The sequence below is a fragment of the Saccoglossus kowalevskii genome, chromosome 4 (assembly GCF_978046115.1).
Source record: "Saccoglossus kowalevskii chromosome 4, keSacKowa6.1, whole genome shotgun sequence".
NCBI lineage: Eukaryota > Metazoa > Hemichordata > Enteropneusta > Harrimaniidae > Saccoglossus > Saccoglossus kowalevskii.
In genome coordinates this window covers 9756780-9900958 of record NC_140644.1, presented here as the reverse complement: position 1 = coordinate 9900958, position 144179 = coordinate 9756780, and the positions used below count along the sequence as shown (strand labels likewise).

At 35.8% G+C, this 144179-nt stretch overlaps 3 protein-coding genes and 1 long non-coding RNA gene across 5 annotated transcripts; 1 reads left to right on the top strand and 3 right to left on the bottom strand.

The window, feature by feature from the left end:
- Positions 1-34623: 34623 nt before the first annotated feature.
- LOC100374269 (aldo-keto reductase family 1 member B1-like) lies at positions 34624-47222 on the bottom strand. Of its 2 annotated transcripts, XM_085497730.1 has the most exons (9): positions 47098-47222; positions 42033-42200; positions 40841-40957; positions 40316-40393; positions 39755-39871; positions 38890-38996; positions 38420-38585; positions 38200-38282; positions 34624-36236 (listed from the first exon to the last, which is right to left on the bottom strand). In XM_085497730.1, exons 1-9 carry the CDS (start codon positions 47164-47166, stop codon positions 36173-36175), a joined length of 969 nt encoding a protein of 322 aa, XP_085353856.1. In that variant the 5' UTR covers positions 47167-47222; the 3' UTR covers positions 34624-36172. The 2 variants fall into 2 exon arrangements, with proteins under 2 accessions (XP_085353856.1, XP_085353857.1); XM_085497731.1 differs by lacking the exon at positions 38420-38585 and having other exon boundaries at positions 38200-38295.
- Positions 47223-58019: 10797 nt separating this feature from the next.
- On the bottom strand, positions 58020-131451 carry LOC102807521 (alpha-1,3-mannosyl-glycoprotein 4-beta-N-acetylglucosaminyltransferase A-like). Its single transcript, XM_085497729.1, has 14 exons — positions 131350-131451; positions 88090-88287; positions 68593-68739; positions 67808-67941; positions 66614-66660; positions 66155-66268; positions 64278-64353; positions 62589-62703; positions 61815-61945; positions 61311-61418; positions 60716-60909; positions 59750-59916; positions 59318-59430; positions 58020-58598 (listed from the first exon to the last, which is right to left on the bottom strand). Exons 1-14 carry the CDS (start codon positions 131432-131434, stop codon positions 58575-58577), a joined length of 1653 nt encoding a protein of 550 aa, XP_085353855.1. The 5' UTR covers positions 131435-131451; the 3' UTR covers positions 58020-58574.
- Positions 117455-118473, top strand: LOC146746609 (uncharacterized). The gene is made up of 2 exons (XR_014929153.1): positions 117455-117802; positions 118296-118473. It is a non-coding gene; the product is annotated as an uncharacterized LOC146746609 (long non-coding RNA).
- Positions 131452-134438: 2987 nt separating the features above from the next.
- Positions 134439-138306, bottom strand: LOC102807392 (uncharacterized). The gene is made up of 4 exons (XM_006815631.2): positions 138226-138306; positions 137182-137314; positions 135867-136000; positions 134439-134781 (listed from the first exon to the last, which is right to left on the bottom strand). Exons 1-4 carry the CDS (start codon positions 138274-138276, stop codon positions 134506-134508), a joined length of 594 nt encoding a protein of 197 aa, XP_006815694.2. The 5' UTR covers positions 138277-138306; the 3' UTR covers positions 134439-134505.
- Between the last annotated feature and the right edge of the window lie 5873 nt (positions 138307-144179).

Here is a 144179-nt window from a genome sequence, read left to right as displayed (position 1 = left end):
GGTCGGACGGCGCCTTCTCGTGCCTACCCAATCCCCCCACCGCCGGATTACGTTCTTCTTCCTCGGGGAACCCTTTCGTTGCCACGGGTCACATCTGCCATGTCGCTCGGGCACCCAGAGGTGGCAACGCGAAGGCACTCCTGCTTCGTGCAGTGTACGCTGGTTCTCGGCGTCCTTTGCGAATGGCAGGTAGGACGCAGGTAACTAGTACTAGTAATCGCCATATTGTTCCATTTGGGCCGGTTTTCCGGCCGGAAGGAACGCGACTGGGTGACGTAATTTGAAAACATTCCAAGTTCCGTTTTGCGTAAACGTGTCTGTAATGCTACAATAAAGCCATGCTCATACATACTGCCTGCTTAGATTTACAGATTTATAACAAAAGAAACAATTATTTTTATTCGCCCAACTTTCGAAAGCAAAAGGAAACCCCTGAACGGCCACGAGCGTAAGCGCTGACGTCAGGTAACTAAGGGAAATGGAACAAGCAACGAGAAAGTGAAGTTCCAATCAGAATGCCAGAACCATTACTAGTTACCGGCCTCTTGTGGCTTGGTACGCCATGACACTTGAGGCGGGAACTTGGCTGGCTGGCTGGTTGCTTGTTCCATTTCCCTTAGTTACCTGACGTCAGCGCTTACGCTCGTGGCCGTTCAGAGGTTTGTTTCCTTTTGCTTTCGAAAGTTGGGCGAATAAAAAGAATTGTTTCTTTTGTTATAAATTTGCACAGAACATATCAAATCTGTAAATCTAAGCAGGCAGTATGTATGAGCATGGCTTTATTGTAGCATTACAGACACGTTTACGCAAAACGGAACTTGGAATGTTTTCAAATTACGTCACCCAGTCGCGTTCCTTCCGGCCGGAAAACCGGCCCAAATGGAACAATATGGCGATTACTAGTTACCTGCGTCCTACCTGCCATTCGCAAAGGACGCCGGGAACCAGCGTAGGCGGGAACTTGGCTGGTTCCCGCCTCAAGTGTCATGGCGTACCAAGCCACAAGAGGCCGGTAACTAGTAACGGTTCCGGCATTCTGATTGGTACATCACTTTCTCGTTGCTTGTTCCATTTCCCTTAGTTACCTGACGTCAGCGCTTACGCTCGTGGCCGTTCAGGGGTTTCCTTTTACTTTCGAAAGTTGGGCGAATAAAAAAAACTGTTTCTTTTGTTATAAATTTGCACAGAACATATCAAATCTGTAAATCTAAGCAGGCAGAATGTATGAGCATTGCTTTATAATAGCATTACAGACACGTTTACGCAAAACGGAACTTGGAATGTTTTCAAATTACGTCACCCAGTCGCGTTCCTTCCGGCCTGAAAACCGGTCCAAATGGAACAATATGGCGATTACTAGTCACCTGCGTCCTACCTGCCATTTGCAAAGGACGCCGGGAATCAGCGAAAGGCGGGAACCAGCCAACGTGCAGTGATGATCACACTCCAAACACTGGCGGCGCCATCACTTCCGTTCCTGTCGTTCGGGTTTGTGAGAGGAACGGAAGTGAGGGCGCCGCCAGTGTTTGGAGTGTGAGTGATTATCAATCTCCTTCCCAGCGGCCTTTGCGCTTTACGCAATAGTGCCTCTGCCACAGGCAGCCTTCAATTTTGTGGTCAATCACCTCACTACGCACGGCCATTTTCTTGTACCTGTTACATCTGAAAACGTACTACAAAAAGTGGAAAAAAACGTATGTGACATCCGAACTATTTATTAATGTCAGACTTCAGTAAAAACGTGAATACGAACCATTTTATCGCGGACTATGTTGTGCAAGGTAATGTTACTGTAGTGAAATGGCGCACGTGATACACTAAAACTTGGAAGAAAAAACGTTCTGTTATCGTATATAGTTGGGAAAGAAACATTAAAGATTAATTTCACTGAAAAGAGTTTCCTAACATTTCCGTCCATCTTGTGTTCTGGTGAATATTTCAATACTATTTCTAGCTTGAACGGGTTCGATTTTGCGCGTCTAACAGCAATAGAACACAAAGGTTCTAGTAAGTTTATAAAGTTAGCTATTTATTGTAGAAACTAATGCTTTGGCATGTAGAAAAGGATTGCACTTTTCTAGCGCAAGTCATGTATATTTTAATTTAATTAACAGAACATTTTATTCAGAGTCGGGGCGTGAAACGTCTTATTAAAGTGATTAAAGTAACCAAGTGACTTACGCATAACTTTGTTAACCGACAGGGTCTTGTAGTTCGAACATGTTCGAATATGCAAATGAGTTCTATGCAATGCTGCTTTGTGCAGTGATGATAAGTAACGCGCATCGAACTGTGCGGAGTTCGAGTGATTATAAGAAATGCGTATCGAACTTTGCGGAGTTCGATCGCAACTACGTCAGCGTGATCAACCAATCAAAATGATAAAGCCGTTACTAATTACCTCTTGGGGGTACCATAGAGAGAGCATTCAAAAACGCAAACGCAATAATCGAGCAAAGTGAACCGAGCGTCGGGGAGAAAAACACTATTTTCTAGAAAAATAAAGGCGAAGTCAAGTCAAGTCATAAAACACTATACATAGGTTTATTGAAACACTTAAAATTCCTCAGAAGGAATTAAAATGGTTACACTAACTGCTAAAACACATATATAAAACATACAAATTTTACAAGAATTACTGTCTAGAGCACAACAATGGTTTAAAAAAGAAATCAACAGACTACAATTACAAAAAAACTATTAATAAATGTTGGTAATAATATTGGGAAAAAAATAAATGAAATAATAATAATAAAAAAGCAATAAACAGTAAATCAATGAAAGATGGAAATGAGAAAAAAAAACGTATTAAAGGAGAAAAGTATTTATGTTAATTTGCCAGAAGATGTTGCTGTCTAAGGTTCGTGCTATTTTTGATAAATTGGGCAACTGGTATTTATACATTCAGATTTGTATCACCCATTAATTTTAAAAATTTGTTGTAGTCACTCATATTCATGAAATTTATAATGTGCTTAGTAGTCTCTTCAAATAATGCTTTCCACGATTTTTCGTAAAAGGGGCATTCAATCATGAAATGGTACTCATCTTCTACTTTGTTATTTGAACACAGTTCGCAGATTCTTTTTCCTATTTCGGTTTTTGGTTTGGTGTACCTCCCTGTTTCAATTTTTAGTTTATGATTGCTCAGACGGAACCTACTTAGACATTCACGTAGTTCGGCATTCTTTATTTTGATCACATAATTTTCTAAAGTAAATTCATTTTTGAAATTTTTGTACGTTCTCAGTTTATTTCTTCTGTTATTGTTATTTTGGTTAACATCAGTCCCTATGTTAATTTCCCTTTTCCAGTATAATTTATATATTTTTTCAACTTCCAAACCTAATTTCTTGGTTTCTCTCTCGTTCAGTATAGTTGTTGTTTCGATAATTTGGGGTTGGTTTATTTGAGTTAACAGTGTAGTTATGGCACTGTACCATTTGCTGTTTAATTGTTTGTTCATAATTGCTGCCTCCCTTACCAATTCATTTGATGTATTCATTACTCTGTTGAAGTATTTAATTAATTGTTTTTTGATGAATATGTCAAGTGGGTATTTTCCCAGTTCCCCATAAATACCCAAGATAGATGTGTTCTTCCTGACTCCTAAAACAAAACGACAAAAGTTTAGGTGAATTTCTTCCACACTTGATTTGTATGTGCTTTCGTGACCCCAGATGTCACTTCCGTAAACTAGTATGGGTCTAATTAGTTTATCGAAAAGGGATAGCATTGTCAGTGGATTTAAATTTGCCTTATGTGCAAGTTTTGCTTTAAACTAAATAAAGCTTTTTGGCCTTTTAGTTTTAATGTTTTCATTGCCTCCTTAAATTTTCCGTTCGAACTTAATACAACCCCTAACTAGTTGTAGTATCTAACCACATTAATTTCTTTACTTTTATAGAAGAAGATATTGTTGTCTAATAGACGATTATTTTTATTGAAACAAAACTATAGTCGAAACAAAATCGTAATGAATTGTGGGAAATTTAAAATGGCTGCTTCCAAGTCTGGGTAACTATTTCTATCCTCGGGGGCGGGCATCCAGGCAACCCTCGCGGTGAAAACAAAGGCCAAACACTCGCTGAAAACGGTACTTTGGGATGGTTGTTGAGACTCCTCTGAACAGTGTAACAAGATTAACCCTACGTGTGTAACATGTATAAATTTGGTTGTTCAGGATTACTTCAAAGTTGAGTTTGTGTTGTTTTCTCGAATTTTCACCGGCTCGACCGGCCGGCTAGACCGGCGTTCCACAGCAGCGCGCACAGAGCCCATAGAAATGCATGTACTGAGGTGCGCGTCTTAGCAACGTGGAACGTCTTGTGACGTAGCTCCGCCCCCGAGGATTGCTTGTTTTACAAATCAAAGGTTGTGAATAAATAATATTATCAAAGTACCCTCCGTTTAAGTGTCTAGCATGTATTCAGGAAATTTAGTAACACTCTTAGCCAGGATTTTTCATGGGGGGGGGGGGGGGCTTTTTACTATCTGAGGGAAAAGTGACGAACGCGAGCATCTTGGGGGGAGATACTGAATACTAATATCAAAACTGTTGTGATTTTAGTTCCATTTTAGTATAAAATGTTATATTTCAATTTTGTATTTTACTTGTGGTTTTGAAATTGTGAAGGGTTCATTTGTCCGACAACCCATTGTTCCACAACCCGATGTTACAACAACCAATCTGTTTAACAAAGACACAAAAAAAGAGACATACATTGCCAAATAATTATATATTTGGGCGCTAATATTATAAGTCCCCGATCGCTGTGTATTCATCCACGCCGGGGGTATAACGTAGTAAAGAATTACAACATGGAACACTTGCACAAAATGAATTCTTACTACTGTAAAATACTTTATTTTAGCTGTAATTAATTTTCGCTTAAAAGACTTGGTTTCTAAAAATTACATTTCACGCATGATGTAGTATAGGCGAACATGGATGTTTTGTCGGTCCCACCTATATGAAATCTGAAAGCAATGGGGCAGCAGTACCAACTAACAGTGTGCAAGATATTCCTGCGAACACCACAGGGCATATCAACTCATTCTCCTATCCAGAGATCCTATCGGCCAGAACACCGAAAGTATCTCTTCACACACCACCATTTTGTGGTGAAACACCACAAGATATTTACTAACATTTCTGTCCAAATTTGAAGTTTCCATACACAAGAAGTATGTGGGATCTTTATATTTTATACATCTATTATTTGGTTTATTCAAAGTTCATTCCATTTCAATCAAGTATTCGATCATGAATATACATGTACCAAAATTTAGAGCCAGAATTATTTTATGTGTATGTAATTTGAGTGTTGATGTGAAAGTTGTCTTTTATTTAATGGGTGTTATGTTCTTTTCATGTTTATGGGTACGCTGTACACCTACATCTAGTGTGGCAATTAAACATTTTTTTCATTTTGTGATAAGTGTGAGTAAACTTCTGGAATGGAAAAATGCCAAACAAAACAAGAAGAATATTTGTGGGGAAAGAGTAGAGGGGTTCGGGATATTGGGATGATGACAGAGAGTGTCATGACAGACTAAACAAAATAGTGACGTATTGTATTTCACAACAAAATATAGAAGGGCGGTAGTCGTCGCGACGCGCATGCGTGAGATATGGGTCTTATATAAACAAAGATGTATTAAAAATTAAATGCAAACATGATAATTGTATCTGCATTGACACGTAGTCAGGCGGACTCGGGCAATATGGGGTCGCATTGAACCACGCTACTCATCAGATGATAATAATCGCCGCACTGCCTTCTGTTAACACCCCCAATTGTGTCATTTCAGTTTTTTGGGGAATCTCAAGGAAATGTATTGCCTGAATAAGACTCTTGAGGATTCTTCTTAAAACTATGTCAAAGCTACAAATACGTCTGTGTGTGACCAGGAAACAATAATTTATTTCATTATTATATCTAAGAAAACACACAAAAATAACAAAAATGAAAATAGTATTGTAATGAAAAAATAACACTTCTATAGTTGTTACAATAACCAATAAATATATTATTATAACTATGTATTTAGGATAGTTATGCAAGCAGTGACATGGGATATGAAAATTTTACCGAGTTTGGAAATGAGGTGGTTTCTACATTTCGCCTATGCCGAGCACTAATAATGAACACTAATAATGAAAGTAAATATACAAATTTGTATGTTTTTTTAACAGCCCAGTATGGTCTTTGATAATAATCCATAACAATGGATTTTGACTCAAGTGACGCTATTGCCGTCGTTGGGATCGCCTGCAGATTTCCCGGCGCTAATGATTTAGATGAATATTGGCGAGTGTTATCTAATGGGGAAAACCACCTGAGAGAGATACCAAAGGAAAGATGGAACAATGACGCCTTCTACAGCAATGATAAAAAAGAAATGGGGAAAAACTATGTGAGACATGCAGCATTTATAGACAGGTAGATACAAGATAATTTTTCAAGTGGACTCTCAATTTCTGTATTGTGGGAACTGGGATTCTAAGCTGGCTGAAGTCCCCTTCACAAAGAACCTATTATTGGATTCACCCTAGGGTAAACAACTTATTTAAGGAGTGGTGCATCCTCTCTGGGGAGCGGGTGACGTGTCTCATACATTCCCAGGGGGCCAATAGTCTTTCAAGGGCTAATGAATTTGAATATGGGAATATATACATTAGTTATGACTTAAAATAGGTCTAACGCGATAAGATAGACCTAGTTATAGTCCTTTGTATTAAGGTCTACGACCTAGTCCTTGGTACTGGTCTCAAAAATTGTACTGTACTGGACCATAACAAATAATGAGATTACTCCAATTCATCTTGTGTAAGGCAAGCCACCATCCACTTTATAACTAAGCTACCAGGCAGATCACCCCTTCATAATTATCCTCTAATCCCCTGATGTTTCTTTTACCAGACCTAGTGACCCATCATATGATACAATTATTAAAACACAGCAGTTCTACTATTCAACAAATATTTGAGGAATAATTTTGAAGGGGCCAGTACAGCTGGGAACAATTGATACAACAATATGCTAGCCTTTTGTTAAATTTGTATTTATTTTAAAATATTAGTATTGTCTATTGTTTAGTAAGTCGTGTACATAAGGACTTTCATGCAATGTATATGTATCTTGAATATCATTATTTGCTAACAGGTATGATGAATGGGACAATCGTTTCTTTCAAATCAATGACGACGAAGCCATGAGAATGGACCCACAGCAGAACATCCTGTTGGAATGTGTCTATAAAGCGTTGGAAAATGGCGGATTTCCAGTGAATGAGCTTGCAGGATCCAATGTTGGTACTTATATTGGTAAGCAAAACAAAGACTTTTCGAACTCTCGTCAAAGCCATAATAAAAAGAACACGTGTGTTTAACGTTGTTCAGTGCCTGTCAATATTTTAGAACACTGCATTTTATTGGTCGAATTACGTATAACGAGTCGTCAATTGAAATAGGTATTACATTCTGATGGTAGCCTGAGTGATTGACCACTCATTACATCACGGGTAACAAGAAAATTGTTATCCGCTGTTTGAATGCCACACTACGTTAGCTGACTACCGTCAAGATCGGCAGACTTTTAGTGGACAGAAAGTGGCAAGTTTAAACGTGATTGATACTTTGGATTTGTATACTCAGTAAACATTGTAATTAGTTGGCAAACACGCTGTCAAGTGTCACCGTTAATCTCTGTTCTACCTCCATGCTTAAACCAAAGTCAAACGCGTTCTCACACTCACCAAGGTTCGGCGTTGTGCAGTTTTGCAACATCGGGTTTCTTGCCAATGACCAGGCGATTCCAAGAATTCAAGATATCCTACGCAATTGCCGCTTTGACGACGATATCGCACAACGTGTTTCCTTTTCAGGGCCACTACATACCACGGAAATTCTTTCTAAGCTTTCTTTGATTCTTTGCTGCAGGTATAATGACGGATGATTATAGTGGAATTGCAAATTGTGATGCCAATGAAATTACCAACTATAATATCACGGGTACATCAAGAAGTCTAAATGCAAACAGAATATCCTATCAGTTTAACTTCACTGGTCCTTCAATCGTAGTTGACACGGCATGTTCATCATCACTCGTTGCGATACATCTTGGTATTCAAGGAATACGGGCAGGTACTACATATGCACTAATCATCATTTGGGTCTCGCGCTACAATTAAACTCTGTTCGATTTTCTCAATGGATTTCAGCAAAGATTTCAGTACCCCAAATTTGTGCCATGTAAAGAAACAACAACACATTCCAAAACATTACACTAAAATTATTTTCAGCCATGTGTTTTCATACTAAGTAATTGAGGGTTTGTGTTTAACACTGAACTCGGGCGGATCTTGGCTGTCGTACGGCCCGACCTTTTAAACGCATTGAAAATAATCTGTTGTGAATTGGAGGGAGGAGCAGTAGCTCGGCTCTGATAGAATGCTCTTGTGTAAATGTAGCATATATATAACTTATGCACACTTCTCTCGTAGTCCCAGTTTTTTGAAAAAATCAAATAATAATTGTCGTCATAACAGGTGTTGAAAAACCTTAAAACGCATGCTCTGCTCGTCAAATCATGTGATATGTAAATTACGCAAATTTTTGACGTCATTGATATGTCAACCTCAACAGGTGATGCTCATAGCTTATTCCACAACAAGTTGTGACGACCCTGATTGAGTTGTTGATACCAGCATATAATGTTCAGGACATTATCCATGTGTTTGCCTTATCTGATATTTTTTAAAAATAGACACATAAAAAGAAAACAGGAGTCTGGTTGAAATTAAAATGTACTTTTTATCTCAGGAGTCTAGATCAAAACTGATACTTGTATTTTACTTTGTCATTAGTAAATACAGATATTCACTTCTTTATTAGTTTGAGTCTAGCTACAAGCTATTACTAATAATATTAATAATACAAACTTTATTGCCTCCATGTAAGAAGATTTACACATGATAAGTACAGCAAAAATAATTTTAAAAGAATTAGCACGTAACTAGTATTTGAATGTTAAATAAATCTTTTGTGTTGTGTAAATATAATTGGCAAGTTCTTGAATTGTATTTGTTATTTTTGTTTGAAAGTAGTATCATATTTTTTTGGATGAACATTTTACTGTTTGTGTTATATTTTGGGCAATTCAATAGAAATTTTCATCATCTTCAATTGAATTTGTAGAATTTGTCAAGTTCATTCAATTATGGCTCAAATATGCATTCTGTTTTAAATTTAGCATATGTTCTCAGTTTGCTATTTTCATTGAAAACTGGCATAATTATTTTCAAGGGAATTGTTTTTGATATTTACTTCTTTATCTATAGGAGGCTAGGTCAAAACTGATTTCCATGGCTGTATCCCGGAACTGAGAAGCCTAGATCAAAACTTATAATGTTTTTTTCATCTGAGGAGGTTAGGTCAAAACTTGTATTTATATATTATGTTTAAAAATTGGTATTTACTCTTTCATTTCCAGAAGGCTAGGTCAATACTGATGTTTATACCTTTTCATTTTACTTCTTCATCTGAAAAGCCTTGAGTAAAACTTGGTGTCTAGATCAAACATTCATTCCCAGGTTAAAAGTGATATTTACTCTTTCATTTCCAGGCATCTAGGTTAAAAATGATATTTACTCTTTCATTTCCAGTCATCTTGGTTAAAAGTGATATTTACTCTTTCATTCCCAGGCATCTAGGTTAAAAGGGATATTTACTCTTTCATTTCCAGGCATCTAGGTTAAAAGTGATATTTACTCTTTCATTCCCAGGCATCTAGGTTAAAAGTGATATTTACTCTTTCATTCCCAGTCATCTTGGTTAAAAGTGATATTTACTCTTTCATTCCCAGGCATCTAGGTTAAAAGTGATATTTACTCTTTCATTTCCAGGCATCTAGATTAAAAGTGATATTTACTCTTTCATTTCCAGGCATCTAGGTTAAAAGTGATATTTACTCTTTCATTTCCAGTCATCTTGGTTAAAAGTGATATTTACTCTTTCATTCCCAGGCATCTAGGTTAAAAATGATATTTACTCTTTCATTTCCAGTCATCTTGGTTAAAAGTGATATTTACTCTTTCATTTCCAGGCATCTAGGTTAAAAATGATATTTACTCTTTCATTTCCAGTCATCTTGGTTAAAAGTGATATTTACTCTTTCATTCCCAGGCATCTAGGTTAAAAGTGATATTTACTCTTTCATTTCCAGGCATCTAGGTTAAAAGTGATATTTACTCTTTCATTTCCAGGCATCTAGGTTAAAACTGATATTTACTCTTTCATTCCCAGGCATCTAGGTTAAAAGGGATATTCACTCTTTCATTTCCAGGCATCTAGGTTAAAAGTGATATTCACTCTTTCATTTCCAGGCATCTAGGTTAAAAGTGATATTCACTCTTTCATTTCCAGGCATCTAGGTTAAAACTGATATTTACTCTTTCATTTCCAGGCATCTAGATTAAAAGTGATATTCACTCTTTCATTTCCAGGCATCTAGGTTAAAAGTGATATTCACTCTTTCATTTCCAGGCATCTAGGTTAAAAGTGATATTCACTCTTTCATTTCCAGGCATCTAGGTTAAAAGTGATATTCACTCTTTCATTTCCAGGCATCTAGGTTAAAACTGATATTTACTCTTTCATTCCCAGGCATCTAGGTTAAAAGTGATATTCACTCTTTCATTCCCAGTCATCTTGGTTAAAAGTGATATTTACTCTTTCATTCCCAGGCATCTAGGTTAAAAGTGATATTCACTCTTTCATTTCCAGGCATCTAGGTTAAAACTGATATTTACTCTTTCATTCCCAGTCATCTTGGTTAAAAGTGATATTTACTCTTTCATTCCCAGGCATCTAGGTTAAAAGTGATATTCACTCTTTCATTTCCAGGCATCTAGGTTAAAACTGATATTTACTCTTTCATTCCCAGTCATCTTGGTTAAAAGAGATATTTACTCTTTCATTCCCAGGCATCTAGGTTAAAAGGGATATTCACTCTTTCATTTCCAGGCATCTAGATTAAAAGTGATATTTACTCTTTCATTCCCAGTCATCTTGGTTAAAAGTGATATTTACTCTTTCATTTCCAGGCATCTAGATTAAAAGTGATATTTACTCTTTCATTCCCAGGCATCTAGGTTAAAAGTGATATTTACTCTTTCATTTCCAGGCATCTAGATTAAAAGTGATATTTACTCTTTCATTCCCAGTCATCTTGGTTAAAAGTGATATTTACTCTTTCATTTCCAGGCATCTAGATTAAAAGTGATATTTACTCTTTCATTCCCAGTCATCTTGGTTAAAAGTGATATTTACTCTTTCATTTCCAGGCATCTAGGTTAAAAGTGATATTTACTCTTTCATTCCCAGGCATCTTGGTTAAAACTGATATTTACTCTTTCATTTCCAGGCATCTAGGTTAAAAGTGATATTTACTTCTTTATCTATAGGAGCCTAGGTCAAAACTGATATTTACTTTTTTCATTCCCAGGCATCTAGATTATCTAGATATTTAGTTCTCCATCTACAGAAGGCTAGGTCAAAACTGATATTTACTTCGTCATCTCCGGAAGGCTAGGTCAAAATTGATTTCCATGAGTATATTTAGGAACTGACATTTGCTTCCACATTTCCGGTAGTCATTGGTCAAAACTGATATTTACTTCTTCATTCCCACGAGTTTGGGTGAAAACTTATATACCCTTTTTCATTCCCAGGAATTTAAATGAAAAGTGAAAAAAATTGGGACTGTACGACTCAGGATCTGTCAAATGTACCAAAACCAACTGATAATTACTTGATTTCCATGAGTCTATTTCAAAACTTCTTCATTCCCAGGATCTAGGTTAAGACTGATCCACTTCTTCATTCTCGGGAGACTAGTTGGAACTAAATTTTACTTCTTTATCTCAGGAATCTGGATGGAAATTTAAATTCACTTCTTCATTTTCAGGCGTCAGGCGTTTCAGACAGTCATTGCTTCATACTAGGAGAAGAGGTAAAAACAAATACATTTACTTGAAATATATTTGTATATAATTTAGGTGACTGTGCCATGGCTGTTTGTGGAGGAATTAATTTAATATTATCACCAACGCTTTTCATCAGTTTGAGTCGTGCAAGAATGGCATCCGCAACTGGGAAATGTCAACCATTCTCTGCCGATGCTGATGGATATGCTCGTGGCGAAGGCTGTGGTGTTGTTGTACTCAAGCCTCTTCAAAAGGTGATCTCATTGCTTTGCTTTGATTCTGACAACAGTCTAATGATGAAAAAAACTTTACATGCATTAAAAAAAGAAAAGATGAATAAATCTAATCATGTTCCTTAATAGGCCATTAAAGATGGTGATATAATATGGGGTGTAATTGGAACTGGTTGCAATCAGGATGGACATTTTGCCACCCCCATTACTGCACCCTCCGGAAAACAACAGGAAGAGTTGCTGAACTTGGTTTATGCAAAGTACAAAGTTGACCCCTCCATGGTGACATACATAGAAGCACATGGTACTGGTACTCCAGTGGGTGATCCTATAGAAGCTAACTCTCTAGGACACTTTATAGGACAAGCACGCAGTCAAGGCAAACCACCATGCTATGTTGGGTCAGTTAAAAGTAACATTGGTCATCTGGAAGCAGGTGCCGGTGTTGCAGGATTGATTAAAGTTCTCTTAATGATGAAATATAGAAAGATTCCAGCAACACTTCATTTCAGTAAAGCAAACAAGAAAATAAATTTTGCAGAGTTATGCTTGAAAGTGCCAACAGAATTTGTGGATTGGAAAGTGAATGAAGGTGACAGTCTGACTGCTTGTGTTAATTCATTTGGATTTGGTGGTACAAATGCTCATGCTATTGTAACCTCCTACAGCAAGCTGGATTTTCCAAGATGTTCACAGGAGAAGTCGCATATTATAGCACTTTCTGCAAAGACAAGGGAGTCGCTCATTCTCATGATAAAGCATCTAAAACGAAGTATACAACAAGATCAACCACCAACACTATCAGCACTAGCATACACATCAACGGTTCGAAGAACGCACTATCGCTATCGATTTGCAGTTGCCTCTTCAAATATTGGTGATGTATCCATCAAATTAGAGAAGGCAACAGATTCTATCCTTACAAAGAAGTTTGAAACAAAGCAGGAAATGAAAACCGTGTTTGTCTTCTGTGGCATGGGAACAGACTGGGATGGCATGGGATTGGACCTGTTGGAAAGTGAGCCTATCTTCAGAAGTACTATGCTGGATATTGATAATATTCTAAAAATCTACACGAAATGGTCTTTGATTGAAAAGCTGAAAGATGGAAACAATACCTCTACCTTAGTATCTCAACTCTCAGTATTTGCAATTCAAGTTGCTATAGCACAGTTGTGGATAACCTGGGGTATAAATCCAGATGCAATAGTTGGCCATTCAATGGGAGAAGTTGCTGCAGGCTATATATCAGGTAGATTCCCACTCTTGACAGCAGTAAAGATAATCTACAACAGAGCACATCTCTTAGAGAAAGTGTCTGGTGGGAAAATGCTTGTACTCGGCGAGTTGTCTCTAAAAGAGGTTGAAGATTATTGTCAAATGGTAGATGGTAAGGTGGAAATAGCAGCCATTAACAGCAGTACTTCATATACCATATCTGGAGACAGTGAAGCTATCATGAAGATTGATGAACTAATACAGAAGAATAACACAAACAAAACCAATACTGTTTTTCACCAAACTTTGAATGTCAATACAGCGTTTCACTCTCATCACACCCAGACAATATGCAAGGAATTCAGCGAGCAACTAAATGGTATGGAGGTAAATACAAGTGAAAATTCTATTCAACTTTACTCAACAGTTACAGGTCAAAAGGCTGTGAAAGATGATTTCACTACTGGTCAGTATTGGCAGAGAAATGTCAGAAGTAAAGTGATGTTTAAAGATGCAATGTTCGAAGCTATGCAATGTAAAGGTCACGCAGTTGTAGTGGAGATTGGTCCAATTCCTGCGTTACAAAGATATATAAAAGAAGCTGCTAGGAACATAAGTCATACTGTGCTGCCTTCTATGATGAGAGGAAAGGGGAAAATCACTATGCAGAACAGCCTATGTCAACTATATGAACTGGGAATGAAGATTAACTGGAAAGCTGTGTATTCAGATCACCCAGAAATGCCCATTAGTGTACCACAGTATCAATTCCAAAGAATGAGCCATTGGTATGAACCTGAAAAATCATATCAACGTCGAAATGATTTAGAAGAGCCGGGAAGGATGTCATATGCATTTGTTAAAAGAATACCAAACCAGAATATGACATTCAAGTGTGCAGTAACAGAAGCAAATCTTGCATTTGTTTATGACCATAAAGTTGGAGGTACTATCATTGTTCCTGGTGTAACATATGCTGAATTGGCTTTGGAGTCTTGTTTCCTTTCCATTGAAAATTCACATTCAAAGTATGGTGAAGTTAGTGTTGAATTCCTGACTCCTCTTGTTGTGACGAAAGAAGCAAAGGAAATAATGTTAACACTTCAAAGTACTTCTGAAGAATCATTTACATTTGAGGCAACCTGTGGAAATGACTTACATGCAAAAGGCCAGGTCTCGGTCAATGACAAAAAGAAACCTATGTGTGCATTGAACATAGAAGAAATACAAGCTCGTTGCTCTGAAGAAATAAACATTAAAAAAGTCTATAAGTACCTACGAAAACAAGGATTTGAATATGGACCAATGATACATGTCATGAAACAAGGATGGAGAAATAACACAGAAGCCTTTGCAATTATTGAAGTGGCTGAAGAAATAATAATGCAACTCTCATCTACAGTGCTACATCCAGTTATTATAGATGGAATGTTGCAGGTTGTTGGGATTGTCTTGGCCACTGACAGCGCTGCATCTAAAGCTGCTTTCCCAGTGTCAGTTGGTAAGCTGATCATTCGAGATAGACCTACTGGCAAACATTATATTTATACTCGGCTCATAAATAACTCAGATTTTCTTGCCATCTGCAGTACTGTTCTGCTGAATGAAAGTGGAGAAATAATAGCAGAGGCCCATGAAATCGTATTACAATTTCTTGATCAGGACAATGGTAGAATTGTTAGTCAACTTGCCTATGAAATGAAATGGTGTAGTATCAACAGAGATATAGATTCAAAGATTGGATATGGTAGCGATCCAGGAAAGCCAATGTGTGTTGTCTTTGCTGATACGCTATGTCTTGCAGACAAACTGAAGTCTTGTATTCACAATGAATCAGTTTTCCTGTATGACACAACAGACAATCTAACTGGACTGAATGGTGCAATTAAGATGTTTGAAGATTTCACTTCATCGGAAATGTCGTTTGATCATATCTTCTATTTCTGGGGCATTTTAGACAACAAAGATATTTACAACATGTATACTTCTATTCTGTCAGTATGCATTTCACTAAGAAATGTTATCAATATTCTCATCTCTAAAGGATTGAACATCCCGCTGACTGTTGTAACCTATGGCACTCAAATCAGTTCCAAAAGTGTGATAAATACGACTAAATACAATGGTTTGATTGGAGCTCCACTCTGGGGTATGGTACGATGTTTACTCCGTGAATCTACTTACAATACAGTGAAATTGGTTGATCTAAATGATGGAACTGAAAATGAAGTGTATACATTGGCCAACGTGTTATTTACTGGTGTTGCCAATGAATATCCAGAAATGTCCATTTGTGGTCCTGATGTATGCGTGAATAAGTTTCACCATATCAAAGCTGACAAAGAATACTTCAAGAAAAGGTTCAACAGAGCAGTGAATGAAATGGCAATAAAAGTAGTCTCCAGAAATTCGCACATCTTAAGATCTGTATACTGTGTAAAGATTCCTAGACACAAGAAGCTAACTAATACAACTGCACATGTACAGATAAGCGCTGTTTGTCTACATAATCCTAATTTGTTTCCAATAACTACTTTAGGATTGACTTCAAGTGATTTCCCACTATGGTCAGAAAGTAGCTTATCTGGATTTGATATGATGGGTTTGGATTTTATTGGTAAACTTACCAGTGATTTGTCTAGCTGTACCAATGTGCATGTATGCTGCCCTGCTGTTGTAGAATCATTCATTCAAGTGCCACCAGCATTGGTTGTTAAGTCATCTGATCTACCTGCCTGGATGAAAAATGTGCCATGCTTGTCATTAATGGTACTTGTTTGGAAAATACTTACATCCCAAACAGGTCAATCTATCCTGAATGTATTTGGCAAGAAAGAATATCCATTGTTGTTCAAGCTGCTTTTGATGTATGCAAAAGTCTGTGATGTCCGTGTAGACGATTCCAATAATCTCTCTAATGATGAAAATAAAGTGATGTCAAAGCCAATGACTATTGTATACTTGGGCCAGATGAGAGATGGATTTGTCACATCATTAGTGAACAACTTACCACATAGTTCTGTAGTAGTGAATGTCTACAACCCTGCAAAACCATCTTTTAAAGACATAGCAAGCAACAATATTAGAATCATTCGTCCAGATTTAAAGTTGCTTAATATCAAAACAACTGATGTATTCCAGCAAACAAATCTGACAACATTAATGCCTAAATTAGTGACGTGGTTGAAGAAATATTCACTGAAGGACCAACTGTCTACAGTTAATGTTCAAGATGTTACTTTTCATCAACTGAAGGAATATACAGAGATTCCTCTGACAAATAAGAACAATTTAATGGTTCTTTCAATGGACTCCCCTGGATTAGTTCAAGTCAATGTCGAAGATATGTTTTTAACTGATGCTTGCTATGTACTTGTTGGAGGATCAAGCGGTCTTGGCCTTGAATTGGCGAAATATCTGTCCAAGAATGGAGCGGGTTACTTAGCATTATTGTCTAGGCATCCAAAACCTATTTCACAGTCTCCATCATTACAAGAACTTGAGTCAAATGGAACCAAAGTAATGATTGTTCAAGCTGATATCACTGATAAGGCTGGTCTAGAACGAAGTCTAATATGTTTACGCCAGAAGCTTAAGACAGTTCCCATCAAAGGAGTGTTTCATGGAGCTGTTGTATTAGCTGATCGGCTATTGGTTAATATGTCTGATGATGAGTTCCAGACTGCTGTAAAACCCAAGATTCTTGGTGCATGGAACTTGCATGTTCTAACTAAAGATGATCCTTTAGACTACTTTGTACTCCACTCTTCAATGGCATCTGTGTTTGGTAATGCTGGGCAAAGTAACTATGGTGCTGGAAACTTTTTCCTTGACACCTTAGCCCATTACAGAAGAAGATTAAATTTACCGGCCCAATCCATCAATTGGAGTGTTTTGGATCTTGGAGTGATTGAAGCATCCCAGAAAGTTAAGCAAAATCTAACATCACATGGGTACTTGCCTCTTAAGATCGATGACATTTTGCGGTGTTTTAAATATGCAATGGTTCACAATCAAATTCAAATTACATTTGGGAACTTCCAGTGGTCTAAAATATCTCAGGATTTCCATCAAAAAGAATATGCCCATATCAGAGCCCGATTTGAGCAAGTTATTGAAAGAAGGAATCCATCTGGTAGCCAAAACAGTGTACGTCAGATGAAGAAAATTGGTGATGAAGATAAAGAAAGTGGAGATGCTTTCCGGAAATATGCACGTGAACTTGTTGGATCCATACTTGCACTAGAGGAAGATGAAATTCAAGATGATCTACCATTGCTGAGTATTGGAATTGATTCTATGTCTGCAATGACTCTTCAATCACATATCCGAAATGACACAGGTGTTGATATCCCATTGGTATTATTGTTTGAAAGTCAGACTACAGTATTATCAATTTCCAATAGTATTGCTGAAAAAGTTGAAACATCAGTTTCTAACCAAGATGTAGAACATCTAACTGGTAATTCTAAGTGGTTTGGAGAAGTTATGGAAGACCAGGCAAACAGATTTAAACGTTCCAGGAACCATTTATCTGATTGTACATCTAACATTTATGTTATTTTCGACCAAACAAGAATGGTTATCACTGGTGATGAGTGGCATTCAATTCTACGTCTTTTGATGCAGCAACATGCACAGCTAAGAACTAAATATTATGAAGATTCTAACTTCATATTTGGTGTAAGGTCGGAAGTTGATGAAGATTTCCATGTTGACATCCGAGAGCTTGAAGACGTAGATTGCAGTGAAACAGCTATCAATTGTCTCAAACAAGCAAGCAAAATTGCATTTGATCTTTGCAATGAATACCCATTTCGAACTTTCCTTATTAGATCTGGGGACCAAATTTCACATGTTTGCATTGTTATTCACCACATTGCTTGCGACCTTTTGTCATTAGCCAAACTTATGACTAGCCTAAAAAATGTCGCTACTGATGTGATAAATGGACAGATTCCACCTGTCGTTGAAACACGCAGAGAATTTCAGGATTATATTGATTATTTCCATCAATCACTTCAGTCTAAAGAGGATACATTATGTGAGTTTTGGGAAAAGCTGTTTGCTGCACCTATAGAAATGGGTGATCATGACTTCCCACTTTTCATAGAAGAGCCAACAAACTTTGAAGAAGAGAAGCTGTCTTGGAAAATAACAACATCAGAATCAAAGGCAATATCCAGATTTAGTGAACAGGCAGGTGTTACAGTTTTCCAGCTGCTTTCGTCACTTTATATGATACTTCTGCACAAGTACTCTGGCAGTCCAGATGTTGTTGTTTCATGTCAAGTTAACAGCCGCATTCACACACCCCAGTTTGCAGATGTTATAGGAGATTATGTGACTATTGTCCCAATAAGACAGTCATTCAAAGATAAGAAGACAACTCTGAGACAATGTGTATCAAGTACTGGTGATGTTATCAATGGATGTCTAGTGAACAGTATATATCCTTTTCAATCTATGAAAAAGATGATTAAGTGTAATGGCAAAGCAGAGTCGCTTCTTGGACATGAAGTAAACTGGCATGAACGCACAGCATTTTCGGATGTAAATTCTGATACTCTGATACGAATTCAAGAAGGAGTTTGTGGTACTAACAATGTGACACGTTTGTGGATAGTGAGAGATCTAACTTCCAATACATTTGCAGTTGACTTTGTATACAACTCGTCATGCATGTCACCTGCAGTTGCTGGATTGTTTTTTGAAGACTATAAACAATTGTTGTTTACTTCAATATCTCATTCAGATATGAAGATATCCGAAATGACACTACAGGGACTTCAAGAGACAGGACGTATGCAAAAGTCACTGAAGATTGCAAATAAAGAATACAGTACAGATTGTGATGGCGAACTTGCGAACAATACAGTAATAACAATTGAAAATGGCAAATACACTGCAATGTCTACAAAATTGGCTGAAACAATGTACAAACAAATGAATAATACAACAAAAGACCATGGACTTTCAGAGTGCCTGAGCATGTTGTTCACATCTACTGCCAAAAAGAATCCAGAAAAAGTCTGCATTATCAATGGTGGGACGAAAATAACATTCAATGAATTAGAGTCACATTCAAACTCAATTTCTGCAATGTTACAGAAGCATTTATCCACAAGCCACACTGACAAGACTGCCGTATTCGTCGAACTCGATGATCCTGTCAAGTATATTGCATGTGTTTTGGGGATTTGGAAACAAGGATGCTCATTTTATACAGGTGACTTGGATTCAGTAACTGATGTTGATGGTGATATACAAGCTATAATAACAACCCGTGACAGAACTAGTATCCATAGACGTGGAATCCCTGTACTATTTATTGAAGATGGCACTAATATGTCATTAAGTAAGAGAACAAGTACTGAAGATAATATAAGGATGATTTCTCCTGCAGCTTTGGTGGATGTTCGTAACATTGACGGAAAAGGAAAAAGATGCAATGTCTACCATTCAGCCTTTGTAAATAGAATTTCATGGATGTGGAACGAGTTCACCTTTCAACAAAATGAATCAATTTTTCTACATTTTGAAACCAACAACCTTGAGTGCTGGGTAATTCTTATGGCAGCCATTATCAAGACCACACCAGTGATTTTATACAGATCTATGATGAGTAATTCCAACAGTACTTCATATGCTGTTCAGCTAGCCAGTGTACACAATGTGACTCGTATAGCATGCATTCACGATAATGAAGTAGAGACTCTCATAGAATACCTTGAAAGAAACTCAAAACGTAAAGAAACGCTACAGCAACAAATTAAATACATTCACTGCACTTCAGATTGTACTACGATGAGTACATTGAGGTTTCTCGCCCTATCCTTGCCTACAGCTCGCATAATTAGGACATTTGCAGTTCCACCACTCATTGGAATTGCTCTGTATGGACAAATACAATGTCAAGATGCCAGCATTGAAAGTTATCTTGGTACCCCTATCACTAATGCAGTGGCATTCATATTGACCAAACACAAACAGCTAGTTTCTCCAGGTGAACGTGGTATTCTGTTTTTGGGAAGTAATTGTGAATATGATATACCAAGCTCAAGAAGAGAAAAGTATGGTGAATATTATGTGATCAATAGTGGAGTGCATGCTACATTGGGATTGGATGGCAGTATCTACGAGAGTCCAGAAGCGAATAATGGATGTCTGACAGGTCAGCGGAATGCAGATCTCATCACAGATGTGCTCAGACAAGGTACATTCAATTTAAAATTTATTCTTTGATATCTATGTAGGCATACATGCTGTGCCAGAAGAAATGTCTGTGGGTTATATTTTGTAATTATTGTATTTACACATTGTGTTGCCAGCAAACAATGGCATACACTGCAACACGTGCCTGCCTGCCAAAGGTGGTATAATGGATAGAATGGAGCCCTGTTTGATACTGGCCCGTGCCCTTGTGAGCACTATTACGGTACATTCTGGATTCTGTGAATATGATTTTCGCTTTGAACAGATGCAATAATAACAGAAAAATATTGCCTGAGCCGGATAAGTAATTTTTCACTCATGATGCTGTGCGTACATCGCATCATTTGTAAAAATAACTTTTATACAACATAAATGTCATAGCAAAGTCGTGGTGTTCCGTAAAATTATTGTACATAATATAATAATTATATTAACATATAATTTACTGGTATTAATGGTCACTTATGGGTTACTGTAGAGTGTAATTCATGAATGTTTTATAGTAGCGTAATTAATTAATATTTACCTCATATACTGATATAAGAATATCATATATTATGGGTAACCCTTACATTACTAAATTGTTCTTATATTTCTCATTCAAGGTATATATCTCGCCGTAACATCAACGTCGGGTTTGTGTAAAAGAACACTATTGAATGTACAAGATTCTGGCAAAGATGATGGAATTTGCTTAACTTGGTGCAAGTCCAATAAAAAAGAAAGACGGCTTCCGGTTCATAAGATTAATGCTATAAAGTTGTATGAAGTAAATAGTAAGTAGAAGATTAAGCAGACAATGAAATAATTTGAAGAGATGTTGTTACAAACAAAAAAGTGTTATTGAATTCTTTATGATGTCAATTGGACGAGGAGACTTCCTGGACTGTACATATACCTTAATAATGTGTTTCCCTGCCTTGTTTCCTATTTTTATAACACAGTATTGTGTAAAACAGAATAATAAAACGGGAAATTTAGACCATATTTATAAATGTTGTATCATGTTTATTTTTAGGAAAGGACGTCGTTGGCATTGAGACAGCTGAAAGGACCTATGCATTTGAGAGTTTTAATTCTTCTGATAACATGCATTCATGGATGACAGAGCTTGGAAAGCAGCTGAAAAGATTAAGAAGTGCAAAACTTTAATTTCTGTTATAATAATATCATCAGTGACTCGATTGTGAATTAATGCACAGTCAAGGCATTGATGATTTTCGTATCCGGGTGTAAAAGTGACTCAGTATTGTATTCGAATTAACCCTGGTATGTGAACTGACTACCAGTAGCAGTGTTCTCATATATATCTGAAATTGACAGTTGTATTTGTTCAACATGCAAAAATCGAAAACATAATTATTTTTGTTTTGCAATAAATAAATGTATACCAATGATGCTAAGTTGCATTCAAATATTACGATACATTCAACTTGTATCTTGACAGTTGTAATACGGGCACCAACTATGGAAACACTAATGAATAGATGTTCATTGATTCACTCTCTGCTAGTTTCTATTCATTCTGTTCATGCATTTTTTCAAAGTAAATAGATAATATACTGCCTCGCCGCAATTAACGTTTAACGAAATTATGGAAATTTCAGCATATCTTGTTGAAACGCAAGGAGTAAAATGGATCAGACTTTGAAATTTGAGCTAACAGTATTAGAGTAAGAAATAAGAGGTGATGGTATATTTATTTTTGTGATTTAATTGACTAATTAGTGTTTCACTAACTCTTTACTTTATGTACATTATTGCCACAAATGGTTAAACCTTTCCACCACCAGTTCCTTTTATTCATCACGAATTGTCAAAATATTCCTGTTTATAGTCTGTACTTTCCTTCAGAAGATTGGGACAAAAATAGCCAAATGTTTTTCAAGCAAAACCTTAAATTGACTCAAATTTTGTCTGCTGGCTCCAAAATAATGGTTTATTTCCAGAAATATTGAAGAAAAAAGTGCAAAAAGATTTGGCTGAGAAACACTGGTGGTGAAAAGATTGAACCCTGTAATAAAATCTAATTATTGAATTCCATTGTTAAATCACAATACAAATTGTGAGGATCCTGGCAACTGTTTAAATGTAAATGACATGCAGAATTCTATGTTAACTTCAAGTATTTTATCATAATTTTAACATACAATTGTGCATAACTATTCGAATTTTTGAAAACCATTTTAATATTATGACCCATAAATCTTTATGTAAAATCACTGTACAACAGTGTCAATTAATACAAAATATTTTAAACATAACTAAAAAAAATATAATTTGTGTATACTTTTTGTGTCAATTATTCTTTGCAGTTGATTTTTTTAGACTGCATGTAAATGTATTCAGCAATGTTAACCTTTTCTCCATCAGTTCTCTCTTTTCATAACAAATTCACAAATAGTCCCATTTATAGTATGCACTTTCTTTCAGAAGATTTGGACAAAAATAGCCTAGTTTTTGGAGTAAAAATTGAAAACTGACTACAATGTTGTTTGTTGGCTCAAAAATTCGGGCGAGAAAGTCTGGTGGTGAAAAGGTTAATCCTATATCCAGTGTTTGTTCCTAAATAGATATGTTATACATTAGTACAAAAAAATGTCTTTAACATTTAGAAGTAATAACTATAGAATTAACTGATAAACTGTGAAAAATGGAGATGTCATACATTATTATATTTAATACCGTAATATAGTGTCTTAAAAATTACTGTTGGTAGTATTATATTCTTGTGGGTAATATTTACTTGTATTCGTTTTTTAAGAATTGGTCATAGAACTCAATGATAAAACATTTTTACATTCTCTCACCTTGCGCAATGTTGAAAAAACTGTCAATGCCCTGTATTCATATTAAGGGCTTTGTTATACAGATCAAGAGAAATCCTAATGGAATCCTGAAATCAAATTTAAAAGCTATTACTAAAATATAATATAATATCAAGTTTACACACTCATATTGCCATGAGTAATTATAACAATGACACTTATGTTCAGTACAATATTTCAGGATTTGATCATTTCTTATGGCAGCTACTATAATTAGTGGATGAGTGCGTGATGCGCATATTTGCATTCTGTACAAAAGTGGGAATTCAACTTAGAACTTTAGATATTTGGAATAATCTAAAATATGGAGGTGCAGGGCATGATTTGAAATAATGTTTTAAATATGAATAACTTTGGCAGTATTGTATTCTTGTGTGTAATATTTGCTTGTATCATTCATATTTGAAAGTAACTGAATTATAAATCTTTAAAACCTAATCAAGAAAATGTTATCATATTATCATTAGTTTTTCTTAGTGTATTGTGGGATTGTTTGAATAATATAAGAAGATACTTTAAATTTAGTTAGTTTAACAATAGTCATATGACTCAACGATACACATTTAATCTTTGAAACCTGAATTAGGAAATGTCATGTATTATTATGAAATAATGTCTTTAATATTATCATTAGTTATGTTAGTATTATATTGTGTGTAATCTATACTCATATGCTGATTGTTTTAATTCTAAAAAAAATGCTCTGTAATAATGGATATTATATTTAATAATGACCTGTAATATTTACTTGTATTGTACAAATTTGAAAGTAGCAGGCCCAGAACTCAATGATAAAGCATGTTTAAAACCGGGAGTTTTGAAATCACATGAGAAATGGGATTTACAAATAAATGATTAAGTGGCAAAATAGAAACTTCCAACAAAACCCGATTTTGACATAACTGAAAATCAATGAAGCAGTTTTCCTTTATCTTTACTATTCACTCTGATTCACTGAATTTACACGAGACAATATATCTTACTTGGGTAATTGTTTTGATTAAACATTTATTTCTAATTGTTGAATCATTGGTTTTTATTCTTAGATGTATGGTTTCTTCTCTGCATAGCTCAATAAGTGTGGGTGTAATTATCCTTACAGAGTATAGTTGTAGTCTCACTATGAACAATTCACCACCCTTTTTCTATAATATTCGATTTTTTACTCATAGAAAGCTAAGAAAACTCAAATTATATTGAGAATAACTGGCGGTGAAAAGAACACTATCAGTACCAGAATATGACATTCAATACAATAGTAGGACAGCTAGTACTAGAATAGGACAGACAAGATATGCATAGGCCAGTCAATATCAGGATGGAACTGTGAATATGAGGGCATGAAGGACAATATCAAGGTGATTCAATAACCGGACGGAGCAGTCAATGCTATGGTTTATGTAGGTCAGTCAATACCAGGAATTGATATTCACTGAAAAACAGTTTAGGGATCAATATGTTGGTAATGTGGTCAATATCAGTCAATAAAAGAATTGTGGATATTCATTTTAAACAGTTAATATTCTTAGTCTGTGATACAGCAGGACACGCTTCAGTGTCTATTCTGAAATTTAGATTCAGAAATATACATACTGAAAACCAACTATATACAAATAGAATATAATATAGTTGTGGGATCTTTCTGTCAAAACTGAGTGGCAGTAGATACTACACCGACCTTTACATAATGTGTATATAGCCCTTTCATAACCACTATGTGACCTCCCTCCCGCAGGTAGACATCCCATAGTTCAAATAACTGTTTTTGGCTAAGAACATATCAGAAAGTTTAAACTCATAGGTTGCTGCTGACATAGGAAGTAACGTAAGCAAATAACACCGAATAAACGGCAAGGTAAATAATTTGACGTAGTATTTACCTTGCCGTTTATTCGGTGTTATTTGCTTATATCAGAAAGATGTTCGGCTTCCAAGAAAGTTCAGCATGATTTGCTTGTATACACGCAGAACTAACATAATAATAATGGCAATAATGGGAACGGTGAACGTACAAACTCCTGCACATAGCTCAGCTTTTAGCTGGGACTTATTTTGGCTTATTCAGTGCACTGTATTCTGCAGACAACATATAACAATTTATGTTGAATATGGGTGATGTACACAACGCAGAGGAAATACAGTTTACACAATATTCAAATGCATGCAGAGTGATAACTGCTAAAGCTAAAAAAAAACATTCCACAAATTATAAACTAAAAAATGTTTCAATGTGGGGGTGTGCATGTATGTATACAGCAGTTACAATTTCTATTGTCCCAGATATAAGCATTCACAATGTTTTTTGAAAAACTGTCAAATAATATGCAATAGTTTTCAAACAACACAATTTTGTAACACTTGTAATCGTGTCCTCAGAATAGGCGTAATAGGAGGTCCATTACTAGTCTATGTGGTCTAGTCATTTTTTTCTAACAAATTAATTAAGCATTATCCAAGCTTGGGAATCTTGTAAATAATCATTATGCTTTAATCGGCTTAAGGTAGTTTGCTACCGGTAAAACACAAACAAAATTAATCTGTAAAAAGTTAATCTTTAAACAAAATTATTGTGTGACAATTCATATACATGCAAGTCATTCATTTTTATGGAGAAAGAAGGATGTGTTCAAGATTATTCATAGGAATCCGTGTAACACATTATTCTATGGATTACTAATACTAATATTCAAAATTCTCTAATTTTTCGTAACTGCCATATGTAGCCCTCATAACATTACACACAATTGTTTTAGCATAGATAACATAACACAATTTTGAGATATGATATGGAATATTTCTGATATAGTTGTAAACTACTCAAAACATGCAGTTTTGATCAGTTTGGTGACCATCTGTTTGTATTTCAGAATTTTGAACATTGTTGTAACCTGGTTAGGGTTAAGGTTTGCTAGATTTCAAGAATTTCTCAGTATATTTTTTTAATGGTAGCGAACTTATGCCTTGTGGTCCCATGACTTCCATCTGTCCTGACCACTGAAGTTTTGATGGTGTACCCGGTACTGACATGCACCTCAGCTTATCGTGTTATTCCTATAGCTGACTAATCAAAGCAATATTTTTAATTTTAATTTCCGGTGGTGTTTCAGTAGTGCAGATGCTTATGTGAATGTCCAATGAGTCTAAAGTCCAATGATCCAGTAAAATACATACACTTGTTGGTTCTCAGTATGTATATTTCTGAATCTAAATTTCATGGAATAGAAACTGAGGCGTGTCCTGTTCTATCACAGCCTAAGAATTTTAACTGTTTAAAATGGATATCCACAATTTTTTTACTGATAATTAAACTCATATTTATCGAGCTATGCAGAGAAGACACATTACAACTAAGAATAAAGAATCAATGAGATAATAATTAAGAATAAATATTTAATCAAAAGTAAGATATATTGTCTCGTGCATATTCAGTGAATTAAAGAGACTAGCACAGATAAAAGAAAACTGCTTCATTGATTTTCAGTTATGCCAACATCAATATTGAGGGTTGTTGGAAGTTTTAATTTTGCCCCTTAATCATTTATTTGTAAATCCCATTTCTCATGTGGTTCCAACATTCCAGGTTTTAAAGATCACATGCTTTATCACTGAGTTCTGTGCCTGCTAATTTCAAATTTGTACAATACAAGTAAATATTACAGGTCATTGTTAAATATAATATCCATTATTACAGAGCATTTTTTTCATAACCAAAACAATCAGCATATGAGTATAGATTACACACAGTATAATACTAACATAGCTAATGATAATATTCATGAGAACATTTCATAGTAATACATGACATTATAATTTTCCTAATTCAGGTTTCAAAGATTAAATGTGTATCGTTGAGTCATATGAATATTACTTTCAAATCTTAAGCATACAATATCGAAACTAATGTTAAACTAACTAAATTTAAATTATCTTCTTATATTATTCAAACAATCCCACAATACTGAGAAAATTAATAATAATATGATAACCTTATATCATAATAAAAATAATTTTTCTTGATTAGGTTTTAAAGATTAAAAGTTTTATAATTTAGTTACTTTCAAATCTGAATGATACAAGCCAAAATTCCATACAAGAATACAATACTACTAAAGTTATTCATATTTAGAACATTATTTCAAATCATGTCCTGCATCTCCATATTTTAGAATATTCCAAATATTTATTCCAACTTTTGTACTGAATGCAAATAAGCCCATCACGCACTCATCCACTAATTATAGTGGCTGCCATAAGAAATGATCAAATCCTAAAATATTGTACTGAGCATAATTGCCATTGTTATAATTACTCAAGGCAATATAAATGTGTGAATTTTGATGTTCGCGTGACATATTATATTTTAGAAATTGCTTATAAATATGATTTCAGGATTCCATCAGATAGGATTTCTCTTGATCTGTATAATATGAATACAGGGGGCATTGAGAGTTTTCCCAACATTACGCAAGGTGAGAGAATGTAAATTTTAAATGTTTTATCATTGAGTTCTACGACCAATTCTATTCTATGACAAGTAAATATTACACATAGGAATACATTACTACCAAAAGTAAGACACTATATTACGGTATCAATAATAATAATAATAATGTATGACATCTCCATTTTTCACAGTATATCAGTTAATTCTATAATTATTACTTCTAAATGTTTAAGACATTATTTTGTACTAATGTATAACATGTCTATTTAGGAACAAACACTGGATATAGGATTAACCTTTTCACCACCAGACTTTCTCGCCCGAATTTTTGAGCCAACAAACAACATTGTAGTCAGTTTTCAATTTTTACTCCAAAAACTAGGCTATTTTTGTCCAAATCTTCTGAAAGAAAGTGCATACTATAAATGGGACTATTTGTGAATTTGTTACGAAAAGAGAGAACTGATGGAGAAAAGGTTAACACTGCTGAATACATTTACATGCAGTCTAAAATAATCAACTGCAAAGAATAATTGACACAAAAAGTATACACAAATTATATTTTTTTTAGTTATGTTTAAAATATTTTGTATTAATTGACACTGTTGTACAGTGATTTTACATAAAGATTTATGGGTCATAATATTAAAATGGTTTTCAAAAATTCGAATAGTTATGTACAATTGTATGTTAAAATTATTATAAAATACTTGAAGTTAACATAGAATTCTGCATGTCATTTACATTTAAACAGTTGCCAGGATTTACCTCACAATTTGTATTGTAATTCAACAATGGAATTCAATAATTGGATATTATTACAGAGTTCAATATTGTCACTACCGGACCGGACAATTCACCCAAATTTGTTTGCAATTTTTTGGAAATAAACCTTTATTTTGGAGCCATCAGACAAAATTTGAGTCAATTTAAGGTTTTGCTTGAAAAACATTTGGCTATGTTTGTCCCAATCTTCTGAAGGAAAGTACAGACTATAAATGGGAATATTTTGTTAATTCGTGATGAATTAAAAGAACTGGTCGTGAAAAGATTAAATCATTTGTGGCAATAATATACATAAAGTTATGAGTTAGTGAAATACTAATTAGTCAATAAAATCACAAAAAATAACTATACCATTATGGGGTGATGTTTGTAAAATTTATATAGCGTTTTTTATGGGTTTAAGCTTATATATATATATAAAAGATTATGTGATTTCTCATTATTTATAAATAGTATATTTGCGATATGAACTCTATTAAAACGCGTTCCTATATAGGGTTTGCGTTTTTATTGGAGTTTAATTTAACTCAATTACAACCCACACACACATACATATCTCAATTAATAGATGCTGTTTACCAAAAAGTACAGTAAAATGTTCAGTAAAATAAAAAAATAACACCCATGGAAAAAATAAATAAAATCTTTGAGAATACCCACTAGAGAAATATCCTCGTCACACATGCACAAACAGGCAGATGTTGGAAGATGATTGCAGAGATGAGCGCATGTTTCTTGAAAACTACATGTTCGTAACTTTTCTAAAAATACTACAAACACTTTTCTAAAAATACTAAAACACTACTGTTTTGATAGAAAATGCAGGTGTTTTATATATAATACACATGTTTTTAATTGCAACAGTGTGCTTTAAATTAAATTGGTCTCGCCCAGGTCAAACCGCATGCGTGTGATTTGCATCAGAAGAGCGCATTGTTTTGTGAGAAAATCAATGTTTATCAACACAAATGTCGCACATGCGCAGCGCGATGACTCCCGCCGTTCAACATGACGTTGTATATTTTATAAATACATTGCTCTAGCATTGCCCAGTGTTCTGAGCGTTTGTAAGAGAAAGGGGCAGCGAGGCATTACCTCAGATGACCGTTTGAATAAATAACGCTGGACTAGTAATGAACTCTAGGTCGAACCTGATACCTCTACATGTGTTATCTGCTAAGCGAGTCAAATTCCCCACACACTACGATAATCCGTAACAATTTGTCTTATTTATCGTTTTTATGTCAACATTTACATTGGTGAAAATAATTATGATCTCCATTCTCTTCTATTAACTGAAAAACTGAAGTCGTAGTTGTGTTACTGATGACACCTGACATAAAATGAAATCTTCATTGCATATATCACCAGTTGTATTCCCCGACGTTATAAAACAGTGCTGTGTCATTGCCTGGACTTAAGTATGACTGGTGGTTTCAAAGTAAAAGTGTGAACAGAACTGCATATAAGGGTCGAAGTGCACGCATGATTACTTTTCGTTCTAATTCAAGGTAACTGACCGGAGGTTAATGTATAATATACCAACAATAATCCACAAGGTGTGGGTTGAGTTTGTTTTTGTGCTGGTATTTTACACGTTGCAGGAAAGGCCGGTTAAATTTCTTGCTCAATTATGGCAGTCCCGTTTCAGAAGCTGACAAATAAAGCAAATATGCCAAGACTTGGCTTTGGAACCTGGTTGGTAAGTTAACGCTTTGGGTACAGTTTAGATTCACTGTGGATTATAATAATACACTATAATACACATTGAGATCATTCATACTTGTCACGTGGTACTGTATTCATTCCTATGTTCATTTCATAACTTTGATTTGTTCGTGCCCGACGTCTTCCTTCGATATATGGCAGTAGGCAGTACATATTCTGAACGCTATAGTTAGTAATGTCAGCCCAGATAAAATCACATCAATTTCAATATTCGAGTGAAAACATTGTCCCGGCGACGATCCGTAGTTATGCCCTCATCGGCATAACCCCTTTGTAGCATACCATCTTTATTATCAATTTTAGCCTCAGTGAGAAAAGCATTCAATTGCGTTCAGGCACTAGGATGGGTAAAATGGACTTGGCACTGTATGAAACGCGGAAATAAATAAATGGAAGAAGACTATTTAGCGATATTTACCGATAGTAATATAGTGCATCTTTCCCCTTGGTAAACCTAAATTACGCAATATAGGTTCATTCTTGGTCTCTCAAAATTCACACCAAAAATGGCTGTTTATGGTGAGCTAGGAAGGTACCCCATTGACTGTTTTATCAAGAAACAACAACTTAAATATTTCAACCGGGTAACAAACTCTGATAACACATTACTAAGAGAAGCCTACTTAGTAAACAAGAATGTAAAAAGTAAATGGTTTACAAGTGTAGAAACCCTCATGCAAGATTTAGATGTTGTCACCATTGTAAACTCAAGTGAAAAAATAATTAAGACTAAATTTAGACTTTATTCATAAAAAAATAAACAAATCATTTGAGAACCAATGGATCTTAGACATGCATAATGATAATAGAAAACTAACCTTGGCTAAAAAACAAACTAAGAACATACAGACTTTTCAAACAAGACTTAAAAATTGAAAATTACCTAATTAATATGCAGAACCATGGTCTTAGAAGGTTAATTGCAAAATTCAGGACAAGCAACCATGACCTTAAAATTGAGAAAGGCAGACATAATAATGTGCGGCTGGATAAAAGAACATGTGATATGTGCAGCCAAAATATAGTTGAGGATGAGCAACATTTTGTAATGAAATGTCCAGCTTACAGTCACCATAGGGACAAATTATTCCTGACTGCACAAAATAAAATTCCAAATTTTGATAAAGAAAATAGTCAGAATAAATTCATTTTGATTATGGCAAACCATACTCTAGCACCAGCCTTAGCTGTCTTCTTAAAAAACAGCTATGGAACAAAACAGCAACAACTATCAGTTTATTAGGCCACATTTTGTGTTCATTCTATATTCTGTATTCACCATTGGCTGCAAATTGTATTTTTTTGTTTTTGACTTGTTTTTTTTTGTTTTTTTTAGAAAAGTTTTTATTTTTTGTTTTCTTTTTTAGATTGTAGTTTTGTTTTTTGTTTTTTTTAATTTCTTTCTGTAAGACCCTTTTTATCCTTTCCTAAGGATTTTATGCGTCTAATAAAAAATATACTAATATACTATGATGTAATTTGAACCAAACATAAACCCCGGTAGAAGCAACGGCTCACCCCTAATCGCATTACAGCTTGTCATTGATCTGTGAAAGATTGGGTAAAATGAAGGTTTCCGAATGTACTATATTTCAAGAATATAAAGTACATAATCAATAACGCAATAAACACAGTGTTATGACAATCGTTGAATGGTCTTATTTATCGTTTTTTAAATGTAAATATTCGACTGTGTAAATGGTTCATGTAACATTGACACATTTTTTAAAATATAGTTACTCAGTATAGTATCCAGAAATGGAATACATGTTAGTTGTACGGGTATAAAACATTACGAAGCAAATTCAGAAAGTGCAGATTGTGGATTGTACTGAGTCTCATCGTCCCTGGATGCGCTCTCGTTGATTGTCATTTCGGAAATGGCATCTCGAAATGAATAGTTAATAATATAATAACAATTTTCCAAATCGACATTGAATACAAAGGCATTTTAGAGCTTAGCCCGAACTAAGCGTTCACGCACACTTCGTTAGCCGTGCTGAGGATCTAGACCGTGTCTCTCGTGCTAGGGAGCTGTTCGCGAACGCAACTAAAAATACACATTCATTCACGAGTTTTATGGGAAATAGTTGTGTTCACTATGTATCCAACTTTTTTATAAACCGTAACCTAGCTGTACATTTTCACATTTGCTCTATTTCAGTCGGAACCAAACGAAGTCACCGACGCCGTTAAGAAGGCTATTGACATTGGTTATCGCCATATTGATACTGCGCATGTCTATCAAAACGAGAAAGAAGTGGGCGTGGCACTGAATGCAAAGCTTACCGATGGCACTGTGAAAAGAGAGGATTTATTTGTAGTCACGAAGGTATAATATACACATAATACACCTTTCATGTAACTTACATTCTTTATGACGTAAATGGTGCCATGAAGACCAATCAAGGCGTAGTGCATCAATGAACATACTAATAGTTATTTTATTTGACATAAAATGAATGAAACAAAACATAATAAATCAATGGTCGAGAATAACAACCAAAAATAATATAAAATCGATGAAGCTATTTTTAGTTCCTAGCAAAAGTTGATAACTTGTAAACATATTGCTAATTCAGCTTCAAATTCAGTACGAGCTTGAAAAACTTGAGTATTTGTGTGTAAAGCATGAAATTCAACAACCTGTTACATGGAGAATATAACCTTTGCTCTGTTTTATTATATCTAAGTTTTTCAAGAAATGAGAGAAGAAATGCAAAACGTAGTGAATATGGTTCATATTCAAAAATTAGTTTAAACTTGTAATAAGTAAGTAGCTCACTTATTCTCTGGTTTAAAAACCGTTGGCAACCAGACTATTTCTTTGAATTTGTTTTTGAATTCTATAGTGTTAGATTCGTCAATAATTTTAGTTAATGTGAATAATCAAAAACTGTCCAAATTTACCATTTAATTTATTGTCAGTAGTGAAAGCACAGACCAGAAGCTGAGTATTTTTAATATATTTTAGCCTTTGATGATAGTTTAACATGTTAATGTTAATATACGTAAGAGACCATAATAAGTTTCTTTCATTGTGAAATTCACATCTATCATTATGTGTGTTAATATCAGTTATTTCATAACAAAAAGTGTTGGCAGTACAGGTTTGTTTAAAGATAATCCATTCCTTCTGGGGCGGAAAATAATGATTTTTTGGCCAGTAGAAGAAACACGTTGAGTGACGTGCCATTTTTCATGGGCATTTAGATATCCACTGTATATATTCAATTCGTTTTAAATAAAGTAAAAATGCAAGTACATGTATTTGAATGTCTTATATGATTTACATGATGGTCTCGAGAATAATGCAAAAAGGCGAAACAAGTTATTATAAAATACACACCAGGCATTAAGATTTGACTATCGAAAGGAGTACCATAGTTGACAGCAAAAAGTTAAGTTATGTGTGATGCGTTTCGTGTGTTGAGAATTGAAGTTCTAATTTAGGGGGATTGAAACATTTATCCTCAGGTCATTTTTTATAATGGAAAGTTTTTAAACTATTTAATAAAATAATTGTTAATACATATTCTATTAAGTGATGTCGGCATACAGTTGTTACAGTCCAGAAATATTTAATATATAATCTATTAGGTTTCTAAGATCATCTTACTATTGAACTCACCGATTGAAGCAAGCAAAATAAACATACTCGCCAGCGCCAAATGTCTTATATGTTACCACGTATGTGGATTGTTCCCTCTCGCCCGCCTAAGTTTTATTTTTTCTTTGCATCGGAACAAAAACTTCAATCTGAATATGTCTAAAATTGCCAAATTTTCGATCCTGATCGATAAACGGTGACGATGTGGTATAACGACTGGTAAAGATAGACAGTACCGATAAAACATACTTTAAATATGTGATGTCATCATTTGAAGCTTGGCAGCAGGAAGACTACTTCCTGTTTAATTTTAATCCTTATAGCAGCATACTTTTTGAACCAACACAAAAATTAGCATACCTATAAACAATGGGATATATTCATAGTTATTGAAGCGGGGTAATTTAAGTGAATTCGATTTATCTATTCCGAATTACAAGACAAACACAACAATTTTGATGGGTAAAAAACAGACTAGACTATGCCCTGGTTTGTTTGATTGCAAGCTACATTAATACTAAACATAAACAAACTCAGTGCAATTTTTATTCAATATACACAAGCCGCAAATTATTCTGTATCGTTGCATTTTTATTCTTTATACTGGTACCCAAAAACAAAAATTTGATGAGTAAATGAAGCCGACTATTTAGTGATTTGTCACCTTAGATTGTTCAAACATAAACAACCCAGTTCGAATAGACAAAAGGTAAAAACATTTGATTCAAAAACATCTCAAAATCAAAACTATTAATATCATAGTACTATATTGACAGAAATGTGAAGGGAATACTGTACTTCATATATATTCATGTTGTTGTGGTGTTTGTGCATTTGGGAGTTGGATGGGAGACAATGATGTTTTTGGAAAAACATGTACCGAAAATGATTGACAGCAGAGACCACAGTATTTCCCAGAATGCGTTGCAGAATATACATTTTTACCATTTCTTTGTGGTGAAACAAGCATTTCTACGTATATTTGTTCACGGGATTACATTATAAGAGTGAGTTCTGTTACCTTGGTGTAATTTTTACACCAAACGGAAAATTTAAACTAGATCAACAAATGCTAAAACAAAAGCATTCAAAGCTCTGTTCACTATTAGACTAACCGTGTTGCATCACCCCTAAGTTATGTCTGAAATTGTTTGATCAATTAATCTCATCAATTCTGTGGTGCGGAGCGTATTGGGCACGTGGAATTTCATATTAATAATCTTTAACATGTGTGCAGTCAGATTTACCGGTTAATAGTTGGAGTAAATAAGGTAACTCTAACTATATGTATTAAGGGGGGATTAGACATTAAAAGTTGTATTTTACAAATGCAATATTGGTATAGACTACACATGCTGTTAAGTAACCACATCCTTAAGTCAGCATTAATTGAATCAATGACAGTAATTATCTCTTGTACAAAAAATGTTTAAAACAGTGTGAACTGCAGGATTTAAAGTCTGACAACCCTAAATTAAATAACAGAAAACAATTATCAGATTCAATAAAATCAAAACTATGTATTAAGTATTCTTTATTCTGGAAAGATCAACTAAATAAATCAAGTGGTAAAAATGAGAAAGGAACTAAGCTAAGAACGTACAAGTTATTCAAAAAATCCAAAATCCAACTTGAGGATAGAAAGTGTAAGAAATGTACTAATGGCGTGATAGAGGATGTGATGCATTTCATTCTGGAATGTACATGTTTTGAAATTGAAAGACGATCTTTATTTCTAGTGTGTAATAATACTAATAAAAACACAGGAAAGCAAAATGTAGATGTTTTTCTTAAAATATTGAAGCACAACCTTGCCCTCTCTAAATTTTGCAAAAATACATTATTCAATGGAATTACTTAATTATATAAATACACATCTAACCCATGAGAGAACCAATGTCTTTTCTATGCAATGTCAGTTTCAGTATTTTATACTTTACCTCTATTTTGTTTTTCTATTTTGTCATATTAATTTTTACTTTTATTTAGCTATTTTAATTGTTTTAGTTTTTTGTTATTTGTAATTAGCCACACTAAACCTTATGGCTTTGGTTGTGTACTAAAGTTATTATCAATATATCTTATAACTTATAAGCTACAGAAATAGAAAAATAACAATTTATTTGCAGTCATCAGTACGTTCTCCATTTGTGAAAAATGGGTGGTGCTCATGGTCCGAAAGCCTGTTGAGAAAAAAAACACACACAATTGTAGTAAGAGTTTGTTGTAATCAGTAATTTTGATAAAAATGAAGTACACTATTCTTAGTATACTAGTAATTGACATCTGAGTATGAGAGATCCCCACGATTTTGTACGGAGAAGCATATATGCATAGAAGTTTTAAAATTAAAATTGTTATCCAAAAGGAACACGAAACCAACAAAAATGGTCTTATAAATAACCATTTAATTTATAGTGGGTGGGGCGGAATTGGTCGGTGCTTGTTTTTATAACTGTTGACATGTTTGACCACCCAGTTTGCTTTTCACTAGGACCATTTCAATATCAACAGAAGCTCCAGCCAATATCATATTTGACTATCTGTTCTAAGGTGTGGCACTTTGAAATGAGTGTTGTTACATGTGGCAAATGTCCAACTGCCTTGGGTAATAAGATTGGCTAAATTTCCACTAGAAATAGGTAAACAGGTATACCTGTAGGTACAAAGCCAGTGAATTTGATTCAAGCAAAGAAATATACGTATATATATTTTGAACACCAAATGTGACAATTGCGTCACTTCTATGCTGATTTGGTGGGGTGGGTTAAACCCACCTTCAATATGCCACACCAGCCACATAGCATTGCAAAGGACTGAATTGTGGTCGACCAGCTGTAGTGCCCCGAAGAGTTATACGGCTTACATCACAAACCCACAAGAACACAATATGCAAAGCATATATGCAAATAGCCAGAAACATATTGGAAAAGTCAAAAGCATTGAAATAAAAACAAAAAAAAACACATTACTTAATGGGGGGACACAGGTCATTATTTGAGGGAAGTTAACACCCATAATTTGGAAAATGCCTTGATCAATAAAAGTCTAAGTTACAAGGAAACATCATTTTGATTTTTCAGTGGACCAACAACTGCATTTGACAACTCTATCACAACAGCAGTTAGAACAGCTTACTGCATTATAAATATCCCTCCCTGTCAAATTAGATGTCCATGCTTATTTGAATCCGTCCAATTCTATCAATTCTTGCTTGGCTTAAACTTCTATCCAATCAGAGCATTCCAAATATAGATGATTTCCAACAAGTGCTAGAGGGCGCTGTAGTCAAATATTTGACATTATTAATATTATTAAACTGACGCTGTAAGTACGAAGTCATGATTAATGACTGGCACTGTCCACTGACAGCTGTATTATGAAGCTTCAAAATAGTCTTGTGACTTTGGTTTACACTTTGATAGCCAGCCACTGTGTTTTGTGTGTAAACAATCGTGGTTTCATTGTTACTGGGTTTGAATATGCCAAGTGTTTTTTGACCTCTGTTCACTGTTGTATGGTCAAATGGTTCCACGTTGTGCCAAGCAAGATGCGCACTACGAATAGCATTTCAGGGATTTCGGTTTGTTAAACAGGTTTATTAAATAATTTTGAAATTGATTTTAGGCGTCTTTGTTTATTATGTATACACTGTCATACTGATCGAAGGTTGATTAGAATGACCTGGATTTCAGTCGCAATGGAAAGAATGTTTTGAAATATGTATACTATTGATATCGTAAAACATCTTTTGTGTCTGGTATGTATTTATGTACAAGAGCCATCAACTCACCAGCTAGCTTGTTTCGATATTATATTGGGAAGGATGCCAAATAACCCGCAACACGAGGTGAATTAGGCGTTCCTCTTATCACAGCTGTGGTCGGACGCTAACATACATGTACCTCGTGACAATCATTTGTGTATTTTATAATATTAATGCTATGAACTAGACATGTGTAGCGTTTCATTTCATGTAGAGATGTTCACATAGCGAGCACATTAATGAATTGAGTCTTAATTCTGAAGAACTGGGAGGTTATTCTTTAAGATTGAGACCTTTCATGATAACTTGCTTATATAGTTATATAACAAACAAAACAGATATGACAAAAGTGCCTTAAAAGCGATATGATCTGTACTTACCGTTCCCGTAAAAATCCACGATAATTGCGATTTAACCCACTGATTGCCTTCATTTCTTCTGAACTTAATTCAAAGTCAAATACCTTAAATGACAAACTATGACAAGTCAATCACCCAATTGTATTTCTAGATATTAGAAATGGTGGACCACACAAGAATTCATTGTAGCGCTCGAAAAAAATATTACCTAACAAACATATTGATGAAGGTTTGTGTTTACCTCGAAGTTTTCTTTTATTCGTGCAGGGGTAACACTTTTTGCCAAGACGATTAATCCTCGTTGTAACTGGAAATGTATCAACACTTGTGCAAGTGTTTTATTATGAGCCTTGGCAATTGTGGCTACTATGGGGTCTTTCAGTGGAAATGGGTCTTCTTCTTTTATCCTAATAGATCACACATTACACGGAACTTATTTCTATTGTGTTTTGAATAGAACTATACATAGTTCTATTTGTTGAAGGAAAATATATAAATATGTATTTGTCTTCAGCAAATTGTATAGAGCCTACATCACTACATAATATTTATAAGAATAACAGCTTTGCTTATTTCTATTATAAACTTCCACTCATCTAGGATACGTGAAATGACCTATTCAGTTTAGGATAATTAGAAAATAAGATATAACCCGGGACTGGATTGCCAATAAAATTTGTATACATCATGTATATATTCACATTGACCTACCATGGTCTGGCCGGCGATCCCAGAGGACTATACGCCGTCATAGCAATATTGTTTGATTTGCAATAAGATACGAGATCTTCTTGGGTCAAGTATGGATTACATTCAACCTGTAAAATACAAGGTAACATAAACATTTGAACTACAAATCAAGTTCATTTTAAGTTTATTATCTTATGTTACTACATGGTGGTCAATAAATGGTGATAGAACGATTAATAACAGCTTTCATATTTAACTTCCTTTTTAGTCGTGTTGTGAAACACACTTTCTCGCGTATGTTTTTATGTATGCATGTGTGATTGTGGCTTTTAAAATGCTACTTTTCAGTACACAATCATATCCATCTCGACTGGGTCGTATACACGCACGTTTCATTAATGGAGTCGTGTTTGAGCCGGCATGGTTGATACGTTTAATATGTGGTCGTCTGATGTTATTATTATGCCTTAACAATGTGAAAATTAGTTCAAGTTGCATTTTAAATTCTGTAGAAACGAATTTAAATTACAGCCTTAACTTTTGGAAAAGAATAAGTTGCACCGTTATATTCCCAGTGTCTGTCATTATCAAATCTAATATTATATACATTTTAATATCTATCACCCGTTATGATGTATATGTATTAGTCAGAGAGGGTACTTCTTCTCTCCGAATAGTTATTGAGTATTAAATACCATGTACACCCTACTGATATTTATGTGCTGAATGTGCCTACATATGAATGTCTTTTTCTGCTAAATTTATTGAAGTTGTTGAACAATAGTGTGGTATGTAGCAAAACAATGACAGTTTGACAATTGTATACCTTAGTTAATGATACCATACCGTCGTATTGCCAGACTCATTATTAAATGATGTTACTTACCTGTAAAACAGATACTGGTATACGTGCAACTGCGCTCACCCTGTCCACCTGTTTTCTGTTAAAATTTGACAAGCCGATTGCCTTACATAACCCTTCATCAACTAGTAATTCCATTGCCTGAATTAAAGAGGAAACTATATAGCTCACAATGTGCGGAGGTGGGATAGAAGCACCACATGTTAAGCGTTCTCGTATTTTGAGAGGCGAGACACAGGTAAAACTGTCCGTCCCTTATGCGTAATGTAATCACGCATACCACATCTTTGAATTGCCATGCACATTTCATCTGACAGTTGGTCTCTATCTTGCTTTGGAAAGGTTACCTTTAATTTGGAGTAACCGTTTGGGTGGTCATATTCGATTATAGAATTGTTTCAGTGTTGGTATGTTTTCTAATTTTTGTATCCTGAATTTCAAAGTGTATGTTGTATTTGGAAACATTGGTTTGCGGTGTTACACATTATTACGTATTTTTCATTTGCCACGAAGATATTGTTACAGCTAACGGTGCCTTTACAGACTATACGATATATATATACACAAGAGAAAATATATACTTACCTTCCATGTATCAAGATAGTCTGTGTCACCGTAACGAATCTTTCCGTTTTCATCTTTAGGAAACATTTCCTTTCCTCTCTAAGTATAAATGAAATTAATATATAACTGATGGTGACGATCACTCCAGTCTAAATAATTTGTTGCTTTGATCGATTTTCGTCTTTTAAATGTTCTATATGCCATTTAGATATTGTTCGGCATTGTGATTCGCCGTCATTAAATCGATGTGTTTTATGAATGTGCTCTATGACAAAGACCGACCATATTCACATATTTAACGGTAGTATTTTTACTCAAGAGAACCTAGATCTGAACCAAGTTACGGCACCAGTAGATGGGTGAATGTTGAATTTTAAAGTTCATTAATCCATTTATTTGGTTAGAGAGCTAACTGTAGCTAGTGGGAGCATGTCGTGCTAATTATTACGCTATGCCATGCATCTGCTGTTATGTTTTATTCACATTGAGTATTTCCTTCTACGCTGATCGAGCTATCTATTTGAAAAATTATATAATTGTACTTACTGCATATGCCATTGGCCAGTGAATTAAATACAAATCTATATATTCCAGTTGTAAATCTTTGAGTGAAGTCAAAAAAGCGTTCTTGACGTCTTCTGGATGAAGGTCCGCTTTCCACAGCTGTAACACAACAAGGCATAACTAATATCCATATGTACAGTGCTATCCAGTTATATTTCGAAATACCTGAAGACAATTTTATTCAAAAACAGTGAACTTGGTAGCGATCTTCTCATTATTGACATTAGTTTACAAATGTGTCATCAAAGGCTAAATTAATAATAATCAGCTTCTGGACTGTCCTTTCACTATTGACAGTATGGTCACGGTAATACTTGAACAACTTTCGATTATTTACATTAACTAAAATTAGTAACAAATCTAACACTATAGAATTCAAAATCAAATTCAAACAAATAGTCGGTTTTTAAACCAAAGAAGAATAAGCTACGTAATTATAACAAGTTTAAACTAATTTGTGAATATGAACCATATTTAGAACAAATCAACACAGAGTCAGCTTCAACAAGTTTTGCATTTATACCGGTCACTGGTAGCATTCTGGTTGTCGCATCAGACTCATGATCGGTAGACCCAAGTTCAAATCCTACCTGAGGCTGATCATCAAAGGGTCGACTTCTACCCTAGGTGAGTGTGCCACAGACTCAATGGGAAGGCAAATTCCACAGGCCGAGATTCATTCACTAACGAATGCGACTTTTGGGGAACCTTGGTTAAGGACTGCAGGTGCTTGTGTTCGACTTACCCTGGTTGACGCCAGGATAACAGTGACATTTAATGTCCGGAACTGTCGCCTGGCACAAAAAAAATGCATTTCTTCTCACTCATTGCCAATTGAAAAACTTAGAAGCTGAATTAGCAATTAATGATGACAATATTTGCAAGTTACCAACTCTTGAGACATTTACATACTTGCTAGGCACTAAAGATTAGCTTCATTGTCAGTTGCTTGGAAAAATTTATCGATTATATTTATAAGCTTTATTTTAATCTATTTAATCTATTCTCGACCATTGATTAATTATGTTTTTTTCATTCATACTAAATTCTATGTCAAATAAAATAACTATTATTATGTTCATTGATGTTCTACGCCTTGATTGGTCTTCATGGCATCCATTTACGTCATAAAGAATGCGAGTTACATGGAAGGTGTATTATGTGTGTATTATACCTTCGTGACTACAAATAAATCCTCTCTTTTCACGGTTCCATCGGTAAGCTTTGCATTCAGTGCTACGCCCACTTCTTTCTCGTTTTGATAGACATGCGCAGTATCAATATGGCGATAACCAATGTCAATAGCCTTCTTAACGGCGTCGGTGACTTCGTTTGGTTCCGACTGAAATAGAGCAAGTGTGGAAATGTATAGCTAGGTTATGTATTTATTAAAAAGTTGGATATATAATGAACAAAACTATTACCCACAAAACTCGTAGGATAGCTGTTTAAACTAGTTCATCCCAAATAAATAAGGATGTTCTTGTCTGGGTTCTAGTACCCTCCTGGTTTCGTCCGATAGATTTACTAAACCTTTCTTATGTTGTGTCATCTATCGATGTCCCAAACACCATGGGGGAGTTGAATCAACCAATTATAAATGTATATTTTGTTCTTAGTTGCGTTCGCGAATAGCTCGCTAGCACGTGCTAAGAGGTCAAAAATGTTAGCCCGTGTAAAAAACGTGTATGAACGCTCAGCTTCATGTTTAAGAGCAGTCCCTAACACGGCTAACGAAGTGTGCGCGAAGACTTAGCCGGGCTAAGCACTAACATGCCTTTGTAAAATGTCTTTTTTGAAAATTGTTTCGCGATAACTGGCTTTCGCTGTGAGTGTCCTGTCATGATTTTTATTTTCATGTCTTTAGATAGCGACTTTCAATGACGACCCCTGGATAATCCGCATCTGCTTACAATTTTTCATGATCACGTTCATTTGCATGTTAGTGAGATTAGCAAGAAGACAACTGGCGAATATAATTGTCGAATACGGAATGTTGGTTAAGTCAACGAGGCGCCTATAACTATGGGAGTTATGTTCCGACATCGGGGCAATTAATCAGACATTAAGGTAAAATACTTTGTGATTGGCAATATGCGAATTGAATGTATGGAGGCTACGCCTCAAGCTCAAAAACTTCTCTGTAATTGGTTAACAGTTGGAAAGTGAATAAAGCCGATCTCAGTTAGTTGTGGCAAGCTCTCGACGAGGCCCAAGTCTTGATGCGGCCTGGGGAGAGTTACAACGCGGCTGAGACCAAATGTGACACAATTCGATGCTCTGTGTGTCTTTGTTCGATTGAAAGGGTGGCGAATCCTCCGATCACTGGTACCTAACTTGAAGGCTTGATAACACGACAATTAAGTCGTGACAGTCCTTCGTAGTGATTAGCTTTAGCAGTGAGTCGGGCTTTGTCGCAGTAACTGGTAATTTCATCAGAGTTAAGACTTGTGCGTTTTATATGTCATTAACAACAATATCATCCTTAAGAGCTGTCTTTATGATTTGTTCTGACAGGAGTTCCTAAATATGCTTGTTATACTGCTTTAGTGACATACTACATGTATAAGTAATGTATGGGCGTATTTTGTGGTCAGTGATATTTACAAAATTTATTATTCACAATTTTATAAACTGGCCTTGCAATTCTCAACACCAATTAGATAAACTGTCACAGCATGTTGACATATTTTTAACTAATCCAAAATCACTCGATAATGTTGTTTACTTTGCATGTTTACCGTGGTTGCATTTGAGGTTTTTATCATTTTAATGGTGTGCATATTTTAATATACACAGGTACACTCACAAAAATACCAATGAAATATTAATTAAAGAATGTAATATATAACCTGAACATAACATGTAACTTCATGCGGAATTCCTAATAACTGAGATTTAAAACTCGCGGCTTAGCAATATTAGGAATTGTCAACTCAGGGATTGTCATATTTCAAATATATGATAGGGTGATTAGTATCTTTTGCTTACTGATTTGACTACACTGTGTACTTGGCAGTTTCCAGTCCTTGTATATTGTGTTCTCCAGCATATATATTTAATTATTCAGACACATAATATTGTTATGTGAGTTTAATGCTGTATGACGATGCCATCGTCAGGTCCTATGTGTTATTCAGACTCCCATGTTGTTTATTCCCGGACCGTTTACTTATTTATCAGTGTCTGGTATACACAAAATGTGACCAAGAAAACGTCGCAGAACCAACATAATCTGTCGCCGTTCACACTAACGATGTGATTTTACACATAGAAATTGAGAATCGCAATTTCATGGAAATGAACCCTAAATACAGCTATCACGGCCATAATTATAATCATCATATTGTCAAGTTCGAGAGTGTCTTTACATACGTCGGCGTGAACATTATCAATCAAATCAAAGACGTGAAGTCTATTTTGGAAGTCTATTTTGGGCTACTGTCATTGTCAAATTGGAACAGATCATGTTAACAATAATAACGTTGCTGTGTTTCTAGGCATACAATGAACTCGAAACAAAAAAAAGTCGAGTCTTATTACACTTGTATTTCCGAGCGAGAAAAGGTCGTGGCCAAAAAAACAAACAGATTTTTGCCCAATCATTCCAGCGCTTAGATAGACTATTTTCATTTAGAAAAAAACAAACACTTTGGGATGTGAATCGCTCTGGCGACAAATACTGTGGAATACTTTATTTTCGCTGGAATTAATTTTCGCTGAAAAGGCTTTTTAGGCGTTTTGTATAGAATTTATTTTCACTGATTTTTGATGAGTTTAATGTGAAATATAGGTAAAAAAGTGTATTCGCTGGATTTTATTTTCACGGAATTATCCCTTCAGCGAAAATAGCGAAAATAAATTCCAAGCGAAAATAAAGTACTAGTATTCTACAGTAATAACCAAGGGGGTAAGAGTCTATTTACCTCGGCGACAGCTACAGTGATTGTGACTCCGAACATATTTTACTTTTAGTAAGCAATTGTGAAAACCGTGTTTATGCCATGATAAAGTGAAGACATTGAACGTACTTTAGTACAAATATTTTGTTTCATTGCCTAGCATGGCGAATGCAATTTAATGCGAGTAAATTTCTCTAATACGGTTTAAATGTTGTAATTGTCTGTGGTGTCGGAAAAGACATAGTCAAAAGCATTGTTATGCTAATCTGATTTTCCGCGTGTTAGTTGACAACATTGATTTTCTCGGTGATATCCACGTAAAGTGGAACCAAGATTCCAAGGACGACAGTGACAACCAACAAAGGTGTGGTTGACTTTTCAGAGGTCAGAACCTCAGAGCCTCAGAGGTTGAGTATCAAGGGATGATATATAATATTAATATTATTGAATAACATTTTTTTTCATTTTTAAATATTTAAGACATCATAATCCAGGTCTTAATGATCTACTGACTTGGAAAAAAAAGTATATTTATATATATTTATTTGTATTTTAGTTTGAATATGTCAATATTTTAGTTTATCTTGAACAAAACTTACTGAATAACGGCAAGAAAAAACAAAAAATCGACATATTCTAACTTAAATACAAATAAATATAGTATAAAGGGTCATTAAAAATAATAATAATAAAAAAAATGGAGCCTCATACCTACATCGGATTTTAATCAGATTGATATTACCCCCATCCCGGCATATATAATTGTCAATCCCATTCATATTGTGCATTTTATCAAGAATGACCTGTGAGATTCAACCTGCATTGTGTTAAATGCACATTGTAATTTAAGTTGTTGAATTTCAGAGACTGGATCTGTTACGGTTTTCTTAATATATAGAATGTTATGATTAGAGATGATCTACTTATCCGAAGACCCCCCTTTCCACACCTACAAAACATGATTTAAAATACTCCATAGAAAATGCTCAACATAATATAACATTTAATCATCAACATTGTGATATAGTCGTTGATCACGCTCTCCCGCGGCGACATACTCATCCGTTCTACGTAAATACGTTTTTTTAAGCGAGTAGAAAAACAACACACTCTAGTTAGCGAGAATGGATTGTATTTATATATTTCAATCTATTTTCAAATAATCATCGTTTCATACACATATAAAACAAGGGGCTTTCATAATACCAGCATATGCCTCTGAGGCTCTGAGCCTCTGAGGCTCTGACCTCTGAAAAGTCAACTACACCAACCAACAAAACGTAATTGAAGGAAAATAAACACGTCCACGTGAAGCATAAAAAACTGTTTCGAGTCGCAGCGTAAAGTAGGGGACTAAACCATTGTTCACCGTTGAGAGGAATGGAAATCACTCGTATTTGAGGGTATCACAATAAGCGAGGGAGAAAACTATTTTTATGCTATGAAAAAGTGATGACCTTGAACGTTAAACTTACTAAACAGGACGACGAGCTGAAATATCCAAGAACCAACAGATACCAAAAATTTCAAAAAAAAAAAAAAAAAAAAATCAAAAGTGAATATTCGTGGTATATTTTAAGTCTAGCTCGACCGGAAGTGGTATATTTCGTGGTATATTTTAAGTCTAACCGGACCGGAAGTGGGAAGAATTTGCTTTGGTATTGTTTTATACCCGTATAACTAATATGTATAGCATCCTGGCTACTATACTTAATAATCATGTTTAAAAAGCCATGACAATGTTTACAATTTAAATATTTACATTTAAAAACGATAAATAAGACCATTCAATGATTGGCATAACAGTATGTTTATTGCGTTATTGATTATGTTCATACGTTCTCCAATTAGCTACATTCGGAAACCTTATTTCAACGCAACTGCAACAGATCAATGGCAAGCTGTAATGCGATTAGGCGTGGACCTATGCTTCTATCGGGGTTTATGTTTGGTTCGAATTACATGTCCTATACAATTTGGTTTGCTGCACTATATTACCGGTAGTAAATATCACCAAATATTATTTTTTCATTTATTTGTTTCCACGGCTTATCAGGGCGAAACTGCGGATCGTCGCCATGACAATGTTTCCACTCGAATATTGAAATTGATGTGATTTTATCTGGGCTGACAGTACTGACTATAGCGTTCAGAATATGTACTGCCTACTGCCGTATATCGAAGGAAGACGTCGGGCACGGACAAATCAAAGTAGAATGAAATGGACATAAGAATGAATACAGTACCACGTGACAAGTATGAATGATCTCAATGTGTATTATAGTGTATTATTAAAAACGACAGTGAATCGAAACTGTACCCAAAGCGTCAACTTACCAACCAGGTTCCAAAGCCAAGTCTTGGCATATTTGCTCCATTTGTCAGCTTCTGAAACGGGACTGCCATAATTGAGCAAGAAATTTAACCGGCCGTACAGTTTTTACTGCAACGTGTAAAATACCAGCACAAGATTAAATGCTCAACCCACACCTTTTGGATGATATTAAACGCTGACCTCAGTTACATATTAGTTAAATTAGAATGAAAGATATAACCACACGCCCACTTTGACCCATACATGCAGTACCTGTACCTTCTGGAAAACAACATCTATTAACTGAGATTGCTTTCACATTTAACTGAATATACATGAAATCAATTATCTGATTTCAGATTTTAATTGAACTGCTTACTGTACAGTTTTTCACTTTGCCCAATATTTATGTACGTATATATATATATATGAGGATGTGTGTGTGTGTGTGTGTGTGTGTGTGTGTGCGGGGGGAGGGGGGTGCAAGTGCGTGTGCGTGCGCGCGTGTGAGTACATGCATGTGTGTGTGTGTGTGGAGGGGGGGGGGTGCGTGCGTGTGCATATCTGTTCCACTGATATCTCAAAAACCAATTGTCAGATTATAATGAAACTTGGTACATAGATGTTCTGAGATAATGTACAGATTTTTTTTGGGGGGGGGAAATCCGTGCTTATTATTCACCTATTTTGCATAATGATTAACCAATTTCAAACCTTTTCACTATTTTCCCCATGTGCTTCAATGAAACTTGATATATAGATACTCTGGAATAATTCTGCAAACCTGGCTAGTGTTTGGTTGAAATCCATGTATAATAATGATCTAATTTGTTTATTAATTAGTCAATATTTAACTTTTCCACCAATATGCCAGCCACTCATCAGTTTCAATGAAACTTGGTGCATAGGTTAAATTCCGTGCTTACGAATTACCTTATTTGCATAAATTAATCAATTTGTAGGAACTCCACCGATAATTTGAGTACCTCTAACCACTCATCAAATTTTAATGAAACTAGTAAATACAGTATTCCTTATTTGTAGTTCAGGCACACAATACCTTCAGCACACAGGAGTTCTTTCTTAGCTTTTTTTGATTTTTTGATACAGGTACAATGGCGGATGATTTTAGGAGAATTGCAAATTAGGATGCCAAGGAAATTACATGCAAACATGATATCTTATCAGTTTAACTTCACTGTTCCTTCAATCGTACTTGACACGGCATGTTCATCGTCAGTTGTTGTAGTACATCTTGGAATACGAGCAGGTACTACATATGCATCAATCCCTATCAGGGAACTCACACTCACACTGCAATTAAACTCTGTTCCATTTTTTAGATAACAATGTCAACTTGAAGAAGCAAGACTATATTATACATGGAAGCAAAGAGTTCGGTACCCAAAATGAGTGCATGTGAAAAATACAGCATACAGCATGACACCAAAATCATGTTCAGCCATGTTGTTTTCACACTGAAGAGGGCGGTTGTTCCATTCGACACTGAGCGAACTGGATTGAACTCTCGCGGGTCTTGAATTGGCTCCCGTTTTGCCTGACCTTTTAAACGCATTGGAGATAATCTCCTGTTAATCAGTGGAAGGAGCAGTAGTTCGGCTCTGATTGAATGATGTCTGATCAAACTGATATTCACTTCTCCGTCTCCAGAAGGCTAGGTCAAAACTGATATTTACTTCTCCGTCTCCAGAAGGCTAGGTCAAAACTGATATTTACTTCTCCGTCTCCAGAAGGCTAGGTCAAAACTGATATTTACTTCTCCGTCTCCAGAAGGCTAGGTCAAAACTGATATGTACTTCTCCGTCTCCAGAAGGCTAGGTCAAAACTGATATTTACTTCTCCGTCTCCAGAAGGCTAGACCAAAAGTGATATTTACTTCTCCATCTTGTCGGAAAATTGAGCTTGATTACAATTTAGGATTCTGAGATTTAGCCAGCCAATGAGATTGTTTTAATTTCAATCAATCAGCTTGTTTATCCTTTCGCCAATCATGTACAAGTCCATATTCATTGTAACCATTCATGAACAAGGCCAATATTTACTTTGAGAATATAAATAGGAGACTAAACGTCTCTTCTTTAGTTTGTTAGTTCGTTCAGATCTCGTTCCATAAAGTCATCTGTTGCAGTCTATACGCGGTTTATTCTTCCATTCCTGAACTTCAACCTAGCCTTCTTAACAATTCCCACACATCTCCAGAAGGCTAGGTTAAAACTGATTTCCATGAGTATATATTTGGGAACTGACACTTGCTTCCACATTTACACGAGTCCTTGATCGAAAACGAATATTTACTTCTTCATTCCCACAAATTTCGGTGAAAACTTGTATATTCTCTTTCATTCCTTGGGACTTCTACATTTCCAAATGACTGTACTACACAGGATCTGTATAATGTACCAACACCAACTGATAATTACCTGATTTCCAGGAATCCATTTCAAAATGTCTTCATTCCCAGGATCTAGGTCAATGCTGATGTACTTCTCTATTCTCCGAAGTCTAGTTGGAACTAAAATTTACTTCTTTATCTCAGGAGTCTGGATGAAAATTTAAATTCACTTCTTTGGAAATGAAGATTAACTGGAAAGCTGTGTATTCAGATCACCCACAAATACCCATTAGTGTACCACAGTGTCAATTCCAAAGAATGAGCCATTGGTATAAACCTGAAAAATCATATCAACGTCGAAATGATTTAGAAGAGCCAGGAAGGATGTCATATGCATTTGTTAAAAGAATACCAAACCAGAATATGACATTCAAGTGTGCAGTAACAGAAGCAAATCTTCATTTGTTTATGACCATAAAGTTGGTGGTACTACCATTGTTCCTGGTGTAACATATGCTGAATTGGTTTTAGAGTCTTGTTTCCTTTGCATTGAAAATTCACACTTAAAGTATGGTGAAGTCAGTGCTGAATTGTTGACTCCTCCTCAAAAGAAATAATATTAACACTTCTGAAGAATCATTCACATATGAGGCAACCTGTGGAAATAACATGCAAAAGCCAAGTCTCGATCAATGAAAAAAGAATGTTATGCTTGCATTGGACATAGAAGAAATACAAGCTTTGTCTCATTATTAGTGAACAAATTAACACACAATTGTGTAGTAGTGAATGTCTACAACCCTTCCAAACCATCTTTATAGATATAGCAAGCAACAATATTAGAATCATGCGTCAGGATTTAAAGTTGCTTAATAACAAAACAACTAATGTATTCCAGCAAACAAATCTGACAACTACTGCCTAAATTAATGACGTGGTTGAAGAATTATCTACTGAAGGATCAACTGTCAAGATGTTACTTTTCATCAATTGAAGGAATATACATAAATTTCTCATACAAATAAGAGCAATGATTGTTTAAATGGACTCCCTTGGATTAGTTCAAGTCAATGTCGAAGATATGTTTTTAACTGATGCTTGTTTATAATTGTTGGAGGATCAAGTAGTAGACAGTACATGTTTAATGTAAGATCAGAAATTGATAAAGATTACTATGTTGATATCCGAGAGCTTGTCTCAAACAAGCAAGCACAATTGTTTTTGATCTTTTCAATGAATACCCATTTCGAGCTTACCTTATTAAATCTGGGAACACATGTTTGCATTGTTACTAACCACATTGCTTGCAACTTGTTGTCACTGGCCAAACTTATGACTAGCCTAAAAATCTTCACTACTGATGAGATAAATGGACAGATTCCACATGTGGTTGAAACACGCATATAATTTCAGGATTATATTGATTATTTCCATCAATCACTTCAGAGTGGATACATTATGTGAGTTTCGGGAAAAGCTGTTTGTTGCACTGATAGAAATGGGTGATCATGGTTTTCAACTTTGAAGAGAAAAAAAAACGTCTTGGAAAATAACAACATCAGAATCAAAGGCAATATCCAGATTTAGGGAACAGGCAGATGTTACATTTTTCCAGCTACTTTTGTCACTCTATATGATACTTCTGCACAAATTCTCTGGCAGTCCTGATGCTCTGATCCTTTTCTTGAAATATTCTTTGTCAGCTTTGTTATGTTGGTACTTATTCACGCATACATCAGGGCCATGAATGGACATTTCTGAATATTCATTGGCAACACCAGTATACAACATGTTGTCCATTGTATAGTCTTCATTTTCAGTTCCATCATTTAGATCAACCAATTGCACTGTAAGTAGATTCACTGAGAATACATCGCACCATACACCAGAGTGGAGTGGAACAAACCATTGTATTTAGTAGTATTCATCACAATTTTGAAGCTGATTTGAGTGCCATAGGTCACAACAGTCAGCTGGATGTTAAATCTTTTGAGGTGAGAATAATGATAACATTTCTTAGTGAAATGTATACTAACAGAATTAGAGGTATACATGTTTTAAATTTCTTTGTTGTCGAAAATGCTCCACAAATAGAAGATATGATCAAAAGTCATTTCCGAGGAAGTGAAATCTTCAAACATCTAGATTGCACCATTCAGCCCAGTTAAATTGTCTGTTGTGTCATACAGGAAAACTGATTCATTGTGAATATAAGACTTCAGTTTGTCTGCAAGACATAGCTTATCAGCAACGACAACAGACATTGGCTTTCCTGGATCACCGACGTATCCTATTTTTGAATCTATATCTCTGTTGATACTACACCATTTCATTTCATAGGCAAGTTGACTTACAATTCTACCATTGTTTTGATCAATATAATATAATTTCATGGGCCTCTGCTATTATTTCTCCACTTTCATTCAGCAGAACAGTACTGCAGATGGCAAGAAAATCTGACCAAGTGACACTGGGAAAGCAGTTTTGTATTGTATTCAGGACAGTAAATATATGCATAGGCCAGTCAATATCAGGATGCAACACTGAATATGAGGGCATGAAGGACAATATCACGGTGGGACATTAATTCAATAACAGGAAGGAGCAGTCAATGTTATGTGGAACAGTCAATATAGGGTGATGACAGAGAGTATCAAAGTGTGACCTTGATTTAATAACAGGACAGGGCAGTCAATGTCATGGTAATGCAGTTAATATCATGTTATGACAGAGAGTATCAAAGTGGGACCTTGATTTAAAAACAGGACAGGGCAGTCAATGTCATGGTAATGCAGTCAATATCGTGTTATGACAGATAGTATCAAAGTGGGACCTTGATTTAATAACAGGACAGGGCAGTCAATGTCATGGTAATGCAGTCAATATCATGTTATGACAGAGAGTATCAAAGTGGGACCTTGATTTAATAACAGGACAGGGCAGTCAATGTCATGGTAATGCAGTCAATATCATGTTATGACAGAGAGTATCAAAGTGGGACCTTGATTTAATAACAGGACAGGGCAGTCAATGTCATGGTAATGCAGTCAATATCATGTTATGACAGAGTATCAAAGTGGGTCCATGATTTAATAACAGGACAGGGCAGTCAATGTCATGGTAATGCAGTCAATATCATGTTATGACAGAGTATCAAAGTGGGTCCTTGATTTAATAACAGGACAGGGCAGTCAATGTCATGGTAATGCAGTCAATATCATGTTATGTCAGAGTATCAAAGTGGGTCCTTGATTTAATAACAGGACAGGGCAGTCAATGTCATGGTAATGCAGTCAATATCATGTTATGACAGAGAGTATCAAAGTGTGACCTTGATTTAATAACAGGACAGGGCAGTCAATGTCAGGGTAATGCAGTCAATATCATGTTATGACAGAGAGTATCAAAGTGGGACCTTGATTTAATAACAGGACAGTGCAGTCAATGTCATGGTAATGCAGTTAATATCATGTTATGACAGAGAGTATCAAAGTGGGGCCTTGATTAATAACAGGACAGGGCAGTCAATGTCATGGCAATGCAGTCAATATCATGTTATGACAGAGAGTATCAAAGTGAGGCCTTGATTAATAACAGGACAGGGCAGTCAATGTCATGGTAATGCAGTCAATATCATGTTATGACAGAGAGTATCAAAGTGGGACCTGGATTTAATAACAGGACAGGGCAGTCAATGTCATGGTAATGCAGTCAATATCATGTTATGACAGAGAGTATCAAAGTGTGACCTTGATTTAATAACAGGACAGGGCAGCCAATGTCATGGTAATGCAGTTAATATCATGTTATGACAGAGAGTATCAAAGTGGGACCTTGATTTAATAACAGGACAGGGCAGTCAATGTCATGGTAATACAGTCAATATCATGTTATGACAGAGAGTATCAAAGTGGGACCTTGATTTAATAACAGGACAGGGCAGTCAATGTCTTGGTAATGCAGTTAATATCATGTTATGACAGAGAGTATCAAAGTGTGACCTTGATTTAATAATAGGACAGGGCAGTCAATGTCATGGTAATGCAGTCAATATCATGTTATGACAGAGAGTATCAAAGTGGGACCTTGATTTAATAACAGAACAGGGCAGTCAATGCCATGGTAATGCAGTCAATATCATGTTATGACAGAGAGTATCAAAGTGTGACCTTGATTTAATAACAGGACAGAGCAGTCAATGTCATGGGAATGCAGTCAATATCATGTTATGACAGAGAGTATCAAAGTGAGGCCTTGATTAATAACAGGACAGGGCAGTCAATGTCATGGTAATGCAGTCAATATCATGTTATGACAGAGAGTATCAAAGTGGGACCTGGATTTAATAACAGGACAGGGCAGTCAATGTCATGGTAATGCAGTCAATATCATGTTATGACAGAGAGTATCAAAGTGGGACCTTGATTTAATAACAGGACAGGGCAGTCAATGTCATGGTAATGCAGTTAATATCATGTTATGACAGAGAGTATCAAAGTGTGACCTTGATTTAATAACAGGACAGAGCAGTCAATGTCATGGGAATGCAGTCAATATCATGTTATAACAGAGAGTATCAAAGTGGGACCTTGATTTAATAACAGGACAGGGCAGTCAATGTCATGGTAATGCAGTTAATATCATGTTATGACAGAGAGTATCAAAGTGGGACCTTGATTTAATAACAGGACAGGGCAGTCAATGTCATGGTAATGCAGTTAATATCATGTTATGACAGAGAGTATCAAAGTGTGACCTTGATTTAATAACAGGACAGGGCAGTCAATGTCATGGTAATGCAGTCAATATCATGTTATGACAGAGAGTATCAAAGTGGGACCTTGATTTAATAACAGGACAGGGCAGTCAATGTCATGGTAATGCAGTCAATATCATGTTATGACAGAGAGTATCAAAGTGGGACCTTGATTTAATAACAGGACAGGGCAGTCAATGTCATGATAATGCAGTCAATGTTATGTTATGACAGAGAGTATCAAAGTGGGAGCTTGATTTAATAACAGGACAGGGCAGTCAATGTCATGGTAATGCAGTTAATATCATGTTATGACAGAGAGTATCAAAGTGGGACCTTGATTTAATAACAGGACAGGGCAGTCAATGTCATGATAATGCAGTCAATGTTATGTTATGACAGAGAGTATCAAAGTGGGAGCTTGATTTAATAACAGGACAGGGCAGTCAATGTCATGGTAATGCAGTTAATATCATGTTATGACAGAGAGTATCAAAGTGGGACCTTGATTTAATAACAGGACAGGGCAGTCAATGTCATGCAGTTAATATCATGTTATGACAGAGAGTATCAAAGTGGGAGCTTGATTTAATAACAGGACAGGGCAGTCAATGTCATGGTAATGCAGTCAATATCATGTTATGACAGAGAGTATCAAAGTGGGATCTTGATTTAATAACAGGACAGGGCAGTCAATGCCATGGCAATGCAGTCAATATCATGTTATGACAGAGAGTATCAAAGTGGGACCTTGATTTAATAACAGGACAGGGCAGTCAATGTCATGGTAATGCAGTCAATATCATGTTATGACAGAGAGTATCAAAGTGGGACCTTGATTTAATAACAGGACAGGGCAGTCAATGTCATGGTAATGCAGTCAATATCATGTTATGACAGAGAGTATCAAAGTGGGACCTTGATTTAATAACAGGACAGGGCAGTCAATGTCATGGTAATGCAGTCAATATCATGTTATGACAGAGAGTATCAAAGTGGGACCTTGATTTAATAACAGGACGGGGCAGTCAATGCCATGGTAATGCAGTCAATATCATGTTATGACAGAGAGTATCAAAGTGTGACCTTGATTTAATAACAGGACGGGGCAGTCAATGCCATGGTAATGCAGTCAATATCATGTTATGACAGAGAGTATCAAAGTGGGACCTTGATTTAATAACAGGACAGGGCAGTCAATGCCATGGTAATGCAGTCAATATCATGTTATGACAGAGAGTATCAAAGTGGGACCTTGATTTAATAACAGGACAGGGCAGTCAATGTCATGGTAATGCAGTTAATATCATGTTATGACAGAGTATCAAAGTGGGGTCTTGATTAATAACAGGACAGGGCAGTCAATGTCATGGTAATGCAGTCAATATCATGTTATGACAGAGAGTATCAAAGTGGGACCTTGATTTAATAACAGGACAGGGCAGTCAATGTCATGCAGTTAATATCATGTTATGACAGAGAGTATCAAAGTGGGACCTTGATTTAATAACAGGACAGGGCAGTCAATGTCATGGTAATGCAGACAATATCATGTTATGACAGAGTATCAAAGTGGGGTCTTGATTAATAACAGGACAGGGCAGTCAATGTCATGGTAATGCAGTCAATATCATGTTATGACAGAGAGTATCAAAGTGGGACCTTGATTTAATAACAGGACAGGGCAGTCAATATCATATCAGTCAATATTAGGAATTGATATTCACTAAAAACAGTTTAGGGATCAATACGTTGATAATGTGCACATGGTCAATATCATCCATTAAAAGAATTGTAGATATCTATTTTAAACAGTCAATATTCCCAGGCTGTGATAGAGAAGGATAATTTCTATTCTGTGAACTCTAAATTCAGAAATACATACGGAGAACGAACTATATACATTTCTGTCAACACTGAGTAACAGTAAATACTACAGCAACCTTTACATAATGTGTATATAGCCCTTTCATAACCACTATGTAACCTTTCTTTCGCAGGTAGACAGCCATCAGTTCAAATACACCAACTATTTTTGGCTAAGAACATATCAGAATGTTGTTAGGCTTCAAAGAAAGTTCAGCATGTTTTGCTCGTATACATGCAGAACTAACAAATGGCAGTAGTAGGAACAGTGAACGCACAAACTCCTGTACATAGCTCAACCTTTAGCTGGGCGTTATTTTGACTTATTCAGTGCTATAATATATAGCTGATAGACGATAAAATATTGAAAGTGGACAAGGTTTTCATTTACAGACTTTATTTTGAAAATATTAGTTATAAATATTTCAAATATGCACAAGCAATATAGACAATTATTTAATTAGCAATCACAAATATGTACAACTTTCTGTATTATGAAAACGAAATTATCTTACATCATGGCCACAAGAGGGCGGTGTTTAAGTTTATTGTGCTTGATTCTGAGAATGTTAAGTTGACAGGGCTGTCCAACACTGTGTACAACAAAAAAATAATTTTCGCGAATACACTGTATTCTGCAGACAACCTATAAACAATCTATGTTTAATATGGCTCAAGTGTAATGTACACAAAACGAGGAAATACAGTTTACACAATATCTAAATGCATGCAGAGTAACAACTGTTAATGCTTTCAAAGAACGTACATCAAGTTAAAAAAAACATTACAGAAAATTATAAATTATAAAATGTTTCAATATGGTGGTGTGCGTGCATGTATGTATACAACAGTTACAATTTCTATTGCCCCAGATAAGAATTTGCAATTTTTGAAAAACAGTCAAATAATATGCAAAAGTTTCACTTAAACATCACAATTTTGTAACACTAAGCATAATACCTTATGACATTACCCTGTAAACTATCCTATGAGTTGTTCACCCGAGGTACTGTGTTGGAATTTCAGATACCATATTTACTTAATTAGAAACGCATCTCCAAGTACATAAACCAACAAGTGTATGTCTTTTAACTGGGTCATTACTGACTGACTTTTGACTGACTTTAGACTTAACAGACATTCACATGCACAGAAATTGAAATTAAAAATATTGCTTTGATTAGTCAGTTATAGGAATAACACAATAAGCTGAGGGTGCAGGTCAGTACCGAGTACACCAACAAAACTTCAGTGGTCAGGACAGATGCAAGTCATGGGACCACAAGACATTAAGATAAGTTCGCTACCATTAAAAAAAAATATACTCAGAAATTTTTGAAATCCAGCAAACCCTAACCAGGTTACAGCAATGTTCAAAATTCTGAAATAAAAATATATAGTCACCAAACTAAATTTTCCACAAAATTACCTCAAAGACTTATCAAAACTGCATGTTTTGAGTAGTTTACAACTATAGCAGAAATATTCCATATTGTATCTCAAAATTGTGTTGCATGGTCTATGTAGTGTTATAAGAGCTACATATTGCAGTCATGAAAAAATAAAAAAATTGAATATTAGTGTTAGTAATTCATAGAATGATGTGTTTACACGGATTCCTATGAATAATCTTGAACACGTCCTTCTTTCTTTGTAAAAAAATGAATGACTGGCATGTATGCGAAATATCACACAATAATTTTTCAAGGATTTACTTTTTAGTGATTATTTTGTTTGTGTTTTAATGGTAGCAAACTACGGTATCTTCAGCCGATTGAATCATAATGATTATTTATAAAACTCCCAAGCTTAGATATTGCTTAATTAATTCGTTGGAAAAAAAAATGACTAGACCACATAGACTAGTAATACAATATTAGAGATAGTCCTGTCATAAAAGTACATTCTGATTGGCTGTAACACTGATAGTAATAAAGTACATAAAGTGAAAACATCCCCCCCTCCCTCCCCCACCAATAATCATATATAGGTAATTGTACAGTAGTAACTTTTTAAGAATCATTTTTACAAGTCTTAAAGAATTTAGAAAATTGTAAATAATCCAAGAAATATATTTAAAATGCTTTTCTAACTGACAAAGGCACAAATGGATGAAATGCTACAGACACTATGTATACATATACATAGCCCACAACTAGAGAATAACTATGACAACAGTAATATTGAATATAATTTTGTATAACAAAATTAAAAAAAAGAAAAGAAAACTCGGTCAGATAAATATAATGTAAGTATAAATGAATTCTTATCTAGTCTGTAGAGGAACTGACGAGATTGTAATCAGGAATACAGCTTATACATGTTATGTGGCTTTTTGTAAAAAACATAATATGCTGTAACAGCTGATGAAATATGCAAGATTCCTGTCACAGCAAGCCACAATGATATCATTCAGGCAATGAGGAAACCTTTCAGAGCTTGAAAAACTATGATTCAGATCTCAGTATAAAATATTACATTCAAATAGATAAAAAGTACAATGATATGGTTCTTCTTGATGACGGTCACCTCTTTGCAACAATGTGTATCTGTGAATTAAAGAAGATAAAAAACATTCACATCATCGCTGTTCACAAATCGTTATACATATGTATTCGTAAATTATGTAATTCGTATTGAATTGTACAAAATAGCTAGTCACTACCTTGAGTAAATAGTGTTTTGTTTCGGGCAAGGATTTTAGGCCCTCAGAAACATACTAGAAAATTGCTATTTTCAGAAAAATTCCATGGAACACAATGTTAAAGAAAAATTGCATTTTTTGACACTTTTTAAAACCCAGATTTTTTAAATAATTCAGAACAACAAAAAGTACTCCATCATTAACAATATAGGATATTTTCAGCCTATGTCACCAGGCTAGATTTTGAGATATTACATAATACTTCTGCCATAGGAACCTGTGGTAAAAGTGTTATAATAGTGTCAAAATGGCGACTTTCCACTAAAATACAACCATCAATTTTTCGAAAAAAATGCTGGTGGCCACCAACTTTTTTTAGGTCAATACCTTATATTGCCTTGGAGTGGAGTACAATTTATTGCAAAATGAATAAATTCTGGTTTTTTTTAAATTATCAGTAAGCTTCTACTTTAATTCTGAATACAATAAAACTAAATGACACTTTTTAATTTATTACTCTGAGGGTAAAACAACAAAGTCATTTCAGAGCCCCCCCCCCCCTCCCCCAAGAATTCTCACAAATTGTATATTGGCAAGAATATTAAAAAGAGTAACCTTACTAACCTCGCTGAGTATCACCCATGCCTTAGCATCTGTTAATACACGTAACCTAAGCGTGTCAATTGCACCCAGTGTAGAATCAATATTAGCACCAGCCTTTCCACCTATAAATTGTCCTGAAAATTAATTGGAATTGAAATGTCAGGACAAATCAGATGGCTGTTACAGTAGCTTACATATCAACATTCTGATGACCACACCCACCACTGATTGTGCCCTGTCCAGACTGGCATTCTGATGACCACATCCACCACTGACAGTGCCTAGTCCCGACTGGCATTCTGATGACCACATCCACCACTGATAGTGCCTAGTACAGACTGACATTCTGATGACCACATCCACCACTGATAGTGCCTAGTCCAGACTGACATTCTGATGACCACACCCACCACTGACAGAACCCTCACTTTCCAATTTTAATCAAGTACTTACCTACTTCATAGTAACCATCAGCAGTTCTTTTATATGATGATTTTGTTTTACTTTGTATCTCTAATAAACCTTCTTGTTTCTGTTCTAGCTGATGAGGTAGTAGCTCCACAGTAGTATTTGAAAACACATCACCAGGATGCTCCGTGTTACCACTGGTAAATCTGTACCTTTAGAAAGTAGATGTATAAACTAGATCTTATAGATGACATGATATCCCAATTATCATAGTAATAGACATTATGCAGAGTATAGTTATAATTATATCCATAATACAAACAAAAGCATCACAGTTGCCAATTATTTCATGTGAACAAACAATGTAATTTACATGTTCTGTACTCATTGCATGGGACCCACATTGAACTTGAAATGTTGCAATGATAGTGGTGCTTTAATATTATGTTTATAAGCTCATTATTTGTAAATCATGTTCCTAAATCTTTTTTTCCAGATGCAATATCTAACAGAATTATATAGACTTTACACAAGTTAGTCACATTGCCTTTTAAAAAGGTCATGAGTATAAAGGTTGGCAAAAAGTAGAATGCAGCTACATGTTTAAGATCAAGACAAAGGTCTATCACAATTGTATACATACTGTGGAATACTTTATTTTCGTTAGAATAAACTTTCGCTGAAACGACTTTTTGGGCATTTTGTATGTAATTTATTTTCACTGATTTTTGACGAGTTGAATGTGAAATATAGAAAAAAAAAAGTATATTCGCTGGATTTTATTTTCACTGAATCATCCCTTCAGCGAAAACAGCGAAAATAAATTCCGAGCGAAAATAAAGTATTCTACAGTAATTGAACATGGTTATCAGTTGATTTGGTAATAATTAAATAATATCTCTTTTTGGTCATCCTCATACCTCGCACATGGAGTTTGGAGTTAAAATATGTACGCAAATAAAAGTTTCCTTCTCGAACACTATTATTCTCCATGGAATTACAGGCACTTACTTTTCAAAGATAATAGGTTGTGTAAACTTAAAGAGGATTACGTCCCCAGCTTTTGGCATAACACCCCAGAAAAAGTCCTGGCCTTTGTAAGCTTTTTCTAATGAGTATTTCATGTAGACTTTGATTGTTGTTGACACCTGTGCAGTTGGATTTTCATGTGCTCTGTGTAACGGTTGCTTTCCAAAGTCTTTATCCTACATGAGGTAAAACATAGTGCACTTATAAAAACCTTGCCCATAAAAACAAAAGCAATAGTACATGTATGTCAGCCACCAATCAGGTAAGGTATCTCACTCAATTTTGGAACATAATTTTAATGCACTAACATTAAGCAAAAATCTTTGATCTGAAACTTGATAGTGTACTAAATGATAAGAATCTATTCATTCGGTTGATATTGAGTTACATTGAACTACATGTATGAATACAAATAAATACGATTAAGTATAACTCTTAATTTATATGTCACATATTTGAGTTCCAGTATATATTAAAAAAAAAACTTTCCAATGGTATTGGATTCAACAAAGTAACAGTGTATCTTAATTAACCAATAATTAATTAACCATATCAGTATGTACATGTATTGTCTCACCTTAAGCTTTTGTACCTTGCCAGGCAAAGAAGAATGCATGCCGACATGTTGGAATAACGATGGCTTGAAGCGTATTCTCAGTGCTGCCTTCTCTCTGGCACAGTGTTTCTAATTATCAGTGAGAGAGAGAGAGAAGAAAGTGTTTTGTCAGTTCAAAAAACAGAAAGAAAAACAAATCATGTGGCAGTACCCATTTTCATCACTGACAAGTTACTTTCAGACCAAACGGGAATTGCCATGAGAATACGACAAAGTATGTACAAAGACAGTGGGTGATTGTATCAATCAATGTTTAGCAGAGGTTGATGTGATCCTGAACTGCCTTAGTTCATACTATCTGGTGTTCTTGCGATCATTTTAAAAATAAAAAAATCTGCTTGTAGTCATAATTTAAGAGCTAATGTCTGAGAAAAATGTCTATCTATTATATTATTGACAATATACAATGAGTGCACAGGGCTCTAATTATCAAGGCAGAGGCTGAAAATAATGCAGAATACTCACAACATCTTTTTCTGGGTGGCACACTTTCACCCACAAAATATGATCCAATAACCAATCAATGGGCTTGTCTCGATGAAACATTAGAAAAAATTCTATGACTAAATTCAAGTCTGAAGTTTTAAAAAGCTTTCCTAGAAGTAAAAAGAAAAGCCGTTATTTAAATTTTTACAAAAAACTAGGATAGCACAAACACAACATGGCATTATACCAATACATAAGTAGGTTGTAAGTGCATCAATTGGATACAGTTGTTTACACATGTTTAACCTTTTCACAACCAGACTTTCTCACCCAAATTTGTCCGCACTTTTTTTTCAATTTTTTCATTATTTCTGGAACTGAACCCTAATTTTAAAGCCAACAGACAAAGTTTGAGTAAATTTTTCAGTTTTTACTCTTTTAAATTTGGCTATTTTTGTCCCAATCTTCTAAGGATAGCGCAGACTGCAAGCTAATTACTCTTTGGAACTTTTGATGAAAAGAGGAAACTGGTGGTGAAAAGAGGAAACTTGTGATGAAAAGAGGAAACTGGTGATGAAAAGAGAAAACTTGTGATGAAAAGAGGAAACTTGTGATGAAAAGAGGAAACTGGTGGTGGTGAAAAGGTTGATTTTCCAATATTTACTACAGGGTATTTGTCAGTCCAAAAATATGGGCATAGCTTTTAATATAGATTGATGTGTTCCAAATTTTGGAAGAACAATATTTGTTTGATATCTTATTGGCTGGACTACTGTGATATCTTCTATATAGAAATTATAAACAAGAACTCACCTATGAAACCTAATGAAGAAAATTCTAACATGAACCAGTCATCTTGTTTTTGTTGAAGTGCAAAATTGTTCATGGTTGTTATATACCCTGGTTTGGCGATGATATCGTCTTCTAACTGTTGCAAAAAACAATCAAAGAAAGCTTAGAAAGAACTCCCGTGTGCTGAGAGTATTAGAGACACAGTAAAAATTAATTCAAAATTACTTGTTCTTGAGATATTGATGGAAATGCAAATCAGAAAATTAAAATGAACAGATTTGAGTGTAAAACTAATAAGATCTGTGCAATGCAACAGACCTTCTATGTACCAAGATTCATTGAAATGTGATCAGAACCAAAAAATTATGAATTATCATGCTAATTAGGGAATTGATATGAACAGATTTTAACCCAAAACTCATCAGATTTTTACATTGTCCTGGAGCATCTACGTACAAAGTTTCATTGAAATGTGATGATTAGTACTTGAGATATCAGTGTGAAAGTTGAAAATTGATTAATTATGCAAATTAATGATTAATATGCATAAATATATACCGAAAACCAATTGGCACTCAGCATAGTTTAGATTCATTTAAAAGTGATGAATAGTACTCAAGATATCAGTGGAAAAGCTGAAAATTAAATAATTATGCAAATTAATATGCACAATTATTTACCCCCAAGCTAATCAGGTCTCTGCATAGTCCTAGGTTATCTATGTACCAAGTTTCATTGAAATGTGATGATTAGCAGTTGAGATATTAGTGGAAAAGCCGAAATATTGAATAATTATGCAAATTAGGTGATTAATATGCACAAATATTTGTCCCAAAACAATCAATCTCTGCATAGTCTTTGAGTATCTATGTACCATGTTTCATTGAAATGTGATGATTAGTAGTTGAGATATCAGTGGAAAAGCTGAAAATTTACTGATCATTATGCAAATTAGGAAATTAATATGCACAGATACTCAAAACTAATCAAAACCTGGCATTAGTACAAAGCATCTATGAACCAAGTTTCATCAAAATCCAATGAGTGGTTCTTTAGATATCAGTGGAACAGTCATGGAACAGCTAAAAATGAAAATGAGGTAATTAATATGCACAGATTTCTACCAAAACCTAACCAAATCTGCACATTGGCACAGAGCATCTATGCACCAAGTTTCATCAAAAAGCAATGTATGGTTCTTGAGATATCAGTGGAACAGACGGACACATACACACACACACATACAGACATACAGACAAACTAACTGCAAAGACTCCCATTGTGTGCTTCGCACGCAGGAGTCTAAAACGTTTTAATCTTAGGCAATAGGTACATGTATGTATCCTCGGGGGCGAACATCCGGGCATTTTCATCGCAACCATCGCAGTGAAAACAAAGGCCAAACACTCGCAGAAAATGGTACTTTGGGATGGTTGACTCCCCTGAACAGTGTAACAAGATTAGCCCTGCGTGTGTAACATATATAAATTTGGTTGTTTAGGATTACTTCAAAGTTGAGTTTGTGTTGTTTTTTTACTAATTTTCACCGGCTCGACCGGCGTTCCACAGCAGCAGGCACAGTCCATAGAAATGTATGTTACAGTGGTGCGCGTCTTAGCAACATGGAACGCCTTGTGACGTAGCTCCGCCCCAAGGATACGAGTGTGTTATCTGTGTAGTATTCGAAGAACAATTCTGAGGGACACATACCTGAACATAGAAAGTGGCTTTAACTTGTGCATACATCATTAAAAAGGAAAAATCTAAATTTTGTTTTGTCCTCCATCTGGAACATAAAAACAAGAAAAAAACCATGTCATTATGAATGTGGAAAAACAAATTCTCACAAAATTATATTCACCCATAAAATCACAATTGGGATAAACGAGATAAGGCAGGCTTTAGGCAAATATTCAAGACAGATATTCTAGACAGGGATTTAAACTGCAGATGAGGTATTATTAGAGAAGAACACAAGATAGCATTGAATACAGACTGAATCACTAGCAGGACACAAATCAGCAGTGGGCAGGACAGAATACAAAAGATGTGAATATATGTACAAAATAGGATATAGGATGGGATTATGGATACAAAATAGGATACAAGATGGGATTATGTGTACAAGATAGGATATAGGATGGGATTATAGGTACAAAGTAGGATACAAGATGGGATTATGGGTACAAGATAGGATACAAGATGGGATTATGGGTACAAGATAGGATATAGGATGGGATTATGGGTACAAAATAGGATACAAGATGGGATTATGGGTACAAGATAGGATATAGGATGGGATTATAGGTACAAGATAGGATATAAGATGGGATTATGGGTACAACATAGGATACAAGATGGGATTATGGGTACAAAATAGCATACAAGATGGGATTATGGGTACAATATAGGATACAAGATGGGATTATGGGTACAATATAGGATACAAGATGGGATTATGGGTACAAGATAGGATATAGGATGGGATTATGGGTACAAAATAGGATACAAGATGGGATTATGGGTACAAGATAGGATATAGGATGGGATTATAGGTACAAGATAGGATATAAGATGGGATTATGGGTACAAAATAGGATACAAGATGGGATTATGGGTACAAGATAGGATACAAGATGGGATTATGGGTACAAGATAGGATACAAGATGGGATTATGGGTACAAGATAGGATATAAGATGGGATTATGGGTACAAGATAGGATACAAGATGGGATTATGGGTACAAGATAGGATATAGGATGGGATTATAGGTACAAGATAGGATATAAGATGGGATTATGGGTACAAAATAGGATATAAAATGTGAATATAGGTATAAAATAGGATATAAAATGGGAATACGGGTACAAGATAGAATATAGAATGGAATTATGGGTACAAGATAGGATATAAGATGAGAATATGGGTTCAAAATAAAATATAGGATGGGAATATGTGTACAAGATGTGAATACAGTACGAAATAGGATTAGATTATGGGTACAAGATAGGATAAAGAATGGGATTATGGGTATAAAATAGGATAAAGGATGGGATTATGGGTACAAGATCGGATATAAGATGTGAATACGATACAAAATAGGATATAGGATAGGATTATGGGTACAAGATAGGATATAAGATGTGAATACGGGTTCGATATAGGATATAGGATAGGATTATGGTACAAGATAGGATATAAGATGAGAATATGGGTTCAAAATAGGATATAGGATGGGACTATGGGTACAAGATAGGATACAAGATGTGAATATGGGTTCGAAATAGGATATAGGATAGGATTATGGGTACAAGATAGGATATAAGATGGGAATATGGGTTCAAAATAGGATATAGGATGGGATTATGGGTACAAGATAGGATATAGTATGGGATTATGGGTAAAAAATAGGATATAAGATGTGAATCTGATATGAAATAGGATACAAGGTGGGATTATGGGTACAATTTCCTCTACTACCTTAGTTGAATCTCCCCCATCAATCGTGCAGTCTAACATATATCTTCATTCCCAGTGTTGTTCATACATGTATAAGCACAAAATCAAAGTGATGACGAATACTTACTTAACTCGTTCTTTAGGATCACCAAAAGTTTCTTTCAAATTATCCAGGTCTGGATAATAGCCAACAGGTGGTGCTATCACTTCAATGAGACCAGCACCTACTTCTATTGGAAACCTTAACAATCAAAGATACACAAATTCATCTCATTGACTAATTCATGTCAAATTCATCTCATTGACTAATTCATGTCAAATTCATCTCATTGACTAATTCATGTCAAATTCATCTCATTGACTAATTCATGTCAAATTCATCAAATTCATTACCGGAAATTCAAACAACCACCGACCCTTTAACACTAAAAAGAAATTTGTGATGGATAATTGAGAGAGCCCACAATTCAGTGAGGCTTTGACACTTTGCCAGACTCAGTTATACATATAGCATGACATTAGATTACAGACATAATGTAGGTATACATGTACATGTAGTGTCATGATTATTCCACATGTAACTTACCTGTCTTTAATTAGCTCTGCTTCCTGTTCTATATATGATAAATCAGTCTGTAACATGTAAATTATAAGAATAACGGTTTTATGTTAATACTGAGAAGGGTACAAGTTAGTAGTAAGAATTTGAAAACCCGTGATTTTCTTGGTATTGCAAATCTTTGTAGATCCCAAACAAACCATATGAATATGTACAAGGGGATATTTGTCCTATTTCGTATTTCTTTTTTGGCAAGAAAGTTTTTGTTTTTCACACCTTCCTGTACTTCCATACGATCTGCCATTTTCTCTTTTGATAACATCTGTGAATTCGTGGATTGTGTTTTTGTATTCAAATTGCATACATCTTTCAACACTGCCATGCTATAAAATGTGTGAAATTAGTGTTGTATAGATCCTATCTGTTGTTGTGTCAAAGGAGTAGAATGCTGGCATGGTTTTCTCTAGTTTTTGGCATCAATAATGCGATGAATTTTCTGGTTGTCTTAGTAAATAAGTTTGCCTAAGCTACATGTATCTGTCTCAAAATATTTCAATATCAAAATTTGACACTAGAAACTAATTTAGTTGTGTATTTTATTCCCCAATATTTTCTTTAATGGACTGGAGGAATATACAAGTGATGTAAGAGATGTAATACTACAAGTGATTTTTGCCTTCTGGGAATGTACATTACGGGAATAGATATTCATAAGGGTTTATCGCTGAATTCAGGGCTCTTTTGTTATTGTCAAGAGCATTATTATACATCACCAAAAACATAGAATTTACCTCTCTGTAGAATGACGTACAGATGTGTTTGAAAGTGTTACGAACATGTTTGAATTATTCTTTATTTAGAAATAGTCTGTCATGTTAATATCTCATTTGAACACTTTCTATTGCTTATTGCAGCGCTATCATTCAGTAGGCGATGAAAATACTGAACTGAAACTGAACGTTCGCACATAGCAAAACATTCTTCATTGCTATTTTGGACTGATATCTATCATTAAAGTAATACTACAAGCATGAAACAGGTGTATAATAATAAGGTTATCACAAGAATAATGCAAAGCATGCATCCAGAGAGTACAGGGATTGTATCAACCACCGTTATGGGTCAATTTATATGATCACTTTACTACATGCATATGTTGCAGTATTCTTGTAATAACCTCATAAAAAAATCATAAATTTTGACATAATCCGACAGACTTACTTCTCCAATGAATACTACAATAACACACTCTAATTTCTCTTCATCTGACAAACCATCCACTAAAGACTGTAGAGTCTCCAGTAAATAACTCTGGACCTCTCTTTTAATAGTCGGTAGTCCTATTACTATGGAAACTAAGAAAAGACATTTCAAATATTATTCTGAAATCAAGTTTTCACAATGCTTGCAATGATTCAGTGACAGATTTTAGAAAATAATCCTTAAACATTTTTCAAAAAAAAACTGAAGGATTTTCATATAACATAAACTGATTATAAATATGAAATTATTATTGAACACCATTTGCAAAATCTTGATGCCTGAGCAGATGATTACCATAATAGTCAGTGAGTAGTTTGAACCATCGCGATAATCTCCTTGCTAGCCGAAAATGAACACGTTTTGCAATTTGCACCAGACTGTAGTGATAGTAGAAAATGTATTAATTTAAATAAATTTTCCGCAAATAATGAATTTGAAGCGTTTTGAGTAAATCCGATGGGATCTATGTTTCATTAATCAACAGTTATTGAGGAAAAGACACATATGGGAATTACCAAAGGGCTTCTGAAAACATCTTCATTCGATCTGTATATAAAGCATGTACTGGTAAATACAAAACATTCCCTGCTTTCTGAAAAATGATTTTAATCTTATTTACTTTATTTGTTCTTGTATAAAGTTATGAAAACTCAGCAAAATGTTGTTTTTTTAAACAGGGGATGCTTGCTCACTTTAAACTGAAACGGGTGTTTCTATTCTTCTAATAGGGGTGTTTAACTTACCACCGACTCTTCCTTGTGACATCAGAAATGCCGGCACCAATCCATCTAAATTGTGCTGTAAATGTGGCATATAATGTAACACTGATGGTAATTGTACATTCTGTCCATCAGCCAAGTATCTCTGTAACCTCTGCCTTGTCTCTTCAACTGCAAAATGAATATATAAATAATAATAGTAAATATACTATTACCCCCACGCCTATAGTCAGCATAACATACTAGTATATGGTGGATTAAAGTTACTTTTGTCAATTTTGTTTTTCATAGGAATAAGAGAATTTAATTCTATCTCAGATTGGTTAAAGAGTTGTTAACAGAAATAGATTTTCGTAATAACTTATATTTGGTATTTTTTACAGTGATACATACATGTACATGAATGACATTTTATACGTCACATACTTTGTATAAACATCTGTAAACAAGCTATTAGCCAGCCACCTCTGTCTGCCTGCTTGCCATTTTAGACAGGCAAAAAATTTCTAGCTTTTAAATAGCTATAAATATTTAACAAAAAATAACTATAAGTCTGTAGCTGTATATATAGAAAGAGAAGCAAGTATTATCTTGCATTTCAGTATAGATTTTAGACTGGCACTATAACCGTGATGTGTAACATGGACTCCAGCTGCTTTAGTGCTAGAATAGACTTATAAGGGACAGTGATCAAAGTCAATGAATTCATACTATTTACTGATTGAAAAAAGTTATTATTATTTATATTAATATGAATAATGATTTCAGCCAATGCACAATCTTATTTTGTATAAATCACATGAAATATTGTAATGGTAGTTAAAATGTAAGAATAGTTACAAATTACCAATATAGAATAAATATATAAATCCTTAGAAAGCTACAGCAGTCATACCAAAATGTGGTCAATATGGATTCCACACAATGTATTGCGGCAAAACTGTAAATTGACTATACAGTTAATTAAAAATAATTAGAGCAATATACAACAAAATGAGATAATTAAATTACTTGCTTTGTGTTGCTGACTGGTAATGGTCATGAAAGCGAGATGTCGGCTGTTTTCGTATGTCAAAATGTAATTTGCTAAATATGACTTTGAGTTTGGCAGGGAGTCTGAGTACATACACGATTATCCAAAGTCAACATTACAATCAAGAGCAGTAGTTATTAGATATCATGACATTGTGAAGATTGACAGTGGAAAGAACCAAGTCAACAAGTGTACAAAAGGACCGGTTATTGAGTGAGACTATCCACTGTGCATGGTATCGAGGAGTGCGAAAATTAGTGCTGTTGTTGTGAGTGCTTTGTTCCCCATTTAACTGACATCTACTTGAGATGAGGAATCAGACTTCTTCGAAACCGGAATTCGGTCGCAGTTTACAATGTGTACATATAAAATACTTATTGTCTATTTACGTTAATTCAAACGCACGTAGCACGACTGTAACACTTTGAATGAAATAAATGAGGATTAAACAGAACTTAAATATAAACCAATTTATCCACTTAAACTAATAGAAGTTAATTAGAGATAATCATCATTTTTTAATCTTCTCCAAAACCCTTAGTGCATATAGCGAGATTAAATTGCATGATTGTAATTGTACCTATCTAACTGTGCCTTAATAGGTGATTTTTCGTTCACCTCGAAATCTTGCATATTGCGTGACATGCGCAGACCGAACGTCTGTCACAAAGATCGAACGATTTGATTTTGAATTTATGTTTCTTTTTTATAGCTCAATGTCGTACTGGCGATCCTTGAGAGGGGAATATTGCATTGAGACACCCTAACTTTATAGAAATTAATCATCATCTAATGTGTATAGCAAATTATTAACGTGGAAATACCCAACAATATTTTTGCATTGACGAACTCCACACGATGTCCGGAAGTCACTACAACGCTATGACCTTTGTTTGTCTCGTTTTTTTCGTTCAATTTCACGCATAAAGCGGGATCTCACAGTCAACAGAAAATGGTCTATTGCTACCATACTGCAGCTTTCATGTACCCTATCATTTTGTCTTATTTGCACCACACATTATCACATTATCATTCATCATATTTGAATCATGGCTTTATCATTTTCCAATTTTTTCCAATTTTTCCAATTTATTGCTTTTGAATCAATATCCTGCATATTTAATGGATTTTGCATCATGCCCATTAATCTTGTTTGGGTCATGCTTTTATCGCTTTGCTACCTGTCTTGTATCTGTCTTGCAAATATTTCACACATTTTATTCACCATCGCATTTTTAGTTCAAAATGTATACCCCAAAATGAAGAGGGCATAAATATCAGCACATTGTTACGATCACCATACATCTGATATAAAGACAATAAATTTACCAAGGCTGAGAAAGTACATTTAGAATTCTGAAATGAGAAATGCATTGTATGTAATGTACGCATAATATAACTCGGCGATGTCAATGCGATAAAACATGACACGAATGAGTAAATCCATGTGCGTGGTTAAGTGCAAATTTTTAGTTATACTGGATAAAGATCAGAGAAAGCAGTTACCCTTTTGACCTTTAATCTTTAGACCTTTGAGGGCCGTATTTTTTTAATTTGTATTCGCTTTTCCACAATTTTTTGTTTGTTTTTAAATCTGAAAAAAATTATGCTGCTATCATTTGTAGGAAAGGTGACAAAGGTTGACTATAGTGTTCACAGGATTTAATAATGTCTTTAGCATAAAGGAACTAACTAAGGCACTAGTATAATATAATAACAGAACTTGTATTGAGCAGGAGACTGAGGATAATTAGAACTCTGATATGATCAGTAAGTGGTGGGCTATAATACCAAAAGATGTCAAACAAGACAGTGTCAAACAATGAACATCAAAAATGAAAATTATTAACATTATTATAAATAAAACACAATATACTTCATTTAAAAACATTATTCAGCAATGGTACTAAGGCAGAGCATAGATGGAGATTGCTGTTTACACCAAGGGAGATGTCGCAAGTACACATAACTGGGTATATGATAAGTCTGTGCATGGATTGGAGTTTAAATATTATTAATTTATTGACTAGTTATAAATTGGCGCAGATACAAATATGAACGAACCTTGGTGATAGCAACTATAGTCATCCGATTATCTTAATTTGTATAAACTTAAATTGTCATTCAGTGAAAAAATATTTAACAAGTGCAGAAATTAAAATCAAATAAAATTACATTCATTAATTTACCGGGTATATTACAACTACATGAATCATAATAGTTATATTTATTTGAATAAAAAATATATTTGGTGAAAATACATTTTTTATTTGCTTCAGTGTACTATTAACATTACTGTTATCCAAATAAACTTATTTCTGATCTAACATGAGGCTTTGTGCACATCAATAAACAAAATTTACGCTACCTTCTTCTTTTGGAGACACAGCTATAACAAAAGAACATGAAAAATAATATTGGATCAAATTGAGAACAAATTTAAACCATTGAAGCAACACAAATCATATTGATGCAGGCATTATCAATATAGGGAAAAAATTTCACTATATTAATAATACAATGCCACGGCCATATTGGAAAAGTTTACTGTTGCTTATGAATAACAACATACACGTACATGTAATGGTTAGTCATTAGAGCGCCCTCTGTAGTTGATTTGTACTCCAAATTACAGGTGATCGATCCTTCGCGAAAGCTTTGACAAACCTCACCGATGAAGCAGCAAAGATTTACCATATCGTGTGTGTAAACACAGGAGCCTAATATGACGTATGCAAATTTATAGACCACCTAATGCACGAATCTGATTGGCTGATATGGCTATAAAGTATAATATTTAGTGAATGAATGTCAATCATTTTACCATTATTAGAACGTTTTCCATGTTAGAGATATTATACGCTATAACTCAAATTGGTGACAGGTAAGATTCTCTATATTGTGACTGACTGGAAATATAATACTGAATCATTTAAAACATATTGTGTTTAAAATTAATTAAAATTGTGTAAATAAAACTTTATATTTTGCCAGGTTTTTTTTTTCAAATACAGGATTGTAACACACAAAATAAGGCTGTTTCACAAAAAAATGATTCAAGATTGGACAGAATAAATCAACAAACATTGTCATGCGGTTTATGACAAACTTTCTTAAAAATTATGAATAAGCTTCCACACGTTTCTTAAGATGTATTCACAAACCAAGCTAATGTATATAGTGGAAATCTTAGGGTTCATAAGGATGTCCATACCACATCTGGAAGAGATGTTTATCATCGTATATATATATTCAACAATTCATCATCACAGACACAAATATGTACATTATAGGAACATCACTCATTGGGTTTATGGGAAGTATCACTACGTAATAGAAATAAATTACTAAGTAATTGAAAAATGAACATTAATGAAAGCACAAAATCATTACAGATCAGTAATTAATCAGACCGTCTGTCTCCAGTATGGTTGCACTACAATAATCTGATGTATACTTAGAAAGGAAAAAATATACAGTACTTAATTTTATTGGATTTCATGCTGTGGAGAATGTTTGAGTTTGAGGAAAGAAATATAATTTGGATTATACACTGGGTTTTAATTTAGTACTACCGGTAAGTCATTTACATGGTTATCAGAAGCTAAGCAAAAACATAACATTTAATGGCTAATTCATAGACATTGCTATGCGTAGTATGGGACCCACATCAATATACTTGGTTGTGTCAACCATGCAATGTACTCTCCAGAATTTTGTTAACAAATAGACAATAAAAAAAAATGTATTTGATAATAATTGTGCTACAGAACCAAATATGCATATAGCAATGGTTACAGCCTTTTTTACTAATGTACAGTTGAGCTATTTTCATAACTCTATTTTAGTATTTACTCTATTTTAAAATCTTTCTGCACCATTACTCACAAAAATTAAAAAAACGAATTAAAATTGATTTGTTACCACGAGAACGCACATAAAAACTGCAAGGAGGCAATGCACCCATGTTTAATACCCTGTTCAGAAAGAACACTGCCATGAAAGATAATTGATATATGGATGGTATAAAAGCACAAACAAATGCACTGCTAAGGACCATTTATGATGAATACTGGCTGTATAATATAAATTTGAATAAACTACCAAACACCATTTGACTTATCACAATGCCCAGTGAACGAATGCCATTGGAATAGAATTCCACAGTGAGCATTATGTTTTATGACTTGTACAATCATTTCCCCGCTACCTGTCACTGAATAGGTTCAGGTGCCAAATTGTAGTCATGGTAACGGTACTATACATGAACTATTCAAAATATAGATCTGCAAACAATAAATTGAGGGGAAAGTACAAAAGTTCATGATTAAACTAATGGGCATTATTAAGGGTTTTTTATAACCAATGAAAACTTGTTTTTATTCGAATGTATGTACATGTAACCACAAGGGAAAATGATGCAACTCCAAGAGACTGTGATATACCAGTAACACACAAGGGACTATATAGTAACACAAGGTTTTTTTTTCAGAAATATTTAATAAATTTTTCTAATGGATGTTAGAGTTTAAATTAACCAATCTGGAAATGACATTGTGACATCAATGTTAGATATTGATGAGATAGTTCCAACATTATCCAATCAGCAAGCGACTCATTTTAAATAAGTAGGCAGCTGCAGTTGCTACGTAGGCATATGCATGTATTTCGGGCATGGACAATGTTTAGCTTTCGGGTCAATCATTATTGAGTATTTAAATTTGAATGAGAGCTGATGACAGCTTTTACAATTTTATATAAATACGTTTGTAAGCAAAGCCCCGGCTTTGTGACTTTCACTGTATTTGACATCATTGAAGCTTAATATAGCTCAACAAGTTTATACTAGAAAACTTTGAAGTAATTGATTAGTTTTTTCCACCATTAAAGAGCCCTTGAAATAGCTTTAATGAACAGCTTATGTATACCCCATAGCTTACTAGTATAGCCTATACACACTCCACTATACGCAACAGGTTGGAGATATATTCATAATTTTCAGACATATTCATGTTAATTTATAGCATTTTTCTTCATTCATTTGGCAATACATAAAGAATATGCAGCGTTTCAAATATCCGTCACTTTTACTGTGTAGTCGAGTCAATCAGCAACACAATAAAGTAGTGGTCAATTCAAGACAAGTTTTGCTTATTTACCCACCAGTATTGGATAGATACGTTGAAAGCACACATTCAGACATTCTGATCTTTTACAATAAGAAAGTTACAATATAAAAATCTCATTAGAATATGACTCTAATAATAACATTTGATGTGGGATTATGTATACATTTCGGCTTTTATGATCAAAGTTGCAATATTGTTCGAGCACTACACACGCTGTATACGTCGCTATGAGTCCCATATTGAACAGGGAGGGCGTGACGATCGTCGCCTTTTCACATAACAAGAAGAATTCCAAACCATTCAGTTACCGCTTATTTGGTTAAAAAATCTCTCAAACATACTTATTTTCTACTCATGTTAGCTCACTTACTTTTATGAATAAATTTTATCACAGGTATTGCAACTAACTTGTAGTATCAGAAAATATTAATTACTGTAGAATACTTTATTTTCGCTTGGAATTATTTTTCGCTATTTTCGCTGAAGGGATGATTCCGTGAAAATAAAATCCAGCGAATATACTTTTTTTCCTATATTTCACATTAAACTCATCAAAAATCAGTGAAAATAAATTCCAAGCAAAACGCCCCAAAAAGCCTTTTCAGCGAAAATTGAATCCAGCGAAAATAAAATATTCCACAGTAATTAGGTTGTAGTTGGTTAGAAACGTTCAAAGTTAAATAGCTCCATGGATTTTGCATTGTTTCCTATGAAACTTTCAGACTTTACATCGTTTTATCAAAAGACATTAAATAAATGTAAAACACTTTCTTCATTTCTGGGTTAGCAATTTGATGGTACCGAGGTTAGTACACGTACTCAAATAAACATAACTAATATGGGTGGAATTATAAAAAAGTAAAACTATACTCTTGAATAGATTATATGAAACTATTTTCAGAAAATCCCACTCACTTACCCGCTCATATACATAAATACATGTACTTAAATCTATGTCAGAAAGCATTTACAGTGTTATATATCAGGCTGTTTATAAAGTTAGAATTATAGTCAAATGTAAAAATACAAATTTTCTTCAATTTTACATTACGTGATAATCCATGTATCATGGATGAAAAAATTGAAATAAAAATACCAGAGCAAAATATAAAGTTATGAGAAAATAGATACACACAATGGAGTGAAAATAACATTTTTGTTTTATGGCATATTATCAATGTTTGCAAGGAAAGAATATAACATAATATATAAAAAAAAACGTTGCTCAGTGATATACAAGAAATAAATTACATGCATTCTACAAGGTATCTGTTGTCATTGTTATGCAAAATGAAATGCTCTTTTGATAATTCATAAAATTGTCGAACATGCATACAAGACATATAAAGCAAAATACAAATGCAATTTTAAAGGCAAAAATATAACTCATGTAAGCCCAAACAGAAATAATGAAAAAATATTTGATAAAATAATAATTATCTACCAATACTGCCTAACGTTCAAATATATTTTTATCAATAAACTCACAGTTGACATTTCTGTTTTTAAGATTTTATAAAGGTATATGTCCTAATACTAATCCAATATGGCAAAGTGTTGTATGTCACGCCTTGATAACATGAACCACTGCTCAAGGCTGAAGCAAAGTGACGCCAGTATGGTATAGTTGTAAAAGCTTTTACCACCTTCGTATAGCATAAATTGCAACTACTCAACACGTACACGCATGGTGGATATATGGCGAAAAGGTCGTACCATCATTGACATATATCACTCAGAGACTTAAGGGCAAATAGTCTAGCCTGCTTTTGATATTTACATACCTACTATGTGATATTAATTCTAATACAATACATGTGCATCTGTGATTTTTGAAATATGAATTTTTCAATAATTACATTTATTGTATGCTAGGTCATTAAAATACAAGCCATGTTTATAGTTTTGTTTATAGTAATATAGTTGGAACAAGCCATGCATGGCACAGTCCCAGTTATTTATCGAATTTAAGATATATAGTTTTGTTTATAGTAATATAGTTGGAACAAGCCATGGATAGCACAGTCCCCGTTAGTTATCGAATTTAAGATATATAGTTTTGTTTATAGTAATATAGTTGGAACAAGCCATGCATGGCACAGTCCCAGTTATTTATCAAATTTAAGATATATAGTTTTGTTTATAGTAATATAGTTGGAACAAGCCATGGATAGCACAGTCCCAGTTAGTTATCGAATTTAAGATATATAGTTTTGTTTATACATGTAGTAGTATAGTTGGAACAAGCCATGCATGGCACAGTCCCAGTTATTTATCGAATTTAAGATATATAGTTTTGTTTATAGTAATATAGTTGGAACAAGCCATGGATAGCACAGTCCCCGTTAGTTATCGAATTTAAGATATATAGTTTTGTTTATAGTAATATAGTTGGAACAAGCCATGCATGGCACAGTCCCAGTTATTTATCGAATTTAAGATATATATTTTTTTTTATAGTAATATAGTTGGAACAAGCCATGGATAGCACAGTCCCAGTTAGTTATCGAATTTAAGATATATAGTTTTGTTTATAGTAATATAGTTGGAACAAGCCATGCATGGCACAGTCCCCGTTAGTTATCAAATTTAAGATATATAGTTTTTTTTATAGTAATATAGCTGGAACATAAACATGTCAGGAATATGATTATGATGATTGTTTAACATTTAAATGATTGACATTTGCATCTGATCATCAAACAAGTATTGAGAGATATTGCTCTGAAACAGCATTCATTAAAACAAAATCAGCCATTTTGAATACATGTATAATGAATATATAAAATTTGAACATAGTCAGTCAAAGCATGTCAGAGATACATGTATAGCTCTAGAAGCCCATTCATTAAAACAAAATAGCCACCAGTCAGCCATTTTGAAACCGATCTGAAAAATAAAATAATGTGCATCAGGAACTCGTAATGTCTAATTTATGTACTGAATTTGAACAAAATCCATCTGTAAACAGCCGAGAAATGCATGATTTTGATGATTTTTTAGCACAAAAATGGCCGCCATTCGGCCATCTTGAATCAAAACGTGAAACAAATTGATGTGCATATGTATAATATCATGTATGATGTATGTGTGAATTCTGATTGTGATTGGGTTAGGTGTGTCGAAAATACAGGTCCAGACGCACACACGAACACACAGAGGTCAAAACATAAGTCCCTGTTTTCGGACTGCATCCTATTAACTTGCTTTAATCTAAACATATATGTAAACCCCTGTCACATATACTAGCACATGCACTAATATGACAAATATTGTATTGTACTCTGAATCATTAAAATACGACTGAATATTTTGACGACAGACACACTTCTGTCATTAAGTAAGCACACATGTTCAACTAATAGAACATGTGATAGGAATGGCCTTTGCAAGCAGTTTAATCATTTTACATTATTAGTCAACAATGCACAAAACATAAAATGTACTGTACATGTACTTCAACTAAGGAAATTTGGAGAATGGGGGAATTATTATAAATAATTTTTCTGGTACATGTAGATGCAGATATCAGTAAAAGATGTCTTTTTTGTTTTAGTTTAACATTCACAATCTCAAATATTATCCCAACGTGGCAGTGTGCGTGTACAGTCAAACCCATGTTATATATATAAAGACCACCTCCCTGTCCATAGTGACCATATTTGGACAGGCCCTGTGTATAAATATCACCACCTGTCTTACATGACCAGTGACAACAATTTTTACACTGGTTTAGTGAAATGATTAATATTCATCAATTTGTATGGCGATTTCTGATTAGATTTAATTCCAAATGAATTAGTAAACATCAAACCAATGACAACAGTATTTTGCTCCATGAACCTTTTTTCAAATAAGGGAAAAGATATAAAAGATAAGGCATCCAATGATGAAATCACAGACTATCTTGTTTTTCATGCTTCATTATAGCCACGATACCACTATGGGTTGGGTTTCTATAGAAATAGGTATGGATATACATTTGTGATACTCTCCATTTGAATTCTATTTTAGTTTTAATAACCAGCAGTAAGGATTGACAAATCACTACCAAAGTTAGATTTAACCTTTTCACCACGAGAATTCTCAACCCCAATTTTTCTGCATTTGTTTGTAATATTCTTTGATATTTCTGTAAATGAACCCTAATTTTGGAGCCAACAGAGATTTTCAGTTTTTACTCAAAGAAATTTGGTTATTTTTGCCCCAATGTCCTGAAAGAAAGACAGTGCAGACTATAAATGGGACTATTTTCTGAATTTTTGATGAAAAAAGAGAACTGGTTGGTGGTTAAAAAGTTAATGCAAGCATTAAGCAACTACATGTACATGGTTAAAATAACCATACACTGTATATAGAAAATATCTCATGATAAAGCCTACAATATCAGATTTATTAAACAATTTTCATTTGATCCAAGCCTTTCGAAGAAATATAGTTATTTATAGAGCCATTCCTATAGTTACAGGAGATATATTGCTAACATAATTACTAATTTTGGAGTCATTTCACACCATGGACAGATCATAATTTGTGAAAATTGTCATAAAAAAACAAATTGAATTTGCTGTCGGAAGAATTTGAAATGATGACCCAAATATATGCAGCTACATTGTATATATTAAACCTGTTTTTTACCAACGTCTAAAATTACCAAAAATATTCAAATTTGTATTTCAAGAAACATTTGGGATGTCATGATATCAAAAAGTTAAATCTGCTTGTATAGACCAATCAGAATGCTGGGATAATTATTACATAGTATGGAGCTATAGAAAATAATTACACTGCTTTATTACACTGAACTGCCATGATATATGGATATAGGATAAAATGTATTATTAAATTATATATTTTATTTCTATATTGAAGTGCCAGAGACATTATTGCACGCCATAGTGTTTGAAATTGGTTCGCAAGTAAAACATAATATTCGTTTGCATGGAATCTGAACATGAGCGTCTTTTATGCATTAATTATTCATATCTTTAATTACTAGCTACATTTGTATTTATTATTGTAGCGACAATTCCATTTGATGTGGATACGACTAATTAAATATATAGTGAGTGCATCTCAATCTCATTTCCTGAAAGCACTATATAAGCTGTATGTATTTTAATCAGGGGGGGGGGGGATGAGATACTATTGAATGGGATGCGAGTGAAATGACTGATCAGTATACAGTATAGTTTAAACCTAACTTAACATTTAGCAAGCTTTGAGGTGCCCTAAGGCTAGCTTAGTACATTTGTATGTCTTGAAAACCATCATCACAGGGGTATATGACAACTATGCAGAGTAATCAAGCCTAAATATTATCAAAGGCGAGTGTAAGAGTGATAACAGTTATAATTAAAAAAACAACTTATATTACACCAATTAAATACTATTACCAGTTTGAATATTATTGCCATAATTTTTATCACCATATATTGCCTACGTTTATGTATTTTTCCACTACTTGTACATGTACATCTTTGTTAATTTTCTATTGCCTATTATTCCCAATCAAAATTCAAATCCAAGAAAAGTAACTAAAGAATAGGCATTTAAAAGTTACAGGTACAACATGGTCATGGGAAATTTCAGAAAACTGGGGGCATGTTATCGCCCCTGTAAACAGGTTATTTTAAAGTCCAAACAACAAATACTTAGGGAACCCAAACAAATTTTTCAATTACGAACCTGAGGCAATTTGATGGTTTAACCATATGAAGTATTTGTTTCCATGGAAACAAGTAAACCTATTTATTTGATGGTACATGTACCTTTTAATTGTAGTGCTTTTAAAAATGTTCACCAGAATCACTAGTGTATGTGTGTTTGTTTGTTCATTCCTCAAATAATATCTGTATACAGTATCAGCAATTATACAATTAAAACTGTTTCAGGAAGTAATTAAATTAATCCTGTACATCAATATAAAAGATGTGATGCGTAAAAGATTAGTTCACAGTGAGAAAGAACTCAATTACATGTAGGTAGAGTTATTGGAGTCGCAAATTTATTCTATTTTGGCTTGATTATCTGTGTCGTGATTATTTTGCGGTGTGCCTAGGCTTACACAAGGTTATTTCCATTCTTTATGATATACCAAAAATTTCAAAGCCTTGTAATGGTATAGGAAGTGCGCCCTCATATCAGGGCAAACATTTCCGGTAACACGCCTGGCAAAGGACGACTGATTTTCATCAACCAAAACAAAACATGTTATTTTAAATTACATGGTGTGTTTAAGGTCACGCCCTGGTAAAATTGTAATTGCACCTATAAGGCGCACGATAGGCTTTTGGTTATGCGGAAGAACCACCTGAGATTGCGAGGGTGTATTAGCCACAAAAGTCGTACATGTATCCAGTCCAAGATTAATATTCTGGATTGAGTTTTACGAGTACAAGTGTATTAATGACAGGCTGCTCAGCCAACTCTGATTTTTAGTTTCATTAAAAACCCGTCATACTGTTTAATAATAATGCAATGCTGGTCAATTTCCTAAACGTATATCATTTTGAAACTTTTAATCTCATACATTCTGACCCTAACATGACAAAAAAAAAACGCATGCATCATGTTTAATAGACAATTACTGTGACATGTGTTGATTGAAATATGCTACAAAAGGAAAGACATACAAATTATAGAGCCTGAAGCACACAGACACTAAAATTTATTTGCAGTCACAGGAGGGGTACATGTATTTATAACTCATGGTTTTCTATGGGAACAGACAGAAATAAAGTTGATCTTCAAGGGAAAAGACAACCCCAACAAAAATCCCATCAAGACTTACTCAGTATTAAAATCAGGTGAAGGGTGTGAAGAGAGAATCTACCTTTGAAGGCCACCAAGGCATATGCAATCGCCTTCATGGTTACCCAGGTAACTCAACTCATTATTAAATATGAATTTTTTTTTCAGATACATGAAGAATATTGAAATACATGTATATGGTACTGTAACTTGCACTATGGTCATTTTGAATAGGCCGATGGAAGTTCTAGAATTTCCGTGGTTTAGGCTACACATTTTTTTGTTAAAACCTTGCAGTTTGCAAGAATCTCGCAGTGCTGTTAACAGCAATGTTTTTTTTGTTTTTTTGGTGCAACTAAAAAAAAAAATTATTATAATTGAACTAGTGCATACACCATGACCATGTTTAAAATTGGATGTGTCTTTGCCATCATTGCTATATCAACTGTGGTGAGGAGTACTTAGCGAATGCACATGGATACCTCTATACATGTACCATGTATATGTGTAACCATTATACAAATATAGCGGTATTTCTCATCACTCCCAGAATGAATTTGCATAAATGTAGAAGATTGATTTATCGGTGGACAGATTACAAGAATTAGATACAGTACACATGTCAAGTATTACTAGGTTCTATTGAACATAGTGAGTACATAGCAATGGTCATCCACTTGAAAATCAATGTTGAAATTAAAAAGTTAAGTTGCCTGTCTATTGAATAGGTTGATATACCTGTCCTTTGGGAAAAAAATAAATACATTATTTGAAATTAAATCTTCGTTTTTGGGTCAACATATTTAATTCACATGTACAATATCAGTATAATTGGTCTCTATTATTTGGCCAGATAGTAAAAAAAATTGATATCTTTATTCACCTGCCCACAGGGACAACCAATTTCTATATTTACCTGTCTCAGCTGAAAATCTACTTGCCTGGGACAGGTGGACAGGTGGACAGGACTTTAATTTCGTCCCACGAATGCCAAATGTAATTTTAGTGGGAGAGATTGAATTGCATGATACAAGGATATTAGCTCGTCCTGTATATTTTGTTTTTATTTATTTGACACAACACTGATTAGAAATATTACAGCAGTATGGACACAATTATCAATTGGTATCAAATTTTCAGTTACAAAATAATGTATATACTGTGGAATACTTTATTTTCGCTGGAATTAATTTTTGCTGGAAAGGCTTTTTGGGCGTTTTGTATGGAATTTATTTTCACTGATTTTTGATGAGTTTAATGTGAAATATGGGAAAAAAAGTATATTCGCTAGATTTTATTTTCACGGAATCATCCCTTCAGCATAAATAGCGAAAATAAATTCCAAGTGAAAATAAAGTATTCTACAGTACATCATCCTTTAGAGATACGGAATGCACAAGCATTAATTATAGCAATTCACAGAAAAAAATGCGAAAATATAAATTTGCAGTTATTACCACGAAACAAATTTTCGAAGCTGCTTACGAAGATTTATATGATGCCTCAAATCTTGCACTGAAACGTAGACGTTGGGGGATTAAGGTTTCATAGTACCTTTAAGATTTCCCTTTTGACATCTATTGATAATGATGCAGATTTAGGTGGTACGTCTGACAGTTGAATTGATGAGTAAATTGAGAGGTAAATCCCTTGATGTTTCAGCTTAAAGAAAGCAGCAATAATATGAGAAAGCTGGAAACCGATTTTTGAAAAGCTCCCTCGATATTGGAATCACAACTCTGCAACATGACAATCAATGTATATACCCTCGGTAATTTCAAGTACTGTAAAGGGGTTAGTTATTCACTGGGTTTTAATTTTGCTTATTTCGCTGACTGGAAAATGCACTAAATTAAAACCCAGTGAATATGTAAAATTTAGCATAGAACACATTATCTAAATGATAAAACCGTGAATTTAAAACCTACTGAATATGCCTGAATCAGTAAATCAGCGAAATTTAAACCCTGTGAAAATTAGTCATTTTACAGTAGGTTTATTTAACACATTGGAAAGTTCAATACAATTTTGCAAAATATCATAGTGTTTAAATTTTATTATGAGAATTCCATTAGCATCTAAATGTCTTTCCAAGTGATATTGCATGTGAGAAGTACATTATATAATGGTATATTTGTTTAAAGCGAGGGAGTGGTCACCTGCGCATCCGTCAGATGGCCATAGCGTGTCGTTGTTTATAAACAAGCGTCTACCCATGAGCCTTTGTGTTTTAGCGTGTTTTGTTATAGATGCTTGGGACTCAATACTCACATGTGCGCAGGTGACAACCCTCTCACTTTAAATTATAATAATAAAATGTCTCTGTTATTATAATCACCTTGCAATATCTGGAAAATTTACATAGCAAATTATTGCTCCTTCCATCGATTAACAGCAGATTATCTCTTTTGTGTTTATAGGACTGAGGCAGAACAAAAGCCGAGTTTAGCACGGTTTGTTTAGAGCCGAATGAAACAACACCCTCAATCACTTGAGAATCAATATATTATTAATATTTGAGAATCTAGACGGCAACACTTCTTTGATATTGATATCTTGACAGGACCTACATTCCTTGAGAAACAGGGGTGCTTTGAGAAGAAGGCCACAACAACACTTATTCGCAATTCATTTATCGTTTCTGTGCATAAATTACTGGGTACAAATGACATAGACTTCTGAGGTGGCTTGATTTAAATGGAACATAATCTGAAGAAGATAAGATTTCGGCCTGATGTGTTTACACGGTCAGGTTATGTCGGGCCCAGTCCTATCAGAGTTCAACCCCAAGACTTTATTTCTCAGATAAAATGCTGTCATGTAGCAGTTATCTAAAAAAAATACTACGAAAAGTGTCAAGACTACATGTGATTTCCGAAAATCTTTGAATGATCAGAAAATTAGAAATTGTTTTTTTTCCCTTGAACTTAATATAAAATTGTTATCCTCAGAAACACAATTTTTCTATTGGTAAATAGCAATATGAATATAAATGAATATATTTGTTGAAAAACAGAAAGTCAACATTAATGTGTGTACTTTCATACCACCATATTACAAATGACTTTTCCACATAGTAACCAACATATGAAAAACAACACCTTTTATTTACAGGACAGAAATCAGCCTAAATGTACATGTAGGTAGAAAGTAGAATTCAATTCAATGTATTCAACATATACTCCCACATGCTCTGATAACCATACCTAAAATGACATTGATTACAAATTCTAGAGTTTAATATACCTTATGTCACTTGGGTTTTATAAAAATAATAATATTTTACCCAATCTGATTGAAATAAGATTCTAGTTTTTCTTTTCTTTCAATTGTTTCCGTTTTTTTTTTTTTTTACAGTTTTTACAGTACAGTTCAATAAAGTATATGTATAAGGTTGTTAACATAAAATTAAAATAAGAAGTATAAATGTAACAAGCAGCCTGTCGGCTGAGATAGCTCCGCTGTTAGCAATGCACATTATAATTAAAGAATTGAAGATATCATTAGAAAATGAACAAATCTGAGAGAGGTCCACATGTAGTACCAATATACATGTATGTAATATCAAAGCAATTGGACTTGCGGTTTTCAACAAGAAGTCGAAAATATCACTTTTTACCAAAAATGACAAAAATATTCACCAAAATTAGAGAATTAAAGATATCATCATGAAATGAACAAATCTGAGAGAGGTTTACCCAAGGTACATACATTTGTATACACCAAGTATCAAAGCATTCAGGCTTGTAGTTTTCAAGAAGAAGTCGAAAAAGTAATACATTGACACGGACGACGACGGACAATCACTCATATGATAAGCTCCGCTCGACAAAGTCGACAGCGGAGCTAATAAAAATCTATTATCTAGTAAAATAAAAATATATGAGTAAAATACAAGCCATACAAATACACCTGATTTTACTCAGACTGCCTATGTAGGTACCCAAGTCTCAGGAGGCTACTCAACTAAAACTCTGCTAAGAAAAATTGCACAACTGTGAGTAATATATTTATTGAACAAATTTGCAATCAATTAATAATCGTAAAGTAAATAAATTCTTGGGATTAGAACATCTACTGTATCGTATAAAAACCTTGAAGTAACCATGAATGGATAAAATTAGTGATGCTTCAGAGTAAGAAACATCAACACAAAAGCTGTGGAAGTAACCGATACATATCCCACGATCTCTGATCTATCCGGGAGAGTAATTCCTTCAAAAATTAAGAACTGTTACAAAAAAAATTGGATGCAACACTCAGATAAAGAGCACTATGTACTGTCAATGAGAATTAACATGACAGTGATCTTCTCTATCAATTTCCTATCAAATGTCTCAAGTGACCATTATCCACTTTGAAGATCAGTCAAACCAGGAAATAGCCTATTACAGACTGACGTACATGAATGAAAAAAAAAAGGATTAGGTATGATTGGGAATTGAACATCTTAACGCAGCAATAAACGTACGTACTGATAACCTGATGTGTCACACTGAGATCAGAGAATTCAATGTATAAATTAATTGATTTGTTATGTCTTGACTAATTAATTAGCTTGAATAGCCATCGCACTGTATATATGCGTACATAATTCGGGGCTGGAATTCCAACCTCAAGTTGGCATGATACGAGAAGAGCAGGCAGTACCGTACAACTCATCAAGTATCGTACTTTTATATGGATTTCTTGAAGCGCCCCACATATCACACAGTTCATGCTCACGGCCTATGTAACAAATGTGTTGTATTTGTCGCATGAGACCTATATCGAACACACATGTGGCGCAACCACTGTGGCGCAACAAGAATAGTTAGTGAATTTAAGACATGCTTTGGAAGCAAAGTCAGAGAAATCAGAAAAATTCATACATTTTGGCACATTTGTATGTATTTTTCTATGATATTTTTTATTAAAATTTAGACCTACAGGTAATGGACATAATTTCTTATTCACTACAGGTCAAAGAATATTAAAAAAATCTGAAAAAAATTATGCAGATTTTATTGGTGAAAAGGTGAAAAAAGTTCACCAGTGAGCCTTAACTGTTATCATATATCCTGATTGAAATGGATTTCCTGAATTGTCATCACTTCTGACCAAATAGAGAAAAATTATCATAGTCAAACAGCACCACCAGAATAACATATAAGTAAGCATATGTTGTAGATGTGAGACGAAATCCAACACACACAATATACGTAAGCTCAATATTTGTATACATATAATATACCAGCTAGGGTACGTACTAGATATACAACTCATACATTGTTAACCACATTGCCTGGTGATGCCCTTTATTCCTATTGATTTTGCAATTTCAGTGGAGGCTTACACTATTAATTAATAGTACCTGACATGCTTTATCCATTCACAATGAGTGTACATGAGTATTTGTGTACAAACAACAAGCTGACCACACGTTGTCTACATTCTACATGTACATGTGTGTGTGTAAATCATGTACAAACATATCGCATTGCTATACGAGTTCAACTAATCACTTTCTGTGGTTTCACAATAACAATTCAATTCAGCCTATAGTTATTTAAATTTTATATATGAAGTACAAATGAACATATTGCATGAAGAGTTTTATTAATTGTTTTCGTCACTATAGTGTGAATAAATTGTGAGTGGGAACCGAGTGTCTGAATAATAAATGCTCAGCTGTTCTTTGTGTTAAGAGACCATTTTTCGTTCACTGCAAGATCCTGCGTTATGTGTCAAATCAAACGTAAAAACAGGACAAACAAAGGCCATAATAATGGCAAAATATTGCATGGGATTAAAAAAATGAGAAAATATTTTGGGGGTATATTCACACTTACAGTGTAATAATGTGCTGTACACATTTGATGATATTCAATTTATAATGTCATAAGGGTATCTCAACACAATATTCCCCTGTCAAAGATCGGCATTCAGCTAAAAATAAATTCAAAATCAAATCATTTCATGTAATACGCAAGATTTCGCACCAAATCGCCAAACGATCATTAGTTTAATTTGTATATTCACAAATCATCCCTTAGCAAATTGGTTGAAAATATTTTACTCAGGATGCTAGGACCACACTGGGCTAACAAAAAAAGTAAGACAAGTCAATGAAGAATCTTGGTTTCTTAAACTCGGGGAAATTTACAGTCTCAATATTATTTCAATGCCACAAAAGTTTAAATACGCAGGCTTTTCTTGTTTTTATAAAATTCTAGAGCTACAGTCTATTAAAGATAGCATCCATATGGTGGAACTATGTGTACCCCATAGCCTAGAAGTTGACTTTATGTCCAATTTCTAAATGCTAAATTTCTAAAGAGTACTGTGCCCATTGCTGTGATTTTGAAGAAATAGTCCAAGCTACATGAATTAACATAAAGCTCCCAGATGAAAGAGCTCTACAAATGTAGGAACAAAATAATTCATAGTTTTTATATCACTTTTTATTCTCTTGATCAACTTTTTGTCAGTATTATGTAGTTTGCCATCTTGATGCTCCAGCAAAGGATTATGGGTAAAGTATCATATCCACTGTGGTAAGAAATTGAGAAAATCTGAAAGGCAGAAACGTTATTTGAATTTATGTGATCACTGGTTTCAACTTACCATTTTCTCTGTTGACTGTTGCATTGCTAGTATGATTATTGTGACTGACTCGGTTGTCAGTAAAAGCCACTGCTATCTGTTCCTTTAACCTGTACAGCTCTTGTGATCTAGCCTGGTTTTGTTTCTCGGCATAGCGAAGCCTCTCTAACGCTTCATTCAGTCTTTGTTCATAGATTTGCTGTAGTACTGTGTCATCTCCTGCAAAATGCAACATAAACACTCATGAGTTGACAATACCCGGTAATGTACACAGTCTCAGATTTCACCAGCTGGTAGTTGGATGGACATCACTAATGCACTTTTGACAAGAGAATTTCCAGGAATTATGAAAGTGAAAGCTAGGCTAATTGAAGAATCTAAGAAAGCATAGAAAGAACTCCCGTGTGCTGAGAGTATTGAAGACACATTAAAAATTAATTAAAAATTACTTGTACTTGAGATATTGATGGAATAGCTGAAAACTAATTATGTAAATCAGGTATAACTGATATGAACAGATTTGAGTGTAAAACTAATAAGGCCTGCGTAATGTAATTTCTATGTACTAAGTTTCATTGAAATGTGATTAGAACAAAAAAACTGTGAATTATTATTAGATAATTTATATGAACAAATTTCAACCCAAAACTAATTATGCAAATTAGGTTAATAATATCCACATTATTTACCCTAAAACTAATCAGGTCTCTGCATAGTACTAGAGGATCTATGTAGCAAGTCTCATTGAAATATAGTGATCAGTACTTGAGTTATCAGGTGAAAAGCTGAAATTAACTCACTATGCTAATAAGGTGATTAATATGCACAAATATTTACCCCCAAACTAATCAGGTCTCTGCACAGTCCTTAAGTAACTATGTACTAAGTTTCATTGAAATGTGATGATTACTACTTGAAATATCAAAAGCTGAAAATTAATTAATTATGCAAATTAGGTAATTAATATGTACTGATATTACCCTAAAAACTATCAGGTCTGTGCAGTGTCCTATGATATCTATGTTTTATTGAGATATCAATGGAAAAGCCAAAAATTGATTAATCATTATGCAAATTAGATAATTAATATTGCACAGATTTTTACCCAAAACTAATCAAATCTGCGCATTAGTTCAGAGTATCTATGTGCCAAGTTTCATCAAAATCCAATGAGTGGTTCTTTAGATATCAGTGGAACCATCATGGAATAGCTAAAAATCAGCTAATTATCATGCAAATTAATATGCATGAATTTTTACCAAAACCTAAGCAAATCTGCGCATTGGCCCAGAGCATCTATGCACCAAGTTTCATCAAAAATCAATGTATGGTTCTTGAGATATCAGTGGAACAGACACACACACACACACACACACACACACACACACACAGACACACTAACTGCAAAGACTCCCTTTTTGTGCTTCGCACACAGGAGTCAAAAACAAGCCATGCATGGCACAGTCCCCATTAGTTATCAAATTTAAGATATAAAGTTTTGTTTATAGTAATATAGCTGGAATATAAACATGTCAGGAATATGATGATTGTTTAACATTTAAATGATTGACATTTGTATCTGATCGTCAAACGAGTATTGAGAGATATTGCTCTGGAACAGCATTAATTAAAACAAAATCAGCCATTATGAATATATGTATAATGAATATATGAAATTTGAACATAATCAGTCAAAACAAGTCAGACATATGGGTCTGGAAACCCATTCATTAAAACAAAATGGCCACTAGTCAGCCATTCTGAGTCTGATCTGAAAATTAAAATGATGTGCATCAGGAACCTGTAATGTCTAATGTATGTACCAAGTTTGAACGAAATCCATCCATAAATGCCAGAAATGCTTGATATTTGATGATTTTTCAGCACAAAAATGACAACCATTCAGCCATTTTGAATAGGATCGTCAAACCAATATATCTGTCTATCTATGACATGATGTATAATGAATATTTAAAATTTGAACATAATCAGTCAAAACAAGTTGGAAATATGGGTCTAGAAGCCCATTCATTAAAACAAAATGGCCGCCAGTCAGCCATTTTGAATGTTATCTGAAAAACAAAATTATTTGCATCAAGATCACATAATGTCTAATGTATATATCAAGGTTTGAACAAAATCCATCTGTAAACAGCCGGGAAATGCTTGATTTTGATGATTTTTAGCACAAAAATGGCCGCCATACAGCCATCTTGAATCAGATCGTGAAACAAATTGACGTGCATACATTATGTATGATATCATGTATGATGTATGTGTGAAGTTTGATTGTGATTGGTCCAGGCATTTCTAAGATACAGGTCCGGACGCACGCACAGACGCACGCACGCACGCATGGACACATGGAGGTCAAAACATAAGTCCCCGTTTTCGGACTTCGTCCGAACAGGGACTAATAAACCTCAGTTTTATGTACTTTAATAAATTTTCATTTTAAAATTGTCAACTGAGTATCAAGTGTTTCCACAACTTTTATTTGGTCTTTGTATTTAATTTGATGGAACTCAGCAAGTCGGTCACATCCACTCGTCAAAGTTGCATTATCGCCTTTTATATGCAGAACACCTTCTACTGATTATTGTGATCACTAAGAAAAATTATGATGAAATCAGTTGTTGTGGCAACAAATCCTGAAAAATTGGAAAGCTAAAGTTGATCACAAATCAAACATACTTTATTTAGTTTTGAGGTTACTTCAGTTTAGTATAGAAATGTCTTTTAATTTCAGAATTCTGTTGGGTAAGATTTTTCATGAACCATTCAAAATCCAATGATGCTTCAACCTTTTAATCCTTAACCCTTAACCGTGCCTTTGACCCAAGTCAGCTTTTGTTTTCTCAAATATTTGGTGGAAAAAATTATGGGATAGAAAAGGGTTAATACATGTAGAGCTCATAGCGTCATTTATAACGACTGATCTACATAGCAAATGAGTAATTATACATTTTGTTGAAGCATTGTATGCTTATCAGCTACATGAAGCAAACTATCGACAAAGATATCACCATCTCACCTGAATTAGCATGTGACATTGCAGTACAGACTGACATGCATTGATGTTGCAGTACAGACTGATACAAAATGTATGCGGTAAGGTCACAGAATAAATGGAAATTGTGGTGACGGTAACATCGCAGTACAGACCAACATATGATGATATCGCAGTACAGGCAGACATACGGTTATGTCACAGTACAGGCAGACATACGGTTATGTCACAGTACAGGCAGACATACGGTTATGTCACAGTACAGGCAGACATACGGTTATGTCACAGTACAGACAGACATACGGTTATGTCACAGTACAGACAGACATACGATTATGTCACAGTACAGGCAGACATACGGTTATGTCACAGTACAGGCAGACATACGGTTATGTCACAGTACAGGCAGACAGGCAGACATACGGTTATGTCACAGTACAGGCAGATATACGGTTATGTCACAGTACAGGCAGACATACCGTTATGTCACAGTACAGGCAGACATACGGTTATGTCACAGTACAGGCAGATATATACGGTTATGTCACAGTACAGGCAGACATACGGTAATGTCACAGTACAGACAGACATACGGTAATGTCACAGTACAGACAGACATACGGTTATGTCACAGTACAGACAGTTATGGTTATGTCACAGTACAGGCAGACATACAGTTATGTCACAGTACAGACAGACATACGGTAATGTCACAGTACAGGCAGATATACGGTTATGTCACAATACAGGCAGTTATGGTTATGTCACAGTACAGGCAGACATACGGTTATGTCACAGTACAGACAGACATACTGTTATGTCACAGTACAGGCAGACATACGGTTATGTCACAGTACAGGCAGACATACGGTTATGTCACAGTACAGGCAGACATACGGTTATGTCACAGTACAGGCAGACATACGGTTATGTCACAGTACAGGCAGACATACGGTTATGTCACAGTACAGGCAGACATACGGATATGTCACAGTACAGGCAGACATACGGTTATGTCACAGTACAGGCAGATATACGGTTATGTCACAGTACAGGCAGACATACCGTTATGTCACAGTACAGGCAGACATACGGTTATGTCACAGTACAGGCAGACATACGGATATGTCACAGTACAGGCAGACATACCGTTATGTCACAATACAGGCAGTTATGGTTATGTCACAGTACAGACAGATATACGGTTATGTCACAGTACAGGCAGACATATGGTTATGTCACAGTACAGGCAGACATATGGCTATGTCACAGTACAGGCAGACATATGGCTATGTCACAGTACAGGCAGACATACGGCTATGTCACAGTACAGGCAGACATACGGTTATGTCACAGTACAGGCAGACATACGGTTATGTCACAGTACAGGCAGACATACGGTTATGTCACAGTACAGGCAGACATACGGTTATGTCACAGTACAGGCAGACATACGGTTATGTCACAGTACAGGCAGACATATGGTTATGTCACAATACAGGCAGTTATGGTTATGTCACAGTACAGGCAGACATACAGTAATGTCACAGTACAGACAGACATACGGTAATGTCACAGTACAGACAGACATACGGTTATGTCACAGTACAGACAGTTATGGTTATGTCACAGTACAGGCAGACATACAGTTATGTCACAGTACAGACAGACATACGGTAATGTCACAGTACAGGCAGACATACGGTTATGTCACAATACAGGCAGTTATGGTTATGTCACAGTACAGGCAGACATACGGTTATGTCACAGTACAGACAGACATACTGTTATGTCACAGTACAGGCAGACATACGGTTATGTCACAGTACAGGCAGACATACGGTTATGTCACAGTACAGGCAGACATAAGGTTATGTCACAGTACAGGCAGACATACGGTTATGTCACAGTACAGGCAGACATACGGTTATGTCACAGTACAGGCAGACATACGGTTATGTCACAGTACAGGCAGACATACGGTTATGTCACAGTACAGGCAGATATACGGTTATGTCACAGTACAGGCAGACATACGGTAATGTCACAGTACAGACAGATATACGGTTATGTCACAGTACAGGCAGACATACGGTTATGTCACAGTACAGGCAGACATATGGCTATGTCACAGTACAGGCAGACATATGGCTATGTCACAGTACAGGCAGACATACGGCTATGTCACAGAACAGGCAGACATACGGTTATGTCACAGTACAGGCAGACATACGGTTATGTCACAGTACAGGCAGACATACGGTTATGTCACAGTACAGGCAGACATACGGTTATGTCACAGTACAGGCAGACATATGGTTATGTCACAATACAGGCAGTTATGGTTATGTCACAGTACAGGCAGACATACGGTTATGTCACAGTACAGGCAGATATACGGTTATGTCACAGTACAGGCAGACATACGGTAATGTCACAGTACAGACAGACATACGGTTATGTCACAGTACAGGCAGACATATGGTTATGTCACAATACAGGCAGTTATGGTTATGTCACAGTACAGGCAGACATACGGTTATGTCACAGTACAGGCAGATATACGGTAATGTCACAGTACAGGCAGACATACCGTTATGTCACAGTACAGGCAGATATACGGTAATGTCACAGTACAGGCAGACATACGGTAATGTCACAGTACAGACAGACATACGGTAATGTCACAGTACAGACAGACATACGGTTATGTCACAGTACAGGCAGATATACGGTTATGTCACAGTACAGGCAGACATATGGTTATGTCACAGTACAGGCAGACATACGGTTATGTCACAGTACAGGCAGACATACCGTTATGTCACAATACAGGCAGTTATGGTTATGTCACAGTACAGACAGACATACGGTAATGTCACAGTACAGACAGACATACGGTTATGTCACATTACAGGCAGACATACGGTTATGTCACAATACAGGCAGTTATGGTTATGTCACAGTACAGGCAGACATACGGTTATGTCACAGTACAGGCAGACATACGGTTATGTCACAGTACAGGCAGACATACGGTTATGTCACAGTACAGGCAGTTATGGTTATGTCACAGTACAGGCAGACATACGGTTATGTCACAGTACAGGCAGACATACGGTTATGTCACAGTACAGGCAGACATACGGTTATGTCACAGTACAGGCAGACATACGGTTATGTCACAGTACAGGCAGACATACGGTTATGTCACAGTACAGGCAGACATACGGTTATGTCACAGTACAGGCAGTTATGGTTATGTCACAGTACAGGCAGACATACGGTTATGTCACAGTACAGGCAGACATACGGTTATGTCACAGTACAGGCAGACATACGGTTATGTCACAGTACAGGCAGACATACGGTTATGTCACAGTACAGGCAGATATACGGTTATGTCACAGTACAGGCAGACACATGATGACGTTGCAGCATAGACAGTACATATAGATAATCTAATACAGAATATATCATCATGTTCAACTTTTGAGCTATAATGGGAATTAAATAGTGCCAGGTAATGTACATTTCGCCCACCACTAACGATGGCTTATAGGCAAAACAAAATATACAAAATTTATACGGTATCATTTCTGAAGGGATTCTATTCTTTTTCTCACAGTTTTCTGATGCATGTTATTTATTCATGAGCCACTGTCGCTATATTGTAATTGTTTTCCATAGAGAAAACTGTTCACATCCATGGTCACAATCAAGTATCATATTTCTGCCAACAAAAGTAAATTGTACATTTTCTTGTAACTGACAATTTCTGGCATTCATTAACTACTGAGATGTCAGTTTTGGATCTAAATAAGTGTACATCAACAACAACAACACAACAACAACGAAATGATTTTTTTTTTTATTGGAACGTTGTATATGCCAGTATGTACAAATCATACTCAGTTTATATGGGTTACTCTGCTGTTTATGAACATTATTTCATTACTGACGAGAAATCCTATGCCACCCCTATGAATCCAATATCATCAAAATGGTTACTAGGTTTCTCGTGATACAAGTCTTAGGAAAGGTATATGGATCAGTTTTGCCTTAATCAAGATAATTACGCGAGTATGATGTACATATACATCACCAAGTTTGTCAGTGAAATTGAACTCAACAGAAGAAAAACAACATCCTTTCTCACAATGATTCAGTTCATCTCCAGCTAGTTCCAATGCTTGGTGAATTCCCCTTCTAAGCTAGGTATAGCGGTCATTTACTATAGATGGCTACATCTGGGTAGTGGTCATTACTATAGAAGGCTACAGCTGGGGAGTGGTCATTTACTATAGATGGCTACATCTGGGTAGTGGTCATTACTATAGAAGGCTACAGCTGGGTAGTGATCATTACTATAGATGGCTACAGCTGGGTAGTGGTCATTTACTATAGAAGTCTACAGCTGGGGAGTGGTCATTTACTATAGATGGCTACAATAGATGGCTACATCTGGGTAGAGGTCATTTACTATAGATGGCTACAGCTGGGTAGTGGTCATTACTATAGAAGGCTACAGCTGGGTAGTGGTCATTTACTATAGAAGGCTACAGCTGGGTAGTGGTCATTACTATAGATGGCTACAGCTGGGTAGTGGTCATTACTATAGAAGGCTACAGCTGGGTAGTGGTCATTTACTATAGAAGGCTACATCTGGGTAGTGGTCATTACTATAGATGGCTACAGCTGGGTAGTGGTCATTACTATAGAAGGCTACAGCTGGGTAGTGGTCATTTACTATAGAAGGCTATAGCTGGTTAGTGGTCATTACTATAGAAGGCTACAGCTGAGTAGTGGTCATTTACTATAGATGGCTACAGCTGGGTAGTGGTCATTTACTATAGAAGGCTACAGCTGGGTAGTGGTCATTTACTATAGAAGGCTACAGCTGGGTAGTGATCATTTACTATAGATGGCTACAGCTGGGTAGTGGTCATTTACTATAGATGGCTACAGCTGGGTAATGGTCATTTACTATAGATGGCTACAGCTGGGTAGTGGTCATTTACTATAGATGGCTACAGCTGGGTAGTGGTCATTACTATAGATGGCTACAGCTGGGTAGTGGTCATTTACTATAGTTGGCTACAGCTGGGTAGTGGTCATTATGGCTACAGCTGGGTAGTGGTCATTTACTATAGATGGCTACAGCTGGGTAGTGGTCATTACTATAGATGGCTACAGCTGGGTAGTGGTCATTTACTATAGAGGGCTACAGCTGGGTAGTGGTCATTTACTATAGAAGGCTACAGCTGGGTAGTGGTCATTTACTATAGATGGCTACAGCTGGGTAGTGGTCATTTACTATAGATGGCTACAGCTGGGTAATGGTCATTTACTATAGATGGCTACAGCTGGGCAGTGGTCATTTACTATAGATGGCTACAGCTGGGTAGTGGTCATTTACTATAGATGGCTACAGCTGGGTAGTGGTCATTTACTATAGATGGCTACAGCTGGGTAGTGGTCATTACTATAGAAGGCTATAGCTGGGTAGTGGTCATTTACTATAGATGGCTACAGCTGGGTAGTGGTCATTACTATAGAAGGCTACAGCTGGGTAGTGGTCATTTACTATGGATGGCTACAGCTGGGTAGTGGTCATTTACTATAGATGGCTACATCTGGGTAGTGGTCATTTACTATGGATGGCTACAGCTGGGTAGTGGTCATTACTATAGAAGGCTACAGCTGGGTAGTGGTCATTTACTATAGAAGGCTACAGCTGGGTAGTGGTCATTACTATAGATGGCTACAGCTGGGTAGTGGTCATTACTATAGAAGGCTACAGCTGGGTAGTGGTCATTTACTATAGAAGGCTACATCTGGGTAGTTGTCATTACTATAGATGGCTACAGCTGGGTAGTGGTCATTACTATAGAAGGCTACAGCTGGGTAGTGGTCATTTACTATAGAAGGCTATAGCTGGGTAGTGGTCATTACTATAGAAGGCTACAGCTGAGTAGTGGTCATTTACTATAGATGGCTATAGCTGGGTAGTGGTCATTTACTATAGATGGCTACAGCTGGGTAGTGGTCATTTACTATAGAAGGCTACAGCTGGGTAGTGGTCATTTACTATAGAAGGCTACAGCTGGGTAGTGGTCATTTACTATAGATGGCTACAGCTGGGTAATGGTCATTTACTATAGATGGCTACAGCTGGGTTGTGGTCATTTACTATAGATGGCTACAGCTGGGTAGTGGTCATTTACTATAGATGGCTACAGCTGGGTAGTGGTCATTACTATAGAAGGCTACAGCTGGGTAGTGGTCATTTACTATAGATGGCTACAGCTGGGTAGTGGTCATTACTATAGATGGCTACAGCTGGGTAGTGGTCATTTACTATAGATGGCTACAGCTGGGTAGTGGTCATTATGGCTACAGCTGGGTAGTGGTCATTATGGCTACAGCTGGGTAGTGGTCATTTACTATAGAAGGCTACAGCTGGGTAGTGGTCATTTACTATAGATGGCTACAGCTGGGTAGTGGTCATTTACTATAGATGGCTACAGCTGGGTAGTGGTCATTTACTATAGATGGCTACAGCTGGGTAGTGGTCATTTACTATAGATGGCTACAGCTGGGTAATGGTCATTTACTATAGATGGCTACAGCTGGGTAGTGGTCATTTACTATAGATGGCTACAGCTGGGTAGTGGTCATTTACTATAGATGGCTACAGCTGGGTAGTGGTCATTACTATAGAAGGCTACAGCTGGGTAGTGGTCATTTACTATAGATGGCTACAGCTGGGTAGTGGTCATTACTATAGAAGGCTACAGCTGGGTAGTGGTCATTTACTATAGATGGCTACAGCTGGGTAGTGGTCATTTACTATAGATGGCTACAGCTGGGTAGTGGTCATTATGGCTACAGCTGGGTTGTGGTCATTTACTATAGAAGGCTACAGCTGGGTAGTGGTCATTTACTATAGATGGCTACAGCTGGGTAGTGGTCATTTACTATAGATGGCTACAGCTGCGTAGTGGTCATTTACTATAGATGGCTACAGCTGGGTAGTGGTCATTTACTATAGATGGCTACAGCTGGGTAGTGGTCATTTACTATAGAGGGCTACAGCTGGGTAGTGGTCATTTACTATAGATGGCTACAGCTGGGTAGTGGTCATTTACTATAGAGGGCTACAGCTGGGTAGTGGTCATTTACTATAGATGGCTACAGCTGGGTAGTGGTCATTTACTATAGATGGCTACAGCTGGGTAGTGGTCATTTACTATAGAAGGCTACAGCTGGGTAGTGGTCATTTACTATAGAAGGCTACAGCTGGGTAGTGGTCATTACTATAGATGGCTACAGCTGGGTAGTGGTCATTTACTATAGATGGCTACATCTGGGTAGTGGTCATTTACTATAGATGGCAACAGCTGGGTAGTGGTCATTACTATAGATGGCTACAGCTGGGTAGTGGTCATTTACAATAGATGGCTACAATAGATGGCTACATCTGGGTAGAGGTCATTTACTATAGATGGCTACAGCTGGGTAGTGGTCATTTACTATAGATGGCTACAGCTGGGTAGTGGTCATTTACTATAGATGGCTACAGCTGGGTAGTGGTCATTTACTATAGATGGCTACAGCTGGGTAGTGGTCATTTACTATAGATGGCTACAGCTGGGTAGTGGTCATTTACTATAGATGGCTACAGCTGGGTAGTGGTCATTTACTATAGATGGCTACAGCTGGGTAGTGGTCATTTACTATAGATGGCTACAGCTGGGTAGTGGTCATTTACTATAGATGGCTACATCTGGGTAGTGGTCATTTACTATAGATGGCTACAGCTGGGTAGTGGTCATTTACTATAGATGGCTACAGCTGGGTAGTGGTCATTTACTATAGATGGCTACAGCTGGGTAGTGGTCATTTAGTATAGAAGGCTACAGCTGGGTAGTGGTCATTTACTATAGAAGGCTACAGCTGGGTAGTGGTCATTACTATAGATGGCTACAGCTGGGTAGTGGTCATTACTATAGATGGCTACAGCTGGGTAGTGGTCATTTACTATAGATGGCTACATCTGGGTAGTGGTCATTTACTATAGATGGCTACAGCTGGGTAGTGGTCATTTACTATAGATGGCTACAGCTGGGTAGTGGTCATTTACTATAGATGGCTACAGCTGGGTAGTGGTCATTACTATAGAAGGCTATAGCTGGGTAGTGGTCATTACTATAGATGGCTACAGCTGGGTAGTGGTCATTTACAATAGATGGCTACATCTGGGTAGTGGTCATTTACTATAGATGGCAACAGCTGGGTAGTGGTCATTACTATAGATGGCTACAGCTGGGTAGTGATCATTACTATAGAAGGCTACAGCTGGGTAGTGGTCATTTACTATAGAAGGCTACAGCTGGGTAGTGGTCATTTACTATAGAAGGCTACAGCTGTGTAGTGGTCATTACTATAGATGGCTACAGCTGGGTAGTGGTCATCACTAAAGAGGGCTACAGCGGGGTAGTGGTCATTTACTATAGATGGCTACATCTGGGTAGTGGACATTTACTATGGATGGCTACAGCTGGGTAGTGGTCATTTACTATAGATGGCTACATCTGGGTAGTGGTCATTTACTATGGATGGCTACAGCTGGGTAGTGGTCATTTACTATAGATGGCTACAGCTGGGTAGTGGTCATTTACTATAGATGGCTACAGCTGGGTAGTGGTCATTACTATAGAAGGCTATAGCTGGGTAGTGGTCATTTACTATAGATGGCTACAGCTGGGTAGTGGTCATTACTATAGAAGGCTACAGCTGGGTAGTGGTCATTTACTATGGATGGCTACAGCTGGGTAGTGGTCATTTACTATAGATGGCTACATCTGGGTAGTGGTCATTTACTATGGATGGCTACAGCTGGGTAGTGGTCATTACTATAGAAGGCTACAGCTGGGTAGTGGTCATTTACTATAGAAGGCTACAGCTGGGTAGTGGTCATTACTATAGATGGCTACAGCTGGGTAGTGGTCATTACTATAGAAGGCTACAGCTGGGTAGTGGTCATTTACTATAGAAGGCTACATCTGGGTAGTTGTCATTACTATAGATGGCTACAGCTGGGTAGTGGTCATTACTATAGAAGGCTACAGCTGGGTAGTGGTCATTTACTATAGAAGGCTATAGCTGGGTAGTGGTCATTACTATAGAAGGCTACAGCTGAGTAGTGGTCATTTACTATAGATGGCTATAGCTGGGTAGTGGTCATTTACTATAGATGGCTACAGCTGGGTAGTGGTCATTTACTATAGAAGGCTACAGCTGGGTAGTGGTCATTTACTATAGAAGGCTACAGCTGGGTAGTGGTCATTTACTATAGATGGCTACAGCTGGGTAATGGTCATTTACTATAGATGGCTACAGCTGGGTTGTGGTCATTTACTATAGATGGCTACAGCTGGGTAGTGGTCATTTACTATAGATGGCTACAGCTGGGTAGTGGTCATTACTATAGAAGGCTACAGCTGGGTAGTGGTCATTTACTATAGATGGCTACAGCTGGGTAGTGGTCATTACTATAGATGGCTACAGCTGGGTAGTGGTCATTTACTATAGATGGCTACAGCTGGGTAGTGGTCATTATGGCTACAGCTGGGTAGTGGTCATTATGGCTACAGCTGGGTAGTGGTCATTTACTATAGAAGGCTACAGCTGGGTAGTGGTCATTTACTATAGATGGCTACAGCTGGGTAGTGGTCATTTACTATAGATGGCTACAGCTGGGTAGTGGTCATTTACTATAGATGGCTACAGCTGGGTAGTGGTCATTTACTATAGATGGCTACAGCTGGGTAATGGTCATTTACTATAGATGGCTACAGCTGGGTAGTGGTCATTTACTATAGATGGCTACAGCTGGGTAGTGGTCATTTACTATAGATGGCTACAGCTGGGTAGTGGTCATTACTATAGAAGGCTACAGCTGGGTAGTGGTCATTTACTATAGATGGCTACAGCTGGGTAGTGGTCATTACTATAGAAGGCTACAGCTGGGTAGTGGTCATTTACTATAGATGGCTACAGCTGGGTAGTGGTCATTTACTATAGATGGCTACAGCTGGGTAGTGGTCATTATGGCTACAGCTGGGTTGTGGTCATTTACTATAGAAGGCTACAGCTGGGTAGTGGTCATTTACTATAGATGGCTACAGCTGGGTAGTGGTCATTTACTATAGATGGCTACAGCTGCGTAGTGGTCATTTACTATAGATGGCTACAGCTGGGTAGTGGTCATTTACTATAGATGGCTACAGCTGGGTAGTGGTCATTTACTATAGAGGGCTACAGCTGGGTAGTGGTCATTTACTATAGATGGCTACAGCTGGGTAGTGGTCATTTACTATAGAGGGCTACAGCTGGGTAGTGGTCATTTACTATAGATGGCTACAGCTGGGTAGTGGTCATTACTATAGATGGCTACAGCTGGGTAGTGGTCATTACTATAGATGGCTACAGCTGGGTAGTGGTCATTACTATAGATGGCTACAGCTGGGTAGTGGTCATTTACTATAGATGGCTACATCTGGGTAGTGGTCATTTACTATAGATGGCTACAGCTGGGTAGTGGTCATTTACTATAGATGGCTACAGCTGGGTAGTGGTCATTTACTATAGATGGCTACAGCTGGGTAGTGGTCATTACTATAGAAGGCTATAGCTGGGTAGTGGTCATTACTATAGATGGCTACAGCTGGGTAGTGGTCATTTACAATAGATGGCTACATCTGGGTAGTGGTCATTTACTATAGATGGCAACAGCTGGGTAGTGGTCATTACTATAGATGGCTACAGCTGGGTAGTGATCATTACTATAGAAGGCTACAGCTGGGTAGTGGTCATTTACTATAGAAGGCTACAGCTGGGTAGTGGTCATTTACTATAGAAGGCTACAGCTGTGTAGTGGTCATTACTATAGATGGCTACAGCTGGGTAGTGGTCATCACTAAAGAGGGCTACAGCGGGGTAGTGGTCATTTACTATAGATGGCTACATCTGGGTAGTGGTCATTTACTATGGATGGCTACAGCTGGGTAGTGGTCATTTACTATAGATGGCTACATCTGGGTAGTGGTCATTTACTATGGATGGCTACAGCTGGGTAGTGGTCATTTACTATAGATGGCTACAGCTGGGTAGTGGTCATTTACTATAGATGGCTACAGCTGGGTAGTGGTCATTACTATAGAAGGCTATAGCTGGGTAGTGGTCATTTACTATAGATGGCTACAGCTGGGTAGTGGTCATTACTATAGAAGGCTACAGCTGGGTAGTGGTCATTTACTATGGATGGCTACAGCTGGGTAGTGGTCATTTACTATAGATGGCTACATCTGGGTAGTGGTCATTTACTATGGATGGCTACAGCTGGGTAGTGGTCATTACTATAGAAGGCTACAGCTGGGTAGTGGTCATTTACTATAGAAGGCTACAGCTGGGTAGTGGTCATTACTATAGATGGCTACAGCTGGGTAGTGGTCATTACTATAGAAGGCTACAGCTGGGTAGTGGTCATTTACTATAGAAGGCTACATCTGGGTAGTTGTCATTACTATAGATGGCTACAGCTGGGTAGTGGTCATTACTATAGAAGGCTACAGCTGGGTAGTGGTCATTTACTATAGAAGGCTATAGCTGGGTAGTGGTCATTACTATAGAAGGCTACAGCTGAGTAGTGGTCATTTACTATAGATGGCTATAGCTGGGTAGTGGTCATTTACTATAGATGGCTACAGCTGGGTAGTGGTCATTTACTATAGAAGGCTACAGCTGGGTAGTGGTCATTTACTATAGAAGGCTACAGCTGGGTAGTGGTCATTTACTATAGATGGCTACAGCTGGGTAATGGTCATTTACTATAGATGGCTACAGCTGGGTTGTGGTCATTTACTATAGATGGCTACAGCTGGGTAGTGGTCATTTACTATAGATGGCTACAGCTGGGTAGTGGTCATTACTATAGAAGGCTACAGCTGGGTAGTGGTCATTTACTATAGATGGCTACAGCTGGGTAGTGGTCATTACTATAGATGGCTACAGCTGGGTAGTGGTCATTTACTATAGATGGCTACAGCTGGGTAGTGGTCATTATGGCTACAGCTGGGTAGTGGTCATTATGGCTACAGCTGGGTAGTGGTCATTTACTATAGAAGGCTACAGCTGGGTAGTGGTCATTTACTATAGATGGCTACAGCTGGGTAGTGGTCATTTACTATAGATGGCTACAGCTGGGTAGTGGTCATTTACTATAGATGGCTACAGCTGGGTAGTGGTCATTTACTATAGATGGCTACAGCTGGGTAATGGTCATTTACTATAGATGGCTACAGCTGGGTAGTGGTCATTTACTATAGATGGCTACAGCTGGGTAGTGGTCATTTACTATAGATGGCTACAGCTGGGTAGTGGTCATTACTATAGAAGGCTACAGCTGGGTAGTGGTCATTTACTATAGATGGCTACAGCTGGGTAGTGGTCATTACTATAGAAGGCTACAGCTGGGTAGTGGTCATTTACTATAGATGGCTACAGCTGGGTAGTGGTCATTTACTATAGATGGCTACAGCTGGGTAGTGGTCATTATGGCTACAGCTGGGTTGTGGTCATTTACTATAGAAGGCTACAGCTGGGTAGTGGTCATTTACTATAGATGGCTACAGCTGGGTAGTGGTCATTTACTATAGATGGCTACAGCTGCGTAGTGGTCATTTACTATAGATGGCTACAGCTGGGTAGTGGTCATTTACTATAGATGGCTACAGCTGGGTAGTGGTCATTTACTATAGAGGGCTACAGCTGGGTAGTGGTCATTTACTATAGATGGCTACAGCTGGGTAGTGGTCATTTACTATAGAGGGCTACAGCTGGGTAGTGGTCATTTACTATAGATGGCTACAGCTGGGTAGTGGTCATTTACTATAGATGGCTACAGCTGGGTAGTGGTCATTTACTATAGAAGGCTACAGCTGGGTAGTGGTCATTTACTATAGAAGGCTACAGCTGGGTAGTGGTCATTACTATAGATGGCTACAGCTGGGTAGTGGTCATTTACTATAGATGGCTACATCTGGGTAGTGGTCATTTACTATAGATGGCAACAGCTGGGTAGTGGTCATTACTATAGATGGCTACAGCTGGGTAGTGGTCATTTACAATAGATGGCTACAATAGATGGCTACATCTGGGTAGAGGTCATTTACTATAGATGGCTACAGCTGGGTAGTGGTCATTTACTATAGATGGCTACAGCTGGGTAGTGGTCATTTACTATAGATGGCTACAGCTGGGTAGTGGTCATTTACTATAGATGGCTACAGCTGGGTAGTGGTCATTTACTATAGATGGCTACAGCTGGGTAGTGGTCATTTACTATAGATGGCTACAGCTGGGTAGTGGTCATTTACTATAGATGGCTACAGCTGGGTAGTGGTCATTTACTATAGATGGCTACAGCTGGGTAGTGGTCATTTACTATAGATGGCTACATCTGGGTAGTGGTCATTTACTATAGATGGCTACAGCTGGGTAGTGGTCATTTACTATAGATGGCTACAGCTGGGTAGTGGTCATTTACTATAGATGGCTACAGCTGGGTAGTGGTCATTTAGTATAGAAGGCTACAGCTGGGTAGTGGTCATTTACTATAGAAGGCTACAGCTGGGTAGTGGTCATTACTATAGATGGCTACAGCTGGGTAGTGGTCATTACTATAGATGGCTACAGCTGGGTAGTGGTCATTTACTATAGATGGCTACATCTGGGTAGTGGTCATTTACTATAGATGGCTACAGCTGGGTAGTGGTCATTTACTATAGATGGCTACAGCTGGGTAGTGGTCATTTACTATAGATGGCTACAGCTGGGTAGTGGTCATTACTATAGAAGGCTATAGCTGGGTAGTGGTCATTACTATAGATGGCTACAGCTGGGTAGTGGTCATTTACAATAGATGGCTACATCTGGGTAGTGGTCATTTACTATAGATGGCAACAGCTGGGTAGTGGTCATTACTATAGATGGCTACAGCTGGGTAGTGATCATTACTATAGAAGGCTACAGCTGGGTAGTGGTCATTTACTATAGAAGGCTACAGCTGGGTAGTGGTCATTTACTATAGAAGGCTACAGCTGTGTAGTGGTCATTACTATAGATGGCTACAGCTGGGTAGTGGTCATCACTAAAGAGGGCTACAGCGGGGTAGTGGTCATTTACTATAGATGGCTACATCTGGGTAGTGGTCATTTACTATGGATGGCTACAGCTGGGTAGTGGTCATTTACTATAGATGGCTACATCTGGGTAGTGGTCATTTACTATGGATGGCTACAGCTGGGTAGTGGTCATTTACTATAGATGGCAACAGCTGGGTAGTGGTCATTTACTATAGATGGCTACATCTGGGCAGTGGTCATTTACTATAGAAGGCTACAGCTGGGTAGTGGTCAATACTATAGATGGCTACAGCTGGGTAGTGGTCATTACTATAGAGGGCTACAGCTGAGTAGTGGTCATTTACTATAGATGGCTACATCTGGGCAGTGGTCATTTACTATAGAAGGCTACAGCTGGGTAGTGGTCATTACTATAGATGGCTACAGCTGGGTAGTGGTCATTACTATAGAAGGCTACAGCTGGGTAGTGGTCATTTACTATAGAAGGCTACAGCTGGGTAGTGGTCATTTACTATAGATGGCTACAGCTGGGTAGTGGTCATTTACTATAGATGGCTACAGTTGGGTAGTGGTCATTTACTATAGATGGCAACAGCTGGGTAGTGGTCATTTACTATAGATGGCTACAGCTGGGTAGTGGTCATTTACTATAGATGGCTACATCTGAGTAGTGGTCATTTACTATAGATGGCTACAGCTGGGTAGTGGTCATTTACTATAGATGGCTACAGCTGGGTAGTGGTCATTTACTATAGATGGCTACAGCTGGGTAATGGTCATTTACTATAGATGGCTACAGCTGGGTAGCAGTCATTTACTATAGATGGCTACAGCTGGGTAGTGGTCATTTACTATAGATGGCTACAGCTGGGTAGTGGTCATTTACTATAGATGGCTACAGCTGGGTAGTGGTCATTTACTATAGATGGCTACAGCTGGGTAGTGGTCATTTACTATAGATGGCTACAGCTGGGTAGTGGTCATTTACTATAGATGGCTACAGCTGGGTAGTGGTCATTTACTATAGATGGCTACAGCTGGGTAGTGGTCATTTACTATAGATGGCTACAGCTGGGTAGTGGTCATTTACTACAGCTGGCTACAGCTGGGTAGTGGTCATCACTAAAGAGGGCTACAGCTGGGTAGTGGTCATTTACTATAGATGGCTACAGTGAGATAAGTATTTATCTACCATAGACTGTTCCAGTTTGGTATTTACTACAGAGGCCACAGTTAGGCAGTGGCCATTTTTTTTTAAAGTATTTTGTAAAATCTATTGAGTGAGAATTTCTCGGTGATGGAAAACAAATAATTTTTTTACATTGGCCTCATTCCTACATCAACTAATACCTGTATTTTGTACCTCCGCTTACAAGAAATGAGCTGATTACATTTTAATGGTCATACTCATTTTTTTTTTTTAATGTGACATCACGTAATTGTATACACCAACTTGTGTAACTGGTCACAAAGACACTCCTGTCGTGAGATTAAGTAAATTCCTAGGCAGTCATAAATATTGCAGCAGCAAGTGTTCCTAAAAAGCAGTGATTATAAACGGATTAAAACAGAGACGAATATATTCCCTTGATGACAATTCCCGTACGAAAAAGTCTGATGAAGTTATCATGTAATGTGATAAGCAATGAAACGACTGCCTGCAAGCAAGAAGGTATCTCAAGATAAGGCTGTTATAAAAAGATTATAGTAAGTCTTAACCATGACGTATTCAAACAGGAAGTTACTACAAAGGAGTCTAATAAAGCTGCAATTCGTCGTCGCCATCATAGGCTCTACGCTGATTAGATTTCAACGGTATTAATGGTTCTCTTGAAATCAACAGATGCCCTTCTTTGCATATAGTTGTACGGCTTTGATATTAGTAATTTCATTAGTCGCGACATAGTTTTCATGTCTTTAGCTGCTCTTGTGTGTCTCATAGATATTCAAGAACACATCTACTGTTAGTAATGCTGCACAGTTACTTTTTATAAGTTTCACGAATCTAGTACAGCCTGATCAGAGGCCTTATACCCCAAAGTCTGACTATGCTGTGCGACGGCAATCAAAGTGGATTGGTTTCCCGATTTCCGCACGGGGGTGCCCCCTGGCCGAGAGGAAGATGTGTCGTGACAGGAAGCTAGGCGATTACGTGTCGTACTGGTTTAAAGTCACCCACGTAGTACATGTGTACTTTGATAGTAATTACCATGCCATGTATTTGGTATATTTCTTTGCTTTACTTTCTATATTAACAGCTATTAAGTATTTCAAAATATTTCTCAGTACTATTTTACTTTTATTAAATGATGCTGTATCATTACATGTACTTTAACGAGTCATTGTAATTCCATATATAATATCAATCCCTGTCAAGTTGTTGTCTAAAATCATTTAATATCCCATCCCATTTAATATCCCATCCCATTTAATATCACAAGATACCCTTACAGCAAAACTTTGTCTGAAGCCTTTTGCATAGTGTGTAATAAATAATATAATAAATATGATAGTATTCGCAAGATATCCATGTTAAGATTCTCTTGCCGATAGCCGCAGATCATCGAGCTGATTCACAGAATCAAAAACAATTTATGTTCAAGCACCTATACCTCTTGAAAACAGCTGCACTGAATTATTGCTTGGTTTTTTTTCAGTGTGTAGTTATGCCTCAACATTTGTTACATGTACGGATCAAGCAAGCAGATTTTTATATTTACGCCTGGTGATTGCAAAGTTTCCAGAAATACATAATAAAGCACATAATAAAATGAAATAAAATATAAATGCCTTTAAGATGAACATACATCTAAAACTGACAAATATGATGACTGTCTGAGATCTATAGAAAAACAATGGACTTAAAAAATATTTGTTTTACTGCAAAACAAATGGCCCGAGAAAAGTACACTTTAAAATGAGAAATGTCTCGTACAATCATCACTGAGTGAGTATAATACACTAGACTATCTAAAAATATCAAGTAATTCCACAGAAAAATGCTTCTCTTACTTTTTCATGCATGTTTAGCACTTTGCTATAAACAAAATAATATGGCCGACGTGTGATGGTCGGTAAGCAGCCTATTAGTACATAGGAATGAGATCACACAATGCATTCTTGTGTCAAACACAGCGCCAAACATCTTCAAAAGGTGCCAGAGAAGGGCAGAAAGCATAAGAATGAGTGAGCAAAACTAGACTTCCTTACTGAAACTATACATAAATTTTGCACATGTTACAGTAGAAATCCAATAACTCTGATGTAAGTTGATTCTCGTATATTAATACCAAATACCACGCTAGACATGCTTAGTGATGCAATTGTTGTATACATTCTTGGTTACCATGGAAACAGACATTGGTAGTGATGCAATAATTTTATGTATAGAGACTGGTGTAATTACCATGTAGATGATAAATTCAACTCAGCCAAATACCTGATATCTATGTTTGAAAATAGAATGCATGAAAAGAGCAGTTTTTATGGTATAATAAGCATGTTACGCATTTAGGATCACTTTTTCTGTCAAATTCACAAAAATAAACCCTTCTCAAAGATGCAAACACGCCAGTGTTAATTTATTTTAATCTAAGAAGTTGACATGGCAATTTTTCAAAACTGTCTTCAGATATGATCAAAATTGTCATGTATGAAATTCACATTATTACGCTTGAGTATTAGACAGACCCAAGTGAATACAATATCTTTTAAACAAATCAGTCGGCAAAAAGGAGTTACAATTTCAACTGTAAAAATGTGTGTGCGCATATGTAATCACATGTAGTAGTATGATTCTTTATTTGAAGAATTCAACTTTGAATAACGAAACACATCGCAATTGTCATTTTCTACCATTTGACAAGTCACTATGCATAATATATTTAGAACAGAAAACAATATGCAGACCAGCACATATTTTGAACGAGAAAGGTGAATCATTTTATACATATCACCTGAAGATAGCCACCATGGATAGCTGAAATGTACATGTATGGGGGAAAAAATGATGTCAGTAGGCGTAGTAGTAACGTTTACCCTACACAGGGTAAATATGAATGTATTTTGTGTAATCTAATAAAAGATAAACTAATAATTTCTAGACTTCAGATTTTTTTTATTAAATAATTGATGAAGCTGCTGTTGGTCACGTACTTGAATCATATTCTGACTAAAATCTCTGGATGCAGTTGTCTCCAGTGCTACAGCAATCAGACATACATGTACACCATACGCAGTCTCAATCAATATATATACATATTTTATGAATGAATGAATGAATGAATGCTCTTCAATAAAGGTAGGGTAGGTTATAGATTTAAAATTCTTCTTAAAATTTAAAAAGATGTTGTTGTTCTTATAACATGTTTTTTAAAATAGAGTAAGTAGGTACAAGAATGCACATGTAGGTATTTTTCTGTTTATTTTTTCGTTGTTACAACTGTGTTATTTTGTTTCTTGCACATGAGAAATGATTTTTGCAGATATGATTGTCTTAAATCATGTTTAAAGTTGTTGAAATTTCCCAGTTTTGCAAAGTTTGAATTTTGTATAAAATCACAATCAAAGCCTGTCCCAGTTTTGTGATATTTCTCAAATATGGCAAAAAAAATGTTTAGGGTTGGTAGGGCAGTAAACAATATGGTAGGTCGGGTTACAACTTATAACAAGGAATGACACACAAATTCTTTTTTCTTGGCCCTACATCAGACATTATTGAAACCAAAACCCATGTTTAATGACGTTTATGATAAAGTTGTCCAAATTTGGCCAAAATTCTGGATAATAAGGTCAGTTTTATTCCCATCTCATTGAAAGCTTGTATGATGCTGCACTATTTGTGCAAGTTTAGCCAGAAATGGTTTAAAGTACGCAATAAACTTCGGTAGAGTGAGGGTTACTATTACCGTATTTTCTTCATTAGAACACATCTCCAATAGAAGTGCATTCAAACTAAAAATCACATTTGTTGTATTCTCAATCATTAAAATATTATTTATTTTAACCACAGAAACACTTCTGTACTTCACATGTGCTTTGTGCTACTAATAGAGCAATGATAAGTATTTTATAAAAATTTAATGAAAAGTCAAATGAGAAAAGATCAGAAGATACAACTAATTACAATCACCGGTGGCAAAGAAGATAAAAATGCTTGTCATCATGTTGCTGTTACCATGGTGACCAAATGAATACAACATCTATGGGAACTAATTATGTACCATGGGGGGAATCTAATTACAGGTTGCACATGTTGTCATGGTAACAATGTGCTGACACCATTGACTATGATAGATATCTAAAAATGTACCCCGGGCATAAACTACAACTCTGAAAAACTTGCAATAACTACAATAGACACAGAAATTTAAGGCAGGATACAACAAGATTGTTGGTCTGTGATGCAGCCTTTTGAGAGAAGATACATGTAATACTGCCAGAGGAGTAAGATGCGAAGATGATCAGGCATATAGCCAGCCACCTGTCTGTTAGACAGAAACAACATTTGATTCAACAGGTCAAATTTCTACAAACATAATGTCTTTTGATTAGAAATTTCTAGTTTTTACAAAAAATAGACTAAGTCTGTGGCTACAGTACAGCAACCGAGGTGGCTCACAACATGACATTTTATAAAACCAATTTTACAATTCATTTTTATTTTATAATTCATTTTTAATAACCATTTTCGGTTGTGAAATTGATTTTTGTTTCTGATATTTGTTTTTGTTTTCAAAATCAATTTTTTTTTTAAATCAGTTTTTATTTTCAAAATCAGTTTTTATTTTCAAAATCAATTTTTGATTTCAAAATCCATTATTGTTTTTAAAACCCATTTTCATTTTCAAAATCCATTTTCTTTTATCCTTTTTTGTTTTTAAAATCTATTTTCACGTTTTTGTTGACATTTGAAGTATACGTATTTTTCACGTTGAAGCAAATTTTCCATCAGAATTTACATAAAAATCGCTGTTGTTGTTTGCCTATCACATTACTTTAACCGTTTTTACGGTATTTGTTTTTACAAAGATTCTCATTTCGATTCGACTTTCGATTTGTGTTTTGTATCCCGGTTTTGTATATCATTTCAACTTGACCTGATAGTTTTTTTTTATTTTTACCAGTGATGTTTCCATGGGTAAGACTTCTTTACGTAAGTTCTTCTTCAGGCTATAACTTTAGCCGTGGTTCCGCAGCAATTTTGGTCCATCAAGAGTTCTTGGCTAATTCAGTCGGCTTACACTTTGGCGTCAAATGCATTTGTGGTCAGGCCATGTTGTGAGCCACCTCGGTTGCCGTACTACAGACCAGCAACAATTATCCTACATTTCAATATAGATTTTAGACTTTTCATTTTCTGGCTGTAATACTGAATATGATTATTTCTTTGACTGAAGCTGATTACTAATTGTAAAATATAAAAATAACTAAGGACAACAAAAAACTCATTATATTGATCTTTTGTACCAAATTTGAATCAAATGTGTAAAAAAGTATGTAAGAAGTGGGTAGAACATTGTAAAAAACATCACATTTCACTTTTTTTCAATTCTAAAGACAAAATAGAATAGATGAAATAAATACTTAATTAGGTACAAACGGCACAAAAAAACAGACAATACATCGTACATACCCTAGGAAAATTACACTGTACAAAAAGGTGTATTGAAAAAAAAAAAAAGTATAAAAAAAAAATATAAAAAAAATATGGTGGTTTATAGATTAATTGTTTCCGTAGTTTTAAGTGAGGAGAGGATGAATCAGCACCAATAACAATTGAGCCACACATTCTCGGTTGGAAATACAGTTCTAATAGACGAAATATGATTTTTGAAGTGTGTTTAATTTCTGTCATAAATAATGATTATTATGTTCGGTTAGGTGTATATAAACACACTGTGAAGTGTTTTAATTATCAGTCGTCATCAATCAAACAACAAACGCAGACAGTGGTTCATTTCACTTAGAATGCAAGGAATTGTACATGTTCTTCGAAGTGACAGCGGTCATGACATTTTTGCGCGAAACCACGTCCACCAATGATTGAGTATCCAATTAAACAGGTGGATGCAAAAACAGAAACGAGTTGAGAGATGAGAGAACAGTCAGTCAAGTATGCCATTGATTGATTTCACGGACTCTAAATTCAGAGCTCTATTAGACGGTATATCTTATATAAACCAAATATCAGAAGCATTGCTGTCTGTACCTGTATTACTGATACCTAGGTGATTATGTATGTTGAACACGTATGGCTCAATATTTTAAATATATTATTTATTAATATTACATTATTTATGCTCAAATTATTCCCATGTATTGATAGATAGATGTAATAAACATGGTAATAGTTATTTTAATACCTCCTGGGAAACACTGTTCCTTACAGTTAATAAGTAACTACACGTAGCTTAGTTTTCAAATAAAACGATCGGGCTACGTAAATGTTCATGTTCTAGGCATGCACAATTTCAGTACATAAATACAACAAATGTTTTAGTGAAAATGAACCTCTGATTGTAGGCTAACATCATCCAACAGCTGCTAAACATAAGTGATATGCAAATTGGCATATTTAATATGCATAATTCTGGTCACAGAAATGTTATGATTGGATATGATAGTCTCATAGTGCATATGAAACTAGTTTTTTTGTGTTTTAATAAAAAAAATTTTTATTTTGCAATAAAGAAATGTATACAAAGCAGATAATGACCCCCCCCCCTACCTCCATCCAGAAAATGTACATGATAAACCCTGACTGGTATATGGTGGTGAGACAAAAACAAAAAGAAGATTCACTTGTATTAATAAGCCAACCAATCATTTAAGAGCTTGTATACGAAACTAGTGAAACAAGGAAAGGGAGACAATGATTAACAAAACAGACGTAGTAAGAATACTATTATGTACAGTACATGAATGCGTGATGCAAATACTAAAATCAGACAAAAATCAAGAAGAGAGCTGTGAGGGCCGATTCAATATAATATACAGAATCTTAGTAAGTACATGTAATTGTAGTCCTTGGATAAGAAGTACATAATTTGCCTGAAACGTATGTTTATATTGAATAATTACCAAGGACTATAATTACTACAATGTACATGTAGAATATTCTAAATACAGTTATCATACTTATATGTCAGTTTAATAATAAAAATAGTTGCTTATTGTGAGAAAGCCAGGAAGCATGAATGAAGACACAACAATACTGTAACTGACAGGATCTATTTGTTTGTTGATTTTAGACTTATATAAGCCCATCCCACATCAACAAAAGTAGTCAATAACGGTTGACGACACCAAAGTTGTGCCTTTAAATTTAATGTTCAGCTTTAACACTTATTGTACATTGTTTCAAATACCGTTCGTAACAAGCGTGTCTGAACATTTTCAGACTGGCAGAATCCCTTACAGCAATGGGTAGCTCATTGCACAAAGTTGACGCCATTATTTTCAAAATTTGCATGATTGTATTGAGAATATCCTTGGATTTGTAGTGCATATGGAGCAGTGTTAGCAACAGTAAGTGTATTAATTATGTGGCCTGCAGAGCTATAATTAGGAAGCGAAATGCAGCTGCAATTTGACTAAATTTATTTTTACCTTCTGTATTGTTTTAATGAAGGATAATTTGAGTAATATACATGTACCTGGCTATTGCATCCTGGAGGTTATATGTTGAACCACCCCCAACCACCACCCCCAGCTGATTACACTTATTCAGCAGTTCAGATTAGAGAACATTGTTTTTAGACCACCGAACATGCAGTTTTTAATTACCGGTAGGTTTAGGAGAGCATGGTCTTGTCATCAAGGCAGATTGCTAGCCGTGTGTGGTGGTCGTGCCTCCACATACATGACAGAACCCATGCTGGCATCGTTATTGCAAAAAGTAGAAGATGTGATGGATCATTTAAATCATGTCAGTGATGACAAGGAGCTAGAGACTTCAACAGCAGAGTAGAATAGATTAGATAATTTGAAACCAACAACATTATGTGATTGATGCAAAGATTTTCCAATTGAATGAATCCGACGATAGGCCAAACGTAGTAGAATTTTTTAGGATGATTTTTGGCACACGATGCAAATTAAACAAACTAAAAAACAAAGATTACGATTATAGAAAATAAACTGCAATTATACTAGAAGTTCAACACTAACAACTCTCTGCCAAATACGTTCCAATCGAGAGAATACCAGGTTGAGTGCAGAGCGTCGATAGCTAATTGTTGTTTCATCAAACTGAAAACAGTTTGGTGATACATTGTATCAATGCCCAAAGACATGAACATGAGAAAGCAGAGCTTGTCAAATGAAGCAGTGATATATATTGCCAAACTGCTTTTGAAAATAACAAGAAAACCACCCTCAACATCAAGAAATGATCCTATGATTCAACAGCCATCATTTGGTGACCACCCCCATGCATCCATGATCCTTATTCATTTAAACATTTTAAAAGAAAAATTCCACAGAACCTTCAACAAACTACCGGTATTATAACTTCAACAAAGAGAACAACCAAATCAAATAAAGCTTAGAAAGAACTCCCGCGTGCTGAAAGTATTGAAGACACATTAAAAATTAATTAAAAATTACTTGTACATGAGATATTGATGGAAAAGCTGAAAACTAATTATGTAAATCAGGTAACTAATATGAACAGAACGGAACAAAAAAATTATGAATTATTATGCTATCTGGAGAATTAATATGAACAAATTTTAACCCAAAATTAATCAGGCCTGTCTATTGTCCTAGAGCATTTATGTACCAAATTTTATTCAAATGTGATGATCAGTAATTGAGATATCAGTGTTAATTAATTATGTTAATTAGGTGATTAATAAGCATAAATATTTACCAAAAACTAATTTACTAATTGGGTCTCTGCATAGTTCTAGATTCATTGAAATGTGATGATGAGTACGCTTTAAAAGTGTCATTAAAATCCAATTCGTGGTTCTTTATATATCAGTGGAACATTCATGGAACAAATTAACTAATTATGCAAAATAGATAATTAATATCCACAATTATTTACCCTAAAACTAATCAGGTCTCTGCATAGTCCTAGAAGATTTATGTAGCAAGTCTCATTGAAATATGATGATTAGTACATTGCACTTGAGATATCAGGCAAAAAGCTGAAAATTAACTAATTATGCTAATAAGGTAATTAATATGCACAAATATTTACCCAAAAACTAATCAGGGGTCTGCACAGTCCTTTAGTAACTATGTACTAAGTGTCATTGAAATGTGATGATTACTACTTGAAATATCAAAAACTGAAAATTAATTAATTAAATATGCAAATTAGGTAATTAATATCTACTGATATTACCCTGAAAACTATCAGGTCTGTGCAGTGTCCTATAACATCTATGTACCAAGTTTCATTGAAATGTGTTGATTACTACTTGAAATATCAAAAGCTGAAAATTATTTAATTATGCAAATTAGGTAATTAATATCTCCTGATATTACCCTAAAAACTATCAGGTCTGTGCAGTGTCTTCTGATATTTATGTACCAAAATTCATTGAAATGTGATGATTACTACTTGAAATATCAAAAGCTGAAAATTAATTAATTATGCAAATTAGGTAATTAATATGTACTGATATTAACCAAAAAACTATCAGGTCTGTGCAGTGTCCTATGATATCTATGTACCAAATTTCATTGAAATGTGATGATTAGTACTTGAGATATCAGCGGAAAAGCCGAAAATTGATTAATCATTATGCAAATTAGGTAATTAATATTGCACAGATTTTTACCCAAAACTAATCAAATCTGCACATTAGTTTTGAGCATCTATGTGCTAAGCTTCATCAAAATCCAACGAGTGGTTCTTCAGATATCAGTGGAACAGTCATGGAACAGCTAAAAATCAGCTAATTATCATGCAAATTAGGTAATTAATATGCATGGATTTTTACCAAAACCTAATCAAATCTGCGCATTGGCCCAGAGCATCTATGCACCAAGTTTCATCAAAAATCAATGTATGGTTCTTGAGATATCAGTGGAACAGACGGACACACATACACACCCACACACACACACATACAGACAAACTAACTGCAAAGACTCCCATTGTGTGCTTCGCACACGGGAGTCAAAAACAGAATCAAAATAAAATTCCATGAAGAAGAGACTGTTATACAGCCAGTATAAGTTTCCCAGACTCAAGCAAAGACACATCAACTGTGGAGCCAGTGAACATGGAGCTTTATGCCGCAAAGCAATCCGAATATGTACTAGCAATGCCACCACCAGTGGAGTGACATCATCCATCACTAACCAGTATTATCCATTTTTGTATCAGCCTTCATTATTTTGAAATCAGTATTACAACTTTTGTTAACAAGGCAAACAGTTCAACTCATTTGTTGAGCTCACTACCTAAGACACGTTATTTGTTCTATTGTGGAATTTTTTGTGATTCTAACTTATAGTTCATGCGCGTTCTTACGTTCCTATGTTCTACCTGTACGTTATAACACTTTCTTCTATGCTATCCATAAAGAGCCATTGCTCGAAACGTCTAGCTATTTTTAATAGTTATTTAGGACTACGATTACCAAATATTATCTTCTATATATGTGTTGGTTTAGACAGGTTTCACTAAAGAAGGTGTTGGTTTAGACAGGTTTCACTAAAGCAGGTGTTGGTTTAGACAGGTTTCACTAAAGCAGGTGTTGGTTTAGACAGGTTTCACTAAAGCAGGTATTGGTTTAGACAGGTTTCACTAAATCAGGTGTTGGTTTAGACAGGTTTCACGAAATGAGGTGTTGGTTTAGCCAGGTTTCACTAAATCAAGTGTTGGTTTAGACAGGTTTCACTAAATCAGGTATTGGTGTAGATAGGTTTCACTAAATTAGGTGTTGGTTTAGACAGGTTTCACTAAATCAGGTGTTGGTTTAGACAGGTTTCACTAAAGCATGTGTTTGTTTAGACAGGTTTCACTAAATGAGGTGTTGGTTTAGCCAGGTTTCACTAAAGCAGGTGTTGGTTTAGACAGGTTTCACTGAAGCAGGTATTGGTTTAGACAGGTTTCACTAAAGCAGGTGTTGGTTTAGACAGGTTTCACTAAAGCAGGTGTTGGTTTAGACAGGTTTCACCAAATCAGGTATTGGTTTAGACCAATCTGATTAAAATCTGATGTAGTGTACGGGCTTTAATTATTTTGGCTATAAACTTATTTTAATTTTATGTTTTATTACTTTTGTTATTAATGCCTTTTTATTTTATTATTTTACTTTGATTTTGATTTTGTGATTTTTTTAAAATTCCGCCCTACATACATCTGAGCCGATGCCTATGTAACGAGATTTCAACGAGACCCACTGTCGACGATTTTAGTCAACGAATCACAGACCTTCTTCTATAGCGCACATGATGACGTCACTGGGCAGAGTCAGGTGGCAAACACACTCAAACATAAAATGGCGGATTATACCGACGTTAGGACCGAGAAGAACATGGCTTTTCGGTAAGTTTATCATTGTCAAATGCAACGAAAGTCATTTTTTTATGTTTATATTGTGGCTCGAATGGTTCGAGTTTAGATCGTTACTTTGCGTAGTTATTCTGGGAGTGACGATTTTGTTTCCACCGGTTCGACCGAACACCGGTGTCTTTTTCCAGTCGCTTGCCCTGGAGACGGGTGATGTTTTGTTGACGATCGGGTCAAAACCGTCTACGGTATTGAAGCCGTAGCTGTAAATATTCATCAAAATGTATCAACATTTTGTACATTATACAATAACTCTTTATCAAAGTAATTGAGCTGATTTGGACTGGAATAAAATATTTTTTATTTGGAACACATCGCAATTGATCAGGAAATATTTTATTGCTCCAATTTTCTGCGTCGATGCCGTGGGCCGGTGACCGTTATACAATTTAAAATTTGCATTGTTTACTATAGCTGTTTACAGTGTTCTAATCATTACGATTTACTTATTTTTTTGCTTCCATTCTAGATAATTATGCTCAGTGTTTGATGTAAAATTGAAGCGATGACTGAATAAACGAACCTTGGCTGGCGAAGATGTATCAGGAAGTGTACACATTTGTTGGAAGTGAACAAAATATTCAATGTAATGACAAAAATTGGAAAATGCTGTGGAATTTCTTTTGTAAATAAAAATATACTAGCAATTTTCTATTAATGGTTTATTCAAGTGGGCAAAATATAATGTACAGAAAGATTGCCCGTAGAGTATCGCTACACTGAAAAGTAAGCAACCGACAGCCTCTATAAAAGGGGGGCTGTGATTGGCTGTTACTTACGCGAGATTTGAACGGGACTTACATAGGCGTCGGATCAGATGTAGGTAGGGCGGAATTAAAAAAAATCAAAATCAATGTAAAATAATAAAATAAAAGGGCATTAATAACAAAAGTAATAAAAAATAAAATTAAAATAAGTTTATAGCCAAAATAATTAAAGCCCGTACACTACATCAGATTTTAATCAGATTGGGTTTAGACAGGTTTCACCAAATCAGGTATTAGTTTAGACAGGTTTCACTAAAGCAGGTGTTGGTTTAGACAGGTTTCACTAAATCAGGTGTTGGTTTAGACAGGTTTCACTAAAGCAGGTGTTGGTTTAGACAGGTTTCACTAAAGCAGGTGTTGGTTTAGACAGGTTTCACTAAATCAGGTGTTGGTTTAGACAGGTTTCACCAAATCAGGTGTTGGTTTAGACATGTTTCACTAAATCAGGTGTTGGTTTAGACAAGTTTCACTAAATCAGGTGTTGGTTTAGACAGGTTTCACTAAATCAGGTGTTGGTTTAGACAGGTTTCACCAAATCAGGTATTGGTTTAGACAAGTTTCACTAAATCAGGTGTTGGTTTAGACAGGTTTCACTAAAGCAGGTGTTGGTTTAGACAGGTTTCACCAAATCAGGTGTTGGTTTAGACATGTTTCACTAAAGCATGTGTTAGTTTAGACAGGTTTCACTAAAATATCAGGTATTGGTTTAGACAGGTTTCACTCAAATATCAGGTATTGGTTTAGACAGGTTTCACTCAAATATCAGGTATTGGTTTAGACAGGTTTCACTCAAATATCAGGTATTAGTTTAGACAAGCTTCACTAAATCAGGTGTTGGTTTAGACAGGTTTCACTAAAGCAGGTGTTGGTTTAGACAGGTTTCACTAAAATATCAGGTATTGGTTTAGACAGGTTTCACTAAAGAAGGTGTTGGTTTAGCCAAGTTTCACTAAATCAGGTATTGGTTTAGACAGGTTTCACTAAAGCAGGTATTGGTTTAGACAGATTTCACCAAATCAGGTATTGGTTTAGACAGGTTTCACCAAATCAGGTATTGGTTTAGACAGATTTCACCAAATCAGGTGTTGGTTTAGATAGATTTCACCAAATCATGTATTGGTTTAGACAGATTTCACCAAATCAGGTATTGGTTGAGACAGGTTTCACTAAAATATCAGGTATTGGTTTAGACAGATTTCACGAAATCAGGTGTTGGTTTAGACAGATTTCACCAAATCATGTATTGGTTTAGACAGGTTTCACTAAAGCAGGTGTTAGTTTAGACAGGTTTCACTAAAATAGCAGGTATTGGTTTAGACAGATTTCACGAAATCAGGTGTTGGTTTAGACAGATTTCACCAAATCATGTATTGGTTTAGACAGGTTTCACTAAAGCAAGTGTTGGTTTAGACAGATTTCACGAAATCAGGTGTTGGTTTAGACAGATTTCACCAAATCATGTATTGGTTTAGACAGGTTTCACTAAAACAGGTGTTGGTTTAGACAGATTTCACAAAATCAGGTGTTGGTTTAGACAGATTTCACGAAATCAGGTGTTGGTTTAGACAGATTTCACCAAATCATGTATTGGTTTAGACAGATTTCACCAAATCATGTATTGGTTTAGACAGGTTTCACTAAAGCAGGTGTTAGTTTAGACAGGTTTCACTAAAGCAGGTGTTGGTTTTACAGGTTTCACTAAAGCAGGTGTTGGTTTAGACAGATTTCACCAAATCATGTATTGGTTTAGACAGGTTTCACTAAAGCAGGTGTTAGTTTAGACAGGTTTCACTAAAATATCAGGTATTGGTTTAGACAGGTTTCACTCAAATATCAGGTATTGGTTTAGACAGGTTTCACTCAAATATCACTTGTCAATTTAGACATGTTTTAGTTAAGACATGTGCAGTTTAGACAGGTTTCATTTAAGGCAGGTTTGGGTTTCAGACATGTTTTATCTATGACATGATTATACTTGGGCAGGTTTCAGTTGAGACTTATTTTACTGTTGAAAGTTTCAATAAGAGTTATTTAATGGATGGTACAATACATGAACATTGAAGCGGTACAGCTGTCAGTGACAATTAAATCAATATTATTCTATTCTAGTAGTAGAATGTACAACAATCATGTTTCTCACTTGTAAATCTTTACCAACTCATTCTATTTAAAGACATACTTTAAAAAGATGAATTATTTGACTAAACAAATCATGGATCCAGGCAGACAGTGTATGATCATCTTCTAGGCCAAAATCTGTAACATACAGGGTAAGAAGCACAGAGCAGTTCATAGGAACGTATTGTGTTTCTTGAAACACATTGTAACCAATACAAGGGTTTACTACAATCATAAAACTGGATAATAGTGTGGCTATTAACAGAACCTCAGAATGGTAGCATTTTCGATCTAACAGCCAAACAGTGGAAGGATTGCTCCTCTCGAACATACATGTACTATGTATAATATGATAGTGACAAGGGAATACCCATAATTTAATGCACATTTCAAAACCTGTATACAGAACCATATAAATATGGAGTGAATAATTCTATATTTTCAATGGTGTGCACAATTTGGCTTTTCATTTGTCCCATATTTAATAAGGGAAATAAAATAGAATTTCAAATCGGTCTCCTTCTCATACACTTACATGTACCTCCTATATGCAAGACAATAGTGACTCTCGCTGGATAAATTCTTAACATGCGTAGAATATTGTTACCGTAATTCTGGAGAGGGATCACCGCAGTTACGTTCATTAGAACGCAATTTGGACCCACTCAGTTTCATTTGGCTTCATTCATCCATTAGTTTGACCTAAACCTCGCAGACCATACACATGTTCTACATACGTGTTTGATGCCATTTTCTGTTATATGGTATTTATTATACATGTATGTCACCAATCATATTAACGTTCATTTCGGATGAAGAGTTTTATGCCGACTGCTACATTACAAGACTTCTTTTAGTTCATAGTAAGGCCAGGAAAAAAAAAATCTCTGTTTCTTGTTTCATAGAAATTTTAAAATGAGGCGATTTTTTTTTTTTCGAACACTGAGCTAAAATGAGGGGAAATTTGAAACAAGTACGAGTACAAGTGCATTTTGGAATGCTTTAGATATTTTTTTTTCAGCCTAAAGGACATCTTATTTTTTTATGTTCGCTTATTCTATTGTGGTCTGTTTGAAATTTCACTTCAATTTGTATAGGCACCTGGGCTATAATTATAATTTTCTTTTAAACTGTTCTGTCAAAAGAGCAAGTAATTACTTGTAAACCGGTCCATCATGGCAACCTAGTGCAATTCTGCAATCATTGACAGGGTTCTTAATGACATGATGGGTAATTTCACCTTCATTGCTCTCAACAGGATAGCTGTACTACATCATCATATCAAAGAAATCAATACAATTATGCTCATTTCAGTTCACCAATGAGTATATTATTTCAGCTCGTGCAGTGAGCAATGATAATCTTGGCACATGTTGAATCCAGGTGGTCTTTTGAGACAAAGATCACATACATTATGGGAATAATTAGACTCAGTCCTACTGTTCACACATATTTTGGCACATGATAATGCATAAGACTTCTGTAAGCCTTTCGATATTTTTAAACGCTCTGTGTTTAACCATGTTAACAGTAGTAAAACAAAAATGTAAATGTCTGCACACGCGCAGGAATTGAGTTCCAAGCGGCGTTAACAACATGCGCTAAAAACGCAAAGGCTCATGGGTAGACGCTTGTTTGTAAACAATGACATGCAATGACCATCTGAAGCATGCGCAGGTGACTCTCCCGCTTTAAAAAAGCAGTGTAGTTGCTGAAACTTAGCATTCTGGTTTTTGAAAAACAGTATAAAGGGTAAAAGGAAAATCACTCAAATCTGAAAAGTAATTGAAGTCTTCAATTGCATTTAAAAAAATACACGAAATGTGATTCCACAATACAGTTTTTCAGTATTCCACCTTGTGAACCCAATATCAAACATCTTGCGATGACACAAACAGTGGACTCCTTTTTTCATTGTGGTTGTTTATGATTCTCTGTCACGTAATCCTCAACACACATAATGTTGTATTGTTTATCACAGCTGACAAAAATCAAAGTAGACATTTCTCATCCACGGTTGAAACCAGAGTCTTATTTCATACATGTACGTTACCAGTGGTTCAGATTAACCCAGCATTACCGGTAAATAATAAGGTAAGGAAAGTAGAAATTTACAAAATAACGTCAAACTTTTCGCATTCCCCATGGCTTTGACATTGTTTAAATGAGCATTCTCAATTTTTTTGGCAGTTTAATTTGCTTTTGAAATGAATAACCAGCTAGAATAGAGCAAATTTTCATAATGGAATTCATCTTTTACACATTAAAGTGCACATTTTTGATATTACTGTAAAATACTTTATTTTAACTTGGAACTGATTTTCGCTATTTTCGCTGGAGGAATGATTCAGTGAAAATAAAATCCAGCGAATTTACTTTTTTTCCTCTATTTTACATTCAACTAATCCAAAATCACTGAAAATAAAATCCACACAAAACACCCAAAAAGTCTTTTCAGCGAAAATTAATTACAGCTTTAAAATTAAAGTATTTCACAGTACAGTATGTTATATCATACATACCTGCATACAATTTTTTTTTTGTTCATGAGGCCAGACTTTTTTTATTCCTTGTTTCTCGAGTTTTTAGAAGGCAATTTTTTTGAGGAGGGTAGAAGAAAAATAAAATTAATTCTTTTTTTCCATTAGATTTGTGTGATTCTCAAAGAATTGTAAATAAGATAATTGATCGGAGAGAAGAGAAAAAAGGAAATAAAACTTTATTCCATGTATAACCTTGTTTCTCATCTGTGCGGTAAAAAAATAAAGATAAAAATATTATTTTTTTAGCATTCTTTGGCGCTTACAAGTCGCCGGGCGCGAGAAATTACGCTGAAATAAAATTATATTTTTATTTCATTTTCGGCTCCTGTTCATTAGGCGGGTTCGAGAAACAAGGGATAATAAAAGTCTGGCCTGAACTATTATTACCTTGTTCCATATAAGAGATAATTTGTGTTATTGAAAACCTATGTCCACCAGAGAAAAAAACCCAACAACATTGTATCAATTGTCTATATAACTAAAGCACAATCAAAGCTAGCTATTGACATCTTGATTATTAGCTGTTGTTCTGTTTATGATGCACAATATGCAAAAAACTTGTTTCGAAGCGGGCACTATGTAAATGCATGAAAATGTCAAAAGCAACAAAACAATCATGATACAGAGGTGGCAAACACAATAATGATAAAGTATTTGTGAAATTACCAAACAAGTTTCACATCAGAGCTACCATAGGCTTCATATAATTTTGAAAAATACTTAGATGTGTTGAATTTGAAACTAAGAACTTCAATGACAACATTTATAACTAGTAATCATAAGTTAGTAATAGAAATAGGAAAACGTACACATCAAAAATTTACAGACAATCTACACAGAATGATAAGATATGCTCTCAATATAAATTAATATGCCAACAAATCATACAGTATAAGACATTAAATTTCCACAAGAAACACAGGATGATCTCCGGAAATTTAATTTCATGATGATGATGATGATGATGATGATGTAATACTACAAAATATAGGCAACTATATTCATAACACATTTCAATCAAGAAATGAAAATGCCATTTGATATGTAACACTTGCTTTATTCCATTACCAACTTACTTCCTTTTTTTTTTTATAGTAGTAGTTATCACAACTAATATTTATTGCAAGTAACCTATAGAAACTTTTTATTTCTAAGGATGCAATGAAGTTATTATTATAAGTTGCATCATTTTGCCGTAATATAATGTAATGCCACTCACAATGTGTTTGATCTCTAGTTAATAAAAATCTTCTTTTCTAAGGGTTTATGTGTATCCTTGTGCACTAGAGTGCACTTGGACCGGCGAAGTTTTGCAACAGTGTTTTCAACATTTCCAGATCTCCCATAAAACAAAAGCAAAAGCCATGTTTTTAAACAAACCACTGTTGTATTAAATAGATACTCTTTAGATAAAAAAAAAAATCATCAAAACCTGTTTTCAGAGATATTTTTCAATCTGACAGTTTAACAATAAAGAGGTTGTGTATTGTGAGACTAAGCAGTGTGTTCATTGGTGGAATGGGAAAGTGATCTCATTATTGAAATGAGAATCAGCAACACTACTAATCACCGTTTATTTAAATTTTGGGAAATACGTAAATGTTGAAAACTCTGTTGCAAAACTTTCTCCTTACTTTAGTTCACAGTGATCGACGCACAAGCCAACTAACTATGCACCTATTTACATGTACACTGACTTGACGTCACAGTATCGCATTATTGTCGTGAGTGAGTACAACTTATAGGAAAGCAGGAGAGTGATTACTCAACTCGGATATCCTATCCTATAGACTTTCTTGCCCAAATTTGTCTGCTTTTTTTTGTATATTCCTCAATATTTGTAGAAGTGAATTTTTGACAACAGACAAAATTTGAGTAAATTTTCAGTTTTATGTTTGGCTATTTTTGTCCCAATCTTCTGAAGGAAAGTGCAGACTATAAACGGGACTATTTTGTGAATTTGTGATGAAAAAAGGTAACTGGTGGTGAAAAGGTTAATAGCATTGCTTTCCTAATCACTCACGTTACACTGTGTTCATGGGAGACATTTTTAGCATCCAGGCTATATTCAAAAAGCAAGGCCAGGCTAAGACATATTAATGTACGGATTGTTGTCAAATGTTATGACGCTTTGACGACTCTGGATATCCAGATTTGTATTGATAATATGCTTAATAAAAATACAAAAACAACACAGATGGTTATTAATCCTACACTTTAGACCACTTTTTTATTACATGTGATCCATGATAGATTTAATACATTTGGAATGCCCTCAGGCATCACAAAGCTTAGTTTACAGGTTTGAGAGACAGTTGCGTTGAGGACCATTTTGTGCAACAGTACGTATTTTTTTAATGCAAAAATAAACCTGCCTAAAATAAATCAGTTAAGATGAATGTTGCCATATCAATGAATGGAAAAATTATATGTAGGATTTAGTGTGCACAGTGATTGGTACAGGTTTAGTGAGACTGATGTGGCTGTCACTTTAGGTAAATCATTCAATTCATGTTTGGGTGAGATTGCGATCTTGTTAAATTTATCCTTGTTTTTATTTTGCTTGATTTCTGTATTTGCTCAATCACAAAAGGATGCGCATCTACGATGGAAGCGCACGAGAGACAAAAAAAAAATGTTTGCTTCAGTGAGATTGTTTTTAATTACAGTACACCAAACAGAGCATTTACATACTTTTAAGGGTTTTTAAAATAATTGCAAATTATCAATCGATGCGATGGTTTGTGGTTGATTTATAAATATCAAAATAACATTTAGAAGCTCAAAATGGTGCAAAAAATGTCTTTGAAAACCATTACAGTAACTGTACGTCAATGGTGTGGATCACGGTGTGGAGGGACTGTGTGGATCACGGTGTGGAGGGACTGTGTGGATCACGGTGTGGAGGGACTGTGTGAATCACAGTGTGGAGGGACTGTGTGGATCACGGTGTGGAGGGACTGTGTGGATCACGGTGTGGAGGGACTGTGGATCACGGTGTGGAGGGACTGTGTGAATCACAGTGTGGAGGGACTGTGTGGATCACGGTGTGGAGGGACGGTGTGGAGGGACGGTGTGGAGGGACTGTGTGGATCACGGTGTGGAGGGACTGTGTGGATCACGGTGTGGAGGGACTGTGTGGATCACGGTGTGGAGGGACTGTGTGGATCACGGTGTGGAGGGACTGTGTGGATGAATATACTTTTGAATAGAGCTTAGTATCCAATCAGTGATCAGTCTCATACATAAAGACCAATCCAAAAGGGCGTTGCAATAGCAGAACATAACTTCCCGTTTGAATTTGAATTCACATTTATATTTACAAACAAATTTCAGTTACTCCAGGTTTTATAAAGGTGTGAATTTTTTTGATGGACATTTATAAAACATTTATCCAGAAAGACTCTAGCACTTCATTCAAATAAAAAAAGATGTTTTCATTGGCTTTAGAGACAATTTGGTAAAATCCGTCACCAAATTAGTTTTTTGCAGGGTTTCTTCAATCATTGGTCGAAAAATAGATTTCATCAAATTTGTTTATAATGATTGAAATTGGAGTGATTCATTTACTAAAATAAATCTGATAGATTGAAAGTAAAAGTAGTACCATTATCGTTTGGTACACAACATTTATAAATATAAATATTTTATACAAGCAAATTCATGCCTTCATGAAACCCACTGTAACAACACAACATAGGTAAAAGGAAATAAGTGCTATAGAATAAATACTGTGTATAACTGTGACTGCCATATTGAAGGCAGTGTAAACAGCGATGTGAATCAAAATATTAGTGAACTGCAAAAGACTGAGCGGGAATCATGCAGTCATACATCCCAGGGAATATACCAATATGCTTCTGTTGTATCTATACCACAGCGTTGTTACATTGTACATGTAATGAGTGGCAATCTGTCTGTGCATTCAGAGTGTACGAATCTAACGTCAATCTAATCTAGGAGTGCAGTTAGTAATCAATCAGATACAATAGTATTACTACGTCTAAAAAATTATAATCAAAAGTGCTAAGAATTACCATTACAATAAAGGTGATTACACAATAGGGTCTACCATGCATGGATACAAGAGAATATACTAGTCAAATAATCACAATCGTTAAAATATTATATGGTCTTTGACTCCAGTAAATGAAACGTGATTACCTAACTAATTGTCACATAAAGCAATTACAAGGCAGAGGGGAACAAAATTGTCATTCTGATAACGCTACCTGCATGTACCCATGTATTTAATGATACTCAAACTATTTTTTTTATAAAAATATAACAGATTATTTTTATTTTATTTTAAGTAAATCAAGTGTGTTTGAACCATTAAAACAAAAAGTGTATTCACTTACTTTGATTTGGTTGATGATTTAGTTGTTATTACTAATTTGGTCGTCATTTTTAAAATTTAGCGATGTAGATTTATTTTCAAGTAAGGAGAAAAAATGAAAATGTAGGTGGCCTTAACAAAACTCAAAGCAAAAAAGTAACCAGTATTTTATTCAAAGCAGGTGACGGACTACTTACTTATTTCTACATCATTGAAAGTCTGCATTAAATGCTTAACTACATTTTAGTCAATGTGAGGCTACTTAGAAGATTGTGCCTGATTGGCTACCAAGCCCTAACAACCAACAATCAGACCAATCAGAGAGAAGCTTGTTTGTTGACAGTTTTATTCAACATATCAAATATTGTTTTGTATATATGCAAAGACTCAATTGTAAAGTAACAGAAAGGTGTGAACCAAATTGTTGAAAGACAAGATGAGAGGACTAATTTATTTTCACGTGTAGGGGAGGGAGCTGGATGGAAATAGAAGAGGGGCAATTGGCACTACAGAAGAAATCTAAATAAAAGAAGCAGTCACAATATTTTCAATTCCATTAGAGAATTCAAATCACACAGTACCAGATGGGATGAACGAGACAAAATTATTGCATATATGATAAGCAGACTATACCTTTATCAATTTTAACTCAATATTGAAAACAAATGCAGATACCAGTATTTTTTTTTTTTTTTTTTTTTTGATAACCGGATAGTTATTTTGACATTTGAATAGTAATGTGCCTTGATGTGCATATGCTCCTAAAAATAACTTGGCATTAAAGCGCAAAAATATCTAAAATCATTAAAGCCAAACAATTTTTTCATTTTTCATAATCCTGCCATATGTCATTATGACAAGATAGAATTTCATTATAACCCCTCCCCCCAACCAAAAACAAATTAGACAGATACATGAACTACAACTATCACAATTAAATTCAATAAACAAGTTTTTTTAGCTAGCTTGTTATTTTACCTAATTTACCCTGTAGCTACAAGTATCATCTATTTTCTCACCACAAAAAGAAATCTATTTCTCAGATGTTACGTGTTTTGTTTGACTTATTACCACCTCACGCAAGTACATATGCTTCATGAACTGTTTCGAAATTAATTTTTTTTTTTTTATGTTATGAACCAGTTAATTTGTGGTTGGATTTGGTCACATTCCAACATGAAGGATTTCAACAGAAGTTGAATTTAGAAATTACCGATTCACTGTAATATTCAAACGTTAACTCCATTCATTGCTGATAGAAACACTTTCAACGTACAGTGGCCACTCGCTAAGTTGAGGAATCCAAGCAAAAACCACGACTTATCGAGGGTCGTGACTTACCGAGGGGGTCTCATGAAAGGGGGGGTTATGAATTGAAAATTGATAAAAGGCACATATAGACATATATGGGTCTATTTTTACTTTAGTACGTTTTCTTTATAGGACAATATCACAGCATCCATGTGGACATGGATTCAACTCAGTGCAACAAGTTTTATGGATCTTTATGACAGGGAAATGGCCAAGAAGTATGTAAAGTTGCGACTTCATATTTAATTCGAGTCAGGTCATCGTGTATCTTAATAATTAACAGCAAGTACAAATGTAGGTGTTAAGTTGCCTCCTCCAGTTTAACTATGCGACAAAACATTAGTTCTTTTACTTCAAAACTGTCGGCAAAACACAGTTGCGACTAAGTCGAAACTGTGATTCACTGAGGTGCAATTTAGCGAGGGATCACTGTATTTACACAAGTGTCTTAAAAGTACAAACGTTGCATAAATAGATGAAACCCACAGAGTTGAGTGCAGACCATACCAGAATAAAACAGCCATTCCATGTCGAAAAGGGGAATGGAATATTATGATGCCTTTCAAGTAGATGAAGGTCAACCAATCAGTGACTGTGTACAAAACATGGGATATCAGCCATCCAGAAAGACAGGATAGAAAGTTTTTGATACAAACTGGAGCTGAATAATTATGCAAAACATCTATAAACGCATAACTCGGAAATTACTCATTAAATTGGAATAAATCAATAAAGTCTGTATTCAGAAATTATCAAAATCACACCTTATGGCTTATTATTGCCTCCAAATCCGGAACTTTTCTCTAATCATAAAGGGCTGATACAGGTCATCGTCGCAAATCATTACCCTTTTATGGTTACTGTTTAGCTTTCTTGCATTGTTTTTTGTGACGAGAAGGAACAAATTTTGAACAAAACATAAGGTCTGGCGGGCGAGAATGCAAATGGTATGTAATTTGAAAAGTTGCTCGGAATAACCGGTACAAAACAATTTTGTATACCCTACTCCTGCACTTTAAGATTGTGTTGATCAAATCTTGACAACACCCACACTAGTACTACTATGTAACAAATCCATGTACATGCTTTTCATTCCCAGGGTAGTAGGCATTGTACGAGTATTCAATTGTATGGCAGTTTCATTTATTATCCCCAAAAAGTACCCAGCTTGGAAGAAGGGTGTGTGAAAATGACAGTTGTGCATTACAGAGAAAATTATGTCACCCAGATGAAGATGCAAGTTGACCAGATAAATGAATACAGATATTGAGTGGGTTTAATTTCACACCCTCCACTAATAAATTATTTGTTCAAGTGGCTTCATAAATAACTGTCATTTATATAGATATTAAAAAAAATATTAAACACATATTTATTCAGTTTATTTATTTAATCCGTTATACGACGATCAATGCCTTATAGTACTAGTAGCCTACTTGTCGATACTAGAGGTAAAATCAACGGTAACTGCGCAAAGGGTAGCTGCAGTTCTGTAGCTCGCTTGGTTTCGCTGTCGGTTATTTTGTTCGTCGTGGTGTTAACGCGAAACCAGGGAGCTACAGTTCCATCCTATGCGAGTTACCATATTTTACCGACCTGAAATCAGGTCGGGCCGTAGCAGCCGTTTTTTTTTCATTATTTTCGCCTCAAGTTTCTACTTTTCTACTGTCGATGGGTCCCGAAACTATTTCATCAATTATTTTGAGGGCGATTGTCCGAAATTGGTCGATTTCACGACGAAAACTGCGTGAAATGGGAAAACTGTGACGCCTTGTGACGTCACGATAACTTATTCAAGATGGCTGCAAACGCGGGGATTTCGCTGTAGTTTTCCGCGGTTTTCGTCGTGAAATCGACCAATTTCGGACAATCGCCCTCAAAATAATTGATGAAATAGTTTCGGGACCCATCGACAGTAGAAAAGTAGAAACTTGAGGCGAAAATAATGAAAAAAAACTGCTGTTACGGCCCGACCTGATTTCAGGTCGGTAAAATATGGTAACTCGCATAGGATGGAACTGTAGCTCCCTGGTTTCGCGTTAACACCACGACGAACAAAATAACCGACAGCGAAACCAAGCGCGCTACAGAACTGCAGCTACGCAAAGGGCAACATTTTACGGTTTGTTCTTTCCGGGTTACATCAGGATCTGCAAGGTATCGAGTACGAACGTGGGTTTACGGCTTGTTCGAGCGCCGCACCGACTGCTGTACATAGACAACCAGAATGATCATTCCAATGTCGGGTTACTTTGAAAGACGGAAGTACTGCTTACTGACCACATAAGTGAAAACACGGTATGATAAATAAACCAAACTGGGGTCGGCGACCGGCGACATAATGCATAGTACCAGGGCTACACATCGCCGGGTCAACTGCGGCGTAGACTATCGCACATCATTTGAAAGCACGTTTTAAATCAAACGATAAATGAACAGACTCACCTGGCCGTGCGTTCAACAGAATCAACGTAAACGTTACGAAAACCAGGAAAGACAGCAACACTATTCCATTTCTTCGTAAGGCCATTGAGATAAATGCATTGCGCAGGCGTGAGATCGACCTCATACCCTTTAGGAGGTGTAACCTTCTTAAGATGGCGTGTTTATATTATGATTACGTTGTCGACCAAATTGGACACACGCACAGGAAGGTCGATTGCAGATTTGATGTCTTACTATGAATGATGAATGGGCGTATTACTAAATACACGTGAATAAATATAATGAATGTGTCATGTTCTACAATGGAACTACACCATGGTTCTACAGTGGTCGATTAATATTCGAACACTTGGGGGCGCTATTTGTAGAGTTTTGATGCTCACCACAGATAACGCTTGTTTATAATATCTCCGACAACTTTGGGTTGGTTGTCTGAGTTTATAGGGGATGTAACTGTACCTGTACATGAATGAAATCAAGTTTTCTCTTTTATTTAGCTTCACAATTGACAGTAGCTAATGCTCAGTATTAGTCATCCAATAAAACCGTTTTCGATTTTTCCATTCACTAAATACTTGGTTTTTTTTTCTTCTCGTATGACACTAGAAATATACCGGGAAACGGAGATGGTAACGTCACATTGCACCGCGTCCACTCTTTCTTACATTACGAAATTCAAAAATCAATTATCCGCAAATATCTTTATTGATTTGCTCATTTTTTTAATTTAAAACGTACTTTACTAAAATGTAAAACACGGTTCATTATTCGGAAAACGTGCGTAATGGACACCACTTACGCCGACAACGCACAGTCCGACAAACAAATATGAGCAGCATTTCCAATTTTTACCCATTGTAATCCATTCATACACAGCTTGAAAAAGTAATAATCCCAATCTATATAATTAGGCCCTCCGCATGATCCCTAAAGGTCACACATCTTGGCATGTTATGGGGGTGCTGCTTTTCTATGGGAAAGAAATGTGTTAACCCCATATTGAATTATGCAAAGAATTGTGGGATAGAAAATTGAACTATAGAGGGCGTTGGAAGGGAATCATATCTTTTCCATACAACCCTGTGCTCAGCCTGAGGCTAACATCCATAAACTGTAAACGACTCCTGTTTCCAAGTAACGCATTATTTTCGCCAGACAGATACGTTACAAATCTGTGGCATATGGTGGCCATTCGTACTCACGTAAGTAGCGCATGTTCATTTCAGAAAAGTATAGAAATGTGAAAGCATGTTAACGAAGTGCTCGCGCGTAGACTGGTAGTCTTTTGTTTGTTTATCGGTGTTTTGACAAAAATATGATTACCGCGGAACGTAACATAATAATTCATAATATTTTATATTATTAAAAAACAAACAAGAAACTGTATGCAAGTCTACCGTGGCTCTTGTACGTCTTAGACTGTTGTCTATGAGATTAAACTGTTCCAACTTTTGTTCTTCTGACAATGGCTGTATTTCTCATTTGACGGTGATAATATAGATCGTGCTATTCGATCACACATGATGACAGTAGCCCAGTAGGCACTGAGCGCCTATTAGTTATAATACACGCTCTGATCGTATCAATACGCTGCAACTCAAGTTAACAGCTGACCCACAATGGTGGTATTACAATCGTGACAGTTGTTGGTTTAATGTCAGAAGATCAACCTACTTGTTTATAGCACGAGTTCATACAGGCTGCTATTTTTTCCATTGAAGTGTATGTTACAAAGAAAGGATTAATCCGATATTTCCACAGAAGATGACTGCCTAACAATCATACATGTACACTTGCCATATTTGAATAAATTCGTGTAACCCCGTCAAAAATCATCTGAATTCAGAAACATTGAAATAACACATTATCTTGGGTCATATGTTGTGATTAATAATGGTTCCAGAAAAGGTTCTTGAGGTATGTACTATTTCTCTAGTTGATTACTTGACGCATGGAGCAGGGAACAACCACTGGTGGCGCTGTATACACTCAAAATATGTTTATGCTTGCCAACGCCCACGCCGGCGAACAGTGTAAAAAGCACTTGACACTTGATGAATTTGGTGACCAGTTTACGGTTTAAGTTTATTGCGATAGAAAGCGTGGACCGTCTTAAAAAAAACACAATAGTCAAAGTAGGGTCAAGATCAAGTATTCTAGTACGTGATTCCGGCGTTTCATATTAAATATTTTCTATTAATAATTGCATTTTAAAATAATATTCATGAGATATGCCTACGTCAGTGCGCATGCCTCGGGCCATTTTTTCCGTATTCCACAAGGTAACTTTCAGAAGAGATGCTGAATTGTTCGAGTTACGGCCATCGAGTTACAAAAACATCATCGAGTTACAAAAAATGACCCATATTTCACAAACTACGCCCACCTTTGCAAAACCACTCCCAAATTGTAACTCGATGTTAACAGGATTTCGAGTTACGGGCAACATAAATTGTTGGTTTTGTTGAACGTCCAAATTTAGTAACTTGATTTGTTATTATCAGTTAACCAACTGGAAATATACAACGTCAAACGAAATGAATGTACACACTAGTAAATATGTATATGACTGATTATTCGCGATATCCAAATGCTGCTAATAGCCTCTGTTTCTGTGCGTGAGTGCTCGCGTGTCTTTATCCGTGTTTTTCTGAAGGTAGACAGTTTCTCAAGGAAGGCAATGTGAATGTCGAAACCATGAGTGCAGCTAGGTGAAAGATTAAATTACATGTACAACGAAAATAAATATATAAAACGCGTAAACAACATGTAACAAATACTACCAGTGTCACCCAAGTATTGATTTTCAAACGTCTTGCTAATCATGATTCGTCGTTTGTTGCTGACTAGAAATGGCGGCGTTCTTGAGACGTGAATGGACCCGGGGAATAGAATCAAAGATCAGCCAATATACCCACTTTTATTTATAGTAGCGGATAAATGCATTTTAAATGAAAAAACGCTCGTCAGTAAATCGAACGTGAAGGGCAAGTCCGTATGTAAAAAAATGCCTTAATAAAAACAATAAAAATATATGAATAATAATAAGAAAGAAACATGTTCTGACCAGTTTCCACGAATGAAACTCATTTTATCTGTACACTCATTCCATTTATTTGCAAAACATTCGATAAATACTAACGATAGTAAGTGACGCTATTGAATGTACACTTTGCGTGCTGGACATGTGCCTGTCGTATCGCCGCTCAGGTCAATATAAAACGCCTCGGTGTCGATCTCACCGGTCCGCAGAGCTTCTTTCATAGCGATGTAGTTAAAACACAATGGTATCGGATGTGGTATTTTTAGTATTACCCTCAGCATTCCGCCTGTTTTTATTCCCCGTATACAATATGACATTTTACTGACTAGATATGCTTTCATCCTGGTGAGCTCTTCTGGGTACATCGCCAACTCGTCTCGTTGTCTCATCTGAAAGAGGAACATAAGTTTGTTTTCACTGAGTACATGAAAATATGTTATCACACAGTATTATCAAAGATAGAATATCAGAATTTAAATCTCAGTCAATATAACCGAGTGTCAAAATAGTGAAATTAATCCTTTTACATTTGGATTATGAATAGTGTTCTTCCCACAATGCTGCTAATGTTGGCTCCGGATTCGGATTTAAATTTATTATGGGGTCGGGCTCGAGTCATTGAAAATATTTACCTCAATTTCGGATTTCATAAACAATAAAAATCACGCCTTTGTAGTGTTAACCGTATTGATGCTAAATATCGAGCATGATTTATTGTTTTAGAAACATTATGTTTGTCTCGAAGAAAATTTGCCACAACATTTTATTGATTGTCATTTTTTTTTTACTATTTGACTTACACGTGTCAAATTTCGTTCAGGATAAGTTTAAAAGATCACAAAAATAAAAAAAAAAGCAAAAACATCATATCTGGTAATGTAGTTCCACTGTCATTTACTCGAACCCGAACCTGAAAATTAACCCAAATCTGATTTCGAATCCGACGCCAAATTCAGCATCCGTGATCATCAAGTTTATTTTTACACCGAACAAAACCGCCTTCGTTTGACGAAATAATTAACCACAGAAATACACATGCGCATTGAAATAATAACGCGTACATCTGGTAACGAGTTAATATGAATCCAGTTCAATACTGTGATAACTGACAGAACCGCAACAAATGGATGATTGATACGGGAATATATGATGCGGGCCTTTGCGTGGTGACAATAAATAATATATAATTAGAGGCACTTCTGATTTAATAAACAATATGCTCAAGTGAGGTCAGAGTTCTCGTGATGACAATGATTAGGTAATTCTTGAAAAATGTGTACATAAAATCAGACTTTCCGTATTTTGTATTCACTCTTCGGGTCATCGTGGGCATGCACTTACATTTTTTTGTGCAAAATTCAAAAAAAAAAATCGATTTCAAAAATAAAAAAAATGACCAGAAACCATTTCCGTTGGTCTTGGCCTTACATATAAACACGGATATTCACATTAATATGACAACAAAAATGGTTACCATCATATGGACCGGATAGTGCGTGTCGATGTCACCGGGGATCGGAGGGCACACATGACGCCATTTCATCTCAGGACTGTCGTTTACAGAACATTCCGTGATGACTGTCTGATTTGGGTTATGCGCCCTCATATCTACAAGAACAGGAAGTCACGTATCAAGGTGTATCTTACCAAACGGGGAAGAGGGTGAGGAAAGGAATAGCAAACACACGATGCTGAAGCTGGCCCTGGATTCGGGTTCATAATCTAATTAATTTTTGGTTTGGGTTCGAGTCAGTCTGATTTGACTTATTAGTTCAATGTTTTTTTTCACAAACCTTTCTAAGACAACACAATTCACGCTAATGTAGTACCATCTTTAATTTATTGACTACTAAATACTGCATATTTGCCATTTCAAAGGATACAAAACATATTTGTGTTTCCTAAAACAGTGGCGGCGGCACGGAGGGGGGAGGCGGTCGCCCCCTCAAAATATTTTGGGGGGCGTCGCCCCTCCAAATACAAGCTGAAACCCTTTATGTCAACAAATTTTCCTCTCAAAATGCAGCAAATAGCGTTTCAGAAGGTCTAAATTTGAATTTGTTTAAGGGGACATGCCCCCGGACCCCCCAGTAAGGTCGCCCATGAAAAATTTCGTGCCACCGCCTCTGTAAAACCGATGAATACAGACAGCATAAGCATATAAATATTCAAAATCCCAGAACCCCAAAAGGAACACGAATCTGAATCCGCGACCAACTGTACCAGTAGTCTGCCCTGCACATATACACCAGAATAATAATATCCACAGAATTTTGAGAAATATTACAATGGTCCAGATTGACAACTATCTTTCTCAATACTACATTAGCGACGTTTTGACAGCCATACAAGTTTAAGATCAAATTCACCCTAAATAGTACTCTGGTGTCACAAACCTCAAACAACTAATACATGTATTATAGGTGTCTGAGCACAAACGTGTGAATCATAGCGAATTAGCCGTTCCAGTACTACCCGACAGTACTCTTAGAACTTGTATTATTCATACACAGCAATGCGAGGAATCAACTTTTGGTAAAAATCGCGGTCTAGGAAAACTTCTTCAAACCATTTCAAACAATTATTCAACTTGAAAAAAGCACCCCTTGAAAGAACAAATCCACGAAAAAGGTCGGCCCCTTATTACATACACTGGTTCGAAATATGGTCCTATCAGTGTCATATGTCACATATTATATCAATACAGCAAAAATAAAACCGTTTGATTCCTTAAAATGGGACCCCTTGCCCCGTTGAAATACCCGTTTAGATATTATATCTGTACTTACCGCCCGGGTCTCCCATGATGTAGCCATCAACTGCCGCACCAATCACCAACAGCGTCACCAGTGTTGAAAACAAATTTCCAACAACACACAGACATGTATTCGACATGAATGACGTCATATTCACCATTTTGAACTAAATACACAAACACGAGTCAAAAGCACAATGGTAATTTTTATTTGTTGAGTAAATTTGTTGCGATATCACTGAAGCCCGTGTGAAATGCAAATTAATATACGTACAAAAACTCATCACGTGTAGTACATTATTTTAACTAATTATATCAAATATGATAAATTGTCTTTAAATGAAAAAACTATATACTACGTGCTGGTGTATTTAATACTGGCGACACCTCACCGCCGAATTGGGGAGGAAGAGGGGTGTCACCCATATGTTTAAAAAAGTTCTTTGTTATAAAAATAATCTCACATCAAATTCATGATTTTATATTGCAATGAGAACCAAAAAACTTACTAATAATGTAAATAGCAAAAATGGCGTATTGCAGGATTGTATGATGATGCAATGCCGGGATTAACAGTTTGTCTTTGAATATTTTATAACATATGTTAATATCACACACAATTCTTAATTATGAATGTTGCCGGGGTTAGATTCCATGGAAATTCATTTTAAATAATGTGTACATTAACACAGATTTCTCGATAATTTACGATAAGAACCTGCAATGAATACACATCGTGACGTCACAGACAATCGTGTTTCGAAAAGAGAAGTCATTTTTGTAATATCTAAATATAAAAGCGCCACAGTCGCAACACCGCGTATTGTTCATGGGTCCCATGCGACCTATGCAACGCGTAGAAAATACACAATTGTTTGTTTAGAAGAAATCCGAATAAACGCTGTATGACGAGTGTAGGTATACGTATCGATGATAGAGGTAAAATGACCTCCATGCATTGAACACGCGTTTCCGTGGAAAAAAAAACATATATAGATAGAAATGATTGTTTGTATAAATACAAGCAAAAAAAGATTGTAATACGAACGGATTAAATAAGGTATTGGAGTCACATTACCTTGATACACCCAAGCATGCACGTTAACTCTTGAAATTGACAACGCCACATTTTATTCCATTTTATACCAGTACAAAATACACTACGTATGCATTGCCTATTGGCTATTCGATTTTCATTTAATCTACAACACGAAGCTTGCGAAAACGCATTTGTAACCAGCTTTGCGTGACTTGGTGTTCTTTTATGGCCAATCAATTTACGGTAAAATTGTCATGGGGTGCGCGTGAAAACAAGTGTGTATGTTTGATTAATGCAGCGTAAAGAACATATGCACGCGACTAAGCTGTAGCGAGGTTTAATAGAAATTTCCCACTCATTTAATCACTGCTTTACACTTGATCATGTCTGCAAACATGGTTTTTGTAAAATTAGTTTTAGTATTTGTCTTTAAACCGGAGGAGTCGCTGCCTGCGCACGCGCAGAAATTCAGTCCCAAGCGACGATAACAACGCACGCTAAAAACGCAAAGGCTCATGGGTAGACGATTGTTTGTAAACAACGACACGCTATGGCAGTCTACCGCATGCACAGGCGACAACTCCTCGCTTTAAAAAAACGGGCCTATCATTTGTGATTCGCAAGAAAGTAAACATGATAAGATTTTAACCGTTGGAAAAACAGTTTTTGCAAACTATGAAGAATTTAGAAAAGCTGGGCCTATCACACAATAAAAACAGCGTATTGCGTGCGACAAGACATGTTTTAAAGTTTGACTGGGCTTTTCCCGCCCGGTTTCTCTAATAATTTTATTACAACTCTCGATAATGAACCATTTACTGACTGTCACATCTTACAGACATTTAACATTGCTAACAATCGATTGACAATTTTTCCATTAAGCCCACTTCACAATCATTTAGCTACAGCGGAACAGCATCTCGACTATTGACTATTGAATTTTAGTTTTAGTATTGCCATGAATGAAGAAGGTAATCAGCAGCTGGTTGAATGCACTCACCGGTATACTTGGTACGACACTTGTTCTTAGCAAGCAATTACATATTGTCCGTGGACGAGGATGAATTTTCAAGGTGTACCAATAATTTGATTCACTTGAATCTAGGGTCCAGCCGAATAAGTGATATTAATACTGATTCCGTGGGTAAATTGGTTAAAACTTGAGAAGTTAGAGTTAAAGAAAACCCTAATACAATTACTAGTATACTGAGATCATATATTTTCAAGGGATGTCAATCTTTACTTAATCTGAATCTCAATAATCACACCACACCACACCATCATACCAATAATGACAGTGTTTTGTTGTATTAGACAGTGGCGGCGGCACGGAGGAGGGCAGTCGAAAAATGTTGGGGGCATCATAGTGCTGTGAATAACAATTTTATATGTGTTGTTCACATTACTCTCTATATTGATAATATAACACGTATAATAGTAGGAAACATGTTTTCAGTAATTCAAAAACAATACTGTTATTTTGCTTCTGTATTTATTCGTTTGTTGAGGATTTCATGTAATGCTCATTTAATCAATTTTATATGTTCACCCATAATGGTTTTTCTCTGTTTTCTTTTAATCGTTGAAATATATTCTCCATTATTAGGGGATATCGATGTACGGGGGTAAGATGCATCTGACCGGAAACTAATCGATAACAATACACATTAAAAGTCTTAGTACACTAAACTTTTTATTTGTTTTTATAGTGTATAATGGTATATAAGATACATTATAAATTTGTGATCAATGAGTTCAGGTTAAAGTCGATAAGCAAAAGATGAATAAACGTGTAATCGATATTATGTTGTTGTAGAATAGGGGAACATATAGGCATGCATAAATGTGTATGCTCAGTCGCTGTTTCACTTTTAGTTCAACAGACACGTGACGAAAATGGCTGCCGAGATCTCGCCGGGAGCCACGAGACTTGTTTTGTTGTTTACACAAGTCCCATGGCTCGTATAAGGTCTAAACAATAACACACGTTTATATACTCTTCCGATATTTGACATATTCGGGATACGTATTTATTCGATACAATAACAATCTCCATATTTAACACAACGTGTATGGCCTAGGCTATTTTCATTTTCAGTGTATGATCAATATACGTGTCACAATCATGATAATCTCTATATTTAACACAACGTGTATGGCCTAGGCTATTTTCATTTTCAGTGTATGATCAATATACGTGTCACAATCATGATAAGCTAAACCACCTGCCTGTCAACAGTGTCACATACAGCGGCTAATATAACACGTTTAATTGCATTCAATATCTTTCACAATACCCAGTCTAGTGTGTATCCATCGTTATACAAAATTAAACAATTATTTTAGTTATTATAATCATAGTGTCAATAAACAAGCTGGCAATAAACGTTGTACATCTAAGTTTGCGATGTTTTCCTACCACACGTTCATAGCGAAGTCTCCCTAGCACATGTCTCTCTGGTACATGTCGTCCTAGCATACGTCTTGGACACATGTGCGATTACGCACGTCACGTGCACGTGGTAGAGCAACATACAATGTCGGTACCTTTATAATACTATATATATCCATTATAATTACATGGGTTAGTAACATATAGTTCAGACACATTTCTATCATAAATGATTTGTATTAGTATTACTTCGTTGTATATCATCATCTTAAACGTTCGCCTGGTGGTCATATAATGTTTGATAAATCGCTTCCTCGTCTTTAACCAGTGCGGTATAGCGCCGCTCGCGTTCTGGGACCTCATAGGCGTAATCATAACCGGGATTGCACGTGCCAGCCGGAGCAGAGTTCCGGGTGGTTGGTGGGATAGTTGGGTTATCATCCGGTATTATTTCAAAATATTCAGGGATAACTTTTATTGCGGGGTTATCGGTGTTGTTTTGGCGGATGTTTTCTGTTTTTTCTGTCTGTAATGGGAATGTGACGAGCTGGTTAGCATGTGCAGTGCTCGCCGGTGACACGTCGCGCTGCGACTCTGGGTTACCTTGCCTGTTTGCTATTGGTGAAGTCGATGGCGAAGACCTCACTGTGCTCGGCACGCCAAGGTTATTAAACACTTCACAGTTGAAGTTTTGTTTCTTTTTATTCTGTCGGGAAAACCAAACGTAAAACAGTAAAGCACACAGTAGAAGCGTACCGAAAAAGGTACCGAAGAATGTTCCCAAGATTTGTCCCGTTGCATCGCACTGGCTCACTGGGGCAATTGGACTTCCTTCCGGCGTTGTCTCGGGTGTGCTTGAAATTCGTCCAATGACTGTGAGGGCGATGGCGACGCTAGTATCGCCCTCTATGTTCGCCGCTCTGCAAGTATATTTCCCATCATCGGTGTAATCAACATCGCTTATCACTAGAATTCCATTCTCGTACGTTGTGAATTTTTCACCCTTGTCGTGGTTGGGTGGTATGTACCGCCCTCGTGGCGTGGACCACGTGATAATAGGTTCTGGCTGACCAGAAGCGTTGCAAAATAATTCCACCATCGTACCCGCCATGGCGATGACGTCATCGCTGTAGTAGTCTATTCTCGGACTTATGCAAATAAGATCATCTTCGCTCAGCTGGGTGAGCTTTCGACCACTTAAACTGGGCGGAGAGTAACATATCGCCCCAGACAGAAAATTACCAGGACGACCACTCCAAGCAAGTAAATCTATCAATCTGCAGTCGCATTGTAGCGGATTGTCGTCAAGATACAGTTGCGACAGCCGTGGCAGAGAATCGAGAACACTTCCACTGAACGTCTCTACCTGGTTTGTTTCCAGCTTCACGACCATAAGCTCCGATAGATCATCCAAATACAGACGTTCCAGACCCGCTAAATGATTGTTGGACAACGACAATGTTTGTAGTCCCGATAGTCCAGCCAACGACGTATTAGCCAGTGAGCTAAGTTTGTTACTTGACAAGTCGAGATAGAAAAGTTGGGACAAACACGAGAACACGTCCCCGGGTAACATTTCTATTTCGTTCATTTGTAAATATAGCATTCTTAATAGTTCAACTCCGTTAAATGCCTGGAGTTGTATTTCTGAAATAAAATTATCGCTCGCATCTAAGGTATTCAGTAAAGGAAAATGTGAGAGTTCGTTCGCGTGAAGCGTGGAGATGAGATTACCAGCCACGTTGACATCGACGACGTCCGTATGTATAGGTATTCTGGTGAAGCCACTGTATCCACAGTTTTCGTGCGTGCCTTGGGGAATGGTTGTCGTGCAGTTGTAGAGGCATGCTGTAACCGCAGTCTGTAATGTAAGCGACGCATATACATGTATGAAGAAAATACCACGTAATGACGTCATTATGTTTAATGCAATCTGTAGAGAAAAAAAATAATACAATTTAAACTTGTTGATTGAGTTAAAGTTTGTCAAATCGTTTAAAGTGTTTCTGGCCTGGAGAACGCTATTTGCCACCCCCCCCCAAATTATTGCCAAAGATAATGCATAAAACGTCTGCACTATGCAATAACACATGATACATGGACACGCGATGTGAAGCGACCATCGGAATTTAAGCATATAAGTAATCAGTGCTGCAGAGGGGGCTCGCCCCTCGAAAATCGAGCTGAAACCTTTTGTGTCAGCAAAATATGCCCCTCAAAATGCAGGAGATAGCATTTCAGATGGACTAGATTTCAACATTTTTAACGGGGAGCATGCCCTAGTAAGGTCGCGTCTTTGTCGCGGGGTTGGTGAGCAGTTCTCTCCCCTCCATATACAATTTCGTGTAGTCGCCTCTGCAGTGGAATAAATAGATTATTCATTTACCAAAGTTCCAGTTTTCGTACATACCGACATACGTATAGTTATTATATTATAGTGATTGAACCCAGTTCAGGAGAATGAATAAGATAAACAAGTAACTTAATGGGAAGTGGTCGTCGCGCAGCGCGTGTTCGAATTCCTTGTAAACAAACAGTATACAATGTATTTTACACGCGTTGTATACGTCGCCATGAGTCCCATATCGAACAGGACGCGGCGCGACGACCACCGCCCTTAAAGTTGCCCAGTCATCGAGTTCTTACATATTTATTGATCAGCTGATCGGGTTAGGGCAGAAAAAGAAATGAAACACGTTCTCGCAAATAAGCAGTAACTGCAAAATAGATAAATAAAAAAAATGAAAAAAAGGTGACTGTTGCGCGTTTGAATTTCGGGTAAACAAACAACGTTTTTCGCACGCGTTGTTTACGTGGCTTGGGATCGAACACGACACGTCACCAAGACCAGATTCTAGAGCAGTTCTTCTAGATCTACACTGGGTCAGAAAACTACTTACTGAATAACACGCGCATGCTATGTGTTGAACTAGTTTGGCAATTACATTTCACACTTCGCAGTGGATGGTTTTATTATTACTGTTATTAGCCTGACTTACCTGAGATTTTAGAAACACGCTTTACGTTGATATTCGTTCATAGATGTACATGATTTCAGCTGTATTCCTTTATTGACGTCCCAGATACAGTGTCAATAGAGATCATCTGCGCAGTTATGCTGTTTTTTAAACAATGAAACACACGTTGCAATGTGACGATCCTCAAGTTATCATGTATAAGTCAACCGTCAACTTACGTCATTCATACTTCGGCGTCGCCAATATCTTGCGTATTCAGATGAGTGGCTTCAAATTTACGACGGATATGTGCGTCGGGATTCAAGCTGTCATGTGATATTATGGCCATGGCAACAAGTCATGCCATCCGCTTTAGGTTGATTTTACGTTAAAAAATAACCGTATATTGATATAGGTCCAATAAAAACGAACACACGGCCTATTTGTCAGCTGTCTAATGCAGACCGATTTAAACCGTTCATCGAATTTACAACTCCAATGACGTAATCATCTGAGGGGATACCTTAAAAGTTTGCAACGAGTAACCAGAAATTATGGCAACATAAACTACCTGTATATCGAGGTTTCTGTTGTGTGGGGGACTGAGTACATTGATATCAGTAAAACGATCAAGGTCATAGTTC

Excerpts from the sequence above, each read along its gene's own strand:
- LOC100374269 (XM_085497730.1), bottom strand. The coding sequence starts at position 47,166 with ATGGCAGTCCCGTTTCAGAAGCTGACAAATGGAGCAAATATGCCAAGA. Across the intron at positions 38,997-39,754 it reads TACCAGTATCTGTTTTACAG|GTTGAATGTAATCCATACTT; the intron begins GTAAGTAACATC and ends TGTATTTTACAG. Across the intron at positions 38,586-38,889 it reads GGATCGCCGGCCAGACCATG|GATAAAAGAAGAAGACCCAT; the intron begins GTAGGTCAATGT and ends GTGATCTATTAG.
- LOC102807521 (XM_085497729.1), bottom strand. The coding sequence starts at position 131,434 with ATGGCCTTACGAAGAAATGGAATAGTGTTGCTGTCTTTCCTGGTTTTC. Across the intron at positions 61,419-61,814 it reads GCCACCCAGAAAAAGATGTT|AAACACTGTGCCAGAGAGAA; the intron begins GTGAGTATTCTG and ends ACTGATAATTAG. Across the intron at positions 58,599-59,317 it reads CATGGGTGATACTCAGCGAG|ATACACATTGTTGCAAAGAG; the intron begins GTTAGTAAGGTT and ends TTTAATTCACAG.
- LOC102807392 (XM_006815631.2), bottom strand. The coding sequence starts at position 138,276 with ATGTGGCGTTGTCAATTTCAAGAGTTAACGTGCATGCTTGGGTGTATC. Across the intron at positions 137,315-138,225 it reads GCATGCTTGGGTGTATCAAG|TTCAAAATGGTGAATATGAC; the intron begins GTAATGTGACTC and ends TTGTGTATTTAG. Across the intron at positions 134,782-135,866 it reads ACTATCCGGTCCATATGATG|ATGAGACAACGAGACGAGTT; the intron begins GTAACCATTTTT and ends TTCCTCTTTCAG.